Raw genomic sequence first — 144,179 nt, forward strand, 5'->3', positions numbered from 1 at the left:
TAGTATCTTCAACACCTGAAATTCTCTCTTCTATCTCTTGTATTCTGATTGTTATGTTTGCCTCTGTAGTTCCCATTCATTTACTCAGATTTTCCATTTCCTGAATTCTCTTTGTTTATGTTTTCTTTATTGCCTCTATTTTAGTCTTCAAGTCTTGAACTGTCTGAACTCTTTCCTTTACATGATTTTTTGTTTTTTTATTTTAAAAGAGATTTATTGATTTCTTCCAATTTTTTTTCCAATTCTTTTCTTCCATTTCTCTAAGGGATATTTTCCTTTCCTCTTTAAAGTTCTCCGTCATCTTCCTTAAGTTACATTTAAAATAGTTTTCTTCTGTTTCTTCTGGGTTAGGATGATCAAGTCTTCCTGTTGTGTGACCACTGGTTTCTGGTGTTACCATTTTGCTTTGTAGGTTGTTGAATGAATTCTTGCATTGGCACCTACCTATATCTTCCTCCAATTACTTTTGCCAGTGTCTTTGCCTCTTGGGACAATCCTTGCAGTTGCTGTCTGTGTATTTGGGAACTGTTCTTGGTCTACTGTCTACTGTCACTGTCTGTGTCTGTGTCTCAGGGAGCCACTGAAGTCTCTATTGTCCCCCTATCTTGGTCCACTCTTTTGGTCTTCTCTCTTGGTTTGCTTTATTAGTCCACTCTCTGCGCTCATACCCTATGCTTCAGAGTTTTTCTGAGGTTGTGGGGGATACAAGAATTTGGGGGCAGAGTGGGGCTTGTAGCTTATAGGATCTGACAAATGGCATGTGGGTCTTGGAGCAACCTACCCGCAGGAAGCTTGCCTGTTGGCTCACTAGAGAAGCTGAGGCAAGTGGGGGTGAGACTCAGGGTTTTGCCTCACTACAGAGGGTCTTGAGAGTGCCCCTTTGAGTGGGTGATCACTCATCTCTTGGTCCTCACTGTTTTTGCTGTACCCTGTGTTTCAGAGTTCTGAGATCGTAGAGGATAGGAGAGTTTGGGGGCAGAAATTGGGGAAGAGATCAGAAAATGGAAAGATCATCCATGCTTAATGATTGGTAGGATTAACAAAGTAAAAAATGCAATCTTACCAAAATGAATCTACAGATTCAATGCAATTCCAATGGCAATCCTAAGACAATTCTTCACAGACTATGAGAGAACAATATTCAACTTCATATGAAAAAATCAAACCAAAGAAAAAAAGTCCAAGATAACTAAAATAATCCTGTAGAAAAAAGGAAATTCTGGAGGTATCTTTATCCCAGACATTAAGGTCTACTATAGAGAAATAGTAATAAAACAGTTAGTTAATGACATAGACACAGACAGCTAGATCAATGGGATCAAGGTGAAGACCCTGAAATAAATCTACATACCCATGAATACCTGATTTTCTACAAAAAAAAAAGCCAAAAATATACAATGGAAAAAAGAAAACATCTTCAACAAATGGTGCTGGTATAACTGAATGGCCACATGTAGGAGAATGCAAATAGATCCATATTTATTGTCGTGCAAAAAACTCAAATCCAAATGTATTAAAGACCTCAACATAAATCCAGGTACACTGAAGCTGACAGAAGAGAATGTGGGATGTAGCCTTGAATGCCTTGGTGCAGGAAATTACTTCATGAATATAACACTAGTAGCATAGACATTGAAAACAACAATTAATAAAAGGGACCTCCTGAAACTGAAAAGCTTTTGTAAGGCAAAGGATATCATCAATAAGACAAAACAACAGCCTACAGAATGGAAAAATATCTTCACCAACCCCACTTCTGACAGAGGACTGATCTTCAAAATATATAAGGAACTCAATTTAAAAAATGGGGTACAGATTTAAACAGAATTCTCAACCAAAAAAATCTGAAGTGGCTGAGATACACTTAAAGAATTGTTCAACATCCTTGGCTAGCAGGGAAATACCACTCAAAAGGACTGAGATACTATCTTGCATGACCAAAAATGCTAATGACAGCCTATGCTGGAAAGGATGTGGTGTAAGGGGAACACTCCTCCGCTGCTGCTGGGATTGCAAATTTGTACAGCTACTTTCAAAGTCAGTATGGTGGTTTCTCAGAAAACTCGAAATCAATCTACCTCAAGACCAAGCTATACCACTCTTGGGCATATACCCAAAGGATGCACAATCTTACCACAAGGATACTTACTCAACTGTTTTCATAGCATTATTATTCATAATAGGTGGAACCTGCAAACAACCTAGACGTCCCTCACCAAAATATGGGTAAAGAAAATGTCATATATCTACACAATGAAGTATTACTCAGCAGAGAGAAAAACAATAACATAATGAAATTTGAAGGCAAATGGATGAAATGAGAAAAACATCATTCTCAATGAGGTAACACAGAACTAGAAAGACAAATACAGTTTGTACTCACTCAAAAGTGGCTATTAGATGTAAAGCAAAGGATAACCACACATAGTCCTCATCCCCAGAGAAACTATGTAACAAGGAGCACCCCAAGAGGATTTCCTGGATCTCACAAGGAAGAGGAAATAGATGAGATGTTTTGATTAAATTTTGGGCATGGGGTGTGTAGATGGGAGGGATTGGAGATGGGAACATGTGAAATCAGGATAGTCTAGTTGGTGGTGAGATGGAAGGAAAAAATTATGAAAGAGATATTTTGATTGAGGATGCTATTATGGGGTAGAAAGAAACCTGGTGCCAGGGAAACTCCTAGGAATCCACAAGGATGACCCCAGCTAAGACTCCTAGCACTACTGGAGAGGGTGCCTGAGCTGACCTTCCCTGTAATCAATTTGGTAACTACCCTAATTGTCATCATGGAGCCTTTATCTAGTTACTAATGGAAATAGATGCAGAGATCCACATCTAAGCACTGGGTAAAGCAGCTGAATAGAGGAAGGGGATTATATGACCAAGGGGGATCAAGATCATGATGGGGAATCCCACAAAGACAGCTAGCCTGAGCTTGTGGGAGCTCACAGACTTTGGATTGACAACAACTGGATTTACCCTACTCCTTGGCCTCCTGAGACATTAGCTTCATGGTGGACGTACTGGCAGGAGCCACATTTTTTACAACTCTGAATTTTCTAAGTCCATGCCACCACCAAGAAGTATGTCACTGGCTGATCATAACACCATTTAAGTGTTTGTTGGCAGGGCCTCTTAAAAGAGCTGCATGATTTTTGCTGCTAATTCTGAGTCAGGAGGTCTCACTTAAAGCAGCTGTGCCTCTGCTTGATGCCAAAAAACAGAGCCTATCTGATACAATGCTGCTACCAAAAAGCCATGCTTGACTCTATTCTTTTTTTCTGTCTAAAATCCTTTTTTTTTTCTTAAACTTTCTCAGGCCTTATGTGGAAATTCTTGCGAAATGTTCAGGCACCATTTGTAAATGGGAGTTTCTCTCCACACATGAAAAGTCACTGCAAGAATTCAAACAGAAGACCCCAGCCTTCTTGAATGTGCAGAAGGTGTGGCAAAAGCCAACATTTTGACTAATGAATTCAGATCAACATGGAACAGGTAAGGTAACTCTTTGCCATCAGAAAATGCTTTAGAGACCCTCTCACAGGTCCCCATGTCAAATTTGGTTCAACCCTATCAATAGGCAAACTACTCGAAAGTGCAATTAAAAAGACTTAATGTCTGTTGTAAAAAAAAATAAAAACATGCTTCTCTGGAGGACAGAACAACATTAGAAGAACAACATTTTCAAGAGAAACCATAAATCAAAAATTTTGGCATACTTTTATAAATGATCAAGACCAAAGTTAAAAATATGAATAAATGGCATTGAAATTGAAAGTTTTCTAGATACAGGGAAGTTGTAGCAATAATTGCAATAGAATCTTGGTATCTGAATTGACCTCTTAAGGAGGTAAATGTTCAGCTTCTAGGGATTGGAACTTTATCTAAGGTAAAACAAAGCACACAATGGGTCAGATGTATAAGATTATGAAAACAGAGAGGAAAGTTAAAGCCACATGTGGCTAACATGTGGCTAACAAAGCAATGAATTTATGGGGACCTGATTTGTTAAAGAAATGCAATACTCAGTTTAACATCTCCCCAATCTCAGAAACAAACTATTAACTAATGTATGTTTCTGAGAAAAAATATTAAAAGGTATTATAAAGAACAGTCACTGACTGCTCAGGTTGTTTATAAACAGGACACAACAGCTGGTAATCTTTTGAAGGTACCAGCAGCCCTACCTTTAAAATGGTTAACTCACAAACCTGTGTTGGTGAAACAATTGCTTTAACAACAGAAAAATTACAGGAGCGGCTAAATGCTTAACATACTGAAGAATCAACTAGTTCTTGCAATTCACAAGTGTTTGTCATTAAAAAGAAATCGAGAAAATAGAGAATGTTAACAGATTTGAGAGTCATAAATAAAGTAATTCAGATGATAGGCTCTTTACAGCCTGGAATTCCCCTGATTTCTCTAGTATCTAAAGAATGGTTTATATAAAGTTTGATTTTACAAGAAGAGGATAGAGAAAATTTACATTTACAGTACCTATTCATAATATTTCCAGGCCAGTTAAAATATATCAATTGAAAATTCTTCCAAAAGGGATGTTAAACAACCCTACTTTGTTTTTTTTTTTTGTTTTTTTTTTAAATATTTATTTATTTATTATGTATACAATATTCTCTCTGTGTGTATGCCTGAAGGCCGGAAGAGGGCGCCAGACCTCTTTACAGATGGTTGTGAGCCACCATGTGGTTGCTGGGAATTGAACTCAGGACCTTTGGAAGAGCAGGCAATGCTCTTAACCACTGAGCCATCTCTCCAGCCCCCAACAACCCTACTTTGTATCAATATTTTGTATAACAGTCATTGGAGATAATTTGTATGTAGTTTCCTCTATCTAATATTTATCATTATATGGACACTATCTTACTAACTGATTCAAATACAGATATCTTAGAAAAATGTTGAAGAAGTGAAGAAAGTATTGCCTTGCTGAGGGGGGGTATTAATTGCTTCTGAAGCTGGGCAGTGGTGGCACACGCCTTTAATCCCAGCACTCTGGAGGCAGAGGCAGGCGGATCTCTGTGAGTTCGAGATCAGCATGGTCTCCAAGAGCTAGTTTCAGGACAGACTTCAAAGCTACAAAAAAACCCTGTCTCAAAAAACAAAACAAAACAAAACAAACAAACAAACAAAAAAACCCAATTTGCTTCTGAAAACACAAAGAGGAGATTTTGTTTGTTGCATATATAGGATATGTTTACAAAAAGTTCAACTTCAAAAAGTACAAATCAGTAGACAGTTATAAAAAGCTCTTAATGATTTTCAAAATTTGCTGGGAGATATTAACTGGCTATTGGATTATAATCCAAATTGGATTAACAACTAATGAACTAAGTAATTTACTTCAAATTTTATGAAGTGATAAGGACTTAAATAGTCCAAGAAAATTATCGCTGAAGTTGAGAGAGAATTTACTCAGATAGAAAAGAAGTAACAGGATGCACATGTGGATCATTTGAATTCAGAGATTGATTATATCCTGGTCATTCTACCTTCTACTCATTCTCCTACAAGAATTTTTATGTAGACCTATGTAGAAAGATTTCTGAATTGATTCTGAAATTTACAAATGAGACGTTTCAAAGAACTGAATGGATTCAACAGAGATTGTAATATCTTTTACTAATGCTAAAATTCCCTCATTTGTGACAGAAAATGAACATTGGCAAAGAGCTTGCAGTAATTTTTTGGGGAGAGATTAGCAACAAATATCCCAAAAGCACATGACTTCAGTTTGTAAAGAAAACTAATTGGATCCTTCCTAGCATTGGGGAACATCAATTTCTGGAGCCCCTACATTCTATCCTGATGCAAATAAATCAAGAAAGGCAGATTATAAGTCAGGAAGTTTAAGTAAAGTGCTTCAAAGTCCTTAAAATTCTGTTCAAAAGTCAGAATTATATGCTATTCTCTGAGTATTATTAGATTTTTCCAGGCCTCTTAGTTACCGACTCTGCATATTCAGAAATAGACATTTTATATATTGAAATTTCTGAACTTATTCTAGATAATTCAGAATTATATTTATTATTTATTCAGTTATAAGAAATAGTCAGAAATAGAAACCATCTTTGTATATAACACATGATGATCTCCTATGGGTTTACCAAGCCTTCTATCACAGGGTAGTGATGAAATTAATCTGCTATCATTAGGAAATGTGCTAGAAGCCTCATAATTACATAAGAAACACTGTTAATAGCAAGGATTTGAAGAAAGACCTTTTTTTATCACTTGGCAACAAGCCAAGGAAATTATAAGAAAGTGTCATACCTGTTTTTTGTATAACCAAACTCCACAACCTGCAGTAAGTAAACCAAAGGGTACTTAAAGAAATAATATCTGGCAAATAGATGAGCTTCATTTTTCAGAGTCTGAAAAATTAAAATATGTATACAATACCATAGATACGTACTCAGGATTTCAATGGGCAATACATTGAGTTCAGAAAAGGCTGATCAGATATTATCTGCCAAAAATGAAACACCCCATGATTAGGGTTGTGTCAGGGTTTTGTTTTTGTCTTTCCAGAGAGTGAAGGCCTCCAACTTAGGAATCTGAAGATGACTGGACAAATGAGACTTCTGAAGAAAAAGAACAAATCACTCAGAGAAAATGTACCAGGAGAAAGAGTAAAGTGACCTAATGACATGGCACATTTCCAATAGGATAAAATTTCTTAAATTTTCCCAAATGGCTGATTTTGCTGTTCCCTACAGACATATAAGCAAATGGTCTTTTCTAGTCCCAGTTCAACTAAAGGTAAAGCTGATTTTGTAGTTGAAGTATCGCTCTGTCCTTCTCTAAACCCAAGAATGCTTGTTTAGAGAAGATCCAAAATCTATGTCAGAAGAGCCACTTGGTATGGGACAAAAGAAAAAACAAAATTAAGGGACTATTATATCACCACTAATCTCATAATCCTTTGGTTTTATTTTAACTCTTTAAAACTTTTCTTAAGGTATAAATATTATCTCAAAATTTATAAAATTAATATATGAATTAATATAAAATTCATATATTAATTTTAGAGTAAAAATGCTAAAATTATTTCTAGAGACATTGCTTATTCAGGTCATTGAATATATATTATATCCAGTTTATTTATATATATATTATATATGTGTGTGTCTATATACACCCACATTTATATATATGTTAACTCAGCCTCCTCTAAGAGATCAAATGATCAATGGAATATGCAGCTTTATATACAGAAGTGTAGGATTAAGGAAAATGGCACCCTATTTTCCCAACTCCATTTAAACCAGATTAGTTAAATTAGACAGTTTTATAAAGGGTTGTAGAAAAATACTCCACAATAGACATACAGGAAATAATATCTTTTCTATTTCTTTCTCCAGAAGACTTTATGAAAACATTAAAAAGGGAATATGACATTCCAGAGACTTAAAAATCCTTAGGGTCAAAATCAGGCCCCCAAATCTCATGGTCTAAGTAAGATGGTATTATAAGATGCTTTCTTCTAGCATTCGTAGTAATATATTGGACCAATAGCTCTACTCAACAAAACATCAGAGTTTGGTTCCTTCCACTCTATTACTCCATCAGACTCTACCAAGGCAGTATGTCTTAAATGTTAACATTCCTTCAGAAAACCAATGGGTTGGGTAGGCCTGGGATGGACCCAAAAATACGGGCATTGCTATTCTGTAGGCCACACTATGAATACCAGGATCGCTGACATCTTCAGGGTCAAAGTGATCGCTGACATCTTCAGGGTCAAAGTTGGGGTGACTGAAATATCTACATTTTGTTTTTCAGAAAAGTAAATTAGTACAGGTAAGAATCTTCTTTAAGGAAATAATATAGAAACAATATATGTAGTTGCCCACATAAAGATGCCAAAGATTTGATACAATGGCCTAACTGACTTTCAAGAGGACTGAATATGCTCAGTCTAATAGAACAGCACATTTGGGGAAAAACTACTGTCACCCTGGAAAATAAGAATTTAGGATACAGTTAGTAGTCCATGCCAAAAAAGAAAATAAATCAATGGCTTATAATTACATTAGGACCAGACACTGCTCTAAAACCTGTGAAAACAGTTTTAGCAAAAAGTAATTAGATCACAAGTTTGATGGAATCCCCACAGTCAATTGTCTTGATATTTTGGTTGTGAACATTTCTCAACACCAGGCATTCGGGTCTGCATGTCCTTTGTGAGTACCTTTTAGACTCCAAAATTTAGAAGTTGATGAAGATAATACAGGTAAAAGGTGATGACTCTGAAACTACAGAAATAGTAAGTGACTGGCATTTACCCATCATTTGAGAAAGTCTAAACAAAATTCAGCTGCAGAACTTTTATTGCAGACAATAATGCATGATATTAAGAAAATATAAACATTAATTTTGAAACTTTGAACTCTATCTCTGTTGCTAGAACACAGAAAAACTTGACCTACAAAAAGGTTCCCATTGTGGGGCATCTACATCCACATAAGACTTGAGAAAGCTTTTCAAAAGTTCTAAACACACAGAAATGGAGTCAAATGTGGCTTCTTGATAACTGCCTTTTTTCTGGTAGGCTCCGTTTAATAACAGCTAGTAGTACGGCTCCTTTAAGAGGCAGCTTCCTAGCTCAGTGCCAGTTTCAAACAAGGCCACAATTTTTTAAAAAGCCCCTGTTGCTGAATACTTAAATGGGGTTATGAGCAGCGGGCATGCAACTCGGTGGGCAGCCTGGACCCAACAACTTCCCAGAGCTGGGGTAGTATACGTGGCTTCTGCTGGTTTACTAAGAAGTTTGCCTCTCAGGAAACCAAGGTAGAAGAGTAACCCACCTCTACCTTGTGCCAACACATGCACTAACCTGAACTGTGCCAATGACTAACATAGCAGTTTAAGATTTGTCTCATGTGATCAAAGAACAATACAGATGCTCGGTAAGAACAGATTCACACAGAAAAAAAAGACTTCTAAATGAATTACAGTATATATAGAGAGAGGCTTGGGAGAGAGAAGAGGAAAAGTAAGTACAGTCATAGATTAAAAAATAGTTTAAAAATAATAAAATACTTAGAAAAAGAGCAAAGTAAACAAATGAGCCGCATAAAGAAGGAAAATACAGAGTCTGAATTTTTTATGTTATTGTGTTGTCTACTTTTTCTGATTGTTAATGAAGAAATGAGAGCTACTAAGACACATTGAATTACAAAAACTGATGGCTTAAGCCAATTATATATTTTTAAAATGTCTTGACTTCAAAATAGAAGTCAAAGATATGTTACATTGGGAAGGAGGTTATGCTTTTATTTTCACAGGAAATTGGAGGATATGGATTTGTTCCAGGTTAATAGTGCAACGTTTTAACACAGTTCCTCATGTTGTGCTCACCCGCAATCTCAAAAATCCAAAAAGAAAAACAAAAAACCATTTTAAATATGTATATGTGTGTACACTGACTGTGGGTTGATATACATGTGTACAGTGCCATGGAAGTCAGAAAAGGGCATCAGATGCCCTGCAGCTGGAGTTACAGGCAGTTGTGGGCTTCTGGATGTGGGTGCTGGCAACCAAACTTGTATCTCTGGAAGATCATCAAATCTAGGCCAATTCTTTCAACTCCCTGTGAATGATATTTTTTAGTCCCTTCAGTTTGCAACTGAAACTCTGGGAATTCATAATTAATGCCTGAGCTTCTTGTAGAAATCACAAGTTTCCACCCTTATGCTCCGCTCCCCGTTATTCTGTATATTAGAACCTTTATAAGTGAATATCATCCAGGTTCACATGAACTTTCCTTAAAGAAATAAATAGACAGTTGTAGAAGAAGTGACCAGATCCATCATCTGGTCTCCATGCACACACACAAGCATATGTACCACAACACACACACATATACACCACCACCAGCAAAATAATTTTTTAAAAGTCTCATCAATATAAGAAATAAAATAATTTATTAGGCCAACATTAAAATATCAGTTTGTAATAAACTGATCTAAAGATTAATTATATTATTAGACAAAAGTCTGTCTAGAGAGTATTGTTATAACATCTCTGGATGTTGAAATTTCCATTTAAGATGTGTGAATGTAGAAAAATAAAGTTTTAGATTAAAAGCATAGTAGAATATCTTCATGAAATTGAGGTAATTTTAAAATGAAGTAGTCATATAAAGAATAAAAAGTACGATTGATAAATCAAGTTTAATAGATATGATTACATGATATTTTATTGGACAGGAAGACTAGTTAATAAAGAATATAGATATGTTATAAAATTCAAATAACTAATGGGACTGAAAGAATGGCTCATTTGTTATGTACACTGAATTTTGTCCTCCAGAGTTCTTATAAAACCCAAATATACACAGTAGTGCAAGTGTCTGTGACTCTATCATCTACAGAAAGATGGGAGGCAGAAGTTTGAAGACCATCCAATCTTGATTAAATAGTGATTAAGTAATATTAAGGTGGAAGTTGAGGATTCATACTTGAAGGCTGTGCTCTGACATACACACATGCTGTGTCAGATGGGTGCCCCCCATGAACAAGCACACATACAAAGTAAATATATAATAAACAAATAAAGTAAGAAAATGTATTATGGTGATAAGTATGAAAAGTGAATTTTTGTATAATTTTAAGCTTATAGGAGAGTAGTTAACAGAGAAATAGCGTGGAAGAACCTTAAGAGATGGGTAACTCTCATCTCTGTTTTTGTTAATGTTTGAATTGTGAGCCTACATTCATATGTAAAACTGTCAACTCTTAATATCTCAGACTGTAAGCTTGCTTGAACATAAGATTATTAAGAGGATGATTAATAAAGGCCTTTTTGTACTTGGGACTTATCCAACATGAGGATGTCATATGACAGGTGCAACCAGAGCATGAGGAACCCAAGGTGCCAATATTACTAGTCCTTTGATCTTGAACTTCCAACTTCAGAGTTGAGAGAAAGTAAAACCTTTGTTGTTTATCTCACACAGTCTATTGTATTTACTATGACATTTTCACAAATTAATACAATATCAAGTGCAAAATTTCATCAATGTTATAGCTATGGTGTATATACTTTGGTTAAACAGTAACTTTAAAATTAAAGCAAATTCTTGTTTCCTCTTGGCAAGCAGCCCAGCTTTTTGCCAACACATCCATTGTACTCTTACAAAGTTTTCTGCATGATCAACACTATCTCTGATTGTCTTTTCTACACAAGCCTCTTCAACAATAACACTCTGCTTTCAGAGTTTTCTTCAGATGTTTGCAAAGAGAAACAGAAGAATGGGGTGTTAAGGATTATTAGAAATTGTGTGATTTTGTTATTTTCAACACTAAAGTAAGTTGCACACCAGACTCTCACTTCTGGATCAACCAGTAACCTTTCAGCAACTCTGATGTTTGTTTTTCCTTCTTTGTGTGACTGTTTTCTCTTATGGACAATAGTGATAATTATAATTGGAAAGACCTCCAACGTTGTGAATATTACTGAGATAGTATCTTAAAATTGTATGAAAATGGTTCTACAAAAATAAAGGGAAGGTGTTATTATCACCAGTCTAGTAATAAACATGATTTAAAATGATAGCTTTCAGAGATGTATAATCTTAATGACAACATTTTTTCCTCCACCTTTGTGTTCCTGTCTCATATGGCTATAGGACTTCAGCTCAGTTTGCCAGGATTACACATGTACCAACTCTTCAGCTAGACCACAATTTGTAATGGTTTCTATTCTCTGATTTTAACTTTATACATCTATATAATTTTCTCTATTTGAAAAGTAACTATCATATTTCATAACACCTAGAATTGCCTTTTCTTCTCTGAAAATTTAGTGGCACTTTTTCTCTTCCTTTAATGCAAAATAAGTTATTCCCCACTTATTCCTGACCCAAAATTCTCCAAACCCTATGTGATAACACAATAACATCTACTACTGCTACTACAGCAGTCCATTAAGTAATGTCACTCTGCCAAGGCTCTGATCTAAGCCCTTAATGTATATTAAAACTTGAAATCCCAGCAGCAATTATACAAATCTGCTACGATGAAGAGAGATGAGTTGTAAATGGTGTAAATGAATTCTCTAAGGTCATAGGGAGTAAATTCCAAGTGTATGGTGGAATCAGTACAATGCACAAACTGGTTATTGTGATTTAATGTAGCCCCAGTTTATATGTAGATACTTGATCTCCAATTTCTCATTAATAGTATTTAGGCATAGGGATTTTGGGGGGTAGTTAGAATTAGGAAGGGTCAGTCAGAAGACAGGTCTTATCTGCCCCACTATGGGATGCCCTCAACCTTGTTAGCAAGAAAACTTGATGCCAAGCAGAGAAGTTATCATACTCCACCAAGTAAGCTTCTATTCTGTAAACTATTATTTATCTAAATTCATAAATTTGTTATAATAACAGAAAAATACTACAACAGTGATGTTTGCTGAAATAAGATAGTTAAATGAATATAAATGCCTTAACTTTCACACCTGAAGGAAACTAAAACTTTGTGTTAAATGATCTGAGAAAGCTAAAATTCCAAGGAATTCTCAAAAGTTTCTTAAAAGACTATCTTTTTATGTGTGTGGTGCTAGGCATGGAACCCAGGACCTCGCACATAAGAGCCAAATATAAGTGCTCTATCACTGAGCTGCTTGCCCAGCTTTAATTTTTATGTTGAGAGGGTCTCACTAAAATACAAACGTTGCTTTAGAACTTTATTATCTAGCCTCAGCCTCCCAATGTTTTATGCTAAGTCTAATAATGAAAATATTTGGAAATAAGTGTTTATTTTCATGTTTTTCTGGAATATTAGTTTGAATTTTGATTTGGTTTTCTTTCTGAAAATCTTAAATACAAAGATAACCAAGGAGAAAAACCTTGCCTATTTTATAGAAGTTGCTACAAAAATTAAATAGGCATTTAATACATAGATACATATATGCAAATATATATGCACACATTATATATCTGTGCTTGGAACATAGAAGACCTTAAGTTACTGTAATTGGAGTAAAAATCAGAATATAGTAACTATTACATGCCTGGACTTTGTTACTTCATGAATTGAGTTGAAAATTTAGCTTGAATATTATCAGCTTTATGATCTTGAATAAATTATTGACACTTCTGACAAGGCTTTTCTTGTGGTTAGAGAATGGCATTAAATAAAAAAAATTGTATTTATCTCTAGGGTTATGGTTACACTTGAAACATTTAGTCCTTATCACAACTATCTGAGATTCACAGTATTATGGTATTTTAGTTTTAAGGGATGTATGCTTGGACACTGTACTTCCCTTTACACAAGTGCTGTCACACAGTATGTACAAATGTTTGTTGTTATTACAATAATTATTTATGGTTTCTGACATGCTAGGTATTCGTTTATGACACCAATAAGAAAGTTCAGACATTTGTGAGTTTTTCATGTTGAGTATCTAGATAACCAAACTTTGAATTAAGTAATATAATAGGCTGAACATTACAAGAAAGTAGCTTGGTAATACCTTCATAGGAATAATTGATTTGCTCCAAAAGCTAAGTTACAAGAAGTAGGACTAAGGTAGAATGTGAATTGTGCATAATAAATATAAATAAGTATCTTGGAGAATCTGGGTGCAAAGGTTATTATATAATAGATATCACTACTCTGAAATTTTGCTGGCGTGGCTTTTATAAGGCAGCCTTGATTCATAAGCAATGGGAAGACACTACCAAGTTATATTCAGAAAGTAAGGAAGACGGATTCAGAGTTTTATAATGATGTATGCACTGGACTGTATATTTTAGGAAACCAGACACTGGAGACCCCATAGAGAATGTCTTCTACAATCCCAGTTAGAGAAGTGATGAGAGTCAACCTTGAAGAGAAGTAAGGCTAGCTCTTCATGAATAAGGTGGTAGAATCTGGTTGAGATAACTGATAGAATGTATGGCTCATAGTCAAAGGATGACTTTGAGTTATGTAGTATGAGTCATTGGAGTGCTAGGAAGAATTCATTTGGTGTCACATGTGGTTTCTCTAGACAGAAACATCAAGGAAGCACTTGGCTGTGAAGGCTTAAAGTTTAGGTAAGAGGTCAAGTTCAAAGATATTGATTGCTCGCACACTTTGAAAAGCAAAGAAGTGAAGGAGAAGCTGCTCAGAATTGCTAGTTAGTAGAAGAGCTGGAGCCAGTTTAAGAAAAGATACTAGATCAGTAAGAGAAAATAAGATAGAGCAAAGTTGCTGAAGCTGAGGAAGGGAGGAATATTATAAGATGTCAAGTAGGAACATCAACACAGAGTTCACTGGTGGCATCTGTCAGAGAGTTACGGGAACACTAGGTCTGGGATTCATAATGTTAAAATGATTGGGAATGATAGCAGAAGTGAGGTTCCAAAGCCAGCAAAGGGAACTTCCCAGAAGTTGTATTCTAAGGGAAGTCAGTGAAGGCAATGGATAGGAAAATGAAGGACTCAAGGGAAAAAATAATTTTCACTTTGGGAAAACTTGAAAGATTAAGGGAAGGTATGAAACAAAAATCAATGAAAAAGAAAATTCTAGAAGGTGATAGAAGGTAATATTGGTGATAGCAAACCTCTGTTTTCTATGCTAGATATGTGACATCTTATAAACATACAATATAAGATGAGCAAAATGAGAAAAAGTATCATCAAAGCATTTTGATTTCAATTGTGAAGTTATAAATCAGAAATAGTGAATTTTCTACTTCATTAATATTATTTAAAATAGATATTTATAAGATCTGGAGAGATGGCTCAGCAAATAAAGGCACTTGCTGTTAAAGCCAATGACTTCAGTTCTATCCCCCAAACTAAATGGTAGAAAGAAAGAACTGATTTCCATATGTTGTGGCATGTATGGACACCCCCCCTACACACACACACACAATAAATAAATTAAATAAATATTTGTGAAGTACCTAGAACTCTTAGGCAAAGATGAATTCATACCATGACAACAAAATAATTAAAAATATAAGTAGCAATTTATAGATTATATGAGTTAAAATTAATTTTATGAAGCATGTCTTCTGTGTAATATTTTTCAAAGGTGAATTCAACACACTATGTAATTGTTCTTAACAATTACTTGTATGAGTCATTTAACTTGAAAATAGATTTTTCACCTTGGAAAATCTCTTAGCAGAAAATACTACCAGCAAAGCAAGAATCGTCAGTACTTAAGGTTCATTGGAGGAAATTTGCTCTGGATGGGAGTCAAGTAACGAGAAAGAGACAAGAGTAAGACATATGGACAAAAGAGAGGCCTACAAACTCCAAAATGCTTATCGTAGAAACAGTAAGTTTTTATGGACCTAAAAGGGAGAAGGAATGAGTATCTAGGGATGGCAGGACTTGAGTTCTACTTACTTTCATGGCCTTGCATGCTATTTTCTTTAAATTTTCTCTTTTGGTGGGTTCAAGATATAGCCGACATGAAGGAGAACAAAGCTAAGATGAAGTCACAGGGCCTTTCACATGAGGCCCTTGAGAGTGTCTGCTGAGTTCTCTCCTCTCAATGCTCTCAAATGACGCACTTGGTGAAAAGATGAATGTTATCTTGCATCTACTTGAGAATTTCAGGTATCTAGTTTTATATCAGTGTGTGAACCAAATGTCCTTTTTAGAATGTTAATTTAAAAAATTTTTTTTTGATGTGCTTTACAGTAATTCTGAGATACTCTGCAATGACATTTGAACTGTGTCAGAGCCAGCTTTTCCCTTGCTAGGACATGAATTGTGGCTGTCTAAGGTATACTTCCTGCCATTGGCTGTCTGTGTGTCAGGGAGGGAGAACTTTCTGGGTTTCTGAGCAGCTAAAGATTGTACTCTGTGCCACGGTGCAGAGTGTTGTTGGTCAGCAGGACACATGTCTCTGTGTACTGCTGCCATCATAGGGAGGAACAGAGAGAGGATCTGTGAGATAACATAATACAGAGATTCTGGGGAGGCCAAATAATCATAAGGATGTTGGGGAGCAGTTAGTTTGGATCCCACATCTACATGATAAAAGACAGTAAGGTCATTGCTCTACCTGTACTCTAGCAACCCAACATAGGCAATCTGAAACTTTGAAGGCACCTCAGTTCTCTCCTACAGCCTCTTTCAAGCCTGGGAAACAAAAGGCTGGCTACTCCAAGATGCTGGCTGCATCACACTAAGAGGCTTCTGGAAACCTATAAAGTTTTTTACCTGCCCTTCCAGGTTGCCTGGGTTCAAAGAGGTAATTTAATAAGAGAGACTATAATTAGGGGATTTATGGTTTGTTTTGTTTTGTTCTGCTCTCTGGGAACAGAAACTGCCTCCCTTATAATTGCAACATTTGTTGAATGTCTACTCTGTGTTTGGCACAATTACATTATTTTCTTTAATGTTCATCGTGACATATTTGGCATTACTAATATTTTTTAAAGAATTGAAAAAAGTTAAAATTTAAAAGGTAAGTCACATTCCTTGTTTATATAACAGTAAGATATAAGCTAGGATTAAATAAGGCTAATTTCTGAAATGTATATGGAATGTGAATGGAAAAGTGAAATGGAAATCGTACGATGGGAGTGATTTCTAACATGGCAGAAGCTTGGGGTGCATATTAAACTATTTCATATGAGGATGAGGTTGAAGTGTTTTGATTTGAAGAATTCCTTTGTAAGGTTAGTATGTGAAATGGAAACACACACACACACACACACACACAGAGAGAGAGAGAGAGAGAGAGAGAGAGAGAGAGAAAGCAACAAATGTTTTTAACTGCTTAGCCACCTCTCCAGTCCTTTTTCTTGTCTCTGAAATCATCTCTCTGATGACCCAAAATAAATTTTTTGTGGTGGTTGGAGGCAATTGAGTGTGCACATGTGTGGGGGTGTGGGGATGTAGGGGGTATATACCACATACCTTTGTGCAGAGGCCAGAGGAAGACATACATGTCTTGCCCTATCAGTCTTCACTTCATTCTCTTGAGATAGGGTCTCTCACTGGACTTGGAGCTAGGCTGGTAGCTAGCAAACTCCAACAATCCTCTCATCTCTGCCTTCTGCAGTGCAAAAGTTATAGGCATGTACAGTCTTACCTGAGTTTATAAATGCTAGGGTTCAAATTCAGGTCCTCTGTGTTTTCTCCCACCCACTAAGCCATCTCTCTGTCTCAGGGAACAATTTTTAGAATAGTGTTTCAATGTTAACTTTCACTACGTGGTTTTCATATTTTTATTAAACATTTTTAGTACCATTGTCAAATGAAAATAATCCTTAGTCATCCTTAAAATTATTCTTCAAAAATATATATAGGCTAGTTGTGGTGGCACTTACTTGTAATAGTCCAGAAACAAGGAAGGTCAAGAGTATACAGTATACTAAGAGACTGACTCGTTAAAAAAAAGTATTCATAATATAATCAAATGTTACATCTGAAAAACAACTAATCATTGACCAGCCTTACTAGTTTCTTTCCTTTTTTAAAACAAGAGTTCATATATCTTAGGCTGCCCTCTAATTCGATATATGGCCTTGTTAGTAAAAATTACCTTAGACTTCTGAGCCTCCTGATTATCTACCTCTCAAATGCTGGAATTAACAGACGTTTGCCACTATACCCAGTTTACCCATTGCTGGGATTAAAACTAGGTTGCTGCCAGGTATGGTGATACTCTCTTGTAATCCCAGCACTTGGGAGCAGAGGCAGATGGATCTCTGTGAGTTTGCGGCCAGCCTGGTCTATAGTGTGAGTTCCAGGACAGCTAGGGCTGTTATACAGAAAAACCCTGTCTCAAAAAACCAAGAACCAAAACAAACAAACCAAAACTCACCAGGATTCTATACCTGCTCAGCAAACACTTTAGCAATTGAGCTACACCCCTATTTCCTAGTTTTATTTTTCTGACAAAGATTATCGATTCAATCTGACAAATGATTATCAATAAGATTATCATTATTCATATTAATGTTTTCTTAATATAATTAAAAATAGTAAGTATCTATACTGTGTAAGAATATACCAAAATGTTGGTATTATTTTCTCTATGTCTCTCTCTATCTCTTTGTTTTTTTGTTTTTTTGTTTGTTTGTTTTTTTCTTTTTTTGAGACAGGGTTTCTCTGTGTTGCTTTGGAGCCTGTCCCGGAAATAACTCTTATAGATCAGGCTGGCCTCGAACTCGCAGAGATCCATCTGCCTCTGCCTCCCGAGGGCTGGGATTAAAGGCGTGCACCACCACTGCCTGGCTATTATTTTTCTTTTATAGGTTAGAACATTGAGCCTTGGAGCTGATTACTAACTATAATGTACTAGTCAGGGATCTAGAGGCAGGGAGGTTTTTTCTACATATTCATGTTATCACATTGGGAAATGATGATCTGATAGTCACTATTAATATTTGCAAAGACAACAGAAATTGAAAATTGTAAAGCATCTTGTATAGATATTCCTATCACAAAACCCACTTTATGAGAAAAGCATAACAAGTTTACTCAAAGCTTTCCATTACATGCAAAGGAGCCTTCCCAGTCACGATCAACAAAGCACAAGGGAAGGTACCTATGGTGTTTGAATGAGAATGCCCTACTCTGAGATGGTTTGAATGAGAATGTCCCTATAGGGTTATATGTCCAAATACTTGGTCCTTAATTGGAGTGTCTCCCTCCCCCCTACTTTTTTTTTTTTTTTTTTTTTTTTTTTTTTTTTTTTTTTGGTTTTTCGAGACAGGGTTTCTCTGTGGTTTTGGAGCCTGTCCTGGCACTAGCTCTTGTAGACCAGGCTGGTCTCGAACTCACAGAGATCCGCCTGCCTCTGCCTCCCAAGTGCTGGGATTAAAGGCGTGCGCCACCACCGCCCGGCCCCAATCCCAAGAGCTAGTTCCAGGACAGGCTCCAAAACCACAGAGAAACCCTGTCTCGAAAAACCAAAAAAAAAAAAAAAAACCAAAAAAAAAAAAAAACCCTACTTTTTTTAATTTTTGAGAAGAGTAGGAGGTGTGGCCTTGCTGGAGAAGGTTTGTCACTAGGTGTAGGATCTGAAGTTTCAAAAGGCTTAGGTATTCCCAGTTTGCATTCCCGCTGCCTCCTACTTGGGGATCAACTGTTCCTGGTGTCATGCCTTTGCTGTAAAATCATGGACTCTAACTCAATGAAACTGTAAGTCTATGTAAACTCTTTGTTCAATAAATTGTCTTGATAATGACTTTATCACAGGAATAGAAAATTAACTAAGATGCTATCTGATTTTATGCTGAGGTTTGATGAAGCAGGGACAGCCATATAGAAAAGTGATTTTAAAAAGGCCATGATCCAATAGGAATGGAGACCAGTTTTAACACTTTTATTGTCCAGTATCCAGCTGGACCCCTATGGAAAGAGGATCTCTCTCTCTCTCTCTCTCTCTCTCTCTCTCTCTCTCTCTCTCTCTCTCACACACACACACACACACACACACACACACACACACACATCATCATTTTTTTGGACAATCAATATCCAAATGTTGTATTCAACATTTATGATGGATGCTCATTTTATAATATTGTTTTCAACCTCTATTTTTGCTACTTTCAGCAAATCATATATATACATTGCTCTCTGGGTCAGAGGCATTAAGTGGGAACATAGTATAAGATTACAGGTATGCATTTACTTAGGTTGCAAATCTCAATTTAATTCTCCCTTTCCTCCTTTTTCTTCCTTCCTTTTTCTCTATCACACATATATGATATAGTCTTCTGAAAATGTAAAGAAAAGAAAATTATCTACAATGACTGGCCAGTCTCTGTTTAAGGAGCACCCAAACACTTCTGAGCACTGCTATCCATAGCAGTTCTGCTGTGTATTCCCTTCTGAGAGTTCCAGGTGTCAACTACAATGCAGGTTATCATTATACAGTGAATGACTAGTATCCTGTAGTTCCTTCAGAATACTCTTGCTCTAGTGCTCAGGAAGGAAAGAAGGAAACACATTAAGGCAGTAAGTGACTATTGGACAAAGAATTGAAGGAAGAAACAATAAATAAAAAACACTGACAGTCTTGCAACTTTTAGGGTCTGCTGGAGGCCGAGGAGATGAAGTCTTACATAGATGCAACCTGGTACCTGTCTTTAAGAGTATCTTGTCTAATTGGAGACTAAGAATAACCCTGTGTATATAGTATATCTTACATGGTGTTATCTATGCAGGTGCAGAGGAGGACAGTACTTAAAATGGTTCCTCCACAAGAAGAGGACAAGAAGCAAGAAATCAATCAGGTGTACTGGTGGCTTTGTAAAACTTGTGTTGGGAAGGCGAGGAGGCACCTTTATAAAACTAAGGTGTGATGTGAGTTGTATTGGCTAAATAGGCAGTTTATGAAACTTAGAAAAACAAGGCCCTGGAGTCTAGGACAAACTGACCAAGAAATCTTTTAAAATGACTGTCCACCACTTTTCCTTGGAAGTAGTTTATACATATAAACATCTATCTCAAAGAGTTAGCATTCTCTTTTCTCCTTCTCTGCCTGTAATGGTGTTTGAATCTAGTGCATCATACCATATACTAAACAAGAACTCTCCCACAGAACTACATCGCCAGATCACTTCTTACTTTTTATTTTGAGGCAGGGTCTCCCAAAGTTATACAGGTTGGTCTTAAACTCCTAATTCTCCTGACTCAGCCTCTTTAGCTGTGACCACCCACCTGAAAAACTGACTGGTAGTGCTTACCATGCGTGCTATCTAACCCAACTAAGATCCCTAAGGCTTTTGAAATGCAAACTGTGGGCTTGCTTAAACATTCCGTATTTATTTATTTCACAAAAGTTTATTCAGGAACTCCTAGTGTGAGAATTTTGTTAGGCACTATGTGGGGGGTATACAAAGTGAATTGAATTTGGTCTCAGTCTTCCAGGACCTTATAGCTTAGTAATGGAAACAAATGTGCATACATAAGACCTTATAATAGGTGAAAGTGTAACAGAAGAATTGAAGGGAATCAACTCTTAGAAAAAATATAAAAGTGCTGTAAAAAACAAGCAAAGAGTTTTTAAAAACAAATTGGGCTTTGAATTAACTTTAAATCATTATGGTAATAGTTAAGACCAAGATTGGATGTCCAGGGTGTAGTGAGGAAGAGAGGTCTGTTTGGCTGGACAGTCAGGTTCCTTGAAAAGCAGTTTAGTGGTAGATTTAGCCAGGTAATAACCCAGGCTAGGGCCAGGCAGAAGGAACCTGAACCGAGATCTTATTTCCTTTCTTTATTATTCTTTACTTACACTTTATTAGATTACTTTAAAAAATTCACCTCCTTCCTAAAGTTCTAGTGCTTGGTGGTGGAGTGGGTTCAATGTGTAAGTTAAGGGTTTGCAAAGCGGCCCATTAGTGACTTAAATCCCATACTTTGGGAACCAGAAAAGGAAACATGTGAGAGGCTGTTTACGCGGAGCCCATTTAACGACACCAGCCACCCCCTTCAAGATACCAGCTGTTGCCCGGGCAAGCTGCAGGCCAAACCTGAAAGCGGGTAGCCAGAGCTGGCGGGAGCTCAGATCTCTGAACTGGCGGGCCACGGTTGAGGAAGAGAGGGAGGGAGGGAGGAAACGCGAGAGGGAGGGAGGAAGAAAGAGAGGGAGGCGTGTCATGTGATCCGCTTCCCTGCTCCTTTAAGCGTCCACTGGCTGCCGAGCGGCCGCAGTCTCAGCTCTGGGCATCTGGGGAGCCCGAGCGGCTTCGCCCGGGGATCCGCGCGGGCGTCTGCGGTCTGGGTTCCATCTCCTCTGTGATATCGCACCCTTGAAGTTTTGCAGCACCAGGAAAAGAGGACAAGGAAGAAGGAGAGGGGAAGCGAAAGCATAACCTAAAACATTTATTTAAAGGAGAAAAGAAGGGGGGGCGCAGAAATGGCTGGGGCAATTATAGAAAACATGAGCACCAAGAAGCTGTGCATTGTTGGAGGGATTCTGCTGGTTTTTCAAATCGTTGCCTTTCTGGTGGGAGGCTTGATCGGTAAGTGTGAGAGCTGCAAACTTTCCCCTTTCCCTCTCTTCGGCCCTTCCCTCTTTTGCCTCTTGGGCTACTTGTTACAGTATCGCTGCCTTGCCTCTATGATCTAATTAGTCCGGCTATTGTGCTTAAGAAAGCAGAGCTCCATGGGGCTCCATGGGGCACAATCCAGTCTAGTGGCAAAGAGAAAAGGAGGGGAAAAGTTTTGGCCTAGTTTCAGTATCCACTTGAAAGGCAGGAGGGGGTGGGGGTGGATCTTAAGCATGGCGACGGATCGCGAGGAAGTGCTGGGTCGCAAAGTTGATTGCTCCCCCTGCTCTTTCCCCTCGCCGCCCCCTCTTCCCTCTAGGTTCCCTCCCAATCAGCTCTGGGAGGGTAACGCAATCGACTTTATTAGGAATAACAGAAGAGTCGGTAGCTGCTCCCTGTGTCAGCCGCGAGCTGTTACTGGCTCTGGCTTGTGTAAATGCATTCGGTTGTCTCGGCGAGGGACTAGGGCAGGATTTAGGGTTTCAACCCTTCAGCCCTTGGTTTCCACGCCTCACCCCACCCACCTCTGGCGGGAGACTGGTGTGAGCTGAAGACTCGATCTGGGATGGAGTAGAGTGGTTTGGGAGAGAATTGATCCTCCCAGCACGAACTTGGAGAGGGCGTAGCAGAAAGCCGGTTTGAAAGGTGTTGCTTTTGCCTGTTGTCCCCTCTTCCATCTCCCCTCCCCCCATTGCTTTGAGCCCTAAGATCCAGTGAGTCGGAAACCTGGGGTCCTCCCCTGGCGCCAAGGAGGACGTTTCCTGCTCCCTCCTAGGCTGCCCTCAGGTGACAGCTCCCAAGCCCCAGCTACGGCGCCAGAGAGACTTTCTAAGTGCGCTCTAGCCCGACCTCTTGAGCAAAAAAGGCTTGCAACGTAGCCGACCTTGTGCCTCGGAAAACTCAACTTCCTTCCACTGTCCGTCTCACCTCACGTCCCTTCCTCCTCAAGATTCTGGACAACCTTGCACAAACTTCAGTGCCAACTTCGAAGCGGGCGCGGCTGGGAGGCTTGGCTTCCTTGGGGGCTGACTGTTGCTCTTAGCTGGGTAGAAGAGCGCTGGCACGCGGGGAGGGGGGTCGGAGGGTGTCTGTGATTTTCCCGGGAGCCCTTGGGCCACGCAGGAGCTTTCCAGACCCGCCTAGAGTCATGGGCGCGGTGTTTTGCCTCTAGACTCGGGTGTGTTGGGTTCGCATTCCAGAGAGTCTGGTACTGCCAATCTTTGTAACATTGAGGCTAAGTGTTTTAAACAAAGGAGAGTGGGAGAAGCTTCAAGAAGGGAGTTCTTAGAGGAGATCCAGTATATGTTAAAACCAGAGTTTTCTAAGCCTCTGTCCTTCGGGTGGGCTAAACAGCTTTTTCATTGCACACACACACACACACACACACACACACACGGCTAAACAGCTTTATCACTGTACACACACACACTGCTAACAGTCTTATCACTGCACACACATACGTACACACACACACAGTGCTAAACAGCAAACAGCTTTATCATTTGCACATACGCGGGTGCGCGCGCGCGCGCACACACACACACACACACACACACACACCCGCTTTGGCTTTTGTTTTGCTACGCCATGTAGGATCTCTTTTTCTCTGTATTGGATTTTCCAGGCTCTTAATATTTCTCTGCTGGGAGCTGTAGGCAGCAGCAGTCTAGGCGCGCTCACAGTGATTATACCGCGGTTACAATTACACCTCTTGTTTCCCTTGATGAGCAGTTGCAGTTAGATGCTATTGGATCTAGTGTGATTTCAGTGGCAGACCATAATAAAATTTCTTGCACCTTGTTCGTTCAGAATTAAATTGGCCTATTATCCTTGTCTGACCTTCCCTTTTGAGGTTTTTGCACATAGTAAGCCATTACAGTTTCCTGTCGCTGCAGGCCCACCCCCACTTCCCCACTTCACCCCCTCCACCCTCCGCAAAGCTGATGTGGGCCCACAGAGCTCTTGGTTCCTGCTGCAGGTTTCCCAGAGCTCTTCTGGAATTAGCATCTTTTCTGGAATCTTTGTTGCACAGAGGAGATTCAAGGTTCCTGTAAGTGTCTGCTGGACATTAGATTGACCAGAGTTAAAGAAGTTGTTTGTTCAGATCAGAGTTTCTCTGAAGTAAGCCCTCCCTTGTTAGTGAAGCTTCAGCCCCCCCACCCCGCCTAAATAGATTTTCCTAAATTATCAAACTACTTTACGTGGCAAAGAAACATCTCTCTCTAACATTTCTTGGATGAAGTTTTTTACATAACCTTAGTGTTTTACTTTCCTTTTCTCCCAACTGCAGTGACTGTCCTCAGTTATAGTCCTAAAACTGAACAGATTAGATTTACCCCACATTGACTATTGTTTTAGTTTTTACCTCTTCCACTTGGAGAGTAACAATTTTATTCTTAAATAAATTTAGGTAACCCAAGCTCTCTAGATGACCAAAATACAGGAAATGAATATTAACAAGAGATGCATGCTATGTTTTCCACTCAACTTCTCTATCTAATTGAAAGTAGATGAAACTGTGCAGAGTGGACCAGTAGAATCAGTACTTGAAAGAACAGTTTACAGGCTAGGAAGACAAGGAAAAGATCAAAAATCTTTGCACTCAATGCCATTTCTACTTATGGGGCCAGGCACTCTGATCATAAAGCAGTCTTCCTAAGTTAGCTGTTCCTTTTGAACTATAGCCATTGAGTTTTCCCCCATGAAGAAAACATGGCATCTCAGGGAAGGAGAATCTTGTAGGAAAGCTCCTCATTGGACATACACGACACACACAAAACAAAAGTATGAATCCCCTAAGCAGCCATAGCAAATCATGAATTTCAAAGTGACCACGCAAGTCACTTAACTAATAGGCTTTTCTCCTTACTAGTAGATAAATGAGTTTAAGATCCTTTTCATCTCTAATTGTATAATTCTTTTAGTATTCAGAGTTTTATGTGACATTTGGGCTAATATTCAATTGTAGCCTCATAAAATCAAGGGGAATTTTTTTTAAAGTAGCTATAAAAACAAAAGAAGGAATTGGGCTTTGATTTAGTTTAAATCTCCTATATCTTAAAGGCCTTTTTACCTAGCTTATTTACTTGCTTTCTGGCTGGCTTTGTGTGTTTTCCTTTTGACAGTGTCTATATATTGTTGAACTTTCGATGGAATTTTTTACAAACTGGCTCTGTAAGGAATATCTTACATGGTAGAAAATGGTAGATTTATAAATTCAGTGGTTTATGTTCTTGTTAAAACTTTGAGATACTATAAAATTAAGCATCTGTTATTTTATACATTCAGAAAAATTACTAAGTGACTAGCTGTTTTTTAATTTTAATATCCAAGAATCCTAAAAAGAAAATAAAATATTTTTTCTTTTCAATATTTTAATATTTCAAATAATGTGTTTGAAAGGTATAGCTTAATTTTACCCTTCTGAAAATCAAGCCTAAAAAAAAAACTGAAATATTTTTCCTTTGGTTTTACATTTGATGAATTTAGTTCATGGAGAAACAGCTGTAGGGGTGATGGAAGGGTTGTGAAGACCATGTGTCATGAAACAAGAGCACAGCCCACTAAAAATCATGAACTTGAGCATCTGGCCCATCATGTGTAGTTTGTTCAGCTTCTGATTAATCTTTTCTGGAGATAATAACATTTGAAGAATCAGGTAATCTCATAAATTCACTTAGAGTAATCATTTTTTTATTATTAAAATAACATTATTTGATTTAGCAAGCTAAACCTCTTGGTTATTACAATAAGACAATGCTTATGCTAATGCTCTAATTGTTTTATGGTTTGCTTAGTACCATCCAGCCTTCTTGTGCAATTTTTCTTTCCCTAGTAAAGTGAGAAATATTTCCTTGAGTAATTACAAATAGTTTTGTGGTGTTTACAAATCCTCTGCCTATAACCCTGCCTTATCTAGTAGACATTTTGCAATAATTTTACTTTTAATTTTACATTTTTTACATTATTATTTTTCACACTGTTTCTTATTTTTGCTTGTTTTTAAGACAGGATCTTACTATGTATACCTGTCTGGCATGAAGCTCTGTATGCAGACCAGGACACATAGATAGATCTGCCTAGCTCTTGCTTCCTAAGTGTTAGACCTAAAGGCATAAGCTTTCATTTCTGGCAACCTTTATTGTTAAATATGTACTGACTGAGGAAAGATTCATACCTATCTCCCTCATAGAGTGGTTTTATAGAATGTCTTTAGCTCAAAACTTAGGTGTACCACTGACCTAATGTCCAAAATGATTTATTGGGGCCCACGGTGTGCTCAGGACAGAGCTATGTGTTGTCTGGGGATTGTTTAGAGAGGACTTAGAGCCTCAGTAAATTAGGGGAGTCACAGGGAGACCCACAGAAAATTTCTTATGATGAGGTTTTTCAGAACCATTTATTTATTGATAATTTGAGAACATACAAAATTGGAAGCTATACTGTTCAGCAAATTATTAGCTAATTTTTCTTCCTGAAATAAGTGACAGATAAAATATTCTGTTGAACATGCATTGAATGTACACCTTGTGCCAGATTTTGTATAATTTAATCCACAAAAGTCATGTTAATGATATCACAATTAAAAAAATTTTGTGTATGTTTGTATATGTGTGCATATCTCATAGGACAACCAACTCAGAAGAGTTGGTTCTATCCTACCGTGTAGGCCCCAGGGATTAAACTCTTGTCAGAATTAGTAGCAAACATCTTTTTTTGTTGTTGTTGTTGTTTAAATTTATTTATTATGTATACAATATTCTGTCTGTGTGTATGCCTGCAGGTCAGAAGAGGGCACCAGACCTCATTACAGATGGTTGTGAGCCACCATGTGGTTGCTGGGAATTGAACTCAGGACCTTTGGAAGAGCAGTCAGTGCTCTTAACCTCTGAGCCATCTCTCCAGCCCCAGTAACAAACATCTTTACCTCCTGAACTTTTTAATTGGGTCATCATTGATATTTTTGTACTCATTTTATCATTATTATATAAGTAAATCAAGATGCAAACAGTTCTAACAAAAATTTTTCAAGATTAACTGTCTCAGTCAAGCATGGAAGTAGATTCCAGTAACTCTGATATCACAAACCAGAGTTAAATGATCCTATCTAAATCATGACTTCTGGGTCTCAGTAGAAATGATTTTGATACAGAGAGGTATAATAAGGAGCAGGAAACTGTAACTGATTTCTCATTGTTAGTTATTGAATGACATGGAAGAGAAGAATAATCTCTAGGATGATAAAGGCATTCTAATTGTAGTGCCAAAGCAGTATCTTAACAAGAGAAAGGGAGGGTATCCTTTGAAAAAAGAATGAAACACTATTTTTACTTTCTTACAAGTTCCATCCAGCCCCCATAATTGTATGAATCATCCAATTGTCTGAGCAGCCTGGTTCATTAATCAGGAAGAAATATTAGCTGTTTTTAGTCTACCCAGCTCTGAGTTTGATATATTTATGTGGTTCTATAAGAAGTTTGGACTTCTCAAAGGAAGATAAGAGAAAGAATCACTGGAGACTGATGATGCTTTGGAAAGTTGTGGATGGCAGTAATGGGAACAGTTGAAACTTAAAAATAATTTTCTGGGAGTGGGGAGGGCCTTGGACTTTCTGGGAGTGGGAGGGCCTGCCCTCTCTTAGAAGGGGGGGAGGGTGAGTGGGGGAGCCGGAGGGAAGAGGGAGGAGGGGAAGAAGTGGAAATTTTGATTGGTATTATTTATAAAGTAATAAAAAAATTATCAGGGAAAAAATTCCTTCCAAAATGTAAACATACAAAAGCAGTAGTTCTCAGGAGTAGCCATGTAGACACCATGAAAGGTGCATTTTATTCTTGGAAAAAATGCTAATATATATATTTTTAATACATGGAAAAAATTGAAGCTCTTAGTTTTCATAGAAACTCCAACAGATTTACACAGTCATATTATTTTCACTTGGTTAGATCTCCCCTCTGAGACTTGTTGATGGTGGCCTAAAGGGACAAGTAGGCCGTATACAGGTAGTTCCAAAGTATCTGACGACAATGGGAGGACAGGACTTTAAGATCAAACAAACTGAAAAGATTATTAAATCATGAAAAAGAAGACACTTCATATTTCAGAATTAAAAATATGCTGAGACTCTTTTGCTACTTTTCTATGGTTTTCCCAACTTCTTCAACAATCCTGCACATTCTTTTCCTAATACAGTTTTATAAAAGAACAAAAGTAAGAATCATGTGAATGTCTGACCAGGAGCAGGCACTTGCTTTTCTGTAATTGTTTCCTTTTGGGTGACCATGTAAAATAATTTAGATTGGTTCAATGATCATTATAACCCACAATGACAGTATTGCTACTTTCTTGAATATTCAGTTCAGTCTCAGAACTATTTAAGATTTTTTTTCTTAAACTTCATTGTTATTGTTTATGTCTTTTAAAATTGACCTTTTGCTTTGTTCAGAAGTTAACAATTTCAGAAAACCAGAGGACTAAGAAAATTAAAGATTTTTTACAAATGTCTTTTAATTTTCCACCAGTATAATTGCTCTCTGGAATGACTTATTTTTCACCTTTTTTTTTTTTTTTTGACAGGGTTTCTCTGTGTAACAACTCTAGCTATTCTGGAAGTCACTTTGTAGACCAGACTGACCTTGAACTCAGAGAGATCTTCCTGCCTCTGCCTTCCTAGTGCTGGAACTAAAGTTGTACCACCATTACCTCCGTTTAGGCTGTTTTCTAATCTAATTTTCCACCATGAAAGTGTTCAATCAATAGTATATACCAAGAAGTACATTGCTGTATGTGCACATTAGAATTTGTATTTTTCTTTAAACATAAGTATTTATTGATTCTATGAGATTTTCACATCATATACCCCAATCTTGCTCTCTTCCCACCCCCCATAACCACCCCTCACACCTGCTGTATACCCCCCAAAAGAACTCTCTCCAAGTTAAAAACAAAAACCAAACCAAACAAATTGCTCCCCCATTTTTTCCAGCACCTTTTCTTTCATTCTAGTGGTATCTGGAGCTGCTGTATGTCACACAGTATATACCCTTTAGTCCAACCAGCCCCACCCCCATAATGTTCATTGTAATGTGTGGTTCCAGGCCTCTGACATACCATCATCACTGGACCCTCACTGAAACTCCCTTCAGATAGCCTGCTGTTGCCCTGAGTAGTGGAGATCCTGTGGCTATAGTTCCACAGGACCAGTCTAAGGAACTCTTTTGAAGCTATCCTTTATTGAATCGTAAGCCATGTTCTTAATGGGGGATGCTGCTTTTCTCCCATTGTTCCTTCCATTTCTTTCTTTCTTTCTTTCTTTCTTTCTTTCTTTCTTTCTTTCTTTTTTTTGTCTTTTTTGTTTTTCCGTTTTCCTTCCATTTCTAAGAAACAGAGGGGCAAGGGTGAGGTTCCACTCAAAAGAAATATGACATGGAAGCTCAATCTCCTTTTTTGGCTCATGTCCCTTCCTCAAGTTAAGCATTTTGATTGCTAACTGAGTACCAAAATGACTTATTCTAAACAAATGACTCTAGTACCTGACACTTAACAATCCTCATCCCAGCACTGTGATTGTGACTATGCTTATAAGCCATGCTGGGTAGGGGTAAGCCTGACAAACTCACGTGCTTCCTTGGTGACATGGCCTCATGAAGCTAAGGGATATGAGCATTACAGAAAACTTGGGAAATGAGTACTGAAGAGTACCCTTTGTCTTTAGCCGGTACAACAGATATTGAATGTGGATATTGCAGGAGATGATAGCAGCATGTGGCCCAGAAAAAGAAAATTTAAGGCCTCTGCAAACATCCCTTCAGCTGGGCGGTGGTGGCGCACACCTTTAATCCTAGCACTCTGGAGGCAGAGGCAGGTGGATCTCTGTGAGTTCGAGACCAGCCTGGTCTACAGAGCTAGTTCCAGGACAGGCTCCAAAGCTACAGAGAAACCCTGTCTCGAAAAACAAAACAAAACAAAACAAAACAAAAAAAAACAAAAAAAAACCCCATCCCTTCAGCTAGGCTGTATTTCTCACACCTACTTTTTTCTGGTACCACTCATTTTCCCACACTGAGCTGAGCCCTTCCATCTCCATGCCTACACTGAGCTGAGCCCTTCCATCTCCATGCCCACACTGAGCTGAGCCCTTCCATCTCCATGCCCACACTGAGCTGAGCCCTTCCATCTCCATGCCCATTTAAATCCTGTCAAGTTTCTGCTGCTTTTTCTCCTTCCTGTTGTATGCTTTTAATATTCTCAGAAAAAAGAATGATCTTTTTCTTTTTTTAATTTTTAAACTGGTTCATGCAAATTATAGGACTTTCTTAAACGTCCAGCTAATTCTCTTGCATAGCTGAGGGGCTTTATCCACAAATGCATATGTCTAATAAAGCAGAGAGATTTAAAAGGGAAGATCAAGTCTACTATATTAGTTTTGGCGAAGCATTAAAATTTTCCTTTAGAAAAAAGGCAATTGATCTGAAATTGGTTGGCTCAGTGTTTTTCAAGTTCTACATTAATAAAGTCAGTCTAATGAATTGTATGTAAATTCTTCCTTTGTCTTTCCTTTTCTTGAACAAAGCAGTCATGAAGCAACATGTAATTTAGTTAACATGATATCAACTTTCAGTCTCTCTTTACTTAGCAGGTTTGCCTTCAGGTTATCACAACTAAGAAGTGGCTCCAACTTTGTTAAATCTAGCCTTCTCTCAAGGCAAGCATGCATTTTTGAAGTCCAGTTTCTTTTAATCTGCTTCTCAACATGTTTTATGTTGTCCTTTAGGCTCTAACTTGCCCTGAGTAGAATGCCTCTAATGGGAAAGACACACCCCCACATTCCTTTCTTTGCTCTGTTCTCTTAAGCTGATTCTGTCCTATGTGAACCAGGTTCCTGCTTTAGCTTTGCAATCCTGGCCTAAGCAGTTAGAGATAAAATTCTTGAGCAGTCTATGAACAAACTGCTAAAACTTACAGAACATGTCTCTACTTGGAAAAGATCAGATTCTTCATATTGTTGGAGGACAGGGAAGGCAACTACAGAAAACTGTGAGACCTGAGATATCTTTATTTGTTTCAACCTCTGGCTGCATAGAACCTTCAGGTTCCTAAGAGTACAGGCCTGTTGAGACGCTGGCACCACTCTTTGTACATGCTCAGGCAGAGCAGAGTTTCTCTCTAAAAGACATGGTATTTCTGTGTAATAGCTGATGAAAATAAAGAAAGCAAAAAAGAGATAATTTGTTGATTTTTTTTTAAGATGAGTGAGCACGATTGTCTTTAATTTAGCATTTGTTCCCCTTGTTCTTTTCTCATTTCTCCTTTCTTTTTTTTCACAGACACCCAAAAATCCCTTCATTACTTTCTTCTCTTACTCCACTCACTCAAGAAAATGAATTTTATGAGAATGATGAATATGTTCAAGATTCTGATTAAAAACCATGGTTAGCATATCTATGAGACAGTAGCTACTTATCCCCACTCTTTCTAAGTAAGCCATTAATTCCTCATTAGTAAGAGCTTTTAAAATTTGGTTGATTACTTGGGTGTATTGAAAGATTCTTGAGAAATAGCTATTCTATAAAATAGCAGCATGGTAGCTAAAGGTTTTTCATGTGATATTTTTTGTTTACTGAAAACCTGATTACTGTGGAATATTACTTTATGCAAAGATGTGTTGCATTTGTTTATGTTGTGAAATATTATTTTAACTATATGAAGGTGAGTTAAATTTGTTTATGTTGAATTTCTTAAACTAGGCAAAGATGTGTTACATTTTTGTGTGGTTTTTAATTATGTAAAGATGTGTTGTTGTTTCACTTTGCCTGTCTAAAGCACCTGATTGGTCTAATAAAAAGCTGTATGGCTAACAGCTAGACATTAAAGGGATAGGTGGGGCTCCTGGGCAGAGAGAATAAGTAAGAGGAAAGAAGAGAAGAAAGAAGAAAGGAGAGAAAAGGGGAGAAAGAGTGGGAGATGCCCCGCAGCTTGCCAGTCAGTCAGACACAGCAGGACATACAGAATGAAAGGTTAAATCATACATGAAGAGAAAAAGGTTAATATAAATTATAAGAACTAGTGACATAAGGATAAGCTAAGGCTGAACATTCATAATAAATAATAAGTTTCCATGTCCTGATTTGGGAGCTGGTTGGTGGCGCAAATGAAAGTCAGCTACACTGGGCAGTAAAAGCCTTTATCTCAGCACTCAAGTCAAGAAGCTAATGCAGCCGGGCGGTGGTGGCGCACGCCTTTAATCCCAGCACTCGGGAGGCAGAGGCAGGCGGATCTCTGTGAGTTCGAGGCCAGCCTGGTCTACAGAGCTAGTTCCAGGACAGGCTCCGTAGCTACAGAGAAACCCTGTCTTGAAAAAACCAAAAAAAAAAATAAAAAAAATAAAAAAAAAAGAAGCTAATGCAGAAGGATCACTGTTACTTGGGCAGTGACTTCAAGGCTAGCTTTAGCAATTTATGAGATGCTGTCTCAAGTGAAAAGAGAGCCAGGTGTGGTGGTACACGCCTTTAATCCCAGCACTTAGGGAGGCAGAGGCAGGTGGATCTCTATAAGTTCGAGGCCAGCTTGTTCTCCAAAGTGAGTTCCAAGATAGCTGAGACATCCTGTCTCAAAAAACAAAACAAACAAAAAAGTTAAAAGAGGGCAGGAATTATAGCTAAGTTATAGTTAGAACAGTTGTCTATTATGTATAAGAAAATAAAACAAAATGCAGTAATACTCCTGTTCAAAGTTTTTCAAGTTCTAGGATTTTATTGTAGCAACCAGTGGTAGTGATCTGATTTATCTGTTATCACCCTTCCTCTGAAACGTAGGCAAAACTTTAATATGTTGTAAGTCTCAGTTTCTTTATATAAAGAATTTATAGGCAGAACATGGAATTTAAGTAAGTATAACTTACACATTTGTTCCATGTGTGCCTTCTCATAGACATTACAGGAATCACTTTCTGAACCTCACATTTCTGTATTAGAAGTTACCACTAAGTACATGCTTAGCAACACATGTATACGTTTGTGTTCATCCTGTGTTTTTGCTTTTCAGTGGGTTAGGTACTACTGGAAACTCAACAATACTGCTTTGTGACTTTCTTCTTGGCATAGTCTGTGCTAACCAATAGCTCGAGAAGTATATCATCCACATATTTGATAATCACAGTAGTTCATTTATCTTTGGGCTTAGTTTTTATTAATAATTTTCTCAAGATTTAATTTGAATCTTAAATATTTTTCTTTTAATATTCTGGTTTGGGGTTGGGGAGATAGCTCAGACAAGGCTCTGAGTTAAATCATTGACACTGCCCTCAAAATCTAAAAGCATGGCTGTTCATAGCATAGGTAAGACTAGGTAACAAATTTTAAAGAAATTTTACTTACATGTTCTATCTCTTGTTACAATACACACCTTAGTTGCTCTCTTGTTTTACAATATAAAACTGAAGTCATTATCCATATGACATTTTCCTCTTCCAAATGCATAATATATGATAGAGATTTTTGAATATCAGATTTGAGGGAAAATGATGATCTTTTACTAATTCATATCAGCTATCGGAGTATTAACTAGAACTATAGAGCTGTATTGTCAGCATTTTTTGTGGCAGTAGAGGCATGTGCATGCTGTGTAAGCACTCTACCAGTATACATCTTTGTCACCATCTGAATTCTAAAATAAGAATAGTATAATTATAATATAATATATAAGAAGCTATATAAAACTATAAATTCTATATTGATGTGCAGTTCTATCATAGTCAAGTACAATATGGGTACCAGGAATATGGTTGAAGAATTGCATGGGTAAATGCCTTGTACTTTGGACTTACTGCAAGGGTACCAAAAATGTCCATTAAGGTCTACCATAAATTTTGAAGTGTTGTATTCCAGGCTGTACTTTCATGTTTAAATGAAAATAAGACTATTAATTTTCTCTTGAACATGTTAACAAAAGTTTATGCATACCCTCATGGAATGTATGCTTGGTTGGATATGAATAAACTTGTACCATTTTTGAAGTTGAAAGGGGACCTCTCTAATATTGTGGAAATCAAGGCTCAGAGGAGACCAAGGGACAGCATATAGTTTGATCTAAGCTTCCCAGTCACTGTTCATGGTCATTCCCTCTTGTTTATGTGTTTTTAGCTTTTATTGGGCATAAACATAGATAACTGGCTGTGATTGCTTGCCCATACTTCACAATTAAATATAAAAGTAATATGCTCTAGTGCATATATTTCCAAAGTTTTAATAATCAAATAGAGATGCTGAGTGATAGTGGAAAACTTGTGATTTATTGTGTTTACAAAGCAAATATATTTCTTCTGCTTCACTAGGATTGTTTGGAGGGACTTATTTTAGATGAGTTTCTTCTTCTTCATGATGACTGTTCTGAAAGGACTCATTTTAGAGCCCCACAGTTTGACTACAAACTTAAAAATGGGAATTCATTTTTCTACTTTTTGAAACATTTTGCTTACATATAGTTGTTCTTTGAGACTGAAAGGTTAGATTTAAATAGGAGCTTAAATTTTAAACTTATTTATTTATCATGTTAGAGATAGAACCTATTCTCTAGGTGTGCTAAGTAAGGATTTCACCAGTAAATCATAACCAAGAAGGTGTGGATTCAAATCCTGGCTCTACCATGTGCTTGTTATGCAACCTTGAATAATTACTTAATCCAAGTCTGAGAGTATTCTTCAAAGACTGTTAAGTAGGACTCTCCAGGCTTATCTCACAAGATTAAATAAGATGCTAAAAGACTTCAGTATAGGGTCTGTCAAATACTGAATCCTTAAAATTAAACAATGATTATTTTGTTTTTAGGGTCCTGGGGAAGCTGTTCTAAAGATCCTTAAGATGTGGATCATATTCAACTGTTGGTTTGAGTTAAACTCTTGTGATAGGAAATAAGTTTTCTGTCTCCTTAAGAACATAACAATCTTAAAGGAATTAAAAATAATAATAATAGAAAAAGAAAATCTTTCTGAAATTCATCTTTTTAATGCAACAATTTTGTTTAAATTTTATTTTTTTTCACCTCTGGTGCCTAAAATGCAAAGTCTCACTAAGTAGAGACACTCAACAGAGGCTTTCTGTTGTCTTTCTGCCAGCTGCACATTTACTTTAGAAATTTAGCAATTCCTCCTCTTTCCTTCAAACTCTGTTCTACTACTTAACTCAAGATTGCTATTGAGCTATTGAACCATGGGAAATTCATTTTCAAAATCTGCTTAATTGCTGTGAGACTTTAATTTGTTCTGGATGATGGTGCTAATGTCTGGGAACTGGGACTGAAGCCCTCCGAAGTTGTTAATTTAATCAACCGCTGTGCCCTTGCCTAATGAAGGGGCACCAGATCCTCCCTACAAAGAGGCTGGGTCCCTCCTGACCACCTCGTTCATGATGAATAACAGAGGCCCCACAGTCAGTTTGAGCACTTGGGGCAAATTATCAGAATGTCAGTCCCCATTATCTGAAATCCTGGGCTGAGAATCCCCAAATAATTATTGAGTAGATTTTATATAGGAATTTAGTGTTTTCAAGGTAGGGATTCTTGTGTGCTTATGTTCACACCTTGATAGTCTGAAAAATTCTTGAATCATTAGGGTTCTGTGCAGCTGGTCTATAATCTGTAAGATCATAAACATCACCTCAGACTACAGAGATGCCTGTTAACCACTCAAGTTTTCCATGGCAAGACGGGTGAATGCTTGCTCTGGCCTCATGATAAATTAGCTTGTTTATTCCTCTTCTGCTTATTTCTATCCTGCTGTTGGTTAGTGTAATGAAGCAGAAGCCTATTGTGTATGTTCATTGGGTAGCAATCCTCTGGCACCAAAAAGGGTAATTGAGTAGAAAGGCGGATGCTGTTGGTGCATGGGAGAAGCTAACACCACATGAGGTCACCAGGCTTCCAGCTTTAACCAATGTGGACACAATGCAATTGAGATTCTGAAAAGGGTTTGTTTATAGTGTGAGAGTAAGGGTCAGTAGTTAATTTGAAATGCTGTAGGTGTGTTTTCCTTGAACCAAGAAGGTATAGAGCATGTGTCATGGAAGATTGTAAATATCCGCAAAGGGCGAGGATAGACTTGGGAGGAATTTAAGACAAAAGCATACTTAAAAATTCTAGTATACTTATTGTGTACTATCCATGTTTTCTTAAACGTTTTACTTTCTTGAAAATAAGTTCACTGTAGAAAAAATACTATAAATCTGTGGTTTAGAGGCACAGTTCAACCAAGAAATAACCATTTTTAAAAGCAGGAGTTTCTCAAATGCAAAGATATTGGAGTCATGTAAAATATTGTTAATATTACTCTAACAAATGCTCACATTCAGAATGTCTTCTAAGATTTATAATTGTCCTGACTTTAATGTGATAATATGGAAACCATTATCCCTGTATTTGTTTCTAGTGTAGGATTTTTGCCCTATTTAGGTGTCTTTTCTTGGCATATCTGTCCTTTAAATTTTTCTTTGGTATTAATTTCATTATTTAATTACCTGTTTTAATTATAGAATTGTGTTTTATAATTACACATCAGATAATTTAAAGACAGAGAGAACTTCCCCCTAGATTATAGGGAAATGTTATAAGCGAACATTTTGTTTTCAGAAATAACAATAGAAAAAAAAATGGAGGTAATCCAGAAACCAAAGGTTTGTCATGACCTTTATCATGCTTTGTGGAGTGTATGTTAAGTCTAGGACATGCATTTGATATTCCTGATTCCTTACATTGGTAGACAGCTTTTATCCTTCTTCAAAGTGCTTTTGTAGAAATCACCTCATTTGATCTTGACAAAATTCCAAGATAGGCCAGTTCACCAAGGATCTTCACAATTAAAGTCATGGAAACTGAGAAAAGAATTATGTTTATGGTGTGTTTTGTTGGGGAAAGCACTAGATTTGTGGTGATTAAAACTTGGAAATTTGGAATCTTATTTGCTACATGGTAACAGGTGTAAGAAGAGTAAGAAGGCATAGTTGTATTTTTTAACACAGAATTATTTGTTGTAAAAATTGCCGTATATGACTTCTGAGCTATCTTCTAGGAGAAGTAAATGTTCTCTATAGTCTTTTTTGTTGTTGTTGTTTGGTTGGTTGTTTTTTTTTTTTTTTTTTTGTCTTTTTCCATTTAACTCATAGTTACTTCAGTGAAAGAATTGTTGGGTGTCTCTTTTTTTTTTTTTTTTTTTTGAGACAGGGTTTCTCCGTAGCTTTTGGTTCCTGTCCTGGAACTAGCTCTTTTTTTTTTTTTTTTTTTTTGGTTTTTCAAGACAGGGTTTCTCTGTGGTTTTGGAGCCTGTCCTGGAACTAGCTCTTGTAGACCAGGCTGGTCTCGAACTCACAGAGATCCGCCTGCCTCTGCCTCCCAAGTGCTGGGATTAAAGGCGTGCGCCACCACCGCCTGGCTTGGAACTAGCTCTTGTAGACCAGGCTGGTCTCGAACTCACAGAGATCCTCCTGCTTCTGCCTCCCGAGTGCTGGGATTAAAGGCGTGCGCCACCACCGCCCGGCTTGTTGGATATCTCTTTAAGTATTGTATTGATAAGCTGTAATCTGTTCAGGTCATTGGTGTTTTTTTTCTGTTTCCCCAAGCAGAATTTAGTTTTTTAAGCTACCTTTTTGTCGTATTGACTGTTTTCTTTGCCTTACAGGAGAGTCTCAGTTTCAGGAGGTCTTATTTATTAATTGTTGCTCTCAGTGTCTGTGCTATTAGTGTTAGAATTAGGAAGTGGTCTCCTGTGCCAATGCATTCAAGGCTACTTCACACTTACTCTTCTATCAACTTCAATGTAATTGGATTTATGTTGAGATCTTTGATTCACTTGTTTTGAGTTTTATGCATGGGGATAGATATGGATCTATTTTCATTCTTCTACATGTTAACATCAAGTTATGCCAGCACGTTTGTTGAAGATGCTTTCTTTCTTCCGTTGTTCAATTTTGATGTCTTTATCATAAATCATGTTTTCGTAGGTGTGTGGATTAATGTCAGAGTCTTCAATTCAATCCATTGATCCACGAGTCTGGTTTTATGCCAGTACCAAGCTGTTTTCATTACTGTAGCTCTGTAATAGAGTTTGATGTCAGGGATGATGATGCTTTCCTGGAAGTTCCTTTATTGTACAAGATTGTTTTTTGGCTATACTGGTTTTTTTGCATTCCCATATAAAGTTGAATATTGTTCTTTTGAGGTCTGTGAAGAATTGTGATGGAATTTTGATGAGAATTACATTGAACATGTATATTGCTTTTGGTAAGATTGTAATTTTTTATTATGTTGGTCCTCCCTATGCGAGAACATGGGTGATCTTTTTATTTTCTGATACCTTCTTCCACTTCTTACTTCAGAGACTTAAAGTTCTTGTCATACAGGTCTTTCATTTGTTTGGTTAAAGTTACCCCTAAGATATTTTATGTTATCTGTGGCTATTGTAAAGGGTGATGTTTCCTTTTTTTTCAACCCATTTATCATTTGTTTATAGAAGGTTTACTGATTTTTTTTTTTGACTTAATCTTTTATCCTGCCACATTACTGAAGGTGTTTATCAGCTGTAGGAGTTCCCTGTGAGAATTTTAGGATCACTAATGTATATTATTATATCATCTGCAAACAGTGAAAGTTTGACTTCTTCCTTTCCAATTTATGTCCCTTTAGTCTTCTTTCGTTGCTTTTTTTTTTTTGCTCCAGCTAGAACTTCCAGCACTATATTGAATAGATATAGAAAGTGGATAGCCATGTCTTGTTCCAAATATTAATGGAATCACTTTGAGTGTCTCTCAGTTTAGTTTGATATTGGCTGTCGACTTGCTGTGTACTGCCTTTACTATGTTTACACTTGTTCCTTGTATCCCTAATCTCTCAAAGACCTTAATTATGAAGGGGTGTTGGATTTGTCCAAGGCCTATTCAACATCTAATATGATTGTCATGTGTTTTTTTATTCAGTTTGTGTATATGGTGGATTACATTGACAGATTTTTGAATGTTGAACCATTCCTGTATCTCTGGGATGAAGCCTACTTGATCATGATGGATGACTTTTTTTGATGTATTCTTAGATTCGGTTTGCTAATATTTTATTGAATATTTTTGCATCAATGTTCATAAGAGAGATTGGTTTGTAATTTTCTTTCTTAGTTGCATTTTTGTGTGGTTTAGGTATCAGGGTTACTGTAACTTCATTAAAAGTTGCTTCTGTTTCTATTATGTGGAACAATTTGAGAAATATTGGTAATTTGAAATTCTGACAGAATTCTGTGATGAAACCATCTGGCCCTGTTTTTTTTATTTTTGTTGTTGTTTGTTTGTTTTGTCTTTTGGTTGGGAAACTTTTAATGACTGGTTCTATTTCTATAGGCGTTATAGGTTTATTTAAGTTGTTTATTTGGTCTTGATTTAATTTTGGTTAATTGTACTTATACAGAAAATTGTCCATTTGTTTTAGGTTTTCCAATTTTGTGGAGTACAGATTTTTGAAGTATGACTTAAAGATTCTGTGGATTTCTTCAGTATCTGTTGTTATGTCCCACTTTTCCTTTCTGATTTTGTTAATTTGGATATTCTGTCTCTCCCTTTTGATTAGTTTGGATAAGCGTTTTTCTATCTTATTGATTTTTCTCAAAGAACAAACTCTTTGTTTCACTGATTCTTTGTATTGTTCTCTTTGTTTCGTTTTTTTATTGACTTCAGCACTCAGTTTGATTATTTCCTTTCATCTGCCTCTTCAAGGTGAGTTTGCTTCTTTTTGTTCTAGAGTTGCCAGGTGTGCTGCTAAGTTGCTAGTGAGGGATTTCTGCAAATTCTTTATGTGGTCACTTAGTGTTATGAACTTTCCTCATAGCACTGCTCTCATATTGTCTCATAAGTTTGGATATGTTATGCCTTTATTTTCACTGAATCGTAGGAATCTTTAATTTCTTTCTTGACACAGTGGTAATTCAGTTGAGCATTTTTCAGTTTCCGTGAGATTGTAGGCTTCCTATATTTTGTGTTGTTGTTGAAATCTGACTTTAAGCCATGGTGATCAGATAAGATACTGAGGGTTGTTTCAACTTTTTTGTATCCATTTTTTTGCTTTGTTATTGAGTATGTGGTCAGTTTTAGAGAAGGTTACATGAGGTGCTGAGAAGTAGGTATTTTTTTGTGTTTAGGTGAAATGTTCTGTATATGTCTGTTAAGTCGATTTGAGTCATAACATCTGTTAGTTTCCTTATTTCTCTCTTAAGTTTATGCCTGGCACACCTGTCCAGTGGTGAGAACAGAGTGTTGAAGTCTTCCACTATTAGTGTGTGGGGTTTGATGTGTGCTTTAAGCTTTAGTAATATTTCTCTTACAAATGTGGGTGCTTTTGTATTTGGGACATAAATGTTCAGAATTGAGACTTTAGTTTGAAGTCTATTTGTTTTTAGATATTAGGATAGATACACCAGTATGATTCTACACCCATTTGATGGAAAAATCTTTTCCCAATCCTTTAGTCTGAGATAATTTCTGTCCTTGTAGTTGAGGTACTTACAAAAATTTTAATTAGAACGCTATTTGAAATTGTCTATGTGCATGCTTGTGTGTGTATCTCTGTGTCTGTGCTTGTATTTAGGTATTTGTTTAATAACATTGCTTGTGTAGGTCATTAGTGATAATTCATAGAATTTTGCTAAGCTTCTGACTTTGAAACAAAGCTCATGCTGGTACATGTTCTGATTTGCATGCATGTGAAAGATAGATGGCCATATTGTATCCACTTGAAATGAGCTTTTTGGAGGCAGAATATAATTTTTAATGATTGTACAAGGGCTGGAGAGATGACTCAGTCGTTAAAGGCTGGGCTCACAACCAAAATATAATGATTGTACAATATAGAACAGTATCTCTGGAGATGGCTGTGAAATTTCATTAATGATTCTGGAAGATTTTTTAAGATGTGCTAGAGACTATGAGGCAGAATAAACAGCAAATCAGCACATGACTACAGTTCTCTAACTCAGTTAGATCTGGCTACAGAAGAGTAGGAATACCTAGACCTTGTCTTTTAGCAACTTCAATTTGATTAGAAAGACAAGACACATAAAACAAGTTGTTGTTAAGGGCTAAGTTAGTTGCAACAGACCAAATAACAAAACAAAACAAAACAAAACACCTCTAAGCATATTTTAGACAAATACAAATGAAAAGATATCATCACTGAATAGCTGGAGTCTAACATAGATTGTCAAAAATTGGGTGATTATTTGAAATACAATTTGATATGCGTAATTGAAGACAAGATTTATATAATTCATGTTCTAAATTAATAATGAGCTAAATAGGAAAAGCTTTTTGTCTAGTATGAAGAAGTCTGGTTTGAGTATCATTTGCCACTCTAGACATCCAGTCTTTCATGCTTCTTTCTGTCTTTGCTTGGAAACATTTTTTTTTTTTTTTGGCCATTAAATCAAGGGCATGCTTTTCCTCAAAGCCAAATATGTTGGTGTTTCCACCCACCCATTTCCCACTCAATTTTAATTAAAGACAGTAGGGTAAATCTTGAGTCTTTTGCTTACCTGTGGATCAGACATTTATTTTGATTTACTTAGTTTTATTTTATGTGTATGGTTGTTTGGATTGCTTATATTTCTGTGTATCATGTGCATGTCTGATATCTATGGAGGCCAGAAGAGGGGCATGGATTCCCTAAAAGTGGCATTATGGACAGTTGTGAGCTGCTATGTGAGTTCTGTGACTAGAACCATAGTCTTTGGAAAGACCAATTCTTAATTTAAGTGCTCTTAAATTCTGATCAGAGGTCTGTTTTCGATGATAATTAAGGCTTATTTTTACTTCACAAAATTCTGGAAAACGGAGTCATAGAACAGGATCTTGCGCTTATCTGTGATGCTAAGGAAAGAATGACCTGGGATAGAAGTAGTAAGCTGATCGTACGCAATGAATCAACTAAACGTCAACTGTGAGACTTTACCTTGTAACCTATTGCAAAAGAAGACAACATTTGAAGCATCTGATTTTAACAATGAACCAAAGCACAGATATGGTAAACGATTTTAGGTAAATAGAAAAGTTGAGATAATTATAAAAATATTGTTAGCACTACACAGAAAAATATTATTATAATTAGACAATATTATTTTAGCACCATTTATACTCTAGGAAGTGTGTTAAGTGTTTTATATTGAGCTGTTTATTATTATTTGGAACTAGATTCTTTGACTGACTTAGTTTTACATTTTAAGTTCTAGAAAAATTGAAGTATCCTTAAGGTACTGACTTGGACTTCCTTAACTTGTTCATTGCATCTGTTTTAAAAAATTCTTCCATCCAAGAGTGGTGGCACATGCTTTTAATCCCAGCAGATCTCTGAGTTCCAGGATGGCCTGGTTTACAGAGCCAGTTCCAGTGCATCCACACAGAAAAACCCTGTTTCAAAACACCAAAACAACAACAACTATTGCTACTTCTAAAAGAAACAGTGTTTGGAGGGCAAAAGCTGGAGGTGGCTACAAATTGACCAGAAAGTTGACAAGTCCCCATAAGGACTGGCATTGTATTAGCTATTGTGGGCAAATCCATTCAGTTTAGGGCTTCTGTCTGTATTTCCCTTTGTGATCATCCTTTGTTAAGATGAGGTTCTACTAATTCTGCCTGTTTTTACCACGTAAATGTATTTAGGAACTCTCCACAGACTGGCTTGATTGTTTGTGTGGGCTGTGAGCAGATTGTGTGGATGATGAGACAAGTAGGAATGGACTCAGTAATCAGAAGAGGAGCCGGGGAGCAGTGAGCTCTTTCTCTGTCTCAGAATGGACAAAGGGAGCTTTGTTAATCATGTTTCCTTTGTAATCAGAATGGAGAGGCACTTTAAAAAACTACTGCTGTTTGGTTCAATTTTGTCGGAGTTAAGCCAACTATACAATAGCTAATCAAGTAGTTAAAAATTTCCCAGAGGTAGCCAGGCAGAATCAAGTTCTACTGATAAAGTAGGTAACTAATAGCAAATGGTTGGCTCTGTCCAAAGTTTTCATGGTGGCTAGCTAATACTTAGATGGTAAAATTTGATGGATAGGGAAAAAGATAAATTTGGGAATTTTGATGAATTTACCAGACTTGAGTCACTTTATACTAAGTCTCTAAAATAAGTATTGAATAGAGATTCAAATCATCTCATTACCTAGATAAATTTGGAAAACTTGCTTTATCTTTTGGTAGTTCCTTTCTTGTAATTCAAAGATAGTGATCTTTAATGCTCACTCAACTGGTGTCGTGAAAGATATTAAAACTGTAAATACTCTGTGTGCCCTACAGATGAAGAAATAGGAGAAATTCTCTTAGTATTATACATATTCAGTAGGGAAAGGTGAATCTGTATAGTTTATTGTTTTTAAGGGAAACTTGTTATTCTTTCAATATATATCTTTTTACAAGGGAGGCTATATGCTCTCTTACAAGTTAATTTTCTCCTTCTCCCCTCCTCTTCCTTCCTTCTTTCCTTTCCTTTCCTTTCCTTTCCTTTCCTTTCCTTTCCTTTCCTTTCCTTTCCTTCCCCTTTCTTTCTTCCTTCCTTCCTTCCTTCCTTCCTTCCTTCCTTCCTTCCTTCCTTTCTCTTTCTTTCTTTCTTTCTTTCTTTCTTTCTTTCTTTCTTTCTTTCTTTCTTTCTTTCTTTCTTTCTTTCTTTCTTTCTTTCTTTCTTTCTTTCTTTCTTTCGAGATGGTTAAAGCTCGCCTGAAGATCAGAGTGCAAAGCTAAGCCACTAGAGAGGCCAGGGAGTGGAGGCATACACCTTTAATCCCAGGACTCAGAAGACAGAGGTAGATGGATCTGCCTGAGTCCAAGGATATACTGGACTTCACAAGATCAATCCAGAAACAGATCAAGGTGGTGGTGGCTCATACCGTTAATCCCAGTTTTCAGGAGTCACACACCTTTAACTCCAGCACTAGGGGGATGGAGACAGGAGCAATATGGCTGTGTGGAGAGAGAAGTATAAGGGGAAGAGACAGGAACTCACTAAGGTCTGCAGTCTGAGGTTTGGTGGAGACAGAAGATGTCTGGGAGATGCAGTTTGAGTACAGAATCGCTCCTTCGGTTCGGGCATTGGTAGAGGCAAAAGAACTCTCTAGTGGCTGGACACTCTGTTTCTCTGATCTTCAGCATTAACCCCAATTTCTGTCTCTGGGTTTTTATTATTAATACCAGTTAGAATTTGTGCTACACTGGCAGTCCTGGAACTGGGTCTGTTGATCAGGCTGGTCTCAAACTCACAGAGATCTGCCTACTTCTGCCTCATGAGTGCTGAAATTAAAGGTGTGCACCACCACTGTGTGAATCTACAAGTCAAATTTCTAGTACTTATGAGGAAAACCTGGAAATTTACAATGTGGATGGTTTTGTAAAAAAGAACTTTGAATTTATCTCTGCTATAACCATTCAATCCATCAGTCTAGTTGTGAGATGTTTTATAATGAGTTGTTGGTATTGAAGAAATAAATAATGATGAAAAAGGGGCAACAGTAGTGTACTAAAAAGGGTCTAACAATTTATTGTTATTTAGCTATTCCCCACTTATCTATCTTTAAAAAATTAAAGATAATTTTCAAGCCTAATAACAAAGTGACCATAAATCCTAAGCCTGAGTGTCTTATATTTGGAAAGCAGTGAGAAGAGCTTGGTTTTTTGGCTTTATTTTTATTTAAAAGCCCTGACTGTCCTTTCCCTTGATTATACATTCAGAACAGATGGAAAATGATTTTCCACAAATTTTTTCACATGTTTGGTCTTTTATCATCTAATGTACTTTCCTCCTAGGCTGAAGTCTTCCTTTCCTTTTACATTAACAATTGCTGGTATTTTCTTCTCAGTGTAAAACTCTAGCCTTACTTTCAATTTACCTTTTTTCAACAAGAAATCCACATTTCCTATTATTTGGAGCAACAGAGATTTTTATTTTGGGGGAGAGTCTGGGGATTTATCTAGTCTTGTCACACCCATACTAAGGTCTTCCTACAGTGACCTTCCATTCCAGTGACCTTTTGCTCTTTAGTCTACTTAATTTTTCCATCCTGTTTAAATACTGCTGCTGTGAGATAATGCTCTTGTAAAGTGTAAAGATTTGTAACTCGTCTTAGTTATTATAATAAAACGCTGATTGGCCAGTTTCCAGGCAGTAAGTATAGGTGGGGCAACCAGACCAGAAGAATTCTGGAAAGAGGGAAGGCAAAGTCAGTCATCAGTCAGGTACATAGGAAGCAAGATGAGAATGCCTCACTGAGAAAAGATCCCAAGTTATGTGGCTAAACTTAGATAAGAGTTATGGGTTAATTTAAGTTGTAAGAGCTAGTTAATAATAAGCCTAAGCTAATAGGCCAAATAGTTTAAAATTAATATAAGCCTCTGTGTGTTTGTTTGGGATTGAATGGCTGAGGGATCAGGCAGGACAGAAACTTCCATCTACACACTTCTATGGATGAACATTCTTTCTTACCCTTCAATGGAAAGTACTTCCTGTGGCCACATTTAATTTCTATTTGAAATAATCTAGAACATGTGTTTCCTGTTTATTTTATAGTAGTATTTCACATAATTGAAGATGACTATTATTGCCTTCCTTTGACTTTTGTTCTCTGCATGAGCTACACCTTGTCTAGGTTAGTTAGACCCCGAACCATATTCACTATGGCTTTTCCAGTCAAGGTTAAATGTACTTTCACTACCATGGTAACCAATTACTGCTTGTTGTTTTTACTTAGAGAAACCCACATTTTTCCTATTTTCAGTATAAAATCCATAATTAAAAAACCACTATGTGACTGTCCTTTTAGCAAAGCTGTGGATGGTGGTCAGCTCCATACTGAGAATATAACTTCATACAAGCTGGACACTGACCTCATTATTTTAACTAAGTTACTTATGGCACATGCATTTCTCATACATCTTTTTGTTCCCTTTTCTCATTAAGAGATTAATGGGCTCAGATGGATTTGAGTTCATCCCCAGTACAGCTACTTACTTACTGATACTGACTGTGACATAGGATAGTAGTTTTGAGATCCTCATTTTACCCATCTCTGAATAGAGAGTTTTATTTACTACTTACATCTATGTAAGAATGAAAACAGTTCCTGTTAAATTCCTAGAATCTGTGTCAATTAAGAAATTATGTATAAATTGGTAGCTATTGCTGTTTTTCATAATTTGTAAATGACAACCTGATGCAGCCAGACTGATGTATCAAAAAACTAGAATGGGTGTGGATTTCAGGGGACTTGGAATCATAGTTACTCCATGATAAGAAATGTTGTGGAAAGACTATGAAGTATACATTTTTCTTTTTTAATTAATTATTACTTTTTAAGGTTTATTTATTTTGTGCTGTGAGTGTTTTGCTTGCATGTAATTGTACCACAGGCCTATCTGGTGCCTGTGGAAGTCAGAGGAAGGCATTGGATTCCCTGGAACTGGCATTATAAACCACCATGCTGGTGCTATGATCTGAAGCCAGGACCTCGGTAAGAGCAACAGGTGGTAACAACACTGAAGCACCTCCCCAGCCCTCAATTTCCCCTTTTTAATTTTTTTTATTGAGCTATACATTCTAAATTTCCCTCTTAAGATTGGATAATTGGGTAAAGCAAGACTTCTCAAACAGGATTAAGGTGGAAATCCTTAATCAGGGAAGCTAAGAGAGTCAGAGGCAGAACAGAACTGGGTGAGAAGGTCAGACTTTGAACAGAATGTTAAAATGAAGTTATTGCAGTGATAATTCCACCATCAGAGGTGTCTAACCCCAAAGTTCTAAGATGTTGACTCTTCCAGTGCTTTTATGTGCTAATTAAATAAATTATGTCTAGAGTTTGCATACCACTTTTTATACCTTTTATTTTCTTTAATTGCCCTGGACTCAACTATTCTAGTTTCCATGTAGCTTTTTTACCTAAACAAAATGAAACAATCCACAATCAAATGTGATTCTTATAGAATCCAGTAAGTTCTTCCTTGATTTGCAATATTAATACACAATGGGGAGGACATTAAAATTTGTAGCAATGCTTATACAAATTTTCCTTTCTGTTACAAGACTTGTTGGTCTGAACCTCTCTTCCATAATCTTCCTATCATATGACTCTTTGAATAAACTTTTTTCATAGCCTTTGTCAATTTTTTCTACCTGTCTCTTTCTTTGGTTGTGTCTCATAAGAACCTAAAGACTCTATCAGGTAGGGTTGTTTATAGGATGTCAAGAAAATGGGTGATATTTTCTATTTGTGTTCTTTATTTGTGTTTATGTGTATGTGTTGTATGTATCTGTTTGTGGGTGTACTTCTGTGTGCATGCATGTTTGGAGGTCAGAAGTTAGCTTCAGATTCTTCTACTTTTACTCCTATCTTAGATTTTTGAGACAGGGACCTGGAGCTTACTCTTTTGGCTAAAGTGGGTGACTGTGGGTCTCTGGGGTTCTCTTATTTTTTTCCTCCCTTAGTGCTGGGATTATAGGCACATGCTATCATGTACAGCCTTTATGTGAGTGCTGGGGATTCTGAACTCGGGTCCAATGCTTGTATAGCAAACACTTTATCAACTGAGCCACACCCCCAGATACATGTATTATATTTTTAAGAATGTGTATAAAATATGTCATAAAATCTTTAAGCCTACTACCATTAGTTATATGTGTCTAAGGCTGAGATGTGGACAATTTGCCTTATTTTGTGTCTCAGTTGTCTTGTGTTCATGCAGGCCCAAGAGCAGTTATTGAATCAGTTACAAAGTCCTCCCTTTGGGGAGCTTCATTAGTTTAAAAAAAATGTGCTAAACACAGTTATTTAAACACTGTACTGTAATATTAATTTTGGCCACAAACATTGGCAGCCCTATTTTAAAAATAACCCCCCCTTTTTTTTACCATTTAACCTTTCACATTTCTTTTGATATGTAAATAAACTTTCTTCTAGTAGACTGAGATAATTCTTTAAAATTTTATTTCAATCCTCAAAATTTAGTATTCATGCTATAAACTACTGACACAGACTTGTAAGAGCCATATTAAGTATTTGTAAGAAAGGAGCCTAGGTTGGGCTTATGTGTATTATTATGTCCTGGACAGTGTGAAAGACAATTATGGTATCTTCTAGACTTTCTCTTTGTATCAATCTTCACTGTACATTAATACAAGAAGACCACACACCTAATTTATTATGGCATTTTTGCAATGATGCCTGAAAAATGTTTGATAAAAGTTTGTTGGTAAATCAAATATAACAATGTCAACCAGTTCATTATAACATAAGGACTCCACAAAGACCTGCACTTTAGTTCAAGTTTGATGGACTTAAATATTTAAGCCTTCATGGATACTAAGGAGAAGGAAGATGCAGCCACATGTTTAGAAGTTTATAATTTCCTAGTGTTTAGATGTTTACATATTCAATAGAATGTTGTAATGAAAATAGACCAGAATACACTGACACCAGAAGAAGCAATGATTACTTACTATTACTAAAAGGAAATCAGAGGAATCCTTAGATGTTGGCTCAGAGCATTTAACCAATTAGGCAAAGGAAATAGCACTTGAGTTAGAACCTAGAAGTTATGTGTTAAAATATTTAACATTTGCATAGTGACTGAAACACAATAATTCCATAAACTGTACGTTACCCTTAAATTTTACCTCTTTTTTTAATTATAAGAATTCACAAATTATAAAGACTTACCTTTTCATTGAACAACTAGGGAAATGATTATTGTGGAAATTTGTGAAATGTAGATAGGTAATTAACAGGTCTTGCTTTGTGATTATCCTTAGCTATACTTTGTTTATTTAATTATACATGTTTATTGAAACTTGTCAGAAAATGGAGAGAGATCAATATACTGCAGGATTTTACTGCACAATAAATTCTGCATTCCTCGAGCATATACACATAGGAGAACTTATCATCCTGGTATGACCAAATGAAACCTTTATTTTAGTTTTGGCTCTCTTAATTATCCAGTTGTTTTTTTTTTTTTTCCTGAATTTATTGTGAATGGAGAACTCACCCTTTCCTGAGCCAAACTGTGCTATCATATGCTTATCTGAGTTATCAGTAAATTCTTTATTAGGGTGCTTTGAAGCCAACCTGTCTCTAACTTTTAATATTCTTCTCTAAAAAGTTTTCAGATATATTCCTCTTCTAGAAACACTGTGTTGTTTACCCAGAGTCATGTCTGTTCTAGCTTGCCATCCCAAAAGAATCCAATAAATTTGGGAGAATTAGGTTTAGATGAGTCTAATGTATTTTCAGGAGCTGCATATTTTGTTTTCTCTTCATGGAACTCTTTAAATAAACACGAAAGGGATTTACAATTCATATCTTAGTTATTGTTTACCTTTATTAGTGCTAATGATACAGATAAAATCAGAACATCTATGATATATAGATAATAGATGCTAGATAATAAGTTATAAATAGCCAACATCAGAAAATTGTACTTTAAGTAGCTTCTCATGTTTCTCTTATGAGATTAGTTAATTTTGGGGTTTCCTAACTCCAAAATTCCCATATAATGTGTACTGTGGCTTGCTTGTTGAAAAGTAGAATCAATTATTGCCCCTCATAGCCACAGCCTGCCAAAACAGTTTTGAGGACTTCCAAGGCACCTGTGAAGGATTCCCATGCTCATGCTAGGATCTGTGATCATGACAAAGGTAGTACACTGTGACTCTGACTTTTTCCCTAGAGATGATTTTGACTATGTTTCACATAACCTTTAGGCTAACAAGTTATACATTTTGAGGTGCTGCAGAAGCATGGAAATGTACCTCAAATTTCTGGTTTGGAGAGCAATGAGCATTAATAGATGAGTTATTTGGTCTTCTGTGGAGGCCTTTTGTGCTCATTTTATGTGAGTTTAATTTTTGCTGTTTTAAGTATCATAGAGTTATGTAATAACAGACTTTTTCAGAAATATAGCTTAGAGTTAGTGATTTTATGTACTTATGTCAGACTTTGTGAGTCAGTCTTTCTTTGCTGGTAGAAACTAAAGGTGTGTATCAATTGTTTTTAAATCCAAATTTAGGTCATTTTGTTGCTTTTCTAATTAGCATGTCTAATGACTGACAGACTTTATGTGCTTAACGTCTTGCAGGGCCTTTTATGCATGTTTTATTATTTTTTTCAAAAAAGAAAAAAATCTGGCACCAATCTTTAACCAAAAGTAATTTCATGTTTACAATAGTATTTCACATACTATGTAAGAGTTTGACTCAGTGTCCCAAAGCACTTTGATTGCTTTTTTTGCTCTCAATTCAGAGGATCTAAGCTGAACAAGTAATGCAAACCAAGTGCAACTGCTTATTTGCCATTTGGATTCTATAAAGTAATTCTATTCTTACTTTATAGAACTGTCTTTGATACAGTTGAGAATACAGGCCAACCATTTAAATACTCATCTGCTTAAGATGTAAACATTTAAATTTAACTATTTTTAAATTTTGTAGAACCAGAATGAAATATATAACTGCTGCAATTTCTAAAACTATCCTGTTAAACTGTCTATACCATTCATTCATAACTTTATGCCATAGTAAACATTTTTAAGTGTTTGCTACAGAAAGTTACTTTGCATTAAACTTTGATGTTCATGGATTATGTGTTGCTGTGCTGTGTGGATATTTATCTGTTGGTTGCCATGTGGTTGTATGTCTATAGGTTACCATGAGATGTGTATATCTGTGTGCTGTGATGTAAGGGGTGTGGTTTACTGTTTGAGTACATTTGTATATTAACCTGTGTGGTGAATGTGCATCTGCTGCCATACACATGTACTCATTAGCTACCTTTCTATTTGTTGTGATAACATCCTGACAAAAGCAAGAAAGGAAGAGCTTATTTTGGATTATAGTTTTAGTACAGTCCATGACAGTGTCAGGAATTTGAAGTATCAGTTTACATTGTATCCACAGTCAGGAAGCAGAGAAAGATGATGAACTCTGGTGTTAGGATTGCTCTTTCCTTTTTCTGGGGAGGAGGAACAACCCATGGAATGATATCACCTACATCTAGAGTGGGTCTTTTTATTTTAACTAACTTAATTGAGATAATCCCTCACATACATGCCCAGAAATTTATTTTCAAAGTAGTTTTAGATCCTGTTAAGTTGAACAATTCAGTTAATTCAACTTCTCAGTGTATACCTGTTACAAGGAGAGCAGGCGCTGCTTGCTCATCCCGGCCACTTGGCTAGCTTAGCTTCAGAATAACCACACAGAAACTGTGTTAATTAAATCACTGCTTGGCCCCATTAGCTCTAGTTTTTTATTGGCCAACTCTTACATTAATTTAACCCATTTCCATCAATCTGTATACTGCCACGTGGCAGTGAACTACTGGGAAAGATCCAGGACGTCTGTGTCTTGCAGCTCCATGGTGTCTCTCTCCTACTCTGCCTTTCTCTCAGCATTCAGTTCTGTCTTCCCCACCTACCTAGGTTCTGCCCTATCAACTAGGCCAAGGCAGTTTCTTTATTCATTAACCAATGAAAACAACACACAAACAAAAGAAACTCCTACACCATATACCTGTGTATGGCCCTGTGTGTATATGTATATTCCTGTATGTTACCTTGTATATGTATCTTTGTGTTGGTATGTGCAGTATGTGCATCTGTTTTGCTATATTCATCTGTATATTGTCATGTGGATACTACTGTGTGCTTTTGTGTTGTGTACATTTGTTTTTGTGTTCATCTATTACTGTTGTTTGTATACATGGTGTTTCTGTTTCTGGGTGGCTATGTAGGGTGCATACATGTTAACATGTATATACATCTGTGTGTTGGTGTATGTGTGTGAGTTCCTGTGTATGTGAATCTATCTATGTATTGCATGAGGGTGAATATGTATATCTGTATGTCACCATATGGATACAAGTGTGGGTCTTTGTGTTTCCATATGGAGTATATGTTTAAACCCACATATTTGCAAACCCTCATATTTGCCTGCCTCTGAGTATTGGGATTAAAGAAGTGTGACACTATGCCCAGTTGTATGGTATCTGTTTCTGTGAATTGCTATGCATGGTGTGTGTGTGTGTGTAGTATTTGTGTAGTGTGTAGACATCTATGTGTTGTTATATGACTGTATGTGTGTCTATGCTGTCATGTGAATGCATGTACATTCCTGTCTGTTTGTTTTTGCATCTGTATTTTGTGTTTTGTGCATGGGTGTGTGTTGATGTGCTACTGCTTGGGAGCATAAGAGAACATGTACATGTTGGCATAAGGAGTATAAAATTTGTTTGTTTATCTTGGTGGTAATCATTTAGGATAGAGAATTTCTTGCTTTATTCACTTAATAGGTTCCCTAGAACAGATGTTAGTGTGATTATACATTGAAAGTAGATGTTAAGAATTACTGTTAATGGTGGGTGGTGGAGTACACCTTTAATCTCAGCACTTGGGAGACAGAAGCAGGCAGATCTCTGAGTTCTGATTTTGGGGTCAACATGGTCTACAGAGTGAGTTACAAGATGGCCAGCACTACAGAAAGAAACCCTGTCTTGAACCCCCTCCCAAAAGAATTGCTGTCAAGAATGAATTGTATCTCACTAAGTATACCTCATTTTACTCACAAGGGCATAGCTAAGGTAATTCCTAAAGTCTAGTCTCTGCAAACATACTTTTACTTTGAAGTGATTGTTATTTAATTGTAAAATAATAATTTGTTAAGTAATCTGGTAAGGTTTAATTAGCATGGTTTAAATGCATGATAATTTTATCCTTAAAGTAAATGGCAATGTTAAAACACGTGTCTGAACATCATTGGAACAATTTCAGTCAAGGAGTTATCAGACTGAGTTAGTTAATTCCTAAATGCTAAATCAGTCTAACACAAGTTTTTGCACTCTTAATACTTAAATATTTGCTGATGACTGAAGACAACAACAGTGTTTTTAGTAAATAATCTTGGATGGCTGGAGTTATTTGTGGAGTTATTAACTGTTTTGGATCTTACAGTCCAACCATTTGTGTTTCTTTTCTTTTCACTTTCCTCTTTCTTTCTTTCTTTCTTTCTTTCTTTCTTTCTTTCTTTCTTTCTTTCTTTTCTTTCTCTTTCTCTTTCTCTTTTTGTTGTTTTAAGTCACAGTTTCTCTGTGTAGCTTTGGAATCTGTCCTGGCACTAGCTCTGTAGACCAGGCTGGCCTTGAACTCACAGAAATCTGCCTGCCTCTGCCCCCTGAATGCTGGGATTAAAGGCATGTGCCACCACCGCCTGGCTCGTGTGTTTCTTTCTAAGCAGAGTTAAGGCTTTTGTTTAGAAAAAGTCAAGAGGAATGTCTCACTGAGTTACATTGAAAATTAACTTCTGAGTTTGAGGCAGGAGGATTTTCATGAGTTCAAGGCCAGTCTGGGCTAAGACAGTTAAAAGTCAACTTCTAAACTTAGATAGGGGGTTCTGTTATGCCAACAAAGGTCTTTGGAGTCATTTGGATAAAAGTTAAAGTTCTGTCAATAACACAAACATATTTAGGTTTGGTTTGGTTTTCATTTCAGATACTAAATTTCCTTTCCTTATATTTTCCTCCATCCTGCTTTAGGCTCTCTGGTACTGAGAACCTAGGTAGATAGTGTATACTGTATGATTTTTCATTGGGCACATACTGCATTAGTAAATTTGGGGGGAGGATAGGAGGATATGTCTTTCTATGTTGAACAGGTGGTCACCAGCCTCCTGATTTCTGGAACTATATTCATGTTCCACTATACTTGGTCTATTTTCCATGCCATGAAGGTGTTTCTCTACATCCTAAGGTGAAGGAGATATTGAGCCTCTTACTTTCATAATTCACATGAAAGCTTTAGGAACTGGCATTATCCATCTATTGCTTCTGTTATCTATTTTAAATCAGTCTGTTTGTTACACCTTTAATATGAACTGATATTTCTAGTAGCCTAAAACTATTATATTATATTTCCAACTAAGTCATGTTTTATGGATGTGTACAGAGGAGTTTTATAATGTGTAAGGCAGTAGGATGATCCTTCTTTAGTAGCCTTCAAATACAGAAGAGTGGTTGTTTGTACTTTTAATTGGTTTGCTGTCCGGAATCTAAGTAACCCCTTCTAAACACTGTTTTGCTATCTTGTGCTTTGTAAACCAGGTTGACTTTGTGTTCACAGAGATCTGCCTGTGTATCTTTTTAATACTGTTGATCCTTAGAATCACATTAGGGGCTAAGACTTTTATTGTAAATACAGCAGATTATGTCTTGTTCAAAAGTTGCAGATAATTTTAATTTTCTCTACTTAGTTCTTTTGTCATTATAAAATCACTTTCAAAAAGAACTTAAAGTTCAAATTTATTTTTCTGTTTGTTTGTTGTTTGTTTTGAGATTGGGCCTCACTATGTAGGTCTGGCTCTCCTGGATACCAAGGGAACTTCAAGTATCTATGCTTGAATACCAGTGTGACATTTGCTTTCTCAAGTAGTATAAATAAACAATGTTTTCCTTTTAGGTACTACTAGGAAATATTGAAATGTTTAATTATGTGCAGTTTTAAAGTTTTAAATTGTTTTAGTCTATCTTACTCCAGGTAATAAAAATATTGCTCATTCTCATAGTCTAGCTAAAGATACACATTTAAAGCTTCTTGAAATCCAGTACCAAGATCTCTTAAAAATGTGAGTATTCCCTGGAATTTTATTTTAAGGGTAATACACTGGGTTAATTAAAAAAAGGAAAATGAAAACCAGATTGGTCGCTCCACAGTCTCCTACATAAGCTACTGAAAATACAGTCTCTGTACTGTCTAGTGTTCAGTGCTTTCTTGTTTCATGTGGAATGTGGTTTTGGAGCTCAACTGAGGAACTCGGCTACTTCCAAAAAGAATAAAATAAATGCAAAAGGTTAGGTTCATTTTTGAAGAAGAGAGGTTTTAAAATGTAAATATTTTCTGCAAGAAAGTCAGTTGAACTATGTTATTTAAAGTGGAATTTATGACTTTTGCCTTACTATTTAGTTTCCAACCACATTAAAAAGGATCAAATTAAAAGTTTCACTTAGTCTTTCTAACATCAGGGAGCTGTTTAACTGACCAAAAATAATCAATGTTTGACTCATTTCTAATAATATGCTAGACAAGATGGCTTTAGATAAATTAGGTATGCAAGTATTTATGGCTGTATGGTTTTGAGTTTTGAGGAAAAAAAATCTCCCATAGCATGAATCAATAGAAATACCATGTTGATGGAGTAAACACCCAACACCCAAGGACTTTCAGTAATACTTCTTAAGTGCAAAAGTTCCTAGCAATTTTACTTGTTATTGGTTAGTCTTTCTGAAAACCCATTTGTCACTAATATAGACATTAAGATATTAATACATTGACCATTAATACAGATATTAATATATTAAATATTAAATAAAGAATAATGTTTTGATCCTTTTTTAAACAGTAGTTACTATTCTCCAGGAGAATTTTAGGCATATGTTTTAAAATTCAAATTATATTTCGCAATTTTACTATTATAGTCATATTAATCATTTTGAAACAAAACAGTGCTTCCTTATTATACATTTCAAATATTATTTTCTCTCTTGATAAACATGTGTATTATTTTAGTTTGTTTTAGAAATACCAGTTTTTGATTATCCATCTTCAGACAGGTACCAAGCTAAGTGGAGTTTTGAGGTCAGCATAGTTCCTTTTATACATCAAAGACAGTGGTTTGGAACGAAAGAACTAAGAGAAACCTTAGAAGATAGCCAACTTGTCTCTTAGATGAGGATCCTGAGGCTAGCACAGATGTAACTAACTTGTCAGTCTAAGACCTGGCATCTAAATTTAGAGACTTATCTCTGCAATTGTCCTTACTCAGTAACCCAGCTCTTGGGGCACATTGGAATTTTGTGACAAAGATTTGAATGGAGGCTGCTATTTAATTAGATTGCTTACAAGTGTGTACTATAATTAACTGGAAATACAACTGGGGGGAAGGCTTGTGGAAATACTTTTGTGACCTTCTGCAGATGACAGGAGGGTCCTCACTTGGATTTGGAGGATGTCAGAGAGCCATTGCTCCCCAGCTGTAGATGGCAATGTACAACTAACTGGAAGGCACAACAGAAAAGAGCATTAGCTAGAAGCGGTTAATAAAATGAATTCCTTTCTAAAACAGGGAAATGTTCTCTTTTCAGCTCCAGCACCGACGACAGCAGTGCCCTACATGTCAATAAAATGTGTTGATGTCCGTAAGAACCACCATAAGACAAGATGGCTAGTGCCTTGGGGACCCAACAAGTGTGAAAAGATCCGCGACATTGAGGAAGCAATTCCAAGGGAAATTGAAGCCAATGACATTGTGTTTTCTGTACACATTCCCCTCCCTTCTATGGAGATGAGCCCATGGTTCCAGTTTATGCTGTTTATCATGCAGCTAGACATTGCTTTCAAGTTGAACAACCAAATCAGTAAGTATCCTAACTGCTTTGGTCACCTGTGGGAATTTTCTTCCTAGGAGTGTGAATGATGACGACAACTCAGTTATTAGCTGTTTGCTGCTTTCTGTGCACTTTCTGAGCCCTTCATCTGAATCAATTCATTTAATCTTCCAAATCCCTTGATACAAATATCTGGATTACTTCATTTTACATATAGATCACTTGGGTTCTGGTGAGATTGCCCACAGTCAGACCTATTGATCCTTTTTTTTTGTCTCCTGTGTTCATGTTTATGCCCAGGTAAGTTAGTATAATAGAATGCTTATGAGAATGGACCTAAGAGTTCTCCTGAGAGATTTAAATCCCTGATTTAAAAACTTGTATGTATACGCATGCAAAGTTGCTTGTGTGGAGGTTAGAGAACAGTTTTTGTGTTTTTTTTTGTTGTTGTTGTTTTTGTTTTGTTTTGTTTTGTTTTTTCGAGACAGGGTTTCTCTGTAGCTTTGGAACCTGTCCCGGAACTCCCTTTGTAGACCAGGTTGGCCTCGAACTCACAGAGATCCGCCTGCCTCTGCCTCCCGAGTGCTGGGATTAAAGGCGTGTGCCACCACCGCCCGGCTTAGATAACAGTTTTTAAGTGATAGTTCTTCCCGTCCTCTGTGGGATTCTGGGGATAGAACTCAGGTTATCAGGCTTATGCAGTATCTTAGTTTACAATTCTATTGCTGTGAAGAGATACCGTGACTAAGGCAACTCTTATAACAAAAACAGAAGGCATTTAAATTGGGCATGGTAGCATAGGGCTTTAATTCCAGCATCTGGGAAGCAAAGGCCAGCCTGGTTTACAGAATGAATTCCTGCACAGCCAAGGCTATACAGAGAAACCCTGTTTCAAAAAACATGTTTAATTTAGGTTTTAGAAAGTTAGTCCATGGTCATCATGATGGGAAGCAGACAAAAGTGGGGCCAGAGCAATAGCTGAGAGCTCATATCCATCCTGATCTGTCATTGGCAGGCAGATAGAGAGACAGTACCCTGGCATGAATACCATCTCTAGGGACATACCTCCTTCACCAAAGTTACATCTAGTGCAACAAAGCCACACCTCATAATTCATTTCAAACAGTTCCACTAACTGAGGACCAAGTGTTCGAACATGTAAGCTTATTTTGGCAATTCTCATTCAAACTATCACATGCAGCAATTACTTCTGCCTGGTGAGTCATTGAACTGCCCTCCGGCACCATTTACTAAAAGTTCTACAATGTTAAATAACTTATAAAACATCTCTGAACCACTTTTTATGTGCAAAATTTGAATAAAAATTGTTGTAATAAGAGCGGCGCACCTGGCTGCCTGCATGGCTTTACCCAAAATAATTACACGGAAACTGTATTTTTTTAATCACTGCCTGGCCCATTAGTTTTAGCCTCTTATTGGCTAGCTCTTACATATTGATCTAACCCATTTTTAATATTTTGTATAGTACCATGAGCTGGCTTACCAGGAAAGGTCTTAACCTGTGTCTGTCTGGAGTGGGAGAATCATGGCGACTACCTGACTCGGCTTCTTTTTTCCAGCATTCTGTTTTGTTTACTCTGCCTATCTAATTTTCTGTCCTATCAGGGCCAAACAGTTTTCTTTATTGATTAACCAATAAAAGCAACAGATATATGCAAGACCCACCTCCATCAAAAAATATCTAATTAACCAAATAATTTTGAAGAATAAGCAATTTTATTTCAAAATATAAAATTTAAAGTCTTATTCTTGAAATTCAGCCCATTTTCCTTCTTTCTTTTTTTTTCTTTTTTTTTTATTTATTATGTATACAATATTCTGTCTGTGTGTATGCCTACAGGCCAGAAGAGAGCACCAGACCTCATTTCAGATGGTTGTGAGCCACCATGTGGTTGCTGGGAATTGGACTCAGGACCTTTGGAAGAGCAGGCAATGCTCTTAACCACTGAGCCATCTCTCCAGCCCCTCCTTCTTTCTTTTTTTCCCTACATCTTGGCTAGTGAAATTAAGTTCTTACAAAAGAATTTTATTTTAATCTTAGTCATGTCCCTATGTGAAACATCCTTAATGACCAACAAATTAGGCTTTACAATTCAGAATTCTCAGAATTCTCTCCATTGTGTTCGAAAGGTTTTTTTGCAGCTCCCTTCCTTTTTTGTTTTTGTATTTATTTATTTAAGATTTCTGCCTCCTCCCCGCCACCACCTCCCATTTCCCTCCCCCTCCCCCAATCAAGTCCCCCTCCCTCGTCAGCACAAAGAGCAATCAGGGTTGCCTGCCCTGAGGGAAGTCCAAGGACCACCCACCTCCATCCCAGTCTAGTAAGGTGAGCATCCAAACTGCCTAGGCTCCCACAAAGCCAGTATGTGCAGTAGGATCAAAAACCCATTGCCATTGTTCTTGAGTTCTCAGTAGTCCTCATTGTCCGCTATGTTCAGCAAGTCTGGTTTTATCCCATGCTTTTTCAGACCCAGGCCAGCTGGCTGGTGAGTTTCTGATAGAACATTCCCATTGTCTCAGTGTGTGGGTGCACCCCTCGCTGTCCTGAGTTTCTTGCTCGTGCTCTCTCCTGCTCCTGATTTGGAGGTATTGCTATGATAGGACTGAACATGCTTTTGTTTAGAGGAATGTGAACTTTGGGAGTTGGTTTTAAATGGGGTTTAATGGGCCATACTAGTAGGAACATGGAAGACAGTGTGCTGAGAATGATTTGAGCTATGGGGGCCTGGCTCAAGAGGCTTCAAAGGAGAAGAATATTAACATGTGAGCTAGAGATCATTCTTGTGATATTTTGGTGAGGAATGTGGTTATTTTTTACTCTTTGTCTAACGAGTCTTTGTCTAAAGAGGTTAAAGTGAAGAGATTTAGGTCAATTCTGTGGGCAGAAGAAATCTCAAAATGACCTAGTATAGACTCTGTTGTATAGTTATTAGTGATCCCTCCAATGAAGATCTATAATGAAAAAGAGCAAGCTAAGAAAGCAGAAATGCAAACTATACAGTTTGAGGGAAAAAAAGAGGCACCAAGAAATAGAATGGAGATAAATCCTGTGTTCAAGGAGATAAACAGATTAAGAAATGGAAGAAAGGGAGTGATGACTTGGGACAAGACCACACAAGTTAAGCTTCCAACTTGTAAAAGAATTAAAGAACAGCTTAGGCCCTGTTGTGGGGTGGTCTTTCTGTACACTGTGAATAAGTGTTGTTCTCATTGGTTGATAAATAAAGCTGTGTTGACCTATGGAAAGACAGGATAGAGTTAGGTGGAAAATTCAAGCAGAGATACAGGAAAAGAAGAATGGAATCTAGCAGTTGCCAGCCAGGCACCAAGGAACCAAGACATGTACAAAATGAGGTAACAACCACGAACCACATGGCAAAGCATAGATTAAAAAATATGGCTTAATTTAATTGTAATAGTTAGGTAATAATAAGCCTGAGTCATCTGGCCAAAGATTTATAAGTAATATTAAGTCTCTGAGTGATTATTTGAGAGTTGACAGACTGGAGAGAAACCTCCAATTACAAATGGCATAGCAAATTGATGATCTTGAATTTCCAAAGGACCTGGGAAAACTTTAAAAAAGGAGCCAGCTCCTTTAAGAGTTTCTGCAGGACACTGAGCCCTTGAGCAGCTAGGATGTTAAACTAAGTAAAAATGCCTGTCATAGTACAAGTATTAGCATTCTAGAGCTCTAGGAAAGGCTTAATGCAGTTCTTATTTATGATCTTTAGGCTAGATTTTACAGCCCAAGAAGTTGGTAGAACGAGTCACCAAAGCCTCAGGCAGAGGTCCACACTGCTTAGCAGTTAAAGGATTTGTACACACAGTCAACAAAGGCTAAAAGATACAGGTAAAAGAGGTCCAGATTGAAAACACTCTAAACTCTTTCCAGTGTGTTTTCTAATGTGCATAGGCTTAAGAAAGAAAGGGTATCAACAGTTATACAAAGGAATACATAGTTAAAAAATAATCTAATAAAGTCTTTAAAGAGAGAAATAAAATAATAAAGATTACATAATAAGCTGTGTAAAGATGGAAAATACACAGTGAGTTTGGATTTTGTATATTTTTGTGTTAATTTTGAATTTTTTGGTGACTGATGGGCAAGAGACAACTGCTGGGAGACATGGTATAAATATTTTTTAAACACCTTAACTTTAAAACAGAAGTCAAAAAAATAAATTTGTAAAATGGAACTTAAAAGATTCATTGCTTTGGAGAAGTAGTTTTGCTTTTGTTTCCACAGAAAACCAGAGGCTATGAATTCATTTCCAGGTTAAGATGGATCAGGTTTGATAAAGGGAGACCTCCTGAACCTTGACAGTTGATATCTATCAACAAATGTTGTAACTGGTCTTTCTAGGACTTGGCCATTAACTCAAATTTCCTCAGGGTCCCCATATGATTAACAGCATCCACCAATCAACAGGAAGTAGTCTAGAGAACTACACTGAAATTCCAAAAATATTATTTATAAGTGCTTGTTTTTATTTAAAGGGGGTTGATTATAAATTATTATTGATCATAGTCATTCTCTTTCTAAATGAAGAAGGTGAGATATTATGTAGAAATTATAAGAGGAAAATGAATCAACTTATATTTAAAAAACAGCTGTTAATCTCAAAATATTTTACTCTTGTATAAATTTTAGTTTGTTGATGCAAATTTAAGATCAATTTTGTTATACTGTATGTATATTTCTACTCTTGTTTAAGGTGTTATGTTTATGCAGCTCATTTAAAAATATAATATATAATTTAAAAATCCAAATTAATGGTCTTCTATAATAGTCAAACTTGTATCCATATTAGTTTTTTTTAGGTATACAAAGATATATTTCAATTACGTAGGTTATCTTCAAACACCTCAAAGACCTATAGAATATGGCATTTAAAATGTTTTAAGAACTTAGACTTTTCTTGACAGTGAGACATGTCTGCTTCTGGCAGCACCAATTGCTTTAAAGAAGATGATAGGCATTGAAGAAACTTATTATGGAGTTTGTTTTCAATATGGCAAAACTAGCCATTTGGGCAAAAAACTGCTCTTGCCTAGACTGCTTGACATGCAGGACCCACAGAAAAATGATCTCTAAACTTTGCCAAAACAAGGTAGGATGGTCCTTTAATTTCTTGATTCACAGAAGAAACTGGCAGAAATTCTGCAGGACACAGAGAAAAGTGACTGATGAACTTTGCCAATATAAGTAGGAGAGTCCTTTAAATACTCTAGGCCTGATAGCTGAAGATGAATGTCCCAGCATTACAGAAGAACTTTGGGTGACTGTCTAGGCAGTCAGATATCTGTGTCATTTCTAGAGTTTTGTAATTTGCTTACAATGTGCTTCTTGTTTATTGAGGTAATATCTTTCTGGGATCTTTGATGGAGTTGAAGACTAGATCGTTGTAATTATAGTTTTCTTTAGTTATGATAAAAGATAAATTAGATATGAAACTTTAGGCTCACAAAGGTATAATAAATGATATTTTCTTTAATTTTGCCAAGTACAACTAGACTAGATATTGTAACTATAATTCTTTCCTGATAACTGTTTTGTTATATGTAATTTTACTATGTCAAAGTAAAAACTTTCCTTTTTGATTAGATAGAAAGAGGGAAATGCTCTGGAATAGTCTCTTTGTACACTATGAATATGTGTTGTTCTTAATGGTTGATAAATAAAGCCACTTTGGCCTATGGAAAGATAGGATACACCTAGGTGAGAAATCCAAGCACAGATACAGGAGAAGAAAGGTGGAGTCTGGGAGATACCAACCAGGCACTGAAAGAGCAAGACATGCAAAATATGAGGTAACAGCCATGAACCATGTGGCAAAGCATAGATAAAAATTATGAGTTAATTTAAATGTAAGCCTGGGCCATCTAGTCAAGTATTCTTAAGTAATATTAAGCCTCTGAATGCTTATTCAAGAACTGGCAGGTGGGAGAGAAATCTCTGATTACAAGGTCAAAATGTAGTGGTGCATACCTTTAATCCCAGTATTCAGAAGACAGACTAGTGGATATCTGAGTTTGAGGCCAGTCTGGTCTACATATTGAGTTTCAGGACAGTCAAGCTTATGCAATGAAGGAAACCATTTGAAAACAGAAAGTTAGAGAAGATATAATTGAATGAGGGGCCATGTTCCAGCTCCAGCAAGCAGAAGAACTTGGCAACTTTGCCCACGTGGTTCTGACTGTAGAGTCAAGCATAGAATAAATTGGTTATGGAATCTCTCTCCAGGACTAAGAAAAGCCACCAAGGCCAGGCACACATGAGGGGTGTCCCTGAATGAAGGCCTAGAGAGGCCATTGCATGAAGCTGTGAAGGTAAAGCCTGGATTGTTTTTGAGACCTCAACATGGTGAAGATGCTGAGTTGTAGGATGCCTTCCAAGGAAAGCTGATAACAGGGAGTGGAACTAGCCCAAGAGAAAGAAATATGTTGCAGTCAACAAAGTTGAATGAAATTGGAGAAGTGAAGTGTGCTTTGGCATCAGAACACTGAATCTCCAAACACTCTCATAGAAACTTCTTTCTTAAATATGTAACAATACCCTAATGAATCAACATGCTACAAATAAAAGACTGTGGAGTGCTCAGGCATAAATGAGATGTACATACCATATATCTTCTTCAAAGACTCAGAGAACTTCATGGAAGATGAGCTGGAAAGATTGTAAAAGCCAGAGGTGGAGGATGACTTCAAGAAAACAGTGTTTTCTTAGTTCAACAGGGCAATTGCACATAGGAACTCACAGCTATTTTGATAGCATACATAAGAATTACACAAGCTCAAGCCACACATTACAACATGGAGTGAGGGAGGTGGGTGTAAAGTTTTACCACTAATGAAGGAGTCATTAATATTTCGTCACTGCTGCAAGGTGTGTGTGTGTGTGTGTGTGTGTGTGTGTAGGGATGGAGGGGGTATATCTATATCCACATGACACACACACACACAGAGTATCATATTTCTTTAATGACATGACCCCTGGTAGGTGGACCTATAGGGCAGGTCCCATCCCAAAAGTAGTTGGGCAATACAACTGGACTCAAAGTGAGGGAGAAGGGAGAAAACTTAAACTTTAGTAGGTATGGAGTTGACAGTGAAAGGGTGGTATTGGAGAATTTGGGGGAGTATGATCAAAATACATTGTATAATATTTTCAAAGAATTAATAAAATATTTAAAAATAGCACACTCAGCCGTGTAGTAGTGGTGCATGCCTTTAATCCCACCCATCACTTACCATTCAGAGGCAGGCATATCTCTGTAATTTCAAAACCAGCTTTGTCTATAGAGCCAGTTCCAGGACAGCCAGGACTAATAAATAGAGAAACCTTGTCTCAAAAAACCACCCCCTAAAAAACAAACAAAGGAGCAAGCAAAACCAAAAAAGTTCTTTAGGGACAGGAGAAATGACTCAGTGGTTAAGAGTACTGGCTGCTCTTCTAGAGGACCTGGGTTCAATTCTCAGAACCTACATGGCAGTTCACAGTTGTCTGTGACTCAGGTTTCAGGGGACCTGACACTCACAGCAAAAAAAAAAAAAAAACTCCCTGCAAACGACAGTGACCCATCTATAACGCTATAGAAATATGTCTGTATTGGAGATAAAAGATAAACTACTGAAAGATGTCAGGGCTTTTCAGTGTGTTACTAATTTGATCTTTTTGACTAAGAAATTGTGAGTTTAATCCTACTGGAAAAAATTGAAAATTGTATATGTAATGTGGAACTGAAATGTAGATTCAAAATTAGAGACCTGCTTGTCCTTTAATTAGACAGTAGCTAGAGACTGCATTTCTTTTTTGTCTGTATCTCTCACTTGGTGGTACTCCTGACAGGAGGCTACTTGTGAACTTTCTAATAGGAGAAGTTACCAAGCTGAGCTAGGCTAGCTTCACACTGCGCTGGCTTCAGAGGCTAGTGAAACCCCATTCCCTTTGCTTTAAACTACAGGCACAGCCATCACTGTTACTACTGGCCGAGTGACTTGGATTTCAGAGGATGCCAGTAATTGTGGTTTTTCATCACAGAGGATAAAGATAAGAGGAGAGACAGGCTGGTTTTTACACAATTAAATGTTGCCTCTCAGGCACCTCTGTTGGTAGGAGTCTGAGGGTCAGGAACCTCCAGCCATATCATTTTCCTCCTGGCTGCCTGCTCTCATCTGTATCCCCAATTCAAGGGGATGAAGAAAAGGTGAGTTGGAAAGAAAAGCTGAATTTTCTGGTCTAATTTTCTTTTCCAAGTCTTGTCTGTGGAGCAGATAATAAACAAAGATTTTCTGTGGAGTAGAGGAGATCACTTCAGTCAGTAGCTTTTTTATATGAACTTTGTTTCCTCTGTGCTTTGTGGTCAGCTGCAAGATACAGCATGAGGAATGTGTATGAAATCTATTCTTTCCTTTTATGATTATGACAGTGTTGTTTTGTTTTCATGTATGGCCATGAATCTGAGGCTCTGGTGTTTTTTGGTTTTTCGAGACAGGGTTTCTCTGTGGTTTTGGAGCCTGTCCTGGAACTAGCTCTTGTAGACCAGGCTGGTCTCGAACTCACAGAGATCCGCCTGCCTCTGCCTCCCAAGTGCTGGGATTAAAGGCGTGCGCCACCACCGCCCGGCTGTTTTTTTATTTGCTATTTGTCACTCAATATTAATCAGATTCCGGTTTTTATCACTTATCACTCAATTGCAATTGTAAATGCCCTGAAGATAGGAATGGCTTTATAGTTATTTGTTTTTACCCCGGTTTCTTAAATAAAGAAGGAAGTTAAAGAGTTGATAATGTTTTAGATTTCTTCCTTCATGAACTATTAGAACAATAAAGTACTTTAGTAATAATATGAGCCAACATCATAATTTATTGAGAAAATACCATATATAAAATGACTTAAAAAGTTGAGTGGTGAATAGAGGCCTTCCTAGTGTAAGGAACAAGTTTCCTAATTTCCCTGATGTGTAACTCAGTGACATAGTGAGAAACAGCTTGCTCTTTGGAGTCTGGCAAAATTGGGTGTATAGTGTGTATCCTTTTCACCATAACAGGATTTATTTTCTTCACTTTGAGATTATGAATGGTTTATTCTTTCTGGTTTCTGTATGGATGAAAAATGTTAACATATTTTACATGTAATAAAAACTAAAATACTTTGCTTTAAAAATTACTCTTTCCTTTCTTTTTCAAATACTATACTACTTTTATAAGAAAACACATTTCTGACATCAATTTAATATCAGAAATTGTGCCTTACTGTCATTTATAAGAACTTAGAAAGGAGTGGTGGCTAATATACCGACGAATGAATAATCAGCGTATACTAGAAATAGACATTGTTTTCAATTATAGGAAATGCCTTCTCTTTTTCCTATCATCCTTCGCATAAGGGAGTTGAAATTGATTTATAAACAAAGAGTATTAAACAAATAGCATTTACTTTCCTGCTCAGGAGTGCGCAAGAAGCTGGGTATGTGAAGTGATTAAGATGAACAAGGCACCCACCAGACTCCACTTGTTTCAGAAGTGATATGAACACAAATGATTGTGAACAATGGGAAGGGAGAGAAGCATAGGGCTATAGAAGGAGAGCTCAGGAAGACTCTGCTCAGTCACACACATAGATAAAGAAGTGTTGACATCACCAGCAAGGCAAGAAAGTCAAGGAAAAAGCATCCCTGGAGAGCAGAACAGAAAGGCAGGTCTACTTCTCATCCTTGGTGGTTTTTATTTAGGGAACCGTAACTGACATTTTTGGTGCTCCACCAATGATCACATTCATGTTTTTTTTTTTTTTCTTTTCTCTAATTCAAATGGGCACATGTCTCTTCCACTTTGTTTGCAATGTTATGAATCTGTCCATCTCCAGGAAACCCAGGTAGCAGCAGAATATTGTCCTATTGCCCTCAGAGCTCAGTTTAGGGAATATGTGGCTGAATGATCAGGAAAGGATGGCCTTATCTGCAAAGAGAACTCTGAATCTTTAGTGCAATAATTTTCCACATTCACAGGACAAAGCAAATACTCTGTGTGAGTAACACTGGCTTGGCTCCAGTAATAACACAGCTGTTGAAACAGCTTAGTCACCGGGGCGATGGAGGTAGTGTGGTGAGAGAATGCTGGGGTGCAGTGAACTGACATTTAGCTGGCTAGCTGGGGCTCTGAGAGCCAGAACAGATCTGTGGGAGAGCTGTGGAGAGGCTGCTCCCCGCCCACAGTCATCCCCTTGTTTCTTTTGAAGCTGAGCCATAATCCCCTCCCTGGGCAGGGTGCCTGAGGAAGAAAACTGAACACGTTTTTATGACTGATGGGAGGGAATGAACTGTTCCGATCTTTCTAGACACCGGGTTTCTCTCCCTTACAATGACCTGTTTGTTTGTTTTTGTTTTATTGGTTTGGTTTCTTGTTTTTTAAATGCCTCGGGGTAGTTAAAATATAATGTGTAATTTAGATATAGTGGGGTGGGGGTGACCTGCAATTATGGAGAAAACCTCAAGTAGTTCTTTAGTTTTGACTGTTCAGGTGATATAAGAAAAAGTCAGATGGAAAAGCCTCAATCCTCATGACTGGTCTTCCCTTGATCCCTATAGCAATTGCAACTGCTAGAGCTTTGTCCTGGAGTTCTGTGGACAGATCTGATAAAATACTTCACTGGTCACATCAGAATTTGGGACGGCCTAATGAATTGCTATGCAGCTACCCTGCTGTTTTTGCAGCCTTTGAACATCTGACCTTCATGTTTTTTTCTTTGTCCTGGGCTCCTTTTGCACTGTTTGTTTTGGAAATTGTTGAGTTAAATTAGCCATCTCTTTCCTTCCTTGGTTACAGTATGAGAATGCAGCTGTCAGTCTGTGAACATTGCCATTGTCTATTTTTAGATTCAGTGTGAATAAAGCTCTCTTCTCTAATTGCAGAGAGAGAAGAGAGAGAGAGAGTTTTACAACCACCAAATCAGCTATTTCGAGTGCTCTGTACACTGTATGTGTTGTCCTGGGGAGAAAACAGGTAGCCACTGTGTCTTTCCATCCCTCAGTTATCAGGTTTGTTTTCTCTTGGCTTGAATAATGATTATGGCCATATAGGAATAAGTCTGACCACATTTGTTTTCCTTGTTTTAATACTTGCTGGCTTGAATAGTTCTGTTTTCTCTAGCTTTGTTATATGGGGAAAAAAGATGATCATTGAGTTCAAATTCCTTGCAAATTATTCTTTTACTATATTTTTTAATTAAATAAACAGAGCTATGAAATACAATGGACTGTGATTTTTTTTTTCTTGTATAGCTCTCTAACCAACATCCGTTGTGCCTAAATCCAGGTCTGTCTTTTATGTTGCTGCTAGGAATGCTTCAATTTTTTTTTTTTTGAATGCTTCAATTTTTTAAAATTTTTTATTTGTTTTGATTTTTTGAGACAGGGTTTCTCTGTGTAGCTTTGGTTTTCCTTGAACTTGCTCTATAGACCAAGCTCACAGAAATTCTATGGTCTGTCTCGGCCTCCCATGTGCTGGGATTAAAGGCATGCTCCATCACAGTCTGGCCTGCTTCAATATCTTTCTAGGGAAAATACCATGGTATTCAGTGTAACTTGGACTCTTAGTTATCAGACTCTTCCAGCTGCTCAATCCTTTATTCCTTCTAGCAACTCTTCTATCCCCACCATATTGAATTAGTTTCTCTGACCATTTAATCCTTCTTTATGCTTATATGGATTTTTAGATGTACATCTTCCTTTATCCATGGTTGCTTCTACTCCATTGCTTCTTGAACTATTGTCCTGTGATTAGTAGGTAGATATCACTGTGGATGAGTTGATTCTGAAAGTCACACTTTCTGTGCTTCATTGCTTAACCCAAATGCCTTTAAACACTTTGAGATATTTGTATACATAGGTTTGTTTCAGTGTTCGATTTTCCCAATTTACTGTGAATAATTTGAGGGCAATGCTTTTGTCTTATCCATTTTTATCCTTAGTAGTATTTATAGAACCAGTCGATGCTTGGAAATATTTGGTAGAGGAAAAAGAAATTCATTTAACTTTCAGAGGAATTTATTGCCCTCTCAGTGGCAGTGCAAATTGTTATGTCTTTGTCTTATCATCTGATTTCCCTCTAGCTTTAACAAGCCAGGTTGAATAGATTGTCAAGTCTTTCTGTATACGGAAGAATGTTGCACAATTTTTCTTCTCTGGAATCTCTTAGAAGAAGTTTTATTTATTAGATAATTTCTGTGTCTTGCAGACCCATTTTATTGTTTTATTGAAGCACAAAACCTTAGCTAGGCACTAGGTCAAAGAAGTTGTTGGTTTATAGCTTCTGGAACTACATTTTCTTTTTTTCCCTTTAACCCCACTGGCACTTTCTAGCAGAACATTAATACATTATCCCCATATTATTATCCAGAAAAGAGAATTAATCACTTTCTCACAAGCCACTCTTTTTCCTGATCTAGAGAATGCGTACATTTTTTTATTTTATTTTATTTTATTTTTGGTGTGTAACTGGGAACTGTATTCATTACTTATTTTTTAGCTGTGGCTAAAAAAATTGACAAAGGCAACTTATAGAAGGAAGAGTTTTTTGGCTTATGGTTCCATGAGGATCCGAGTCGGTCATTGCAGAGAACCATGGCAGCAACCGAAAGTGATGGCAGCAAGAACAGGAGCTGAGAGCTCTCATCCTGAACCATAAGCATAGCCTAGAGTGAGAAAACTGGGAATAGCATGTGGCTTTTGAACCTCAAAGCCTATGTGACATACTTCCTCCAGAAAACCTATTCCTTCTAAATCTACTAAAACAACTCCACTAACTGTGACCAATTATTCAAGCATTTAAGCCTGCAGAGTCATTTTAATTCGAAACATCACAGGAATTAATTACGGGTCAAATTAGACAAAATACTTTTGTGAAGTATGCAAATGTGTGTTGCATATGAATATATGCATGAATGTATATGGAGGTAGGATTGGGGATAAGAAAGTATTGGTAGGTTATGTAGGATATTCTTCTGTATGCTTTAAATATATGTTTCTCTCGTTGGTTTGTAGTAAGGAGAGGGCCCCTTGTTTGTCCCGTCCACCCGGCTAGCTTACACCAGAAATAACCACACAGAAACTGTATTAATTAAAACACTACTTAGCCATTAGCTCTAACTTCTTATTGGCTAACTCTTACATATTAGTTTAACCTATCTCTGTTAATCTGTGTATTGCCACGTGGCAGTAGCTTACCAGAGATTCTAACAGGCATCCATCTCTGGCAGAGGATCCATGGCTTCTCTGACTCTGTCTGCCCTTCTTCCTCCCAACATTCAGTTCTGTTTTCTCCGCCTACCTAAGTTCTGACCTATCAACTAGGCCAAGGCAGGTTTTTTTTAGAAAGATTTTTAAAAAAGATTTATTTATTTATTATGTATACAATATTCCTTCCATGTATGCTTGCATGCCAGAAGAAGGCACCAGATTTCATTATAGATGGCTGTGAACCACTATGTGGTTGCTGGGAATTGAACTCAGGACCTCTGGAAGAGTAGTCAGTGCTCTTAACCTTTGAGCCGTCTTTCCAGCTCCCCAAGGTAGTTTCTTTATTCACTAACCAATGAAAGCAACACACAAACAGAAGGAACTCCTATACCAGGTAAAGTATGAAGAACTAAGAAAACAGAAATGACTAAGATGCAATTCCTGAAGTTAAGAAGGCATCAGTTTGATACGAGCAAAGGTGCTAAATAAACCCTATCTCCAGCCATTTGTAGTTCACTGTGTATAAGTGGTTTCCTTTTAGAAATTTGGTGTGCTAGTGAGGTGAGTGTAGTGTGCCCAAATGACAGCACTGAAATAGTGGTGTGCATATTCTGAGGCTCTGTCAAGTAATTGGCATACATTGCCTTCTTTATTTCTTATGGCCTTATGAGATGTTTTACTATAACTCCCATTTCATAACTGGAGAAGTTTAGACATGTTCCCAATCTTGCACTGTTCTCAGGTGGCAAGGTGTGCTGAGATCCCAGATTGTCTTCAGAGCTGACCTCTTTTCATCTGCCAATGTTGTAGAAGAAGGGACAGCCTGGGCAGACTAAGAGAAGAGACCATAGAGGAGCCAGATAATATCTTAGTATGCCATTTGTAGAGTTTTCATTTTAGACTGAAGATGGTATAAAGGATTGAAAGTAGGTTTAGTTTTGTTTTAAAGTCTCTCATATAGTCCCTGCTAGCTAGAACTTGTTATGTAGACTAGGCTAGCCTCAAACTTCAGATATCTGCCTACCTCAGCTTCTCAAGTGCTGGATTCAAAGATATGGGCCACTGACAGCATTTTAGAAGCTACCTCTCTGACTTCTGTGTGAAAAATCTCAATTAGGCCATAGGTAGTAGTTGTGTGATAAGTTGAGAAATGGAGTAAGTCTGAAAGAATGAGAAAGAATTGACGATGTGAATTGTTTGGTTTCTCCATGATCTGTGGCACTTCAGATTCATCACTATACAAACAGCTAATGTCCCAATAGTGTTTCCAATTGTTCAGTCTTCATTGAGTTGCTGCCTTGACTGCAATAAGAAAAGATAGGGTTTTTTTTTCCTGAAAAGGAGTATCTCTATAAAGTAATAGACATAAGAAATGTTTAATTCCTTTGTCCTTGTCATATTGCATTTGTAGACTTTTTAATTACAGCCAAGAGATAATGCATCAGAATATAGAAATGGAAATACTTCTCCACAATACTAATGTTTGACAGGATGAAGAAAGATGATAGAGAGATATAGGGAATTGACTTTGCCTGGTTTGTTAAATAGTCATTCTCATTCATTTGTATAACGGTTCACACCCAACCCTGGAGGATACCTTAATAACACAGGCAGGGCCAAATTTATAATTAGTCAAGTCCAGTTTTGCCAGACATTCCATAGATATAAGACAGGGTTGGTTTTGTTATTTTCTTAATTGAAAGCATCAGGAAAATACCAGTCAGGTCGGGGAGCTTTTGATTAGAGAATGAGTGCTGGCACAAATAACCCCAGATTATATGTCTGTTGGAGACTGAAAGCTGGCTGGTCTGAGTTACTTCCATCTGAGGTTACCAAACAACCACGTGTAACTGGAAATGTGAGAATGCACATGAGAGTTGTGAAAACTTTTTGTACCTTTCTTCCCAGGGCAAAGACCCAAGTAAATCAAGGCTTTTTTTTATTTTTTTATTTTTTTGAAAACTAAAAAAGTTTTTGACACCATATAATAATTATTTCTTGATTTCCCCCTTTCTTTTCACTTAATTGGTCAGTAGTATGGCCTAACTCTTCTGTTGCTGGATGGAAAGGAAACTTGTGTATCCTATACATATGTCATGTATGCCAGACTTGTGAGGGCAATGCCCTATGCTTCTATATTTCCTAGGTGCGGAGAGATGTATAGAGAGTTAAGTGATGGCTGCTAAGTTAGATGAAGGAGATGGTAAGTTAGATTTAATCAAGGTTTTCCAACCACAAGATTGTAGATAGGATGGAAACTAGCACCATTGCACATCCAACTTGTGTCTTTGTACCATCTGCTTGTCTAGTACTAGTTTTGAACAGTGAAGCATAAGTGAGAAGCAATCAGATGATGTCTTCCATCACTATTGCTCAGATCACTCATACACAGAAATCAAGCCTTTGTCAGTTATCTGTTTTTGGTTATTGGAGCGTATTTAGCTTCTGTATAGCTCTTTGTCATCCACCTTTGTTGTCTGAGTTTCTGTCCTGCCCAGTTCCTGCAATTGTTAAGTCCCAAAGAAATCACACAGAGGTCTACATTAGTTGTAAACTGGCCCGTTGTTAGCTCAGGCTTCTTATTAACTCTTATAACTTATATTAGCCCATTATTCTTGTCTGTGCTAGCCACATGGCTCGGTACCTTTTTCATTGAGGCAGTCACATCTTGTTTCCTCTGCAGCTGGGTAAAGAACTGCGTCCTCTTCCCATAATTCTCCTGTTCTCAATGACCCATCTCTACTTCCAGTCTGGTGGTCCCACCTATAGATGGTGGCTCACAATCATCTATAATGAGATCTGGTGCCCTCTTCTGGCATGCAAACATACATGGAAGGAATGCTGTATATATAATAAATAAATAAATCTTTAAAAAAAGATATATATATATATATAGCAACAGGAATACTTATAGTGAAGCAAATTAATTATTATCATTACTCCTGCAGCAAAACCACAAAAGAAATGGATAAATGGATATGATGGAGAGTTTTTATTTTTTTCCCTTCCTTCCTTCCTTCCTTCCTTCCTTCCTTCCCTCCCTCCCTCCCTCCCTCCCTCCCTCCCTCCCTCCCTCCTTCCTTCCTTCCTTCCTTCCTTCCCTGTTTCCCCACTCCCTGGAAGTTTTTTTTTTTTTTTTTGGTTTTTCGAGACAAGGTTTCTCTGTGGTTTTGGAGCCTGTCCTGGAACTAGCTCTGTAGACCAGGCTGGTCTCGAACTCACAGAGATCCCTGGAAGTTTTAAGGTTGGAACCTAGAACCTGCCACTGAGTTTTACTCTCACTTGATATTTTTCCTTTTAAGGCTACTTTAGGATCATTATCTTTCTCATGTTAATATCAACAATATGTCTTTATGCCATTATTTAATATCTGAAAGCCTCAGTTTACTTATTAATCAAAAGAACATATCAATGTTTAGTTATGAGAGTTGATAGAAAATTAAATTAGTTAATTTAAATAAACCTCAGAAGTTATTGTTACTTAAAATAGGGTAGTTGTATACTAATATAGTGTGTAAATTTTTTATTGCTTTTCCTTTGAACATTCTCAGTAGATTAGAAGAATTGTTAAAGCTGGGGCCAGGCCAGTGGTTAATTCTATCTGATCTTTACTCTGCCTGAAATACCTTCTCTACCTAGGCCTATTGCTTTTTTTTTTTTTTTTTTTTTTTTTTGTGGGGCCCAGGGTAGGAGTTTCCCTGAAGGCATACCTACCATTTCGTGATATATTTCACAGTTATACATTTGACCAATAAACTGTTCAGCCAGATATATTCTACTTTCTGATTACACCAGATTTACTTTCATAATGAACCGGAATACCAGTTTTGAATGTATAATTCTTGGACTGCTTAAAATTCAATTTGGAGCAACGGTCTGAGCTCTTAAGGTCCAAATGAGGAGCAGAAGGAGGGAGAACATGAGCAAGGAAGTCAGGACCACGAGGGGTGCACCCACCCACTGTGACATTGGAACTGATTTATTGGGAGCCCACCAAGGCCAGCTGGACTGGGACTGAATAAGCATGGGTTGAAACTGGACTCTCTGAACATGGCGGACAATGAAGGCTGATGAGAAGCCAAGGACAATGGCACTAGGTTTCCATCCTAATACATGAACTGTCTTTGTGGGAGCTTAGCCTGTTTGGATGCTCACCTTCCTGGACCTAGATAGAAGTGGGAGGACCTTGGTCTTCCCGCAGGGCAGGGAATTTGGACTGCTCTTCAGTATCGAGAGGGAGGGGGAATGGAGTGGGGGGAGGAGAAGAGGAGTGGGGATAGGGGGAGGGGAGTGGGGGGAGGGGCAATATTTGGGAGGAGGGGGAGGGAAATGGGGAACCGGGACAGGTGGAAATTTTAATTAAAAAAGAATAAAAAATAATAATAAAAAAAGAATATGATTGATTAGGAAGCCCTTTCAATCCTTTTCATCTCCTACTCATCTCATATAGAGAGAAAGAGCCTTTGTTACTTGTGCGAAGGCACCCAAGACTCTGAGATCTAGTGCTGTGTATGTCTTTTTGTGAACAACAGCCTTTTGATCATTATTGACCACACAAATGGTAGTTTCATTCCTCTTGGATGCCTGTTTTTGGAGAAAAACACATAAACACTGAGAATAAGATCAGAGTTGTCCAAGAAGAGCATCTCCAGAGAAACACAAGACACAAGTAGGACATTGGGTGGGTAGGCTCTAGGTGTGCATATTTCTTGTCACCTAGGAATCTTCAAAGCCTTTGAAGAATGGAGGAGGAAAGTGGGACTCTTTAGTAGGGTGAGTTTACTTTGTCCATGTGTAAGACCTGCCCTATTCTTCCAAAGAAAATAGTTTTCCAGTGAAAAGAAAAGTATGGAGAAAAAACAAAACAAAAGAGACAACAATAAAAACAAGCAACTATGATAATTGTATCTAAGGCACTTTTTGTGGAACTATTTGGTACAACAACTCCCATGTGGCTCTTACAGGCATATTTTACACCAACAGTGCAAGTTACAGGAAAATAAGTTCTAATTATGATTCAGATTCTAAGCAACTGTGCTGCCTCAGAGAGAATGAAGTTTTTATTGCTGGTAGAGCTTAAATGGAAGTTCTTGACTCACAGAGTGACTATGGGAGAAGATCCAGAATCCATACTAGACTTTAGTACTGTGACCTCAATCTTTAGGTTAAGGTTTGATAATAATATCTCTTTTGGATTTTTGTTGTTGTTGTTGTTTTGGGTATTTTTTTGGTTCTTCTTGTTGTTTGTTTTCTTGTTTGTTTTGATTCCATGGAAGAGCCTGTGAAAATTTTGGAATGTTTAAAAAGTATTTTTCACAAAATTACTTATAAATTGTCCATTTTTTCTCTTGCAGGAGAAAATGCAGAAGTTTCCATGGATGTTTCCCTGGGTTACCGTGATGATATGTTTTCTGAATGGACTGAAATGGCCCATGAAAGAGTACCACGCAAACTAAAATGTACTTTTACATCCCCCAAGGTAGGGTACTTTTATTGCTGAGTTGACAGTGTTTCTTTCCTGGCATGGAGTAACAACAATTATGTGACTTTTGATATCCCATCAGGAACAGAATGTTTTCCTTTTTTTTTTTTTTTTGAAGTGAAGGAGAGGCTATAATGTTCACTGAAAAGAATCCCTGATCCTGTCTTTTCTCATCTGTTGTCTCATCTTAGTTGCTCCTAAAGGACTTGTACAAAACCAGAATGGCAAGTGGAAGCCTCCGAATACTATGCCCAGCATACATAGACATATACTTTTAGTATAAATTAAATAATGGGTTAGAAATAAAAAAAATATGCGCCCCCCCCATTCCAGGTTCTGTCACTAAGTCAGAGTTCACAATCTAGCTTTATAATTTGTCTGTTTTTCTTCTGCGACATAGATAATGTATAGTAACCTTGTTTTTTCAAGAACCAGAAGAAATAAGGAACATGTACATGTCCAGTGGCTTTACAATTTAACATTATGCCTAAGACATGTTTGTGAATCAAATGCAATGTTAACAAGATGGGCTGTAACTCTCATAGACAAACTCTACCCAGCATCCAATCACCTGTTGCAGTTTGTTTTCTTGGTTTTAATTACGCAAATGTGGTCTGAATACCAATCACATCTGTATGATTTGCAAGCTTATAGGAAATACAGATTCTCAGGCCACACTTAAGACCTGCTATTTTCTGCTGCTGATATGTCAGTAAATTATAAATAATAGAAGTTTATTGGTTCATACTTGTAGAGGCTGAGACTCTACAACCATGATACCTGAAATCTGTTCAGGTCTTTTGTACTATACTAAAACATGGTAAAAGAACTATTGTACCCATATGGGAGAGGAGATAGGACAAAAGTGGGCTTCACAAAGCAAAACTTCTCTCTTGATTATTAACCCTTCTCCACAGTGACAGCATTAATTTATGAAAGCAGAACAGTTATGACCAAATCATGATAACAACTAAATTTCAATATTAGAATTGACAGGCACATTCAAGCCATAATAATTCCTGACTCAAATCAGGAGACAGTACTGAAAACTTTATTTCAGTGCACTTTCAACTTATACTCTTGGAATGAACAAAACTTGAAAAGTTCTACCCCAGGTCCTTTCTTTTCTTACTGTCTAAATATAGAGTTCTCTCCTAAACAGCCTAGAATAATTGTTTTAGGTAGGCTCTTGAAGGTAATTTAATGGATAAAAAGGAAAGGAACCTATAAACTGGGAAAATAAAGAGATAGCTGCCATTTCAAAATTCTTTTTATGAAATTGAAGAATATATAATTCTTCTATATGTGATGTATCTTAGTTGTATTTTTCAGAGGAGAGCCTGGTTAAATGAAAGTTACAGGACTTTTGAATGTAGAAAATTTTATCCTCATAAAAAGAAGTCATTTTTCACTTTTCCTTACACATTAAGAAATGTGTGTGGGTGCTGCCTGTAACCGTTTCTCAGTGACAGGGTCTTAATTATCATTAGGATGTGTTGATCTCCTTCTCTAAAGAGATCAGACTTTGAAAGGTGTGAAGAAAGTGAATCATCAAATCTATGTATTTTGATTATGGTAAAATTTAATTTTGATTCTGAATATTAAATGAGAAGTTGCTTTAAAGCTCTGTAGTCTCCAGTGGATTGTGAAGTCAAGAAAAAAAAGTCAAGTTGCTACCTGATGCGATTTTCCCTAATTAGGTAGTCTTATGCCAGAATTAGGAGAGGCTAGGGAGGGTATGAGGGAGAGAAGGCAGGTAGGAGGCAGTAAAAAAAAAAAAGGAGGGAGGAAATTAGAATATTGTTTTTTTCTGAAGTACCATTAATACTGGTAGAGGTAGAACTTTAGAAAGCAAACCCAAAGAGTGTTACACATACATATGCGAAGGCAAAATAGTCAATACAAATAAATAAATAAATAAATAAATAGTTAAGGAAGGAAGGAGGAGAAGAAAAGGAAAAAGAAAGGAACCAAGGAAGCAAACAAACCCTCCAGCCCCTAACTGCATGTAGTGAGTTTGACACTAATCCTGCTAGGCAGGTTGTAGTTTACTTTCATCAATTCTTACATATTTTTATCTATACTTATTTATGTAAAGGAGGAAAAAGCAATTCAGGAGCAAAAAGAATGTTTATATGGGAAGAATCATCCAATATGCATCCATAATTTGAGAAAGAAACAGAATATTTTATTTTTTAATATTTTACTTTTAAAAATCTTATTTGCTGCCAATAATCCACTGGTAATGTCAGACAAAAGCCCTCATACATTAGAAGATAAATTTTCATGATTCATTACTGATACATGTCTATACTAGAACGCGACTGACTAGTGATGTCTGACCAGGAAAGGAAGGAAAGAAGAAAGTAGAGGTGCACAGATTGTTTGTTTGCCAGTTTTATTCCTCCTAATCTACAAGTGTCTCCTGTCTTTGTATGGAGACTTGTTCATTGTACTCAGGGTTAGTACAATGTCCTAACTGTCCAATAAAGAGGCCCTGCCATCATTACAAAAGGTGCTGAATCCTTTTAATCCTAAACTACAGAATAAACTCCTATTCATCTTCTCACTGAATTCTGTACTAGTTATTTTTCTCTAATATGACAAATTATGAATGCCAATGAAACAATTCAGAACTAGGAATGAAAAATAATTCACCTTTATTCAATTATTCAGGACACATCAAGTTATCTGCAGTAGATCTAATATTAATGACAGATTTCCAAGTACTTATCAGGAAAAAAAAATCCCTGCTTGCTATAGCTCATGCTTCTGTACACCGTGTTTACTTCCTCTACCCACCTTTAAAAGGCACATATACAGGATGCCTTGAGAAATGTATAGAATTTATTTCTCCACTACCTCATCATCTTTCTTAAGTTGTTAGGAAGTTCAAGAGGCTTTTTTAGGTACTGGGTTAAATTTCTGTTTAAATTTTCATCTGTCTCTTGCCAATTTGCCTCTTGGATATTTAGGAGGTTCAGGTTGGGTGTAGAAAATTTTGAATGAGCATCTCTAGCAAACTAATTCCATTGTTCAAGGCACTGTGTGCAACTTCTCTTTCTTCTTGTCTTTAAAGCCATTTTTATTTGATGTGTGTTTTTTTCTCTGTGTATGCAAGTACACCACCTGTATGAATTCTTGCAGGAATTTGGTTTTCTGTTTCTGTGGAGAGAAACTGTGATCACGGCAACTCCTATAATGGAAAACATTTAATTGAGGCTGGATTACAGTTTCAGAGGTTAGTCCATTATTATCATGGTAGGACATGGCAGCATTCAGGCAGACATGGTGCTGAAGAAGGAGCTGAGAGTTCTACATTTTGATCCACATGCAAAGGAGACCTCAAAACTCAGCCCACAGTGACACACTTCCCCAAGTCCACAAAGCTACACCTCCTAATAGTGTCAATAACTATGGTGACTGTTTTCTTTCAGACAACTACACAGACCATGGAAGCCAGATGCTTTGGAACTCAAGTTATAATCAGTTTTAAGCTGCTGTGTGGATGCTGAGAATAGAATTTGAGTCCTCTGCAAGAGCAGCAAGTTCTCGTAACTGTTTAGACCTTTCTCCAACCCCAATGTACTGCTGTTTTTATCAAATCAAGAAGAGGAAGATAATTTTAACTTTTTATATTTCACTGTGAAAATAATTAGCCATTATCAAGATTGTGATAGACTTCATCAATGACTTTCTTCCCGAATACACACACACGCGCGCACACACACACACACACACACACACACACACACAGAGAGAGAGAAATCTTTGGAGGTCTCTTTGGAATTACCTAAAATAGTTGAAAGGTCTGATGCAAAGCTCTAATGTGGTTTCTAAGTCTGAGAAAGGCTTCAAAGGACAGAAGAAATCTTTGCTTTTTATCTAACTTTTATTTTTTAACTAAAATGGGGCTGATTTCTTCCCCATCCTACCCTCCTCTTTCTCTCCTTCCCTCCTTCCCTTTCTTCCCTTTTTCTATCTCGGTGAAGTAGTTCAGTGGAAACAGGGATTTCAGTATTCCTTGTAAATCTGTGCCCTTAATGTGCATCTTCACACATTTACATTTTAAAATTGATGACATGAACTCAATGCAAATGAATGCATATAATGTTTTGTAAATAGTAATCTGCCTTAAACCATCTAATCTCTTTCCAGACTTTAGAGCATGAAGGTCGTTATTATGAATGTGATGTCCTTCCTTTCATGGAAATTGGGTCAGTGGCTCATAAATATTACCTTCTAAATATCCGACTGCCAGTGAATGAAAAGAAGAAAATCAATGTCGGGATTGGGGAAATAAAGGATATTCGGTTGGTGGTAAGTGAGCGTAACTGAACCAACAGTCTGTGACCTTGAAGCAGCAGTCAATACAGTACTCATAAAAGCGTCATAAAGAGTTTTATCTTAGTTCTTCCATCTCTTTCCTCACATAGAACCCTAAAAGCTCCTGGGAAGGAAACTCTTCTATTAGTCCTGCCATTTATATATATGCCTATCTGTTTGCTTCTCTAAGAATAACAACACAACCATGTTGATTAAAATTCTAAATTAAAATGATTTGCATAAAGTTATTTTATTGTATGCATGATTTTTAATATTAATGCTTTAATTTTAATGAGGTCTTTGAGAGTTTTCAGTTTCATATGTGTTTGGATCATATTTGGTCCCCCAACTCTTTCCAGATCTATGTTTTCTTTCCTATCCTCCCAACTTTGTGCCATGAAAAAAATCAAACCAAACTAAAACAAAATAAAAATCTTTCAAGATCTGTTTGTGCTGCCCAAAATATCATTAGATGTTTATTCTTCCACTGGAGCTTGCTTGGTTTCCTTACAAAGGGCTGTACTCTTACATAAAACACTTTCCTTCCTTCCCTAGAAGCTGAGTTGCCAATTGCTCTGTGGCTAGTAGTTGGGTTATGTGTCCAACTCTCTTCTCCATGTGTGATTTGGTCTTATCGGGCTTGTACAAGTTTTATGCATTCTCTGGTAACTGCTATGAGTTTATATGAACCTTGCTGTTCACTGATGATATTTCCTTGTGGTCATCTATCTCTTCTGGTTCTTTCAGACCCCTATTCTGAAATGATCTCTGAAACTTGAGAGGAATGGTATGGTACATTTTCCTTTAGGGCTAAGCATTCAGCCTCTTATTCTTTTTACCTTGAGCAATTGTGGATCTCTGCACTTAGTATCTTAAGTAGTCTTTTCTTTAAAGATCACCAAAAGTCCAAGTTTTTAGATTGATAATTCAACATCAACACAGAGAACATAGAAAATTTTAGCTGACTTTCTATTTTAAGCTTCACCCATACTGGCTAGGATTCATAGTGCTAGAAGGTGCTATATATACTACCAGAAGCTAAAAAATAACTGTTAGTCTCAACTAGCAAGCTATGATAATAATTTTCTTGCAAGATATGTCCACTAGTAGAATACTGGCACAAATATTATATGAATAACTAATCAGTTTTTGATGATTTAAGGCATGCTGCATGGAATGGAACTTATACCTGACAGTGTTAATGATGCCAAGAACCTGAGAATAAATACATCATGTGCCCTAGGGAAAACCTACTGCTGTTATTCTGATAAATGAACATAACAATAAAAAACTCCTAAGAGATACTGTTATATCAATATATGAGTGCATATATTAGGGAAGTATCTTCTTCCAGTAAATGGCAATTAACACAGAACCCCACAACTGAACAGCATTCAGAGAATGCGACTTTGGAATGCTCAGCTCCAAATGGGTTGTCTTTATCACATTCCTCCTCTCAGCGATTAGGAATCTTTGTAGAAGGAGGGAATGGGGAGATTGTAGGCACTAGAGTGGTACATTTTACATACACAACAGGACAGATGCACACATAAATGTACAATATAAAGCCAGAAAAAATCCTAGTGCTAAAAAGGGAATGTGAGCACAAAGTCCTATCCTAGCCAAGAAGTTATTCATTATTTATGTTTTGTAGGATAGGGAAAAATCAGTTTTCACCAATGAAGTGACAGACACAGTTCTTTATCAGCCACACTCCAGGGCAGGCTCCATGCACAAGAATTGTTGACTACCACAGATTAGACTCCATGTCTTATTTTTGATTTTGCCTTTTTTGTTTGCTTGTTTTGTGGGATTTTTGTTTTTGTTGATAAGTAAGAGAAAAAGAATACAAAGTAGGGTGGATAAGGAGGGGGAGGATCTGGGAGGAGTTGGCAGAGGAAAAAGAATATTATCAAAACATATTGTATGAAATCCTCAAGGAATAAATAAAAATAGAAGGGAAGAAAAAGAAGAAGCAGATGTTTTACTTTTGTTTACAGTTTATAGTATAAGAGTGAACATGGTCCTGCAGCTTCCTCTTGATCATGCCCACATTGTTGTACAGATGACCATGCCAACGTGCCAGGGTCCTGGCACAGGAAACGTTGTAAAGGCCAAGAGACTAGCTCCCAGCCCCTACCCAGAGTTCCAAAAGAGAAATGTTTCTCAGGAGTGGGGATTAAAATATCTCTATAATAACTTTACACAGTATCTTAGTCATTTTCTTTATTTCTTCTTTAATCCTAATTCTCTTGTCCTAATTGTCTAAAATTTCTTAGTTCTAATTTTTTGTCCCAATTCTAATATCCGTATTTCTTATTCTTATTTGTACATTCTACATCCTTATTCTTCTGCATTTCTACATTGTTTTTTCTGTCTTATTTCTTTTGCCATCGCACATTACCAAGCATTTATATATTCATTCTTAGTAATAAAAAAACTACAAGGAAAATTCCCAGGGACACAGGCATTGTTTGAAGATACATAGCAAAACTTATCAGCTAGTTTGAAGCCAACCACAACTACTGCTGTAAGGAGGTTCTGGCCTTCTCTTAAAGGGGCCACTACAGGTTACAAAGGGAGAAAACGAAACCATTGATAGATCTAAGGAAAAGGCAAAGAATAGGTGCATTATTTTACTATATCTGGACATAGTTAGCCAATTAACAGCCTTTTTCTAAACACCTAAATCTCAGAACCTAAACAAAAAGTTAGTATAATGAATCTAAAAACTTGCACAAATATTAACTGCTATTTTGAATCAATGCAAGGAGGTGCCGGTGAAGGAAGCATAGGACAACGTAAATGCTATTGATCTCTTGAAGGACTATGATATAACAAGATAAACGCCTGTAATACCACCCTAGTTTACCATGAATTCTTGGTAATTCCTACAAGGCCAGACACCTGCAATTTCATAAGTAAAATCTGTGAAAGTTCCGTTTGTGATCTGTCCAGAACACATGTCTGGTCAAATTGCTCTGTCACTAAGCCGAATATGTTTCTCACTGTAATGTGGAGAACATAGTGTAGAGAGAAGTCATCTTCCTGACCAGCCACAAATATGTGTGTCCATAAGACTGAGATCCAATCATGAGATTATAAGTTCACATTACATGAAAATGCATGGTAATGGGGAGATATAATAGCTGTTATTGCACAAGTGAAATTACAGATGAAAGTAGCAGTTTTCAGAGTCAGTGTTCCTGTTGACCTTGCCAGGCAGGTTTTCTCCATCTGAGAATATTTTCTTTGACGGGTTGACGTCTGAATTATCAATTACTGTAAGCTGTCATTGTGTTATAGTCTGCAGTAGCTTGTGACAAATGCTCCTGACACAACCTAAAGCTGGAATTCGGTGCCTTAGCCTCTCTCCATTGATGTGGTGTGTTCTGTGGTACCTTAATTGGTCTTAAGATCACATAAAATTATTGTAGTTATTTCTAAGGTCATAGTGTGATCTTGATTGCATATAAACAGGATAAGAAAAGTAACATATTTTTACCATAAAAGTCACAAATTTTAGTGAGAACAGTGATGATTTAGGTTCTTTCCATGTTGTTTAATAAAGGGTATAGAACATAGCATAAGGAGGCCACATTTTAAATCAAACCTCATTCACACACATGCAAGAAAATTAGAAAGTAAATTAAAAGCACAGGTAAAGATAGAGATGTATAACATATTTCTGTAATGACTTGCGCTTTTTGCTTTTATTTTTTTCTTTTAATGGCATGTTATGAACATAATGTAATTCTGCTTTCCAATACTGCTTACTGGACCTATGTGGTATCTCCAATGTTGAATGAAGACCCTACAGAAAAATCTTTGATTATGTTCTTAATCAGTCCCTTGACATAGCATGGCCCATTTTTATGATTTTCATTATATTTCTATGATATCTGAAGTAGCGACAGAAGGTATATGTGGGCAGTACCTTCTGTGACTATGGGCACTGTTGGGTAGGTAAACTGTTTGCTTATCTGTATTTATATGTAAAAACTAACAGTAATGTATAATTCCAAAATTATATTTGATTTTGGTCTAGGGAATCCACCAAAATGGAGGCTTCACTAAGGTCTGGTTTGCTATGAAGACCTTCCTCACACCCAGCATCTTCATCATTATGGTGTGGTATTGGAGGAGGATCACCATGATGTCCCGACCCCCAGTACTTCTGGAAAAGTAAGAACTGATTCAGATCACACTTAGAAAATGCTAATTTTCTGTAATTTACCATGCTCTTATTTTGTGTGTCTAGTTCAAGCTACCAGTGTGCTTCTCCAGCTGGTGAATTGATTTGAAAGTCATCATGAACTCTTTGTCTCCTTCAGATTTCATAAACAAATTATTCGTTAATCTTAAGAATGATAAACCTCACACTGCTGTATTTGCTGTTCTTCTCCAGGGTCAGATTTTAGATGTTTCTCTATCAATGGATTAATTGTTTCACTTTCAACTGAATTCAAACCCTCTCATACATAGGATGATGTTGCTGTAGATACAGTTCATTTCTTTCTCACATCAAACAACTTCTTTTTTTTTCTCTTAGTTCCATTAGTATTATACATAAATATGCTGTACCATGAGAAAGTACTTCCTTCTGAAATAACCATATCATTTTCTCCTTTTACAAGAATCCTCAAAAACCTTGCTCACATGTCTGTTCCAGTTCTCTCTTGGTTCCATTTCAATATTGATTTATCTCCACTGTGCCATTTTACAGGCTCTTGAATCACCTCCACAGCCCAAATATCTTCTTTGTCCCATGAGCAGCATTTTACACAGCTAATCACCCTGTTTCCTTTATTCAACCTTTTTGTTTTTTGTGTATTACTCTCCTTTGCTGGCCATCACTTAGTCTTCATTACTGTTTCCCCATCTTTCTAGCTTCTTACACTTTTGAAATAGGGCAGAGACTTTGAACTTGCTTTCTTTATTAGCTCTACCTTTTCCATAGTGATCTCTGTAAATCAAAAATTATGCATTGTACGATGATTCTTGTTTTATATACTTAGCCTTAACCTCTCCCAACTCTAGATACAAATATAGGAATTATTTATTTAGCATCTTCTTTTTCACTAAAAAAAATGTAATACAAAGAATACTTGACTTCTTTCTGCTGCCACCTATAGCTCTCCTAGGCCTCCCCGTATTGGTAAAAGGCAACTCCTCTTCTTTAGTTGCTGGATTGGAAAGAAGGAAGCTACTTAGTACTCTATTTGTTATTCACTCTATCCAATTCCCATGAAGTCATACTGTCTCCATTGCTACCACCCTAATCTGATCACCCAAATCATTGCTCAACTGGGTTATAAGAAGCACCTCCTTGCACAATTTTACTTACTACATTATATATACCAAAAGCCTCTGTGTTCCCTTTACGAGTCAATAAAATCACTCCACTTCATTGCTGAAATCTCTGCTAACTTTATCTTGTCCTATAAAGTCCATTGAATCTTAATCTGTTCTCTGCAGTACCTGTGATAGTACTCAAATGCCTTTGATTCTAGGCTTTCACCCCAAAGCCTTTAAACTTGTTCTTGTTATCTGAAATAGTACTTCCCAGGTATCTTAATACCTCATTTACTCCTTCCTTTTAAGCCCTGTTTTGCTGCTTTTGATTGCAGTGTTTTGTTGTCTCCCACCCCATTCATCCTATTTAAATCACTATCAGTCCTCTTTCTATCTTTATATTTCTTTAACTTTAAATTAATACCTATAACTTTAAATTAATATCTGTTAAGTGAATTAATGTTGTAGTTCTATTAGTTAAACTTTTTATTGGCTTGCTAGTCTCTTTTAAGGCATAGATATGTAAATATCCCTGTTCTTCCAAGCCTCTCTGCATCCATTTAGAGTCTTCTCTCTGCCCTTTTCACCTTCATTTCCTCAACTCTTTATGTACTTAGTTTCTGTCTCTGTAAGAGACAATCTTGGCAGTGTTCTTAGCCTCTAAACTGTGATGATGTTGCTTACCAATTTACTTTAATGCCTTTTTGTCTGTCTTTCCCATTAAATGCAGTTCCCTGAGTTAAAACATTGGACTTTCTCATATATGGATCTGTAGGGTTAACAGCATTCTTGGTACATTATTTATGGCTTATAAGCATATGCAAATTATGGATATAAAAATGTTTAAATAAATCAAAATGACATTTTAATAAAGAAGGGGCAAGTAAATAGTGTGGTGAAAGAAAACAAAACAAGTAGCCAATTGTATTTATGTGTAGTTATATAGTTTTTTATTGAAATAAATCTATCACAGTAATGGTGTGTATTCTTAATGATTGGATCAGTGGTATTATGAAGATGTAAGAGGGTCTAGTTATAGTAAAACTTATCTGTTTAAGAAGGGAACAGGGTTAAAGTGTGTATTTCTCAGGTGACTCTATTTTGTGATACAAAGGTTAGTGTTACACCCTTTCATTTTCCAGAGATGTAAACTAGGACATTTTGTATCCCAGAGTGGAAACTACATGAATGCTAAGAAAGTGATCAATTAGCTAAAATCTGAATAAATAGCATCTCAGTTCTCAAAATTTGCTTCAGATTTTTAAAGTTTGCCCTCCAGAGTAACATGGTTCTTATGGGTACTTTCTCAGAGTCATCTTTGCTCTTGGGATTTCCATGACATTCATCAATATCCCTGTGGAATGGTTTTCCATTGGGTTTGACTGGACCTGGATGCTGTTATTTGGTGACATCCGGCAGGGCATCTTCTATGCAATGCTTCTTTCCTTCTGGATTATCTTCTGTGGCGAACACATGATGGTGAGAACTTCTGGGGAAGGGATATCTGTCTGTCCATAAGCATCTCTGAGAAAGTTGCTGACTGAAGTCTACCTGCTTATGCCTCTCTTAAGCTATGGGAAGGTAAAAGAAATGAGAGAGTACAGGTCTAACTCTATCCCTGCAGGTTCATAGTCTTTCTTCACTAGTAACTTGCTGAGTGTTTTGAGGCAAATGCCCTAATCTCAGGCCCTTGTTTGTGAAATGTAGTAAAAAGTCTTAATGTATGTGAGTTTTTGTTTCCTTATAGAAAAAGCAATAATTCTGTGAAAGAAATAAATGAAGTCTGATCATTATTTTTATTTTTTGTCTTTTGGCTTTCCTTCTGCATTCCCTGGACTTAAGAGCAGGCTAACTACCAGGCAATGTGCTCATGCCTTTTTTCAGCTAGCAGCTTAGCCAAGTGATCCAGTGACCCCTATTACCTGAGAATACTGACCTCTTTGCATGGCATCAAATTCTATTTTAAGAAAGGCTGAGTTACCATAATAAAAATAAGATTGATCTCATTCTTACATTGTGGCTAAGATGCAGTTATGTCAATAATAACTTTTATTTTCAAGTTAGGCTTCAGAAAAGAGTGTTTTTTAATTGTTTATTTAAATTATATTTATTTATTTGTGTGTGTGTGTGTGTGTATGTATGTCCATGTGTCCATGTCTATGTGTGTGTATTCGTATGTGTGTGTGTAAGTCAGGGGTCAGTTTTCTGGAATTCTCTTCTTTCACTGTGTGCATCCTGATGACTGATTTTGTGTTTTTAGATTTAGCCATAGCTGCTTTAACCCACTGAGTCATCCTGCCAGTGCAGAGGCTATTTTTAAGTTTCATTATGATTTGATCATTAAAATCAAATTTGTGAAGCCAGTTCCCTCTGCAGGAGAATAGTGTAAGAAGAGGGGAATTTACCTACAACCAAATTCCACCTAAGGGGTCTACTATATGAAGGGGCCTCCAGCAGAGATGCCCTGGCAATGAGATAAGGACAGTAGGGCCCCAACTAGGGTGATTATTCACAATAAGATTGTATAGACCACCATCCCTGCCTACAGGCTGATATTTCATATATATATATATCTTTATTTTCTTTCATTGCCCATCCAAAGGAATACTTCATGTTGTACTTCTGGCAAATGCAGGCGTCTTAAACAGAAGGACTTTGAGTTTCAGGCTAACCTGGGTTATATTTCCAGACACTCTGGAAATTAATTAGGGGAGGTGGAAAATTGTTCCTTGTGATGATGAAGATAAGATAAACTTAGCAAAATGAAGTACCTTATTGTTTTTATTTCTTGGTAATCATTTTACCTTTATAAACAAAAATTATTACTAAACAACAATTTATTTTGTGGGAAAAAAATTTCCCTAACGTCATTCTTTGTCATCCCACAGTGCTGTGTGCATTCTTATTGACAACCCCAGTGAATGGGCATTGTGCTATGTCCTTCAACTGACATGACACTGAGAGTTTTATCTCTTTTGTTTCTAATGCTATCATCTATCAAGTACATAGTAGGTGATTAGCTAGATCACCTATGGAATAGATTTGCTCTTCTCCTTCTTCAATTTGTTTTATATTAGGATCAACATGAGCGGAATCACATTGCAGGGTATTGGAAGCAAGTTGGACCAATTGCTGTTGGCTCTTTCTGCCTCTTCATATTTGACATGTGTGAGAGGTAAGCAGATATTGAATTCACTCCAAGATGAAATGTGACATTCCTTGTCTACTTCCATCTTTCTAGAAGGAGTTTTTAAACGAAGAATGGTGGTTGGTTGTCCATGGGATTAAATATTGGAGAGGTCATATGCTCAGATGAAGTCTGTGACAAAACCAAAGGCTTATCCCTTTATACATTCAAAGTGCTTTGGATCATATTCTCAAGCTCCATATCCCCTTATACTCTCTGAAGTTTATTTTCTAAATATGGTACACTAACACCCCTACCATGGTCCCCTTGCCCCTCTTCATTGCTTCAATATTAAGGAAAAGCTCTGCTCTGCACCTGTATTTCATTTTCCATCTTTTTTGTTTTTGTTTTTATAGAGGAGTGCAACTCACAAATCCTTTCTACAGTATCTGGACTACAGATGTTGGAACAGAACTGGCTGTATCCTTCTTTGATATATTTGAGGTTTCATTTTTGTCTCCCTATCTGTCCGGGCTTCATGATCATTTTCTGTGTTTCAGCAGATACTCTCTGGATGAGCTCAGCCAGGGCTTTGGTCCTCAGATCAATAGCAACAATTAGAGATAAATATTGAGAAGAGTTAGTATGTGCTTTCAGACTGTGAAAGCTGCCAAAGTGGGAGCTTTCAGGATCTCCCTGTGTCATAGGTTTTAGATACAGTTCAAAGTTTCTGGTCTGAAGTATATCCTAAATCATCTATTTTATAAGGTATTGCAGCTTCTTCTTGAGCCACAGAGATACTTTCTGGTTCCTAGAACAGAGGTTACCTATATGGGAGGGAAACTTCTGCTCTAGAAAGCTTGGGACCAAAGTCACCATTATGTCAAGCTTCTGTAGGAAAGCTGGGGTCTGAGGTGACTTATATGCAGGGCTTCTATGGGAAATCCAGTCCTTTATCCTGTGAAACTATTGTCAAAGCTTCATAAAACCACCTTTAGTTCCTGAGACTCAGTGGGATTGACACTAAGGTAATTAGTTCTTGAGCAATGCTGAGGCTCCTGATTGGTCCAAATTATCACCATCTGCATCACTTCAGTGAAGAAAAATGAGTCTTAACCTATTCCTTAAGGGTGCTTATTTTAAAATCTGATATTCTTAGCACTTTGTTTAATATTCTAAGAGAAAAAGCCTCTTCTCTGTAGTGAGAGGGCAGCCTGGAGTTGTGCTCTTTCTTAACACCTAATGCCTTGACATGTCTCTTGAATATACTTTGTTTAGTGGTGGTATTTATATCAATTTCTTAATGCCACGGAATTGTGTGAGAGAACCAGATACATAGTGTCAGTACCTTTAATGTAGAATAATTGAACTTCCTCTACTTCCCATCCCCCACAGTGGTAACTGTACAAGACGAACAATTGTAATGCCTGATTCAAACCTTTCATTTTATGTGTAGGATGAAAAGCAAGGGAAGCAAATAAAATTTCAAGTCCTGCAACAATTAACCATCTTCTCTTTATTCCAGGGCACTGTTGGTCATAGGAAAGAAGGAAGAATTGCATTAAATATACTACTTAAAGAAAGGTAGATGTATAGTTTATTACCTGTCAAAGTATTGGAAAAATATAGGTAATTTGGAATCCAGCTGGTAGAAGAGAGAGGAGCTGCAGTCTGTTTTCTGCTATTCTGACAATTCACACTGCTCTATATCTTGCTGGTTCTCAAAGTCTGTGCCCTAGTGGTAGGTCTCAGAATTTCTCCAATGGGTGTACTATCTGGATCCACAGTCCTTGCTTTTACTCTCCATCCTTTGGATCCTTGCCAACTCCCCTCCCCTTTCGTTTGCTACTGAACTTGCTCCATTTATGCCTTCCCCGGGGTATCTCATTCTTGTTCTTAGAAAAGTCCAAGCACTGCAAAGTGGTTCCAAACATGTTTACACTCATTTTCTAGAAAGTTATGATTAGATAGATATATGTATGGTGGGACTCAGGCATCTTTATTTGAACTCTCTCAGTGATTTTAAAAGTTTCCCATTTAGTAACAAATATCCACTATACTAGTGTGTTTAAATTCATGACACATTTGAATTTCCTTAAAACATGCTTGAAAGACAGATTCTGGGGCTGGAGAGATGGCTCAGTGGTTAAGAGCATTGCCTGCTCTTCCAAAGGTCCTGAGTTCAATTCCCGGCAACCACATGGTGGCTCACAACCATCTGTAATGAGGTCTGATTCCTTCTTCTGGCCTACAGACATACACACAGACAGAATATTGTATGCATAATAAATATTTTTTTTAAAAAAAGAAAGACAGATTCTGATTTACTAGCTCTAAGAGGGACCCAACTCTATTTTGTAAAATTAGACTACAGTTTTTTCTCTTTTTCTTGGCTTATAACATTATTTGAATATTCCCTTCTGAAATTGTTGTGTCAGAAAACCCTAATCAGTGGCATCAGAAAAACAGGTTTTAATAGTAGTACCTTCCTTAAAACTTCTTGAGCACTTGGAGACAATGTTGAGTGCCACCAACACAGCTGTGAGGAGTTCTGTGCCCTTTTAGCACATGTTCTTGGCAAATTTGTCCTTTCCTTCACTGTACACTTGCAGATGGCTTTCATCATTGTGGCAGGGATCTGCCTCTGCCTCTATTTTCTGTTTCTGTGTTTCATGGTATTTCAGGTATTTCGAAACATCAGTGGGAAGCAGTCTAGTCTCCCAGCCATGAGCAAAGTCCGGCGGCTCCACTATGAGGTAAGCAGCTATCTTAGTTCATTCTAGAACTTATGCTAATGATCTCTAGCAGGATGTGTAAACACTCACCTCTGAAAGTTGAAAGTTTTAGCTTCAAATACACATTAAGGGGACATCAAAATGATCCCAACTCTGGAATTCATAGTCAGAGCTGTTTTTTGAAAGCAGTTCTCTGACCTCTACAAACTCACTGTGGCGTGTGTGTGTCCAAATTCTCTCTCTCTCTCTCTCTCTCTCTCTCTCTCTGTGTGTGTGTTGCAAATAAACACACACACACAAATAAGTAAGTAAAATAAGTAGAAATTAAGAACTTTTCATATAGGATCCTGGAACAAATAAAAACACACCCAAACAGCTATATTTCCTGGAGTTTTCTAAGGTATAAATGTGTTTTCATAGCAGTAAGATAGAAACCTGTCCAGTGGGTTCTTTTGATGGAACCTAAGTGCTTACTGGATGAGATGGGATACTGGGCTATGTAGAATTGGCCCAGCTTGTGGTATGGCTTTCCTCCTAACCCTTGAAGATTTTAGTCCAAATAATCTGCTTTCCATGTTTTAAAAAAATCAATTACTAATTATTATTGTTTGTGTGTGTGTATGTGTGTGTGTGTATGATGCATGAATGTAAGAGTGCATGTAACAGTACAAATTTAGAAGTCAGAGTATAACTACGTAGATTCAGCTCTCTACTTTGGCTTTTACATGGATTCAAGAAATTGAATTTAGGTTGCTAAATGTGTTTAACCAATACTATTATTCTCTGAGCAATCTTTCTGATCCATGCTTACCAGACTCTTGGTAGTACACATTCTCTAAAATATCCAGCGGGTGCTCAAGTAGAGTTCAATAATCTGATTCTAGTTTATATTAGCTATTCAAAAGAAATACCTAGCCTCCTCCAATCTCTAATGCAGGTGGCACATTGACTAGATTCATTGCTTAAATGACTTTTTATGTGAAAAAAAGGAGAAACTGCAGAACCATGGTGTACTGCACAGTTAGTCCGCACAGAAGACACCTAATCAGTAGGCACCATTCTTTGAACCCTGACATTTTTGGAAACCAAAAGTACTTTCTCAGGCTTGTCTGTTTCCAGAGCTGGAGTGACAAATGAGAATATTAAACCAAATTGATTTCACTTTGACTAATGCAACCCCCCTCCCCAAATTGGAGAAGAATTTTATTATAACTGTAGAAAGCTTTTGTTTGGTAACTTTGAACTTTTGTGTAGAATTATATAACCTGTTTATCAGGGAACTTTGTAGCTTAATGATGTGTTGTGAATGTAAAATCCTAGACTCCAGCGTCATTGCTTCATGAGAGATAAGAACATAGAAAATATTTTGTTTAAGAATTCCCTCAGCTACATTCACCTTTACAGGAAGGATGTTAACATGTGGAATGATTTTACTGTCATTCTTAGGGATTTGGTTTTGCACATAGGTAGGTTGGTAAGTAGATAGACAGATAGACAGACAGACAGACAGATAGATATGAAGAGAGGAGGGGGCAGGGGGAGAGAGAGAATATGTTTAACAATTCTTCCTGTCTTTTTTAATAGGGTCTGATTTTCAGGTTCAAGTTCCTCATGCTTATCACCTTAGCCTGTGCTGCCATGACTGTTATCTTCTTCATTGTTAGTCAGGTGAGTGAATCCTAAGCCTTCTCAAGAGACTGTCCCTGGATTGGTCCCCATCTAACAGAGGAGATTTTTCAGAGTTGCTGAGAACAAAAGCAGAGAGGCTTACTTTGTTTAGCTAAGCAAAACACTTTTTAGATCACTCCAGCATGGGACTTTCTGCAAGCTGATGACATAGACTGGCTTTCCCCTTCCAGTCCTACCTTGTAGAAAGTTGCTAAGTATTTAGGCTAAAACCTATAGCCATATTGAAGGGACATTTCATTTCAGAGAGTAAATGTTTCAAGACCTGTGATGTAACATTAGTAAGCATGTGCTAATTTGATTGGGTCATTACTTAGCATTAACGAAGATTCTTTGACAGGCCTTTAGTCATTCTGTGGGATAATTACATTGCCACCTAAACATGAACATGACTCAAAAGTCCCATTGATAGAAAATTTTCTTTATATGACTTCTTAAACTCAGTTTGATGTACTTTAAAATCTCAATAATGATGTTTGTAATATTTTAAAATATTGATTACTTACTTTGAGAAGTGAAAAAGTCTATCTAAAATCTGAAATAGAGTGCACATATTAGTCAGATGGGTTTCACAAAGTTCTTCTGAGTTAAGTTAGATAGAGACTATTAGCCATGTTTCTGAAATTATCATTCCCACGGCTTTTGAGGTATTTTCATATATTCTGTTTTCCAGAAATGTAGTAATTTAGTGGGTTATTTAGCATTTCTTAGCATATTAACATTAATCTTTTTTCACTATGCAATAGTACCATATATAGAAGTAATAGCCAAGTATTTGGTAGAGTCCCTGGTTTGTCATAAGCACAAACAGCTTTGTTAGTAACTTACCAAAATGCATACAAATTGGAGACTAGAACTCAGTCATTTTGGATCTTTTATTGGATCTATTTGGACAGCATAGAGCAGCATTCTGGTATAGCCTTAGGATAAGGGCGATTTATTCTTTCACCTATTAGCAAATTTCTCTTTAGTTTATGAACTCTGTGTGAATTCCTTTGACAATCTAGTGAAGCTATGGTTCTGTTCTCAGAATGCTTCTAAATAAGTAAAATAAAATATTCCAGATTTCAAAGGGAATCAAATACAATTATATATATATGTATTTAATTATATACATCATATATTACTCATACTTACTATAAATATGTCCTTAGCAACTAATTCATTTTTTATTTTTTTTAGAACAATCTTTTTCATTTCATATACCAATCTCAGTTCTTCCTCTATTCCCTCTTCCTGCTCTCCATTCCCCCCCCCTTGCTGGCCCCATCTGCTCCTCAGAGAGGGTAAGGCCTCCAATGGAAAGTCAACAAAGTTTGTCACCTCTCTTTGAGGCAGAACCAAGGCACTTCCCCCTTCTATCTAGATCAAATGAGGTATCCCTCCATAGAGAATGGGCTCTAAAAAACCAGTTCATACACTAGTGATAAATCTTGATCCCATTGCCAGTGGTCTCACAAACTGCCCAAGCCCCCCACATTCAGAGGGCCTCGTTCATCCCTATGCATGTTTCACAACTGTCAGTCTGGAATTGTGAGCTCCCACTAGTTCCGGTCAGCTGTTTCTGTAGGTTTCCTCATCATGATCTTGACCACTTTGCTCATATAATCCCTCCTCCCTCTCTTCGACTGAACTCCAGGATCCAGGAGCTTGGCCCAGTGCTTAGCTGTGGATCTCTCCATCTGCTTCCATCAGTTACTGGATGAAGGTTGATCATATGTAGAAATAAATTAAACAATATACCTACATGTGTTTGCACATTGTTCACTCCATCTTCTTTTACTTGTAATAGGAGTGTGTTTGTATCAAACCATTTATAAAACCTTGGAAACTTTATTCCAAATATAGTAAAGCTATTGCTAATTCAGAATGAGTTCTTCTAAAATTTTTATTACATTTATTTGTATGTTTTATTACATTTATATGTGTGTATCACATATGCCATAGGAGTCAGTTTTCTCCTTCTACCATGTGAATCACAGGCATAAAATTCAGATCATCAGCCTCAGCGACAAATACCTCTATCAGCTGAGCCATATCTCTGGCTCCTGAATACATCTTTAATTCAGTTAAGGCTCAAAGACCCAAATTCAAGGAAAGGGTTTGGGTTAAGCTTGACTCCACTTTTGGCTAATTTCCTTGTGTGATCATTATACTTTCTGATTTCTCCAGACCCTTAGCAATATGTTATTTTTATACGGCCTACTGAGTTTCTTGACTGACAAAATATGGGGACCCTCATCTAGAGGTGGAGTCTCCACTAAGATGCACCGTGTTCTCAGGAACATGAAAGGGAACAGCACTTCCATTCCTGAGGCCTACTTCTGCCATTTTGCAAAACTGCAGTCCTCTCATGCCCACTTTGGGGCCACAACCCTCCTCAGCGACTTAACTGCTGAACTCCTTCCACTTGAATTCTTGAGGAATTAATCCTCAAGATGACTGACTGTTCTTTGCCTGAATTTAATTTTATACATGTTTGGCTGTTGCACGTTTTAAAGTGGTAGAAGATGTCTTATGAGAGAATTTGAAGATTTTCTTTGCAAATAATGATTAGTTTTTCATTATCACATTATTGGGCTCCAGCCAGCTTTTTATATTAGCTGCAATAGTTAGATGGGTGGATTTCAACTGTAAAGACATATGATGTCTTTGATTTTCATTAGCAACATACATTCCTCCTGCTTCTTTTTCTTTTTCTCTTTTTAAAGGTTTATTTACAGATACTTAAGACATTTTCCTTCATAACTCTCTGTTTTCTTGGTATTGTTAATGGAGTCATCAGAGGATTTATTTTCTAATATCATTTTTGAATGTCACAACAATGAGCTTACCTGAAAGAAAATCTATTGGGTAACTTTTGAAATGGACCTCAGCATTAGGTAAAACGGATGTTTTTAAAACTTCCATTATATTTGTTGGGATAGCTTCCATTTAAGCTTTATGAAATATATGTGGGGAATCTTGTTAGGATTTTGAAGCTCTGAGACCAGGAATGAAAGGCACATAGGAAGCTCTTGGAATGTGGTGACCTTGAGGCTTTGTAACTGGGACTGGGGTTCAGTCTTTAATGCCTGCTATTTTAATGATCTGAGTCACAGCAATGAAGAAATGCTGTACCACAGTTTGGTCTTTCAGTCCTGTTCCTTCTAGAAGAGAGAGGTGTTTAGTTTAGAGGTGGTGTTAGCAAGGAACAGAAAAGAAGTACAGTGCACCGAAGGTCACCAATTTTCACTGAAGGAACACCCAGAGACCTGATATTCAGGTAAAGATATATATAATAAACTCCCAGAAACCCAGCTCCCCAGTTCTTTTTCTTGTGTGTGATCACTTTAGTTTGTGGCTTAGACAGCTGTAAGGAAATGTTTCTTGTAAGAGAGCCTGTGTTGGGAGTTTGGAAAAATTGTTTTGCTTTGAGAATCTCTTTCCTTCATAGCCCAGGTTATAATTATCAGCTGATAGTATTCCCTCTATACCTACTAAAAGGCCTTATTCCTCCAATTCTGAATGCCAGTTAAGAATTTTCTCTCCCCCACACAAGCTAACAAACCCGTCCTTCAGAGCCCAAGTATTATCTTGGAATCCAATAGTTTCACCACTCAGAGCCTGTTTTTATTCTTCTACACAAATTGTTAAGACTCAAAGTCCATCCCAGATAATTATTTGGAGTCTATGGCATGCCTAATTCACTAGTCTCCTCCATTATGAGCAGGACCAACATCCATTAAAACTCATCCTCAATCAATAGTGATTCATAGTCCACCCTGCTGAATTCCTGTGTTCAGTTCTAGCTCTACTTTTTTTTTCTCTATGTTCCCAGAGACATTCTTATAGCATTTCTGTATCAATGACTATCAATCAAGTACTGTGTGAGTACCAGGCCTGCAGGTATTTCCTTAGACAAGTCAATCATGCAAATTCTGGCAACAATTAATCAAAATATCAGTTCCATTGAAGGAGGAAAGCTCAAGAAGCCTCAATCTTAGACAAAGAACTACAGGCAACCAGGAAATGCAAAAAGCAGAAGAAAAGGTGTTATCCACAGAATAGCAAATAAATTGGTTACCTAATACCAAATGGTCAGCCCAGAAAACATATACATACAAGTAATATGAATTAAGACCAAGTAGATGTGTTTACATATTTATTTACACACACACACACACACACCACACACACACTCACACACCAACGTTTAAATGAAAAAGAGGCTGTGAATTTGAAAGACATTGGTTGTGGGACTGTACATGGTATAGTATAGATGAAGGAAAGGAGAAGGATGAAATAATTTAAGTAGTATATTATAATCACAATAATTAAGTCTTTAAAAATTCCAATTAACTCTTCAGAAGAATTGAAAAAATACCAGTTATATTAAGCTAAAATTTAAAATGTCAATTATGAATTTTCTTAGTTTATGTCCCAAAATGTAACCTCTTACATGCCCTTTCCTTAGTTGAAGCCCATTAGCCCAAAGCTACTTTGTCCTGTCTTGCTTATATTTTAATGAGCCCAGCCTTTTCTGTTACCTGTACTAGACCAGAAGCACAAATTTCTGGAACTCTCTTAAAGCTTTTTTTCCTACCATCATATTTATTGAACATAAGTCTGTGTTCCACATGGCATAATTTTTATAAAGTGGGCACAATTTGTATTTTAATGTTATTGTGGCATTTGGAAACACTGCTTAAAAGTCATAAATAGCTTGAATTCTGACACATGGTCTAAAATAAGTAATGGTTTTAAACTATTTGTCAAAACCATCACCTGGACATTTCATAAAATGAGTTATTTTACAAAATGAGTAAGAGTTTATGGTAGTTGTGTTGTATGTATGAGTCACAAAAGATAGAATAACATTGGTAAGTCTATAACTGGATTTCCTGGTTTCCAGACACTCAAAACAACAACAACAAAAATATAGTTAACATCTTACAAGGCGTAGGGTCCCAATAGGTCATGGGAAGTACAAAGGAAGGTCTGAATGAACACAGACCCACTATATCATAAACAGGAGCCAAGCTCAACCTTTTTGTTGAAGTCATTAACATTACAACCCAGCTTGCCATCTTTCAATTTAGAAGTGGCTCCTAGATAAGGTTTGTATAACCCAGACTCATTAAGCAGTCAAAAAAAAAAATGTACACACTACTTTCTCTTATCCACATTTAAAATATCTTTTTTTTAAATTATTTTTATTCTTTTTTAATTAAAATTTCCAACTATCCCCGTTCCCCATTTCCCTCCCCCTCCTCCCAAATATTGCCCCTCCCCCTACTCCCCTTTCCCTATCCCCACTCCTCTTCTCCTCCCCCCACTCCATTCCCCCTCCCTCTCGATACTGAAGAGCAGTCCAAATTCCCTGCCCTGCGGGAAGACCAAGGTCCTCCCACTTCTATCTAGGTCCAGGAAGGTGATCGTCCAAACAGGCTAAGCTCCCACAAAGCCAGTTCATGTATTAGGATCGAAACCTAGTGCCATTGTCCTTGGCTTCTCATCAGCCTTCATTGTCTGCCATGTTCAGAGAGTCCAGTTTCAACCCATGCTTATTCAGTCCCAGTCCAGCTGGCCTTGGTGGGCTCCCAATAAATCAGTTCCAATGTCACAGTGGGTGGGTGCACCCCTCGTGGTCCTGACTTCCGTGCTCATGTTCTCCCTCCTTCTGCTCCTCATTTGGACCTTAAGAGCTCAGACCATTGCTCCAAATTGAGTCTCTGTCTCTATCTCGATCCATCGCCAGATGCAGGTTCTAAGGTGATATGTAAGATATTCATCAGTATAGGATAGGATCATTTCAGGTTCCCTCTCCTCAGTTGCCCAAGGTACCAGCTGGGGACATCTCCCTGGACACCTGCAAGCCCCTCTAGAGTCAAGTCTCTTGCCAACCCTAAGATGGCTCCCTTAGTTAGGATAGATACTTCGCTGCTCCCGTGTCCATCCTTCCTATATCCTAACCATCCCAATCCCTCAAGCTCCTCCCTTCCTCCCCTTCTCACGTTTCTCATCCCATTTCCCCTTAGCCCCAAGCCACCTCACCCGCTAGTTCCCAGTTTTTGCCCGGCAATCTTGTCTGCTTCCCCTATCCAGGCGGATGACTATACGATTTTCTTTGGGTTCACTTTCTTATTTAGCTTCTCTAGGATCACAAATTATATGCAATGTCCTTTATTTATGGCTAGAAACCAATTATGATAGCAAGCCAGAGTGTTTGAAATTATTTCAGTGAGCTCAGTGCTTGTACAAATTATGAGTCATTCAGCTCAACAGCTCTGTAGTAGTTAGTCCAAACCACATATCTTCAAAGCACTCTGGAAACAATTACCAAGTCATCTCAAATTGAAGCAGTTTCTGAACATGTCTCACAAAACACAAAGCATATGGAAGCTTCCTAATTACCTTTAAGAATAGTTTACCTAGATTGACATTTCATAAATAAATACAAAATGTCGTTAGTGTCTGCTATTTAACTACTAGAAATTACATATATATTCAGTTCTCATCTATAACCTTCAAACTTTGAGGGTACTGAATTCCAAAAACTTTACTCTTTCCTTACTGAAAATGTGCACTTTTGTTTACTGTACACACATGGTACTTTCAGCACCAAAGATGTTGCAATTGTAGCAAGTAAGTTAGAAATGGTTTCTGCCTCAGGGAGCTTTTGTTTACATAGGGAGATGGCAAAGAAGAAATTGTAGTTGTGAATGGTGTCAAACACAATCCCTTAAATGAAGAATAAGTGTACTTCCATTTCTAAGAGACATTATCAAAGTTATACTAATGCATATTCAAAAGGACCACTGAATTTTCACCTGACACTAGTCAGGAGACCTTCATTTACAAAGATTTAATTTGTATTAAAATGTGGACTCTTATAAAATGTGAAACTTTTAACGTTTCCATTTGAAGAAGAGCTCTGGCTTTCATGGTGATTGATTTCTATTTTGGTATTATGCTTCTCTGTTTCACTTGAATGCCTTCCTTTTTTATCTATAGGTGACAGAAGGACATTGGAAATGGGGTGGTGTCACAGTTCAAGTGAACAGTGCTTTCTTTACTGGTATCTATGGAATGTGGAACCTGTATGTCTTTGCTTTGATGTTCTTGTATGCACCATCCCATAAAAACTATGGGGAAGACCAGTCTAATGGTGAGTCTCTGTCTTTTCATTGCAAATTTATTCAGGATAGAATAGACCTTTGTATCTTCAAGATTTAGCTGGCTAAAACACTATGTTCATCAGTTAAACTTTCTTCCAGATGTCTTTCTAATATAGGCATAGAGTAAGTGAGCACTTGAGATTCAAGAAATATAAAACAGCAATTTTACACAAGATATATAGCTCTTGAAACAGCCATTTTCATTCTCCAAAATATGTTAAAAATGCTTCACACAAAATATATTAAGGATATTTATAAAATGTATTCCAGTTACAGTAATAAATAATCAAATTTGTTTTTCTCACTTTTCCTTGAGTAAAATGAACTCTTGGAAAGTATGTCACATATATTTCTCCAATCGTGGAGGTCAAATACTGAGGTACTAGGTAAAGGTACTTGGGAAATGATTTCTTTTCCCTGATTCTCTTCATGTACTTTCTCTCTCTCTCTCTCTCTCTCTCTCTCTCTCTCTCTCTCTCTCTCTCTCTCTCTCTCTGTGTGTGTGTGTGTGTTAGGATCAATCCAGGATTTCATATATGCTTAGAAAGTATTCTCCCATTGATCTATATTGCCATGTTTTCAAGAATTTTTTTTCTCAAACCAATTTCTTTTCTGTTTTCAAATAATTCCTGTTTTCTAATGTGGAGAATGCTACTTTTTCATACCTTGCAATCACAGAAGCCCAAGGAATCCAAATCTAATTGTATTTATCCTATCTGGTAATGTCAGAGAAAAGGAAATGGAGAAGTTGTTGAGTCTCTGCACTAGCCATCATAAAAGGAAATAGTTGTCCCTTCCCAATGCTGTCCACATGTAACAGATAGATAATGAATAGCTAGTTTAATAGCTCTTTCATTATACCTCCAGTCTTACTCTTTTTTTCTCCTTTTCACACCTGCTTTTCCTTAACTTCATCCTCATTATTAAGGTAACATAAAACATGACATTTTTTTTTCTGAAATTAGTGCTAGTGTGCTCTAAATGCCGTGGTACAGAGATGAACTCTCGGCCATTTCTTTGCAGTAAGAGTTGGCCTCACTTTTCAGTACTCAGTATGTGTGTGTTGTGAGAGAGTGGGTTCTACCTTCATCAGCGCCTGCTGAAACCCTATCACTCTTTGGTGTGCAGTCTATGTATTGTCTCCTCTTTGAAAACTATATCTGATCACCCACATTAGAACACAAAATTATGCTAAATGGCCCAATATTTCTGTGGGCTGGTGGCATGTTTTTAGTAGTCAGGTAAGTTGAACCAGATTGATAAGCATCAATGAAGTTTTCATTGCAAGTTATTTTCATACCTTTTATAACTTTACTTTTATTGTGACCAGGGAGATGACTCAAATGCTGAAGGACTTGACATATAAGCATAAGTACCTGATTGTGGGTCATCAACATGCATGTAAAAGTAGTCATGGTGGTACATTGTTTATTACCTAGACAATGGGGTAAGGAAAGTCACAGAGAAGATAAAGACAAGCATATACCTGGGACTTGCTGACCACTCAGGCTGACAAAAACAGTCAGTTGCAAACCATTGAAAAATCCTGTCTCAAAAAATAAGGTGGAAAGCAGTTGAAGAAGATACCTGACAACTATATGATTTCTAAATGCACACAGACATTTGCCCATGCACCTTATGCACATGCACAAACAAATATAAACACATACATACTATAAATTGTTCGTACTATGTCTTAGAAAAAGTGAGAGTAAACAAAAGTTTTCCAGGTTTTAAATCCATTTTCTTAGATGTGTAGCTAGAGCTAGATTTCTAAGAAGCAGACCTGAGATAACATAATTGCTCTTTTTATGGCATACATCTAGCCCATTCCTTTCGTTCTCCCAATGGAATCTTGATTCCTTAAAGGCAGGACTAATTGTGGTTTTGTATTTTGTTTTTGTTGTTTTTCTCTTTTGGAACAAGGCTATGCTAGAAAATGAAGTTCACCTGTTTCAGTTCTGGTAAAAGAGGCATGTGGTTGTCATGATCACCTAAAGATAAAGAAATGGAAATGGGGAGGTGCCAGGAGAGGTGACTCTGCAGTGTCTGGAGCAAGGACTCTTCAGTCCCACTACCATCTGTTTTGATACTACGTTGTTGCTTTTTTTTTTTTTTTTTTTTTTTTTTTTTTTTTTTTTTTGGTTTTTCGAGACAGGGTTTCTCTGTGGTTTTGGAGCCTGTCCTGGAACTAGCTCTTGTAGACCAGGCTGGTCTCGAACTCACAGAGATCCGCCTACCTCTGCCTCCCAAGTGCTGGGATTAAAGGCGTGCGCCACTACCGCCCGGCTACGTTGTTGCTTTTGTGGGAAAACATCCTTTGCAGAAAGTTTATCTTTCTTTTTCTTTTTTTTTTTACTTTATTTTTTAAACCATCTTTTCTCATTTTACATACCTATTCCAGTTCCCACTCACTCCGCTGCTCCTGCTCCCCTCACTTCCCCCATCCATTCCTCAGAAAGGGTAAGACTTCCCATGGGGAGTCAACAAAGTCTGGCAGGACCAAGGCTCTCCCCCCATTTATTTAGGCTGAGCAAGGTATCCCTCCAAAGAGAATGGGCTCCAAAAAGCCATTTCAAGCACTAGGGATAAATACTGGTCCCATTGCCAGTGGTCCCATAGACTGCCCAAGTCACACAACTGTCACCCACATTTAGTGGGCCTTGTTTGGTCCTATGCAGGTTCTACTACTATCAATCCAGAGTCAGTAAGCTCACATTAGCTCAGGTCAGCTGTTTCTGTGGGTTTCCCCATCATGGTCTTGACCCCTTTGCTCATATTATTTCCCCTCCATCTCTTCAATTGGATTATTTGGTATTTTAGGTTAGTTATGTCTAGTTTCATGAATTCTCTATATATTTTGGAGATTAGTCCTCTGTCCGATATGGAGTTGGTGAAGATATTTTCCCATTCTATAGGCTGTTGTTTTGTCTTATTGACTGTGTCCTTTGTCTTACAAAAGCTTCTCAATTTCAGGAGGTCCCATTTATAAATTGATGCTCTCAGTGTCTGTGCTACTGGTGTTATATTTAGGAAGTTGTCTCCTTTGTCCATGTGTTCAAGGCTACTTCCCATTTTCTCTTCTGTGAGGTTCAGTGTTGCTGAATTTATGCCAGCACCATTTGTTGAAAATGCTATCTTTTTTCCATTGTATAATTTTTGCTTCTTTGTCAAAAATCAGCTTTTTTAAAAATGTGTGGATTAATATCAGGGCCTTTGATTCCATTGGTCTACATGTCTGTTTTTATGCCAATACCAAATTGTTTTCATTACTATAGCTCTAAAGCAGATCTTGAAGTCAGGGATGGTGATTTCTCTAGAAGTCCCTTTCCTGTACAGGATTTTTTTTTTTTTTTTGGCTATGCTTGTTTTTTGATTTTATTGTTATTTTTAAGTCTGTGAATAATTGTGTTGGGATTTTGATGGGATTGCATTGAATTGGTAGCTTGCTTCTGGTAAGATTGCCATTTTTATATGTGAATTGAGTCCATTGGTAGTAAGAGATTAATGACCAGTGATTGTCAATTCCTTTTATATTTTGGTGGTAGTATTTGTGTTTTGCTCTTCTTTGGGTTTTGCTGATGTGAGTGTGAGGTTTTCTATTAGTTTTGTTTTCATGGGTGCATCTAACTTCCTTGGGTTGAAGTTTTCCTTCTAGTACTGTCTGTAAAGATAAATTTGTTGATAGATATTGTTTAAATTTGGTTTTCTCTGTCTTATTATTGAAAACTTTGCTGGGTATAATAGTTTGACCTTGCATCTATGATCTCTTAGTGTCTGTAGCAATCTGGCTTTCACAGTTAATTCCGAAAGAAGACAGGTATAATTCTTATAGGTCTGCCTTTGTATGTTACTTGGCCTTTTTCATTTGCAACTCTTATTCTTTCTTCAGTTTGTATGTTTAGTATTTTGATTTTTATATGGTGAGGGGCCTATTTTTTTAAGTCCAGTTTAATTGGTATTCTGTAAGCTTCTTGTACCTTCATAGGCATAGCCTTCTTTAGGTTAGGAAAATTTTCTTCTATGATTTTGTGGAAAATAGTTTATGTGCCTTTGAGCTGGAGTACTTTTCTTTCTTCTATTCCTATTATTCTTAGGTTTGATATTTTCATGGGGTCCCAGATTTTCTGGATGTTTTTGTAAAAATTTGTTGGATGTAACATTTTCTTTGACTGATGAATCTATTTCCTCTAGAGTACCTTCAACTCCTGAGATTCTCTCCCATCTCTTATAATCTGTTAATTATGCTTGCATCTGTAGCTCTTGTTCATTTACCCAGATTTTTCATTTCAAAAATTACCTTGGTTTGTGTCTCCTTTATTGTCTCTATTTCAATTTTTTTTTTTTTTTTTTTTTTTTTTTTTGGTTTTTCGAGACAGGGTTTCTCTGTGGTTTTGGAGCCTGTCCTGGAACTAGCTCTTGTAGACCAGGCTGGTCTCGAACTCACAGAGATCCACCTGCCTCTGCCTCCCAAGTGCTGGGATTAAAGGCGTGCGCCACCACCGCCCGGCTCTATTTCAATTTTTAAGTTTGAACTGTTTGCATTGCCTGTTTAATTTATTTTCCTTGACTTCCCTTAAGAGATCTATTGCTTTCTTCCATTTTTTTTTTCTTTAAGGGAACTTTTCATTTCTCTGTTTAAGGGTCTCTATAATCTTCATTAAGTTATATTTAAGGACATTTTATTCTGATTCTTCTGGGTTCGGATGTTCAGATATTCCTTTTTTAGGATCACTAGGTTCATGTGTTGCCATATTGCTCTTTAGGTTATTGAATGTGCTCTTGCACTGGTACCTACCCATCTCTTCCTCCAAGGGGTACAGGTAGGGCCTGTGCTTCAGGGGATCTGTCCTACTCCAATTGCTGCAGGTTATGCCTGTGATTTAGGTGATCACTCTTCCTCCTGGTGCTGGCATTACCATACTTTTGGTAATTGCTGATTCATCTCTGGGGGGCTCCTCTACAGGTGCAGTCTGGGCCAAGGCTCAGGTGGTCTTATGTGCAGTGGAGGATGGTTGCAGGTGTGGGGAGGCTGCTCTGGGGTCTCTGAGGTTTGGTCGTTGCGGGTGAAGAAAGAGATGTGCCTCCAGACCCTAGGCCCTGAAGAACTGGGTCTTCCAGCCAGGAATCCAGATACTCACCTCTTCAGGAGCAATCAGGGTCAAGGCTCTGCTGGTCACAGATATGGTGGAGATGATTGTGGGTATGGGGAGGCTGCTCCCAGTTTTCTGGGGCTTCTTATTTATTTTAATCTTTCTTCTTATTTCTTGACTTTTTATGGAACCAAGAGATTTTGTCATTCGCAGTTTTTAGTCTATCTCTGGCCATGGTTTGCCTTCTTCTTGCCTTGCTAGAGGGCTTGGGACCTAGGCATCTGTCAGCCTCTCTTCCACTGATGGTTCATGTGTTACAGTGTGTAGCAAAGTGGGACAGGCAGCTTCTTAAACAACCAATCTCAAAACTCACAGTACAGTGGGATTCTGGATTATAGGTAATAATATCAATTTTATTTTATGATCCTCCTGTTACTTTAATAGAAACAACATGGCCTTGCCTTAACTTAAATTTGAGAGTTTTTGTCTTCCAAGGAAATAGCACATAAAACAATTGTTATGTTCTCTAAGTGTTGTTATAAATATGCTAACAACTTTTCTTAATGAGCATCGACTGCATGAACCCTTCTGGTTTTTGTTGGACAATCTGTTATCCCGCTGCACTGCTTTTATCTATTGCAAACAAGCTCTTCAAGTTCCACACTATCAGATTCTGTGTTTCTTCTGCTAGCAAGGAGAACAGAAGGGTACCTCCTGTCATTATGGCACTTGGGGGTAATGTCTGTTACAGATAAGAATGTGTCCATCCACAACACTACTGAGTATGTGAAGTTCCAAAGCAATGGCTAGTTTCTTACCCTGTATAGTAGCTTAACATCTCACAATTGAGAAATGTTACAATGTTGTCCTCACCAAAAACTTTTTGTGGAAGACAGATTGAAGAAGGCTCAAATCCTAGTTCACAAGATTGGAATATATCCTTATTATTTTCTAAATGTATGTTTGGAACATATATACCCTTGCCTTATTACTATGACTGTGATAGTCCACTAACATTTTGTGACCAGATTTTAAAGGTGCTAAATATCTTAGTGTTTCCTTGTAGCAAAGTATCATAATCCCCAAACAACACATTAAAAACAGTCTTAAGCACTTTTTACAAACTTTGGGGGGACTATATGTTAATCATAAACATGGAAGCCATTACACTTGCACAAATCTCTTCATATTTTAATTTCACAGTACCTCTCAGGCCCTAGCGACTTGTACTCTGTACTCTCCTGTGTAGCAACATGACCTCACTCAGTATTAGAATGGTCTCTCTACATTGGACTTCCTGATCACATTTCTTCTTTTATCTTTTCCTTTCAACCCTTTATCTTCCACCAGACAACATGGTAGGTCCTATGAATTCTGGATCTTTAGGCAATACTCCCAAAACTTTTTGGAAAGGCCTAATTTGTAATATTCAAGAAAAATACAAATGAAGTCAGGAAGATACTTTGTATTTTAAAATTCCCTCAGTGTCTGACTGACATTTAATTACCACAGTCCTTTTTCTTTTTTCTGATGTGTTTCCAGTGTTAAGATGTCATAACAAATAGACCTAGGCTCTTTGAACCCTGTCCTACCTTCACCCAGGAGTGATTCTTATCTTGAGGTACACCTGTTCTCCAGTGGAGGATTTGTCCCTAAACTCCAGGAAGAAGTGACAGTGTGGGATGCTAAGCTCATGCTAGCTGGGCAGAGGTAAAAAGGAGTTTGGGTAGGCAAATATTGATGAGCATGTACTACCTAGAAGATGTTCTGGGTATTTGATTTATGTACAAAAGAAAAAATAAAATAACCCTATATTCATTATTGTAATTTTAAGTATTATCTTCACCACCATCATCCTATTAACACAAAAAATGTAAGAAAAACATAATGTTAACAGTAATGTTTTATATTGAATCAATTTAGAGCCACAAATGTGGCATTCTTGTTTTTTTCTGTTCTGCTCTGAACTGGAAATTTTCTTCTAAAGAATAATCACTTAAATTTATCTTTGAAGGTGAACAGTAAAAAGAGTTATATGGGACCAAGGAAAATTTTACAGGAAATGATGGAGTCAGTTATGACTATGTGGAGAGAACACAATGTTTGAAGACAGTCACAGATGGCTCAGGATCTTGACTCCAGCACAGACAATATTTGACCTTGAGAAACAAATATGAGCTCACAATATTGGAACTCTCTAGTAGTACTCTTGAGCAACAATATGTTAGTTGACCTTGATGATTATAAGGATATAATCATGGGATCCCTTTTAATGTTAGAAAAACTTTGTTCTCACAAAGAATCTGTAAAACTCAGAATGGCCACAGCATGTGGAAGTTTTCTTAATTCTCCATCTGCCTCTAATAATGTTTTTAGAGGTTTTTTTTTTCTTTCTTGTATTGTGCGGTAAAATACTTTGAGAACCCAGAAGCCAAGACAGAGATAGACTAACAAATGGAGAAAGACTTTGGCAGAAATAGGGGTTAATGGAGTTTGGAGCCAAATAAAGGAATCTTTACTCCCCCTCTGCTACTGGCATATTCCCAATGCCATACCCTAAGGGGGAAAAATTGCTCTGCAAGGTGCAAGAATAATATATTTTGCTGTACAGATTTTTCACTGTGAGTCTTCCTCTAGCGCATTAGGTTGACAATTAGTGCTTCATTATCCTCCCATCTTACAAGGAAATACAGGACATGCTAAGCATCTAGCGGTGCACATTGCAAATATATATAGACCACAGCTTCCTTGTTGCTTCTCAGATTTATATGCTAAAAACATACTGAATATTAAAAAATTATTATTCCAAAAGTCCCTCCTTATTATTAGATTTTATATTTATTATCTGTAAGTATGACCATTATTATTATATATTCATAACACATTTCACTTAAACTTCGTACTTCACTGGTGGTCTTGTTGGCATTTGGAAACTGTAAAATTGAAGAAGAGATGATAGAACCTGAAGGTCAAGATCATAGAGCCTGGTTTGTATTGCTGTATTTTGTATCTGCATCTAATATTACTATGAGTCAGTTTGGGCAGGTTACTAATCCTTGGCTATTGATCAGCAGAATGGGAATGATGTGACAGCAGAATGCTTTGTGGATTTCTGCATTAGTGTTTGTATAACACCTAAACTTGTGTCAGAGCCAGGAGTAATAGTGCATACCTGTAATCACTGCAATCTAGAGGCATGGGCAGTAGAATCTTGAGTTTGAGCCCAGCCTTGGCTAAATAGTTAAATCCTGTCTCCAAAAAAGAAAGAAAGGAAAGAAGAGAAAAAGAAGTGTTCAGGGAAAGTTGTCATGCATGGATACATACTATAACATAGATGCCTATTTTTGATTTTTTGCTTGTTTGTTTTATCTTTTAATTTTTAAGTGAAAGTATTTTGGCTATTTCTTTATGAAATCTGCACCATCATACACATTTTCTAGGAGAAAGGAATCCATTAGGTAGACAGTATTCTTGTAATAGTCAGGATTGTCTTTGAAATTCTGGTGAGTGGAACATATATGTCATCATATGTTTTTGCTTTGATATGATGGCTCAGCTTAAACATACAAATCCATAAGTTGCTCTTTGAATAGATGTGTGAGTTTTCTGCTTTTCCCGAACAACTGAGTCATGGGCTAGAATGCATGCTTTTGTGTGTGTGTGTGTGTGTGTGTGTGTGCGTGCACATAAGAATGATGTGAGAATGATGACATACACATGACATGAAAGCAAAAAAAAATGCTATTTGAGTTGAGGGCGGTAAAGTTTATGACTAGAAAGAATGTGCTTTTTATAAAAGTAGTGTTGTTCTTTGCTTGACATAGATTTGGCAACTTCTCTCAAGGTTTGTTATGCATTTTTTTCTCCTGCCCAGAAGTAGAATTTAATGAAAGTGCTAGAGGCTTTTTTATTTAGAATGTTCTTTGCCTAAGTCTTGAGAGCTGGTATTTAATGATGCAATAGATTATGGTATACCACACTGAAAATGAAGCTATAATTAAAAACAAATACCACATGGTATCCTTGAACAAACATATCATCTAAACAATCTAGTTCCTAAAGTGGATGACCTGTGTGATTCTAAGACTTTCAATCCCAGGACAGTATCTAAGGAACTCTTGGTTGATCTCTCCCCAAGATAGGATTCAAAGGTCATTTATAGGTCTCTTAATGTTCTGGACAGTGTCTAAGAGATTGTCAGGTCACTCTCTGCCCCTAACCCTAAGTCTGAGTTTAATTATATGCTGAAACTAAGAAAATACTAAGTTCCAGAAAAATACTATAGTTATATAATATGAAAATCATGTACATGCTCCTGATACATGCCCACATTTCATGTTCTATTTCCCTATTCTCTTATCTACAAATGTATGTACCTCTCAGAGTGAAACTGACCATTGATTTTGGGTGTTTTTTACTCTCTTCTCACTAGTTTTCCTAATTAAGGAAGGCCATGCTATTTTATTTCTGTCTTGGTATCTCACAGTCCTGAGGGCATGAGAAAATTTGGCACACATATTTGGTTCTTAGTTTCTGAAGAAGAAAGTCCATGATTGCTGTTGATACATATTAGCTTAGCCTAGTACCTGACTAGGATAGGCATGTCTTGTTTATAAGATGTAGCTGTAGGTTTCTCTCCCATTCACCAGTTCATGCATAACCATTCTGAGGCTACTATTAATTACAAACTGTTTGGCCTGTTATCTCATGCTTATTATTAACTAACTCTTACAACTTAAATTATCCCATTTTTATTATTTTATATTTTGCTACAGTGCTTATGGCTTGTTACTTCAAATCTTGCTTTTTCTGGCGTCTGCTGGCATCTCTCAGATTCTGCCTTCCTTTTCCAAATCCAAATCTTTGTTTGGATTTTCCACCTGGCTCTATTCTGCCTGGCTATTAGTCAAAATAGCTTCTTTACTAACTAATGGTAATAAAATATATTCACAGCGTACAGGAGGGCATTTCACATCAGTAGGAGACATAGTCATTGTATATGCTATCATCAATAGCTGGTTTGTGCCTACTCAACCTTGCACATCTGCTGTGAGGTACGTTTTACTGACTTAGCCCACTGCATTGACCTCAGAATCAGGAGCACCTTGCTAGGACTCACTGCTATGCTTTTATGTATCTGTCCCTCCATGGGGGTGGGGTTGGTTCCCTTGCTTTTCTTCCCAGGCTCCCCACCTATTTAGCTTGCATGATCATAATTGTCTGCACCTTAGCTTGCTCTTATGAGTATTAAATAAGATTGAATAATAAGTATTTAAAACACCATTAAGGGGGACTGGAGAGATGGCTCAGAGGTTAAGAGCATTGCCTGCTCTTCCAAAGGTCCTGAGTTCAATTCCCAGCAACCACATGGTGGCTCACAACCATCTGTAATGGGGTCTGGTGCCCTCTTCTGGCCTTCAGGCATACACACAGACAGAATATTGTATACATAATAAATAAATAAATATTAAAAAAAAAACACCATTAAGTACAAGGTAAGCTTTCATTAAATGTTGACAATAAATGATATCAGCAGTGGTTTAACTCATATCATTAATGACCTTTCTGAGGACAAAATGTGACATTATGAAAAATTAATAAATTCTAAACAAAAATGTTGAGAGAGCCTATAAGGGTAGAATGTGAAGTGCCTCTCTTTCATCCTTGAATGAGTATAACACCAAATACTTTTCTTTCAGGTGACCTGGGTATCCACAGTGGAGAAGAACTGCAACTCACCACCACAATCACCCATGTGGATGGACCAACTGAGATCTACAAGTTGACCCGTAAAGAAGCACAGGAATAGGACGCTATGGTGTTGCACTGGGCTGGAATTGTTTCTCTATCCAGCCACTTCTCTAGAGTGGAGATCCTACTATATATGCAGAGTTTAGTGAAAAGTGGATGCCTAGTGCTTCTTAGGTATGGTTTCTTAGACCAGTGAGTGGATATTTGTCAGATAACTTCGGACAGTGACTTTTGCAAAACTTCTGCTACGAATATATCATGTGTGATAACAAAAACTGATATGACCCATTGTTTGTGGTCATTGTTAATTAGTGACATAACAACATATGTAGCAGGTAGGTTAGTAACACTCATATGGAAGGGTATATTCTTTGTGATGGTTTGGGCCAATAGGATCTATATTGGGTAGATTATGACTTTTTATTTCCTGTTTTTGATTCTGGGATGTGTTTAAACGTTGTTTGTAGTCCAACATTTGCTTATGTGTTAGCCTTTTTACCCTCCTCCATGGACACTTCTTTTTATCTTATTTATATCACCAAGTATCCAACTGAGTTATTATTTAAGTTGCGGTACAAATCTTCCAATTTTTGTTTTGTTTTGTTTTTGGTGTCTTACTACAAAATAATCAAATTTCATGAGAAGTTCTATCATTCTGGAGGGATTTCAGCTTTGAAACCAAATCTGTGTATCTGGTACTAATATGTCTGTTTGTTAGATGTGGATTTTGAGAAATATTTGCTAAACTACCCAAGTAGGATTTCTGTTATTAAACAACTTTTGGGTTATAAAAGCTTTTTTAAAACTACTTGCTTAAAATGTGTTTTCTTTTGATAAAATATTTCAAACAATCTCCAAAACTGTAAATCCAATCATTTGAATAAAACGAATGTAAATATACTCTCCTTGCTGCTGCAGCAATGTTCAGGCATGCGGATTTAAGTTTGCCTGGATCATAGAGTAGCTTGTTGCTCGCAGAAATATTGACTATCTGTTCCTGGAGGTGAATCAATACCTTCTGTCGCAGGTATTAAGACTTTCTAGGCTAGCAAAGAATAGGTGAATTATCAGATGCTTTAGACCCTCATGCACACAGATCTTATTCCCGCATCCACTAATAACTTGATATTGGTTTTGTTTGTTTGTTTGTGCTTTTTTTAATGATAAAGAAGCTACATGGCATAGCAGATAGAACACTAGATCCTGAATTTAGAAGGTGGTTTCCTATCAAAGGTCTCTCACGCACTAGTCATGTGACCTTGTTCAAGATATCTGACATGGCTATTTTCTCACTTAGCATTCATAAAGTGTCATTGTGTGCCAAGTCTCAGTGAAAAATAATGTACATGGAAATGCTTCATCAGTTATACATTCACATAAATAGATTCCCTTTGCAATGTAACAATAATTCCATGAGTGTCATTTTTAGATAATGCTGACTGAATTGAAGTTGGTGATATATTCCTTTTAAATTCACCTACCTGGCAAATCCCACCCTAGGATTTTTCTAACTTTGGCTAGAACAATGATAAACAGTGACAGAAAAAAAAAACACTTAGGTTTTGACTGTTGTTTTTATGCTAACCTGGTAAATGTTGAATAAGTATGTGGTCTATTGTATACAGCATTTACATACTAATCTGACACCCAAGTATAAAGTATCAAGTATACCTTTTTCTATGTTTATAGTATGGAAGATAAACTTCAAGCACTATAGTGACCTCCCCTTCTTGAAGATGGAGTGAGGTGTCTCTATTCTTTGGGATGGGATAAGAGCCTGAGAAAGCATTAAAGAAGTATTACTTTACCCAGGGCCAAGTGATAGAGGGTATAACATTAGTAAAGTCATAGAAGCAATATAATATGGAGAAGATTTGAGTAAGTTTGAATGTCAAGCCTAGATAGTATTTAGAAAGATAAAAGAGGAGTCCTGTGCCCTTGAAGCCAGAATACAAATGATTTTCAATGTCATAGTAAGAGTTATCAGACAATTGCAAGTTTTATGCAGAGAAATAATATGGTTAGAATCACCTCTGAAACCTCTTGATGGACCCATAAATTAGATCACAGGCTAGTCAGGCAGCATTAGAGAATGTGGAGAAGTGAGGATTACTTTGGAGAAACAAAGCAGACATAGTTTGAGTGTTCTGAATGTGAACTTCATCAAGAAGCATAGAGCAGAGTCAAATTTCAGGTCTTTGTTAAACATGGGACTAGCAGTTCCTCTATCACAAATAGAGATTCCTGATAGATATATCAGTATGCCTATGAATAGTAGAAGCCAAGTTTACCTTGAATAGGACATTCCTAGAATAGTTAATGGTTCCCAGGAAAAGTTGTATCCACCCCAAAAAGAATTGACTTGTGGAAAGCTCTAATGAAGCTCTGCTTTAGGGACTTATGTTTTGCCTTAAAGTAGTTTCACTTACAAGTCCTGGAACTTAGTCTCTCTCATTAAAACCATAGGCAGTATATCCTAGTACCATTCAAATTATTCAGGGAGTCAGATCAAAGAGCATGACCTTGTGATTAGGTCCATAAAGGAAGGACAACATTTTTGGCTGAGCAAACCAGCAGAAAAGGTCGAGCACAATAGGAATGAGGAAGATTTCATGTTTGTCTAGATGGAGTTTTAACTATCACTTCATAGAGGAAACAATTAACAGATTGTCCATGGCAGACTTAGCCACCACTGTCATCAAGAATGAGAAGTATGCCTGGGCAGAGCATCAGAGCATCACATAAGGCTATCAGTAGTGTGCACATAAGCACATTCAATGGGAGAAAAAAGTGAGATTGGTTAAAAGTGTAAACGCTGAGCAGAGAAGCAGAGCAGAGTCAATTGATGGACATTCTGAGTAGTAAGAAGGAAGATTATTCGTCTGATTGGAGTCATAAATAAGGCACTGATTTTGAAATCTGAGGCCATTCATTAAGGAAAGATGAAACAAAACCCACAGAATATCAGTGATTAGGAACTTTAAATAAGTTGATGAGTTATGTCTGAAAGATTGAAAAGACACTTTCAGTGTATACAGTAGAGAAATACTAGGTGAACAGTGAAGGAGAAAATTGAGGTCAAAAGGAGATAGATTGTTTGCAGTTCTTCCTGGGTGGGCCACCAAGAAAGCCTCAGTTTTAAGGAGGCACATAAAACCTAACCAGCTCCTGTCAGTAGAAAGTGTCTTTGAAACTCCTCAGAAAGTGAGAAAAGACTATAAGAGACAATCAGATCAGGAGATCAGAAAAAAATAGTCATGGGTACCAGTTTACATACAAATTCAAGGGCAACTTCATATGTCAAAGAAATACTTCTAAATCTCAAATCATATATTACAGCCCACACACTAATAGTGGGAGACTTCAACACTCCCCTCGCACCCTGGACAGGTCAATCAGACAAAAAATGAACAGAGAAATAAGAGAACTAACAGATGTGATGACTCGAATGGACTTAACAGACATTTATAGAATATTCCATCCAAACATAAAAGAATATACCTTCTTCTCAACACCTCGTGGAACCTGCTCAAAAATTGACCACATACTCTGTAACAAAACAAACCTCAACAAATACAAAAAATTTGGAATAACCCAATGCACCTTATCAGGTCACCATGCTTTAAAACTAGAAGTCCACAGCAATACTAATTCCAGAAACCCACAAACACATGGAAATTAAACAATGCTCACCTGAATTATCAATGGGTCAAGTAAGAAATAAAGGGGGAAATTACAGACTTCCTAAAATTCAATGAAAATGACCACACAACATACCCAAATTTATGGGACACAATGAAAGCAGCATTAAGAAGCAAGTTCATAGCATTAAATGCCTACATAAAGAAGCTAAAAACATCCCACACTAATGAATTAACAGAACATTTGAAAACTTTAGGACAAAAAGAAGCAAACTCACCTAAGAGAACTAGATAGCAGAAAATAATCAAATTGAGAACTTAAATCAACAAAATAGAAACAAAGAGAACAATACAAAGAATCAATGAGACAAAGAGTTGGTTCTTTGAGAAAATCAACAAAATAGACAAACCTTTACCCAACTAACTCAAAGGCAGAGATACAATATCCAAATTAACAAAATCAGAAATGGAAAGGGGGATATAACAACAGACATGAAGGAAATACAGAGCATCATCAGGTCATATTTTGAAAACCCGTACTCCACAAAAATGGAAAACTTAAAGGAAACGGACAACTTTCTGGGTAAATATCACTTACCAAAGTTAAATCAATACTAGCAAATTAAACAGACCTATAACTACTGAAGTAATAGAAACAGTCATCAAATGTTTTCAAACCAAAAAAATCCCAGGACCAGACAGTTTCAGCATAGAATTCTATAAGACTTTCAAAGAAGAACTAATACCAATACTCCTCAAATTATTCCACACAATAGAAACAGAGGGAACATTGCTGAGCTCTTTTTATGAGGTTACAATTACCCTGATACCCAAACCACAGAAAGACATTACTAAGAAAGAGAATTACAGACCAATCTCCCTCATGAACATTGATGCAAAAATACTAAATAAAATACTAGCAAATCAAAGTTAACAACACATCAGAACCATCATCCACTATGACCATGTTGGCTTCATTCCACAGATGCATGGATGGTTCAACATACAAAAATCTGTCAATATAATCCACCATACAAACAAGCTGAAAAATAAGAACCACATGATCATCTCATTAGATGCCAAAAACCTTTTGAAAAAATACAATATCCCTTCATGATAAAAGTCTTGGAGACAGCAGGAATACAGGAACTTACCCAAATACAATAAAGGCAATATACATTTACACAATGCAGTGCTACACAGCATAAAAAAATAATGACATCTTGAATTTTGCAGAAAAATGGATGGAGCTAGAAAACATTATCTTGAGTGAGGAAACCCAGACACAGAAAGACAATCATTACGTGTACTCACTCATAGGTGGTTTTTAAACATAAAGCAAAAAAAAAAAAAAAAAAGAACCAACCAAACAAACAAACCAACAAAAAACAGGCCAGAGAACTTAGACAAAAATGAGGACACTAAGAGAGACTTACATAGATCTAATCTACATGGGAAGTAGAAAGTAGAAAAAGACAAGATCTCCTGAGTAAGTTGGGGACCTTGGGGGAGGATTGAATGGGGGAGGGGAGAGGCAGGGAGGGGAGCAGAGAAAGATGTAGAGCTCAATAAATATCAATAAAGGAAGAGCTAGCCAATAAGAAACTAGAGCTAATAGGGCAAGCAGTGATTTTATTAATACAGTTCCTGTGTGGTTATTTCAGGGCTGAGCAGCCAGAACAAACAAGTAGTCACCTATTACAATACTATGTACTCAATAATATTTTTAATCCTTTCTTTCACTTCTATAAGACATGATCTCATACTGCAACCCATTACTCACATTAATTTTACTATTTATCCTCTTAAATAAGTGTTATGTATGAACTACCATACCTGGATCATATTTTTTCAAGTTTAGGAATTTACATCTGTCCCTTTACTTTTCTCCCATACAAATTCAGGAAATGGAATGTGTCTTTAGGTTTTAATTAAGTTTTTGTTTATAATTTGTTTAATTTCTGCCGGGCAGTGGTGGTGCACGCATTTAATACCAGCATTTGTGAGGCAGAGGCAGGCAGATCTCTGTGAGTTCGAGGCCAGCCTGGCCTACAAGAGCTAGCTAATTCCAGGACAGGTTCTAAAGCTACAGAGAAATTCTGTCTCAAAACACCAAAAAAAAAAAAATTGTTTAATTTCTTTTCAAATACAACATGCTTTCAATTGTTGTGATATATACATATATACATATGCATCATATATATATATATACATACATATATACATACTTAGTACCAGAAAGCCCTCGTTTTCCCTATCCTTTGCTACGTCTATCTCTGTCCTGTAAAAATATGCATAGCACATAGAGAAAAGAGTGTAATGGGTTAGACAGATGGCTCTGTGGTTGTGTCTACTTACTGTTTTTTCAGAGAATCCAAGATCAGTTCTTAGCTCCCATATTTGATATCTCACAACTGCATGTAACTCCAGCCCTAGGAGATCCAATGCCTTCCACCAGCACCTGCATTCACATGTACACATTTCACTCCCCATACACAAAATTAAAATTTAAAGATAAAATTTTTAAAATGATGTCACCACAGTTGGATGTGTGGGAATACTTACTTTATTAGTTTTAAATGTTCCTCCGATGTTACCTGTTTATAGCTAGTGTTCATATTTCATAGGCTATGATGTTGAGAGTGGTAAAATGAGGTGTCCAAGATCACGTCTATTGAAGAGACCGGTGGAACTGCAAGGAATATGTCAGCATTTTAAATCTTCTGTTAGTAGAAAGAATTGAAAAAAATCATTTTGACTTGCAGCACAAATGGCATTATTCTGAGAACTACTCCAGCATTGGGAACCGTCAGGCTTTTCTTCACTTCCATAGACAAAGAAAGTGTCTTCCTCTGCTGGCTAAAAAAGTGAATGACAGCTATCTTTTGAATCTGGAAAAATTAGTCACTCCTGCAATTTCTACTCTTTAGAGTTCTGGTCTGGGATCTGGGCCCTCAAAAGTTGTCCTTTGCAGCTCAACATAAACTAGGTGATTGTTCTGATTTGAAGAGTCAAACAGAAGGCCACGCCAATGATGTCATGATCTAGATTTTTTAAGGACTGTTGTTATGGCTAATCTTGGAAGTCAAGTTGACTACCTCTGGAATTAACTAAAACCCAATGGGTATACTGATGAGGGATTTTTCTAAGGGTTTTAAAATTAAAGACCTGTGTTTAATCTGGATCATTTGAGGTGATATTCACCTTCAGATGCTTGGTTGCTGTGCACACTTCTAACCCCAGCACTCAGGAGGTTAAAGCAGTCAGGTTTTCTGAGTTTGAGACCATCCTTATCTACAGAATGAATTCCAGGGCCAGCGTTAGGGCAGGGCTAGGGTTAGGGCGGGGCTAGTGTTAGGGCGGGCCTAGGGTTAGGGCGTTGCTAGGGGGGGTGGGGCGTTGCTTGGGTGGGCGGCACTAGGGGGTGGGACGTTGCCAGGGGTGGGTGGGGCCGGGGTTGCTGGGCACTCGGGGTCAGCAGGCACTTCGGGTGGCCTGGGGGGCTAGGGTTAGGGTGTGGCTACACTGAGGGCGTAGCTAGAGGTGGGGCATCGCTAGGGGTGGGCGCGGCCGGGGGTGGGACGTCGCCGGGGCTGGGGTGACCAGGCACTTTAGGTCCTTGGGGGACCCGGGGTGTCTGGGGTCCGGGGGCGGGGCGTGTCAGGGCCCGTGGACGCTCTCCCGGTTCCGGTCCGGGACTACGTCTCCCATGATTCCCGGCTGCGGCCATTTTGCCTGTAGTCCGGGACCGGTCCGGTAGGACTCGGTCTCCCATGATTCCCGGCCTGCATGCCCAGGCTCCTTCCTTCCTGTCTGCCTGCCCGGGAAATACAGACAGGCCGCTCCCGCCAGGCTCGTAGCTGGCTCCCAGCGCGCGGGAGAAGCAGAAAAAAGGAGAAAAAAGGAGAAAAAAGGAGAAAAAAGGAGAAAAAAGGAGAAAAAAGGAGAAAAAAGGAGAAAAAAGAAAAACCGCCGCTCCGCTCCCCCTCCCCCCCCCCAGCAGTTCCAGCTGCCGGCGCTTGTGGAGCCGCGATTGCCACGGAGGAATCCGAGGTGCTGGTTCACAGAGGGGGAGGGGGCGGAGCTCCGGTTCCCGCGGTGGCATGCCGGTCCCCGGGACCGGAACTGGGGCGCCCGGGGCTCCCGGGCCGGCGCAGGGGGTACGTGCGGCATTGGGGGGCGGCGTGGGGGGGGCGACTAGGGTGGAGGGGAGGAAGGAGTTGCGAGCCGCGCGGCAGGAATTGCGAGCCGCGCGGCTTCCCCACAGCACATCGGCAGCGGGAGCGGGAGGAGAGGGAGCAGTTTGCTAGCTTTTTATTGAGTATTTTTGCATATCTATGTTCATAAGTTAGATTAATTTTTAATTCTCTTTCTTGGTTGAGTCTTTGTGTGGTTTTATGATTAGGGTAACTGTAGTCTCCTAAAAAAGAGTTTGGCACCGGGCGGTGGTGGCGCACGCCTTTAATCCCAGCACTCGGGAGGCAGAGGCAGGCGGATCTCTGTGAGTTCGAGACCAGCCTGGTTTACAAGAGCTAGTTAAGGACAGGCTCCAAAACCACAGAGAAATCCTGTCTCTAAAAACAAAAAACAAACAAACAAACAAAAAATTTGCACTTCCTGAAGAAATCAGTTTCTCTCTATCGCTGTATCTTGGGCTCCCTTGTTGGGAGAGTTTATCAGCTTGGCAGCTGTACCACGGTGAGTGTTTGCTTTCCACAGATGGGAGGAGCAGTGGGCTAAGGTGAGTAAGGAGCCAATGTTCTCAGGTGTGGAGGAGTGGCCGGCCTTGGTGCACGTGCAGAGGAGTGGCTGGGCTTGGCAGGTGAGGGGTCACTGTCCCAAAACTAGGATTGAATGGCCTCCTTGTGGCCGGTGTGGAGCATCTTCCCCTGTCTGTGTGTTATCCATTGGACAAACACAGAGTTTAATGTGTTTCTGCCTTGTCCTAAGTAGTCCTAAGTGATCTTTGCAACACCCTGCTGGCAGCCTCTGAATAACTTCTCTGCCTGGGCTTTGTCTGCTCAGAGCAGAGCGCTGCGATCCACAAATGGTGGTGCCTTATGTTGTCGTGCTTGTGTTGTCTTACGGGGAGAGCTATCACCAAATTTGCCAAACTCAGACACTACTGGTCTCTCCAGTATCTTCAGAAGTTCTTCACTTTTTTTATAATTTTTAAAAAAAATGCTGCAAGATCCCTGGCGGCAGTAGGCAGCTGTAGTTCCCAAAATGGTGGTAGCGGGCCATGTGGCGGCAGACAGTAGGCCCTGGGAGCAGCCAGTCATAGGCAGAAATGGCTGCCGCTCCCAGAGTGGTGGCCTCAGTGGTTGTGGCAGGCCATGTGGTGACAGGCAGTGGGCCCTGAGTGCAGCCATTCTCAGGCAGAGATGGCTGCTGGTTCCCTAGTAGTGGCTGGTCCCAGGCAGGGAGACACATGGCAGGCGGGCCAAAGATAGAGACAGGGATAGACATGACTTGCAGAGTGAGGTTGAATATTATATCACTTTTAGCATTTAGGTTTACGATACCTCTGTAGTTAATTTTGTGGAACTCGTAAATGGTTTCTCCTGTGTAGAGTAGCACTCCACTGCTAAACTGTGAAGTAGGATTGCATAATTGATAATAGAATTAATGGTATAAGAATTTACCATATTTTCTGTAACACATGGCCATAAAGCTTGCTTCAACTATTTACAATAATTTCATAAGATTATAACCATATCATACTCTGATCCTCCCTGTGTATGGATTTCCTGGGGAGAGGGAGATTCTGCAGTCCTGGTGTGGTAGGATATTGTGCTTTTTATATCACTGTCCAGTGTACAAACAGAGCCATGCTTTTGGTGTGCAGTGGGAAGACAGATTGTAAAACTGACGATATGGTTTCTAGAAGTTCTGAATATTACAGTCTACTCTCAAGTTTGTCTTACAAATGTTTCAAATAGTTTAAAAGCTGGTAGAACTACAGTGCTGTTGATTTAGCAATGCATGATTAAACTGTTTCTAACTTTCTGCTTCCACAGCTGCAATGGTGTGATTCATTGATGTTTAGTTCCAGGGGACAAAGGGAGTTTCCGAGCTGCAGAGGTTTCTTAGGTGTAAAAATTTAGTTCATTGAACAACTGTAAAACAAGCATAGTCACAACAGAAAAAGTGATGGGCAAAAAGGAGGGTGAAAACTTTCCTGCTGTGACAGTAGTTGACATTAGCAATGAGTAGTGACACACCACAAACCATGCATTCAAGGATTTGTATAAAAACTGAACTTATTATTAAACCATCGTTACAGTATTTCAAGCAAACTACTACAACTAGATAAAAGGGTGGGTCCTGCCTAACATGAGTGTATACCCTCAGAGAATAATGTAAGTTGTATTTGGTGTGCTCTAATACAGATCCCTAGTCTCTGGAGCACATGACCATGAAGCTTGTTTCAACTTTTTAACTGTAATTTTTTTTTTTTTTTTTTTTTTTTTGTTTTTCGAGACAGGGTTTCTCTGTGGTTTTGGAGCCTTTCCTGGAACTAGCTCTTGTAGACCTTTATATTGTAATTACATTAGCTTCACAATTTCTGTCTTGCTTCTAACTGTTCCCATGGACCCTTTATTGTGTTCTAATCCATGGCCTTTTTTTTTAGGAATAAAATATTTATTGAAGGAGAGAGGGACAGAGAGAGGGAGAGAGAGGAGAGAAAAGAGAGGAGAGACAAAACTCGTGTGCACCCCAAAAGAGCAGAGAGAGAGAGAGAGAGAGAGAGAGAGAGAGAGAGAGAGACTGACTCCATGGCCTCTTTTTAACAGTTATTGTTTGAATGTGACCTGTGTTTGGTTGCCGGACCTCCCAGCTATGAAGTAAAGGGTTGGCTACACTGGACATTGAGTGTATGATGGAATGTGTATAAATAGGACCCTGTGCCTTGGAGGAAGAACAGGAAGTGCTCTTGGAGAATAGAAGATTTTATTAAACTACAAATTATGGTCTTGTCTCATCATAGTGTTGCTCTATGAGATATTTGATCTCTGATAACCCAGTAGGTTAACTGGTAATGTCTTGAAGCCCAGTTGGGTGATCCTAGGTAATGAAGGACTCTACTTGGTAATCAGGAGCACTGGTACCTGTTTTTTTAAAGGATTCTCTTTTTCTGCTGAAGGGAGCATCAGGAAGTGTAGGTTGGCTGAGTTATTAGCTGCTTAGAAAGCAATGAACCATGAACCAGACAGGTTCTGTTAGTTTGTGTGGTGACCTGGGTAGTGGCCCTTGGCCTCTGATCTTTGTTGAGTGTGAATTCTCTGAGGAAAGGGACTTTGCCATACTAGCGTGGGAGACTATGAAATTATAATGTTGTTGCCCCATGCAATGTAATTGAAAATTACTTTAAACACCTAATCCTGCCTCTGCTGCCCAGTGCTGGGTAGGTAGTCCTGCAATTCTTTCAGGACTGGGCCTTGACTGGTCTGTGAAAAGGATAAATAGACCAGGTAGTGAGTGACCTCTAGTATCTCTGTTTTTTAATGTTGCGTATAAATGAAAAAGAATCTGCAATAACTGAGTACATAGGTCCAGCTTGAAGCTGGTAGATTCACAGTGCAGAAAGGGAGAGACAGGACAGTGGTTGAGAAGGTTCCTACTTCAACAGTAGTTGAGATTAGCAGTGATTAGCTATGTAGTAATTACCTAATTAGTAATTAGGTAATCAATTTTAGATGCTCTATAAATGTCCCAGGTGGCCATTTCTTGTCCACATTCCAGGATAATCAAGAATCTGGATAAAAAACTGATCTTATCACAAAGCCAAATTGCTATAGTTACAGTAGTTCAACCAAAATAGATCTGAGTAAAATGTGGCCCTGCCTAACAGTACTTTTATTACTGGTTTTAAATATACACCCTGAGCTAAAAGGTTTGAGAAGTCTTTGATGTTCTCTAATATAAATCCCAAGTTACTGAAGCACATGATCATCAATCCTGTTTCAACTTTTCAAAAGAATTTTTTGAGATTATATATTCACATTCTCTTTCCTATTGAAATATTGGATCTGTTGGATGGTTATTACTGATGATTTATTCAGGTCTACAGTAAAAAGAAAACAAATGGGGCTGAAATGAAAAGGTAGTTAGTTTCAGGTGGTAACCAATTACTAGGATAAGCAGGGATTTTCATGGAGTTTATTACTATTATAGAGAAGGCCCTTGCCATGGAATGGAAGTCTAGCAAGATGTTCCAAGAGTAAGACTCCATCCACATAAACCTTCAATTTATTTAAGGATTAAGCAAAGTGATTCCTAGTCTTAGGAAGCAACTTCATACAAAACCTGCTATGGCTGTGGTGCAAGTGTGCTAGTGTCTATCAATTAAGAAGTTAAACTTTTCAGGACCACTCATCATGTGCTGGTCCTGGAAACAGGAAAAAATCAAAATTTAAGGTACTGGGTTCTGAGTTTGTGGTTACAACTCAGCATTGTTACTGGCATCCAAGATTGGCAGAGTCAGAAACCCAGTGAAGAGATTGTGAGAGTTCATGCTTTAAGCTGTGAGGATAAAACCTGTAGTTGTTGTTTTTACTTTTTGGGGGGCCTCCACTCGGCTCTCAAAAAAATGACATACACTGAGGCAAACTTAGAGACTTGTGGTTTCTCCTTGATCTTCAGAAGTTCTGCACTTTTAACATTCAGGTTTAGGAATCGTCTGTAGTTAATTTTGTGGGGCTTGTAAAAGGTTTCTCCTGTGTAGCATAGCACTCTGCCGCTAAACTGTGATGTAGAAGAGTAGAATTGATAATAGAATTAATGGTATAAGGATTTACTAGTTCTTAGGAGACATTAAGTCACACAAAGTGTTAGGTTGGGAGCTTAGGCCCCAGTCCTTAGCATCTATCCCAGCCACCAGGCCTGATCTGGACTTCAAATCCCAGCATGCCAGGTCCTGACCCCTCCCTGGGTGTGGGGTCAGGACCCCTCCCCAGGGTACTTAACTCCTCCCCCCCCCTTCCAAAGAGAAACACGTGGTCTCCCTTTCTTCCTCTCTGGGGTTGCTTTCTTGCGGCTTCCCATTTCCCTCTCGTTGCCATCCGAGAGTGCAGATCTCCCGTTAAACCTGGATATTTCTTAATTTGGATGGTTTTGATTTGACTTGATTGGGAATTTTTGCGTCGTCAGAGAGTTCGCTTAGGAAATATTCCTAACATTTGGAGGTTCCCACCGAGCTAGTGCAGGTCCTTTCCACGTGGCAGGCCTCTTTTTTAAAGGCCCCTAGTCTGCAGTTCCAGCTTTCTATGCCACGCTTAAAACTGGCTTCTGGGCTACAGTGGCTGCGTCTTGGTGAGTCCCTTGTCTATGCTATAGGGTTTGAGGGGACCCATTCGTACTTATTTCCATTTGAAGTCCTGAGCTCACGCTGGGAATTCCATTCAGGTTGCGGTCAATCCTGCAGGATGTGGTTGGCTGAGGCGGAGATCTTTTTGTAGCGGGACACCGGACATTCAATCTCTGCAACCCCTTTTTGACCTAAGAGCCACTTTGGAGGATGCTCTGAAATGGACTCACGCCATGTGGTTGGGCATAGACTCTAAATGGGCACTTACAGTCCAAAGCCAGGTCTTTTTTTTGCCCCTGTAAGCCTCTTACAAAAAAAAAAAAAAAAAAAAAAAACAAAACTTTTAAATTTGGCTTGATTTGGAATTTTTGCATCGTCAAAGAACTCACTTGGGAAATTTTCCTAACACAAAGTAGAATTTACGTATTCTAATTTTCTAAATATTTATCTTAAATATGTTCACATTCACGATTGTTATAGCTTTGATATAATTTTTTTTTTTGAGTTTTGGGCTTCTCTTTGTTTTAACTCACAGAGATCTGCCTGTGTCTGCCTCCCAAATGCTGGGATTAAAGATGTACACCACCACTTTCTCGCCAGAAGTAATAGTATGTCAGTCTGTGTACTAATTTTTTGTAATCTTATTGATCACTCTGAGTGTTTCCACTATGAATGTAGCTTTGCAATCAGCTTTTTTTCCGTTATAAATGGTTGGAAATTGTCATTGAATTGTATTCATTTTATGCTGCAAATTTACTATACACAACATATTTGTTTTGAGCTATCAAGTTCCCAAAGTTGTATTATATGCTTCTTTATTTACTTTGGTTTTATTTTTCTTGTTGCTGTTAATCTGTGAAATACTTTTGGTTTATTGGATACAATGTCTTTGCAGGTGGGTTTTGCTGATGTGAGGTTATCTGTTGCTTGAGTTTTTGTGGGTTCTGTTAGCTTTCTTTGTTTGGGGTTTTCCTTCTATTTCTGTAAGGCTGGGTTTTTGGCTATGTGTTGTTTAAATGTGGTTTTGTCATGGAATCTCTTGTTTCCTCTATTGATGGTGATTGAAAGTTTTGCTGGGTATTGATATCTTTGCTTGCATCTGTGGTATTTTAGTGTCTGCAGCACATCTGCCCAGGACTTTCTTTGCTTTCTTGGTTTACATTGAGAAGTCGGGTGTAATTCTGATGCATTTTCCTATATATGTTACTTGACCTTTTTCCTTTGCAGCTCTTAATATTCTTTCTTTATTCTGTATGTTTTGTGTTTTGATTACTATATGGCGAGGGGATTTCTTTTTATCCAGTCTATTTGGTGTTCTTTAAGTTTCTTGTACCTTCAGAGGGATATCCTTCTTTAAGTTGGGAAAGTTTTGGTCTATAATTTTCCTGAATATGTTTTCTGTGCCTTTTGTCCCTATTATTCTTAGGTTTGGTCTTTTGATGTTTTCCCAATATCCTGGATGTTTTGTGTTAAGAATTTGTTCCATTTAATGTTTTCTTTGCCTGATGAATTTATTTTATCTAGCTATCTTCAACCCCTGAGATTCTCTCTTCCATCTTTTCTATTCTGTTGGTTATACTTTGTAGTTTCTATTCATTTACCCATATTTTCCATGTCCAGAGTTTCCTTGGTTTGTGTATTGCCTCTATTTCAGTCTTTAAGTCTTGAAACATTTTCTGAGTCTTTGGGAACTAACTGTTCTTGGTCTCCTCTGTGTCTCAGGGAGCCACTGAGGTCTCCTCTAGCCTGCTCTCTTGCTCTTTTCTCCTGGGTTGCTCTCACAGCTAGAGTTTGTCTCTTGGTCCTCTCAGCAGAACCTCTCCTGAGGCTTTTTAGATAACCTGCATCAGGTTAGTGAGGACCTCTGCTGGGGTCCTGGTCACCCACTTCTTTGTCCTCTCAGTATTGTAGCAAGCTGTATTTCTGAGTTCCACTGAAGTTGCAGGATAGGTGAATTTGTTTGCAGGATGGTGTTTGTTGCTTGTGTGTGTCCAGTGGATGGGAGTGGGTATTGAGCCAGCCTATCTGCAGGAAACTCTTTTGTAGATTTGCTAGAGAAATTGAGCCAGTCAGGATAGAGGTCCAGGGTTTTGCCTCACTATGGATGGCCTACAAAGTGTGTGTGGGGGCATGACTGTACACTCACCTCTTTGTTCTCTCTGTATTGGAGCAAGCTACTTTCAGAGGTTAGGGTTATCCTTAGGTGACCAAAAACTCCATAAAATGAGCAATGAGTAGTGACACACTACAAACTATGCATTCAAGGATCTGTATAAAAACTGAGCTCATTATTAAACCAAATTACTATAGTTACAGTATTTCAAGCAAAATAGTACAACTAGATAAAAGGATGTGGTCTGCCTAACATGACTGTATACCCTCAGAATGATGTTAGTTGTACTTGGTGTGCTCTAATACAGATCCCTAGCCTCTGGAGTACATGACCATGAAGCTTGTTTCAACTTTTTAACCATAATTTTTTGATAACGTAATTACATTATTTTCACAATTTCTGTCTTGCTTCTAACTGTTCCCATGTACCCTTTATTGTGTTCTAATCCAAGGCCCCTTTTTAACAATTATTGTTTGAATGTGACCTGTGTTTGGTTGCAGGACCTACCAGCTATGAAGTAAAGGGTTGGCTACACTGGACATTGAGTGTATAATGGAATGTGTATACATAGTACCCTGCGCCTTGGATGAAGTGCTCTGGGAGAATAGAAGATTTTATTAAACTACAAATTAGGGTCTTGTCTCACCATAGTGTGGAAGGACAAACCTGGAGTACTTTTGCTCTCTGAGATATTTTATCTCTGATAATCCAGTATGTTAACTGGTAATGTCTTGAAGCCTAGATGGGTGATCCTAGGTAATGAAGGACTCTACTTGGTAATCAGGAGCACCAGTTCTTTAAAGGATTCTCTTTTTCTGCTGAAGGGAGCATCAGGAAGTGCAGGTTGGCTGAGTTATTAGCTGCTTAGAATGCAATGGACCATGAACCAGACAGGTTCTGTTAGTTTGTGTGGTGACCTGGGTAGTGGCCCTTGACCTCTTTGTTGAGTGTGAATTCCCTGGGCAAGGGTGAGGCTTTGCCATACTAGCATGGGAGACTATGAACTCATAATGTTGTTGCCCCATGCAATGTAATTGAAAATTACTTTAAACACCTAATCCTGCCTCTGCTGCCCAGTGCTGGGTAGGTAGTCCTCAACTCCTTCAGGATGGGCCTTGACTGGTCTATGAGAAAGAAAAATAGACCAGCTAATGAGTGACCTCCAGTATCTCTGTCTTTTAGATTGATCTTTGCAAGAACTGAGTACATAGGTCAAGCTTTATGCTTTAATCCCAACACTTTTTTTGGTTTTTTTCGAGACAGGGTTTCTCTGTGGTTTTGGAGCCTGTCCTGGAACTAGCTCTTGTAGACCAGGCTGGTCTCGAACTCACAGAGATCCGCCTGCCTCTGCCTCCCGAGTGCTGGGATTAAAGGCGTGCGCCACCACCGCCCGGCTATCCCAACACTTTTAATCCCAGCACTTGGGAGCCAGAAGTAGTTTGACCTGTGTGACTTCAAGGGGCAGAGGTAGATTGACCTCTGTCACTTTAAGGTGTGGCAGGACACACCTTTAATCCCAATGCCTGGGAGGCCAGGACAGACAGATCTCTGTGAGTTCGGGGTGTGGTAGCACACACACCTTTAATCTCAGCACTGTTGTGGCAGATATTTTTGAGTTCAAGGACAGCCTGGTCTACAGAGTCATTCCTGGACAAAGATATACATAGAACCTTTCTAAAAAAAAGAAAGCTAATATAAAAGAAATAGATTTTAATTAAAACCACATAAAGATGGAAAATACACAGAGAATCTTGATACTGTATGTTATTTTGCTCTCTTTGAATTGTTTTAACGCTGGCCCTTCGTGTTACAAAACAGCATTGCAAATAATATGGTTTCTGTGTTATTATTTCAGGTCTGAGCACTTGGGAATAAACAAGCATCCACCCATCCATTCCTTAGAGAAGGTAAGGCACATTGCTTTGTAGAATGTCCAAGCCCCTCTCTACTATATCTAGGCTGAACAAGATATCCATCCAAAGAGACTAGTTTCCCAAAAAAGCCAGTACAAGCAGTAGAGATAAATCCTGGTTCCACTCCCAGTGGCCCATCAGTCTTCCTCAGCCATACCACTGTCAACCACATTCCAAGGGAATAGTTTGCACCTATGCTGGTTCCTTCCCAGTCTTACTGGTGTTGATGAGCTCCCATTAGCTCAGTTAAACTGTTTCAGTGGGTGACCCCATCATGGTCTTGACCTCTTTGCTCATATTCTCACTCCTTCCACTCTTCAATTGGATTTTGAAAGATCAGTTCAGAGCTGTGATGTGTGTCTCTGCCTCTGCTTCCATCAGTTGCTGGATGAATGTTCTTTGTTTATATATAAGTTATTCATCAGTCTGACTACAAGACAAGGCTAGCTTAGGTCCCCTCTTCTCTATTGCTTAGGAATTATTTTTTCTTTTTTCATTAAATTTTTTTTAATTAAATTTCCACCTCCTCCCCACCTCCTTCCCTCCCCACCTCCTTCCCTCCCCCTTTTTAAAAAAATTTATTTATTTATTTATTATGTATACAGTGTTCTGTCCTTTTGCAAGCTTGCTGGACATGAAGAGGGCACCAGACCTCATTACAGATGGTTGTGAGCCACCATGTGGTTGCTGGGAATTGAACTCAGGACCTCTCGAAGTCAGTGTTCTTAACCTCTGAGCTATCTCAACAGCTCTGATTCCTAGGAATTTACTAGAGTCATGTTTCTTGCTAACCCCATAATGGCTCCCTCAATCAAGATATCTCTTTCCTTGCTCTCATCTCTGACCTTCCTCCATCTCAATGATCCCATTTCCTCAAGTTCTCTTCACCCCTCCCCTTTCCCCTTCTCTTCTACCTTTCTTTTTCCCCCATCCCTGTATTCCCATTCTCTTTCAGCTGATCTTGTATATTCTGAATTTCCAAGTGTATCTATATGTTTTTCTTAGGGCTCACTTTGTTACTTAGCTTCTATGATCATGAACTGTAGGGTCAATATCCTTTATTTATAGCTAATATCCACTTATGAGTGAGTACATAGTACCATATTTATCTTTTTGGGTCTGAGTTAACTCACTCAGGATAGTGTTTTCTAGTTCTATCCATCTGCATGCAGAATTTAACATATCTTTTTTTTTTTTTTACCACTGAGTAGTAATCTAATTATGTGAATGTTCCACATTTTCTTTATCCATTCTTCAGTTGAGGGGAATTCAGGTTGATACCAGGTTCTGACTATTACAAAAAATGCTTCTATGAACATAGTTGAACATATATCTTTGTAGTATGATTGCACGTTTTTTTGTTATAATTCCAAGAGTGATATTTCTGGATTTTGGGGTAGGTTGATGTCCAGTTTTCTGTGAAATAGCCACAGTGATTTTGAAAGTGGTTGCGCAAGTTTGCATTCCGAACAGTTACATCACATTGTCTTCAGCTTATGGTATCATTGGTGTTTTTGGACTTACCTGACAAGTGCTTTTATATTGTTTAGATATGTTTCTCGTACCCCTGATTTCTCCAAGACCTCTCTCATGATGGGGTATCATATTTTGTCAAATGCTTTTTCAGCATCTAAAGAGTTGATCATACGGTTTTTTCTTTCATTTTATTTACATGATGGATTCTATTAATAGAGTTTTGTATGTTGTACCATTCTTCCATCTCTGGGATGAAGCTGACTTTATAATGAAGGATTTTTTTGATGTGTTCTTGGATTCAGTTTGCTAGCATTTTATTATTTTTTTTTTTCGAGACAAGTTTTCTATGTGGTTTTGGAGCCTGTCCTGGAACTAGCTCTTATAGACCAGGCTGGTCTTGAACTCACAGAGATCCGCCTGCCTCTACCTCCTGAGTGCTGGGATTAAAGGCGTGCGCCACCACTGCCCGGCTTTTATTGAGTATTTTTGCATATCTATGTTCATAAGTGAGATTATTTTTTAATTCTCTTTCTTGGTTGAGTCTTTGTGTGGTTTTGGGATCATGTTAACTGTAGTCTAATAAATAAGAGTTTGGCAATGTTCCTTCTGTTTCTATTATGGGTAACACTTTTAGGAGTATAGGTAGTTCTGATATAATTCAGTATTAAAACCATTTGTCCTTGGGATATTTTTGTTTGTGAGGCTTTCGATGATAGCTTCTATTTCCTTATAGTTTATAGGTCTATTTAAATTCTTCACTTGGTCTTGATTTAATTTTGGTATATGGTACCTAACCAGAAAAATGTCCATTTCTTTTATGTTTTATAATTTTGTGGAGTACAGGTTTTTGTAGTACTATCTAAGGATTCTCTGGATTTCCTTAGTGTCTGTTGTTATTTATCCCTTTTAATTTCTGATTGTGTTAATTTGGATGTTCTATCTCTGCTTTTTTTTATTAGTTTGGATAATAGTTTGTCTAGTGACCTTTCTGCACTTTCTTTATGTGCTTTGAACTTTCCTCTTATCACTGCTTTCATAGTGTCCCATAGGTTTGGTTACTTTGTTGCTTCATTTTTGTTTAATTTTAGGAAGTCTTTAATTTCTGTCTTTATTTCTTCCTTTACCCAGGGGTGGTTCAATAGTTAACTCTTCAATTTTCATGAATTTGATGATTTCTGATAGTATTGTTGTTCTATCAGAACAACAATCCAAAAACCCAGCCTGGATTTAAACTTTAAACCTTGGTGATCCAGTAAGATACATAGGTTTACTCCAATCTTTTCGTATCTGTGGATGTTTGCTTTGCTATGCCGTATGTGGTCATTTTTAGAGAATGTTCTTAGGTGCTGAGAAGAAGGTATATTCTTTAGTGTTTAGGTGAAATGTTCTGTACATGTCTGTTAAGTCCTTTTCATTCATGACATCTGTTAGTTTCCCTATTTCTCTATTAATTTTTTGTCTGGTAGACCAAACTAACATTGTGGTTATTGGAATGTATAAGTCTCCTACTATTAGTGTGTGGATTTTGATGTATGTTTTAAGCTTTATTAATGTTTCTTTTATATATGTGAGTGCTCTTGTATTATGGGCATAAATGTTAAGGATTGAGACCAGCTTGATATACTTCTTCATCTCTTCTGATTTATTTTGAAATTTAATGTTAGATATTTGGATAGCTATACCTTCTTGTTTCTTAGGTGCATTTAATCGGAAAATCTTTTCCCAATCCTTTACTCTGAGGTAAAGTCTGTCTTTGAGGTTGAGGTGTGTTTCTTGTATACAACAGAAGTCTAGATCTTGTTTTTCTATCCATTTTCTTAGCCTGCCTCCTTTTATATATAGGTGAATTCAGACCATTGATATTAAGTGCTATTAACCAGTGGTTGTTAATTCCTGTTCTTTTTCAATGGGAGTGGTTGTGTGTTTCCCTTCCTTGGGTTTTCCTGATGTGAGGTTATCTATTGCTTGATTTTTTTTGAGTGTGAAGTTAGCTTCCTAAGGTTGGTGTTTTCCTTCTAGTACTTTCTGTAAGGCTGGGTTTTTGGATATATATTGTGTAAATCTTGTTTTGTCATGGAATATCTTCTTTCCTCCATCGATGGTGATTGAAAGGTTTGCTGGATATAGATATCTGTGCTTGTATCTGTGGTCTCTTAGTGTCTGCAGCACATCTGACCTTGGCCTTCTGGCTTTCTTGATTTCCATTGAGAAGTCAGGTGTAATTCTGATAGATCTTCCTTTCTATGTTATTTGACCTTTTCTCTCTGCTGCTCATAATATTCTGTCTTTAGTTTATATGTTTTGTGTTTTAATTATTATATGGTGATTGGACTTTATTTTGATCCAGTCTATCTTGTGTTCTGTAAGCTTCTATCTTTGTAGGGATATCCTTCTTTAAGTTTGGAAAGTTTTCTTGTATGATGTTGGTGAATGTGTTTTCTGTGTTTTTGAGTTTGAGTTCTTCTCCCCTATTATTCTTAGGTTTTGCCTTTTGATGTTTTCCCAGATTTCCTGGATGTTTTATGTTAAGAATTTGTTATATTTAATGTTTTCTTTGGCTGATGAATTTATTTCATATAGCTATCTTCAACCCCTGAGATCTTCTCTTCCATCTTTTCTATTCTTTTTGTCCAATTCTTCCAGTGGCTGTCTGAGTCCTTCGGAACTGTTCTTGGTCTGTTCTGTTTCTCAGGCAGCCACTGAGGTCTTCTTTAGCATGCTCTCTTTCTCTGTTCTTCTGGGTTCCTCTCACAGCTTGTGCTTTAGAGTTTCCCTCTTGGTCCTCTCAGCAGGAACCTCTCCTGCTAGCTGTCTAGATAACCCAAGTCATGTTTGTGAGGACCACGGCTGGGTTGCTGGTCACTCACCTCTTGGTCCTCGCAGTATTGTATTTCAGAGTACCACTGAGGTTGCAGGATAGGTGAATTTGGGTGCAGGATGGTGTTTGTTGCTTGTGGGGGTCCAGTGGATTGGAGTGGGTATTGGTCCAGCCTCCCTGTAGGAAACTCTCCTTTAGACTGGCTATAGAAACTGAGCCAGTCAGGGTAGAGGTCCAGGGATTTGCCTCACTATGGAAGTGCCTAGAAAGTTTGGTGTCATACCTGGTGGCTGGTCACTCACCTCTTGGTTCTCTCTGTATGGGAGCAAGCTACTTTTAGAGGTTACGGTTATGGTTAGGGGCCCAAAACCTCCATAAAATGAGGGTAAACTACAAAAATAATCAGGAGGGAAACTAACAATCAATGCCTACAAAATCTCTAGTTAGGAATTTTGAATGATGGTGACCAGATGACATCCAGATTGTGGGTAGATCCTGAGACTTGAACTGAAGTCACTGTAATGCTAAGTTAATCAGATACTTACATGGAGCTGTGGTTGAAAGAATTGTTTGCAAAAGCCCAAGGATCAAATGCCAAAGAGCAGTGTATAGGGTGCACTTAAGTAGGTTGGTACCATCTGTGTTCTGTATCCACTCTTCTATGGTGGTTCAGCCTCCTCCAGGTCTTCCACTATTTACTTTTTTGGCTCCTCATGTAACTGTCAGTTACAGTATCCTACAGCCCCCATTTTGCAGTCTCCAAAGGACTGTAAAGCTCTTTAGTCTTCATCCCATCAATCCCTAATATTGTCTGCCTTGCAAGAATAAGGATATTCTAAGATACATTCAAATATCTCCCTTTGGCTAAGAACTACTGAAATAATAGACACTATGAAATTTGAGTTTCCCTGGTAATTTCTTTTTGCAAAAAGAATGACACCTTCATGCGAGACCATGTCTACTTAAGAAACATTTACTCCTTATGTGACCACCTTACAGGAGAGACAGGAGGGTTTCAGAGCTGGGAATGCTTTCATTATATGACTTAGGACCCCAAGGATAAATTAATCACCTTATATCTTCATCACCGTTCCAAATTAGTCTCATTCAAAAATATCATGTTTTTTACTTTTAATAATAATTTGTTCTTTTTTATTTTCAATTTTTTTATCCTAAGTAATAGCCTCATTATGAATCTCTGGCTGTGTTGTATGTAACTCAGTGTATAGAGTAGCATCTTGTAGAAAATCAGCGCGGTTTGGCCACCTTATCTCTAGTCTTCCTGAATTATAGTTTGGCACATCACACACAGACAACTAAATTAATACATTTTTTTTTGTTTAAGACAGGGTTTCTTTGTGTAGCTTTGTCTGTCCTGCAACTAGCTTTGTAGCCCAGGCTGACCTTGAGTTTATAGAGACCTACCTTTCTCACACTCTGTAGTTTAGAATTGTTCTGAACACCCAATCCTACTTCTGTTGCTCAGTACTGGAAAGAAAGTCTTGCTTCTGCTTCAAGGCTTGTCCTTAATTGGTCACTGAGAAGGAAAATAGATGAGTTTCCTCCAACTAATCTGTATTTTATTGTTAACTTTCAAATAAAGAGGGACTCATGTAAGAATTGAGTTCACTGACAAACTATAAGTCAGGTATAGTCCCAGCACAGAGAGGTATGGACACGGCAAGAAGGAGCATGAAATCTTTCCCCCTTATACCATATCTCACATAAGAAGTAGGCAGTGAGTCAATCAATTTTAGATGATTGCTAAATGTTCTTACTGACCATTTCTTGCATCCACAGATTAAGGAATCAAGAATCAGGATAAAGAAGCAAATTACAGTAGTTGATCTACTGTGACAAAAATAGAACTGGATAAAATGGCGTTCCACTGCCTAAAAGAAGTGTTATTTAACATATTTAAGATGTACAGTCTGAGATAAAATCCTTGGTGTGCTGTAATATAAATCACTAAACTTTAGAGCACATGACCAAATATCTGTTTCAGCTTTTTAATTAATTTTTGTGGATTATAATTACATCATTTACATCATCACCTTCTTGCCTCTAAGACTTTCAAGAAATTAGAAAAATCATGAATTTTGCTTTATCAAGAGTTGCTGTTTGAATGTGACTTAGGTTTGCCTTCAGAATATCTGAGCTATAATGGAAAGGGTTGATTACACTGGTCAGTGACTCTGTAATGGAACACACATGCAAGGGACACCATATTTTGGAAGAGGAACAGGAAGTGCTCTGAGAGCCTGGAAGAGTTTCTACTAAAAAACCAATTTTCCAGACTAGAGCCCTGTGTTCCCCTAGGGTGGAATGGCAGAGCTGGGAAGGGCTTTGCTGGCTTAGTCATTTGATTTCTGCTCATCTAGTAGGGGAACTGGTACTGTCTTGTTGCTCAGTTGGGCAATTCTAGCTCCTTAGGGACTTTGGGTAAGCCTAGCAATCAGGAGCACCAATGGGAAGTAGATTGTGAGCCATGAGGGAGCCCATAGGGAGCCATGAGAGTTGTTTTTCTTTTTCCCTAAATTGTATAATTGATTTCTACCTCCAGTTCTTATCCCACCTTCCTCTGAAGACGTAACACTACCTACCATTATTGGATTGTGGTAACTGCTATTGTCTTGAATCCCAGCTAGGTGGTCCTAGCTAATGAGGGACTCTGGTTGGCATTCATGTTCCCCAGCTTGGTCCTGATATCTTATATACCACATCTATTTGACAATAGATTGTTGCTGTGCTTGTCCTACTGTTTCACTGGTGGCCCCAATAACACACAGCTCATGATGGGCAGTTCACGTCTCCTGTTAAGTTGGTGACCCACTGTCAAATGTTCAGATTCTTCCAGTGCCTGGGATAAATGAATGGCATGTGCTCATATGATTGACCATATTTTTTTTTTTAATATGGTTCTATGGAAACCAGTGACAAACACTTGAAATGACTTTAATAGGTATTGCATGTCCCAATTCTCCAATGTTCCTATCTTGTAAGTTATTAGGTTTTGTTCTTTTCCTATGTTCTCTCTCTCCCCCCCCCTCTCTCTCTCTGTGTGTGTGTGTGTGTGTGTATGTGTGTGTGTAGACTATGTAGCACAGGCTTTAAAACTCATAGTGATCTTCCTGCCTCTGTGTCCAGATTGCAGGTACTAAAAGAATGCACTCCCACATATAGCTTGAAAATAATTTTTATGGTCTACATCTCCTGTTCTTATCCAAGGAGGCCAGAAGATGGTGTCAGAAGCCCTGGTACTAGAGTTACAGATAGTAGTAAACTTCTATATCTACCAGGAATATAATCTGGATGCTCTGACAGAATTTCAGTGCTCTTAACTGGTAAGATATTTTCTATACTAAGTTTTCTATTCTTGATTTTACTGTCCAAGGCAGCCTAGTCAGGCTCAAACACCTGATGCTGGTTAAAAAGTAAAAAAATTCCTCTATTTGTGAAAATAAGTCTCAGGCAGGGATGAGCTCCCTAACTGTTTATCCAATACAACATGATCAGCCAATTATCCATATATGCACAATCAACAAAAATGGATGCATCAGTTTGTATTCATGTTTTCAGCATATGTATTCACCCAGACTTAACAAGGAAGACGTTGGAAGGTATTTGGGAATGGAGGGAAAGAAGAGATAAAAGGGGAAAATGATGCAATATCTTTTAATTATCATTTAATGGTGTTCTAGGGAGGTCGCTAGTTGGTTTCTTACTGTCTGGCTTGTTTAGACCGAAAATAATCACTCCAAAAACTATATTAATTAAATAACTGCTTGGCCCATTAGATCTTTCTTCTTATTTGCTAGTTCTTACATATCAATTTAACACATTTCTATTAATCTGTGTATTGCCACGTGACTGTGTCTTGCCGGCTAGATTCCAACCAGTGTATGTCTCTGTCAGCTCCATGGCTTCTCCTAACTCTGCCTTCCTCCTCCCATGCTATAGACCAAGCCAGTTTTCTTCATCCATTAACCAATAATTAACACATAGACAGAAGGACCCCCCCTCACCATTATGGAAATAAGTTTTAAATACAAAGAGAGATTAGAGAGATGGCTCAACAATTAAGAACACTTGGTGAGTGCTGGAGAGATGGCTCAGAGGTTAAGAGCATTGCCTGCTCTTCCAAAGGTCCTGAGTTCAATTCCCAGCAACCACGTGGTGGCTCACAACCATCTGTAATGAGGTCTGGTGCCCTCTTCTGGCCTGCATGCTTATACACAGACAGAATATTGTATACATAATTAATACATTAAATTTTTTTTTTAAAAAGAACACTGGGTGTTGTTACAGATCCCAAGGTTCCATTCCCAGCACCTACATGGTAGCTAACCATTTGCTTTAACTTCAGTCCCAGGCATCTTCTGCCTTCTTCTTGCCTCTGTAGGTACTGTGCACAGACATATGCTACCAAAACACCCATACAACTATTTAGGTTAATAGAGTTCATCATAGCCATCCATCTAAGAACAGAGTGTACAGTGCTGCTAAGTTACCTTTCCTTGAAGTTTTTTTTTTTTAATTTATGTTCTCTATCTTTTGTATCTGTGAGAATTGTGGCATTGGTACAGTTATCTTTTAGATCAAACATCAAGATTGACAGGCCACATAGGCTCCAAAACAGTCCTCATCCTCTGTGTGTTTACCTAATTTTCAGCTAAGATCATGTTGTTGTAAATTTAAAAAAGCATCACAAAAGGAGAGCTCACAAGGAGGTATTTTTTAAATTATGGTAAAGGTAATGTGAAAAGAGTGGGGAGACCAGTCTTTAGGTAAAGGAGCAGCAGAAGAGAAGAGAGAGGCAGAGAGATGGAGGTAAAAGACAGAGACAGGCAAAGAAGGAGAAAGAGAAAGAGAAAAGGGCAGAAAGGTAGAAATGGAGGGAGAGGGAAATAGAGGAAGTGGGCAAGGCCAACCTTTAATGTGCACAGGAGGTGATCTTAGTGACTGAAGCTGAGGACATATCCTGTTACAACCCCAATGGCAGACCAGTACAGATGCCTGAATCCTAACACTTGTGGTACAAGATAAACATGTCAGAGGCATTTCTTTCCATCATTTTTATAATTTATATGTTTTTACATGACTTTGAAGTGAGAATGTCCCTAAACATCTCCACTTTTATATTGTCATCATTTTCAGAAATGCATTTGTTAACTGAACCTGCTTAGGAATACACAGAACTATACATAAATGTGTAGAAACTCCCTTAGTAAAATCCACATGCTTCCTTTGTTTTTGAAAAGCATTGTTTTGGAAATAACTTCCATGCTTCCCCTGTCTCCTGCTGATAACAATTTTTCTTATTTCTTCTGTCTTGGCTGTTGTGATGGCTAATCTTGGAAGTCAAGTTGACTACATCTGGAATTAACTAAAAACCAATGGGTATACTGATGAGGGATTTTTCTAAAGCTTTTAAAATTAAAGACCTGTCTTTAATCTGGATCATTTGAGGTGATAGTCACCTTCAGATGCTTGGTTGCTGTGCACACTTCTAACCCCAGCACTCAGGAGGTTAAAGCAGTCAGATTTTGAGAGTCAGAGTTTGAGACCATCCTTATCTACAGAATGAATTCCAGGGCCAGCATTAGGGCAGGGTTAGGGTTAGGGCGGGCCTAGGGTTAGGGCGTGGCTAGGGGTGGGGCGTTGCTAGTGTGGGCGGCACTAGGAGGGTGGAATGTTGCCAGGGGTGGGTGGGGCCGGGGTTGCTGGGCACTTAGGGTGGCCTGGGGGGCTAGGGTTATGGCGTGGCTAGGCTTAGGGCGTGTCTAGAGTTGGGGCATCGCTAGTGGTGGGCGCCGCTGGGGTTGGGGCGTCGCCAGGACTGGGGTGACCCTGCACTTGGGATCCTTGGGGGACCCGTGGTGCCTGGGGTGCGGGGGCCGGGTGTGGGGTCCCCGCGGGGCGTGTCCGGGCCCGTGGACGCTCTCCCGGTTCCGGTCCGGGACTTCATCTCCCATGATTCCCGGCTGCGGCCATTTTTCCTGTAGTCCGGGACCGGTCCGGGAGGACTCGGTCTCCCATGATTCCCGGCCTGCATGCCCAGGCTCCTTCCTTCCTGTCTGCCTGCCCGGGAAATACAGACAGGCCGCTCCCGCCAGGCTGGTAGCTTGCTCCCAGCGCGCGGGAGAAGCATAGAAAAGGAGAAATAAGGAGAAAAAAGAAGAAAAACCGCCGCTCTCCACCCCCCCCCCGCGGCAGCTCCAGCTGCTGGCGCTTGTGGAGCCGCGATTGTCACGGGGGAATCCGAGGTGCTGTTTCACGGAGGGTGAGAGGGCGGAGTTCCGTTTCCCGCGCTGGCGGGCCGCTTCCCGGCGGTCCCCGGGAACTGGGGTGCCCGGGGCTCCCGGGCCGGCGCAGGGGTTACGTGCAGCATTGGGGGGCGGCGTGGGAAGGTCGGGCGGCGGGGTGGGGGGTGGGCGGGCGAGGAGGGTGGGAGCAGGAGGGAGTTTCGAGCTGCGCGGCTTCCCCACAGCACAGCGGGAGCTGGAGGAGAGGGAGCAGTTTGCTAGCTTTTTATTGAGTATTTTTGCATATCTATGTTCACAAGTGAGATTATTTTTTAATTCTCTTTCTTGGTTGATTCTGTGTGGTTTTGGGATCAGGGTAACTGTAGTCTCCTAAAAAAGTTTGGCACCGGGCGGTGGTGGCGCACGCCTTTAGTTCCAGCACTCGTGAGGCAGAGGCAGAGGCAGGGGGATCTCTGTGAGTTCCAGACCAGCCTGGTCTACAAGATCTAGTTCCAGGACAGGCTCCAAAACCATAGAGAAACCCTGTCTCGAAAAGCCAAAAAAAAAAAAAAAAAAAAAAAAGATTAGCACTTCCTGAAGAAATCTTTTTCTCTCAATCACTGTATCTTGGGCTCCCTTTTTGGGAGACAGAGTTTATCAGCTTAGCAGCTGTGCCTTGGTGAGTGTTTGCTCTCCACCGATGGGAGGAGCGGTGGGCCGAGGTGAGTAAGGAGCCAATGTTCTCAGGTGTGGAGGAGTGGCCTGCCTTGGTGCACGTGGCTGCCCTCCCCACGTGCAGAGGAGTGGCTGGGCTTGGCAGGTGAGGGGTCACTGTCCCAAAACTAGGATTGAATGGCCTCCTGAGGCTTGTGGCCAGTCTGGAGCGTCTTCCCCTGTCTGTGATCCAATGGACAAACACAGAGTTTAATGTGTTTCTGCCTTGTCCTAAGTAGTCCTAAGTGATCCTTGCAACACCCCGCTGGCAGCCTCTGAATAACTTCTCTGCCCTGGCTTTGTCTGCTCAGAGCAGAGCGCTGCGATCCACAAATGGTGGTGCCTTATGTTGTCGTGCTTATATTGTCTTACGGGGATAGCTATCACCAAATTTGCCAAACTCAAGAGACTACTGGTCTCTCCAGTATCTTCAGAAATTCTTCACTTTTTTTTTTATAATTTTTAAAAAAATGCTGCAAGATCCCTGGCGGCAGTAGGCAGCTGTAGTTCCCAAAATGGTGGTAGCGGGCTATGTGGCGGCAGACAGTAGGCCCTGGGAGCAGCCAGTCATAGGCAGAAATGGCTGCCGCTCCCAGAGTGGTGGCGGCAGGCCATGTGGTGGCAGGCAGTGGGCCCTGAGTGCAGCCAGTCTCAGGCAGAGATGGTTCCCTAGTAGTGGCTGGTCCCAGGCAGGGAGACACATGGCAGGCGGGCCAAAGATAGAGACAGGGATAGACATGACTTGCAGAGTGAGGTTGAATATTATATCACTTTTAGCATTTAGGTTTACGATACCTCTGTAGTTAATTTTGTGGAACTCGTAAATGGTTTCTCCTGTGTAGAGTAGCACTCCCACTGCTAAACTGTGAAGTATGATTGCATAATTGATAATAGAATTAATGGTATAAGAATTTACCATATTTTCTGTAACACATGGCCATAAAGCCTGCTTTAACTATTTACAATAATTTTTTGAGATTATAACCATATCATACTCTGATCCTCCCTGTGTATGAATTTCCTGGGAAGAGGGAGACTGCAGTCCTGGTGTGGTAGGATATTGTGCTTTTTATATCACTGTCCAGTGTACAAACAGAGCCATGCTTTTGGTGTGCTGTGGGAAGACAGATTGTAAAACTGACGATATGGTTTCTAGAAGTTCTGAATATTACAGTCTACTCTCAAGTTTGTCTTACAAATGTTTCAAATAGTTTAAAAGCTGGTAGAACTACAGTGCTGTTGATTTAGCAATGCATGATTAAACTGTTTCTAACTTTCTGCTTCCACAGTTGCAATGGTGTGATTCATTGATGTTTAATTCCAGGGGACAAAGTTAGTTTCCGAGCTGCAGAGGAATCTGTGCTTGAATCTGTGGTATTTTAGTGTCTGCAGCACATCTGCCCAGGACCTTCTGGCTTTCTTGGTTTCCATTGAGAAGTTGGGTGTAATTCTGATGCGTTTCCCTATATATGTTACTTGACCTTTTTCCTTTGCAGCTCTTAATATTCTTTATTCTGTACGTTTTGTTTTTTGATTATTATATGGTGAGGGGATTTTTTTATATCCAGTCTATTTGGTGTTCTTTAAGCTTTTTGTACCTTCAGAGGGATATCCTTCTTTAAGTTGGGAAAGTTTTGGTCTATAATTTTCCTGAATATGTTTTCTGTGCCTTTTGTCCCTATTATTCCAGATATCCTGGATGTTTTTTTTTTAAGAATTTGTTAGATTTAATGTTTTCTTTGCCTGATGAATTTATTTTATCTAGCTATCTTTAACCCCTGAGATTCTCTCTTCCATCTTTTCTATTCTTTTGGTTATACTTCCTTCAATTGATGCTGACATTGTCTTTGCATCTTGGTCCCATTCTGAGGACCTGAGTCCCAAAGGCTGTCCGAGTCTTTGGGAACTGTTCTTGGTCTGCTCTTTGTCTCAGGGAGCCACTGAGGTCTCCTTTAGCCTGCTCTCTTGCTCTGTTCTCCTGGGTTGCTCTCACAGCTAGAGTTCGTCTCTTGGTCCTCTCAGCAGAACCTCTCCTCCAGGCTTTATAGACAACCTGCATCAGGTTAGTGAGGACCTCTGCTGGGGTCCTGATCACTCACATCTTTGTCCTCTCAGTATTGTAGCAAGTTGTATTTCTGAGTTCCACTGAAGTTGCAGGATAGGTGAATTTGGTTGCAGGATGGTGTTTGTTGTTTGTGGGAGTCCAGTGGATGATAGTGGGTATTGGGCCAGCCTATCTGCAGGAAACTCTTCTGTAGATTTGCTAGAGAAACTGAAGCATTCAGGGTAGAGGTCCAGGGTTTTGCCTCACTATGGATTGCCTAGAAAGTGTGTGTGTCGGGGGATGGCTGTACACTCACCTCTTGGTTCTCTGTATTGGAGCAAGCTACTTTCAGAGGTTAGGGTTATCCTTAGGTGACCAAAAACTCAATAAAATGAGCAATGAGTAGTGACACACTACAAACCATGCATTCAAGCATCTGTATAAAAACTGAGCTCATTATTAAACCAACTTACTGTAGTTACAGTATTTCAAGTAAACTAGTACAACTAGATAAAAGGATGTGGTCCTGCCTAACATGACTGTATACCCTCATAATGATGTAAGTTGTACTTGGTGTGCTCTAATACAGATCCTTAGCCTCTGGATCACCTGACCATGAAGCTTGTTTCAACTTTTTAACCGTAATTTTTTGATAACGTAATTACATTATTTTCACAATTTCTGCCTTGCTTCTAACTGTTCCCATGGACCCTTTATTGTGTTCTAATCCAAGGCCCCTTTTTAACAATTATTGTTTGAATGTGACCTGTGTTTGGGTGCAGGACCTACCAGCTATGAAGTAAAGGCTTGGCTACATTGGACATTGAGTGTATAATGGAATGTGTATACATAATACCCTGCGCCTTGGATGAATTGCTCTTGGAGAATAGATGATTTTATTAAACTACAAATTAGGGTCTTATCTCACCATAGTGTGGAAGGACAAACCTGGAGTACTTTTCTCTCTGAGATCTTTGATCTCTGTTTACCCAGTAGGTTAACTGTTAATGTCCTTAAGCCCAGATTGGTGATGCTAGCTAATGAAGGACTCTACTTGCTAATCAGGAGCACCCGTTCTTTAAAGGATTCTCCTTTTCTGCTGAAGGGAACACTAGGAAGAGCAGTTTGACTTAGTTATTAGCTGCTTAGAAAGCAATGGACCATGAACCAGACAGGTTCTGTTAGTTTGTGTGATAACCTTGGCCTCTGATCTTTGTTGAGTGTGAATTCCCTGGGCAAGGGGGAGGCTTTGCCATACTTGCATGGGAGACCATCAACTCCTAATGTTGCCTCATGCAATGTAATTGAAAATTGCTTTAAACACCTAATCCTGCCTCTGCTGCCCAGTGCTGGGTAGGTAGTCCTGCAACTCCTTCAGTACTGGGCCTTGACTGGGCTGTGTGAAAGAAAAATAGACCAGCTAATGAGTGACCTCCAGTATCGTTGTCTTTTAGTGTTGCTTATAAATGAAGATTGATCTGTGCAAGAACTGAGTACATAGGTCAAGCTTTTTTTTTTTTTTTTTTTGTGTTTTTCGAGACAGGGTTTCTCTGTAGCTTTGGAGCCTGTCCTGGAACTCCCTTTGTATACCAGACTGGCCTTGAACTCACAGAGGTCCGCCTGTTTCTGCTTCCCGAGTGCTGGGATTAAAGGCGTGCGCCACCACCGCCCCACTCATAGGTCAAGCTTTAATCGTTAATTCCAACACTTTTATTCCCAACACTTGGGAGCTAGAAGTAGTTTTAACTGTGTGACTTCAAGGGGCAGAGGTAGATTGTCCTCTGTGCCTTTAAGGTGTGGCAGGAAACACCTTTAATCCCAATGCCTGGGAGGACAGGACAGACAGATCTCGGTGAGTTCGGTGTTTGGTAGCACACACCTTTAATCTCAGCACTATTGGTACAGATCTCTTTGAGTTCAAGGACAGCCTGGTCTACAGAGTCATTCCTGGACAAAGATATACAGAGAACCTGTCTCAAAAAGAAAAAGTAAATATAAAAGAAATAGATTTTAAGTAAAGCCACATAAAGATGGAAAATACACAGAGAATCTTGATACTGTATGTTATTATGCTCTCTTTGAATTGTTTTAATGCTGGCCCTTCATGTTACAAAACAGCATTGCAAATAATATGGTTTCTTTGTTATTATTTCAGGTCTGAGCACTTGGGAACAAACAAGCATCCACCCATCCATTCCTTAGAGAAGGTAAGGCACATTGCTTTGTGGAATGTCCAAGGCCCTCTCTACTATATCTAGGCTGAACAAGATATCCATCCAAAGAGACTAGTTTCCCAAAAAAGCCAGTACAAGCAGTAGAGATAAATCCTGGTTCCACTCCCAGTGGCCCATCAGTCTTCCTCAGCCATACCACTGTCAACCACATTCCAAGGGAATAGTTTGCACCTATGCTGGTTCCTTCCCAGTCTTACTGGTGTTGGTGAGCTCCCATTAGCTCAGTTAAACTGTTTCAGTGGGTGACCCCATCATGGTCTTGACCTCTTTGCTCATATTCTCACTCCTTCCACTCTTCAACTGGACTTTGAAAGATCAGTTCAGAGCTGTGATGCGTGTCTCTGCCTCTACTTCCATCATTTGCTGGATGAATGTTCTTTGGTCATATTTAAGTTATTCATCAGTCTGACTACAAGACAAGGCCAGCTCAGGTCTTGAGTGTTTCCATTATGACTGTAGCTTTGTAATCACCTTTGTATGTTATAAATTTTTGGAAATCGTCATTGAAATATATTCGTTTTATGCTTCCAATTTACTATACACAGCATAATGTTCCCAAGAATTGGTTATTTGCTTCTTCATTTACTTAGGTTGTTTTTCTTGTCGCTGTTAATCTGTGAAAGGTTTTGGTTTATTGGCTAAAATGTTTTTGTAGGTGGTTCCTCATATATTCTGATTTCAAATACCAACACTCTAGTTGAGAGGCTCACAAATATCTATTATTCCATATCCTGTATACGTGCAGAGAACATTCATTCTCATGTCCAAAGATTTTTAAGAAATAGCAATAAACTTGTTTTCAAAAGTGCTTGTGCCCAGGCATTGGTGGTGCATGCCTTTAATCCTAGCACTCATAACACAGAGGCAGGCCAACCTGGTCTACAAAAGCTAATTCCAGGGCTGGCTCCAAAGCTACAGAGAAACCCTCTCTCAACACCCCCCCCCCCACCAAATGCTTGTGAAACAATTTTAAACTGATTTGCTTTAGGTATATATTGATTCTTAAAAGTCTTTTATCTTGTATTTTGTTCTTTTAATTTTTTTTCATTCAGAAATTTACACTATCTCCTCTCCTCCCATTCCCTACCCACTCCCCCATTCCCCCTCTTCCCTCCCCTTCCCTTCTTAAGAGAGGGAAGGTAACCAGGCCTTGTGTGAAGTATAAGACCCTCCCCTCTATGTCCATGCCTAGGAAGCTTTGCATCCAAATAGACTAGGGTGCCAAAAAGGCAGTACATGTAGTGGAAACCAGACTCAGGGCCTTTATCAATGGCTTCTCAGTCACCCTTATTGTCAGCCACATTCAGAGAGTCTGGTTTGATTTCATGCTTTCCTGCTCATTCA

General features: G+C 38.1%; 1 protein-coding gene across 1 annotated transcript; it reads left to right on the top strand.

Moving 5' to 3' along the window:
* Nucleotides 1-21,622: 21,622 nt before the first annotated feature.
* Wls (Wnt ligand secretion mediator) lies at nt 21,623-111,207 on the top strand. Its single transcript, XM_057793981.1, has 12 exons — nt 21,623-21,966; nt 56,168-56,440; nt 75,027-75,151; nt 79,313-79,474; nt 83,529-83,665; nt 86,086-86,254; nt 87,853-87,950; nt 88,319-88,382; nt 90,515-90,658; nt 92,222-92,305; nt 99,320-99,473; nt 110,276-111,207. Exons 1-12 carry the CDS (start codon nt 21,861-21,863, stop codon nt 110,383-110,385), a joined length of 1,626 nt encoding a protein of 541 aa, XP_057649964.1. The 5' UTR covers nt 21,623-21,860; the 3' UTR covers nt 110,386-111,207.
* The last annotated feature ends 32,972 nt before the right edge of the window (nt 111,208-144,179 follow it).

The sequence above is a fragment of the Chionomys nivalis genome, chromosome 18 (genome assembly GCF_950005125.1).
Source record: "Chionomys nivalis chromosome 18, mChiNiv1.1, whole genome shotgun sequence".
Classification (NCBI taxonomy): Eukaryota; Metazoa; Chordata; class Mammalia; order Rodentia; family Cricetidae; genus Chionomys; species Chionomys nivalis.

Coding starts and splice junctions, on each gene's coding strand:
- Wls (XM_057793981.1), top strand. CDS start 21,861: ATGGCTGGGGCAATTATAGAAAACATGAGCACCAAGAAGCTGTGCATT. Junction 86,255..87,852: donor TCTGTGGCGAACACATGATG/GTGAGAACTTCT, acceptor GTTTTATATTAG/GATCAACATGAGCGGAATCA. Junction 88,383..90,514: donor ATGTTGGAACAGAACTGGCT/GTATCCTTCTTT, acceptor GTACACTTGCAG/ATGGCTTTCATCATTGTGGC.